This window comes from Sinocyclocheilus grahami, unplaced genomic scaffold, assembly GCF_001515645.1.
Source record: "Sinocyclocheilus grahami isolate Dianchi unplaced genomic scaffold, SAMN03320097.WGS_v1.1 scaffold16.1, whole genome shotgun sequence".
Lineage (NCBI taxonomy): Eukaryota > Metazoa > Chordata > Actinopteri > Cypriniformes > Cyprinidae > Sinocyclocheilus > Sinocyclocheilus grahami.
In genome coordinates, this window is record NW_015505195.1 from 4086108 (window position 1) to 4205934 (window position 119827).

General features: G+C 36.8%; 6 protein-coding genes, 1 long non-coding RNA gene and 2 pseudogenes across 9 annotated transcripts; 6 read left to right on the plus strand and 3 right to left on the minus strand.

Annotated features, from left to right (window-relative positions):
• The first annotated feature begins 9005 nt into the window (after positions 1-9005).
• LOC107550048 (uncharacterized) lies at positions 9006-14747 on the plus strand. Its single transcript, XM_016231273.1, has 12 exons — positions 9006-9028; positions 9501-9529; positions 9695-9783; positions 10141-10281; positions 10513-10824; positions 11254-11489; positions 12299-12400; positions 12472-12843; positions 12957-13093; positions 13219-13305; positions 13451-13611; positions 13702-14747. The coding sequence occupies exons 1-12, from the start codon at positions 9006-9008 to the stop codon at positions 13708-13710; spliced, it is 1698 nt and encodes a 565-aa protein (XP_016086759.1). The 3' UTR covers positions 13711-14747.
• Positions 14748-24091: 9344 nt separating this feature from the next.
• Positions 24092-27732, minus strand: LOC107549203 (prosaposin receptor GPR37L1-like). Its single transcript, XM_016230205.1, has 2 exons — positions 26973-27732; positions 24092-26107 (listed from the first exon to the last, which is right to left on the minus strand). Exons 1-2 carry the CDS (start codon positions 27579-27581, stop codon positions 25265-25267), a joined length of 1452 nt encoding a protein of 483 aa, XP_016085691.1. The 5' UTR covers positions 27582-27732; the 3' UTR covers positions 24092-25264.
• Positions 27733-34823: 7091 nt separating this feature from the next.
• On the plus strand, positions 34824-63022 carry itpr3 (inositol 1,4,5-trisphosphate receptor, type 3). Of its 3 annotated transcripts, none has more exons than XM_016230216.1 (59): positions 34824-35195; positions 36284-36354; positions 37368-37489; positions 37684-37770; positions 39190-39348; positions 41040-41138; positions 41414-41497; positions 41639-41785; positions 42190-42285; positions 42371-42409; positions 42573-42712; positions 42843-42942; positions 45134-45294; positions 45449-45590; positions 45700-45861; positions 46029-46201; positions 46634-46753; positions 46834-47016; positions 47268-47519; positions 47955-48099; positions 48228-48372; positions 48769-48962; positions 49043-49163; positions 49370-49381; positions 49688-49742; positions 49858-50023; positions 50332-50499; positions 50586-50663; positions 51219-51338; positions 51436-51558; positions 51651-51851; positions 52189-52440; positions 52684-52809; positions 52884-53009; positions 53701-53821; positions 53998-54179; positions 54462-54610; positions 54760-54868; positions 55479-55566; positions 55700-55875; positions 55960-56122; positions 56303-56451; positions 56854-57054; positions 57424-57534; positions 57619-57714; positions 57803-57904; positions 58188-58274; positions 58380-58457; positions 58634-58826; positions 58914-59036; positions 59201-59373; positions 59456-59620; positions 60386-60575; positions 60730-60813; positions 60899-61020; positions 61107-61272; positions 61486-61646; positions 61876-62037; positions 62163-63022. In XM_016230216.1, exons 1-59 carry the CDS (start codon positions 35104-35106, stop codon positions 62283-62285), a joined length of 7935 nt encoding a protein of 2644 aa, XP_016085702.1. In that variant the 5' UTR covers positions 34824-35103; the 3' UTR covers positions 62286-63022. The 3 variants fall into 3 exon arrangements, with proteins under 3 accessions (XP_016085702.1, XP_016085708.1, XP_016085716.1); XM_016230222.1 differs by having other exon boundaries at positions 60733-60813; XM_016230230.1 differs by lacking the exon at positions 49370-49381.
• Positions 63023-63276: 254 nt separating this feature from the next.
• On the plus strand, positions 63277-71153 carry LOC107549233 (5-aminolevulinate synthase, erythroid-specific, mitochondrial-like). The gene is made up of 11 exons (XM_016230241.1): positions 63277-63362; positions 65050-65208; positions 65373-65543; positions 66151-66228; positions 66550-66772; positions 66992-67176; positions 67765-67944; positions 68362-68526; positions 68634-68902; positions 69606-69768; positions 70515-71153. The coding sequence occupies exons 2-11, from the start codon at positions 65061-65063 to the stop codon at positions 70679-70681; spliced, it is 1749 nt and encodes a 582-aa protein (XP_016085727.1). The 5' UTR covers positions 63277-63362; positions 65050-65060; the 3' UTR covers positions 70682-71153.
• A 399-nt stretch (positions 71154-71552) lies between these two features.
• Positions 71553-74166, minus strand: ela2l (elastase 2 like). Its single transcript, XM_016230254.1, has 8 exons — positions 74067-74166; positions 73817-73905; positions 73337-73434; positions 73038-73160; positions 72806-72942; positions 72562-72707; positions 71759-71911; positions 71553-71632 (listed from the first exon to the last, which is right to left on the minus strand). Exons 1-8 carry the CDS (start codon positions 74104-74106, stop codon positions 71615-71617), a joined length of 804 nt encoding a protein of 267 aa, XP_016085740.1. The 5' UTR covers positions 74107-74166; the 3' UTR covers positions 71553-71614.
• Positions 74167-76421: 2255 nt separating this feature from the next.
• LOC107549248 (chymotrypsin-like elastase family member 2A) lies at positions 76422-78394 on the plus strand (annotated as a pseudogene).
• Positions 78395-78880: 486 nt separating this feature from the next.
• Positions 78881-91976, plus strand: LOC107550056 (forkhead-associated domain-containing protein 1-like). The gene is made up of 26 exons (XM_016231287.1): positions 78881-79023; positions 79213-79317; positions 79495-79701; positions 79952-80111; positions 80626-80720; positions 80844-81074; positions 81674-81797; positions 82499-82629; positions 82758-82826; positions 83015-83122; positions 83210-83275; positions 83784-83936; positions 84052-84247; positions 84417-84487; positions 84571-84669; positions 84968-85057; positions 85926-86280; positions 86644-86737; positions 87604-87710; positions 87799-87958; positions 88046-88139; positions 88761-88911; positions 89031-89128; positions 90372-90467; positions 90596-90822; positions 91967-91976. The coding sequence occupies exons 1-26, from the start codon at positions 79018-79020 to the stop codon at positions 91974-91976; spliced, it is 3303 nt and encodes a 1100-aa protein (XP_016086773.1). The 5' UTR covers positions 78881-79017.
• Positions 91977-97717: 5741 nt separating this feature from the next.
• Positions 97718-102339, plus strand: LOC107550461 (transmembrane protein 26-like; annotated as a pseudogene).
• LOC107550471 (uncharacterized) lies at positions 99734-112986 on the minus strand. Its single transcript, XR_001604671.1, has 3 exons — positions 112871-112986; positions 99897-99947; positions 99734-99811 (listed from the first exon to the last, which is right to left on the minus strand). It is a non-coding gene; the product is annotated as an uncharacterized lncRNA (long non-coding RNA).
• Positions 112987-119827: the final 6841 nt, after the last annotated feature.

Consider the following 119827-nt stretch of genomic DNA (forward strand, 5'->3'; position numbering starts at 1 on the left):
GATCATCAGAAGGCGAATTCATAGATACTAAACATGGTAGGATTACATATGGCAAGATGACAGGAATGGGTTCCATCATAAACATGCATATAATAGTCTAAAAATATCAAAGACAACATACACCATGACCTGAAGGATATGTGTGTTCATTCAAAGAAAGGTGTTCCTATGAATTAATTAGTAGAAAAGTCAATTTCTACTGTGCATTGTGGATTTCCTATGGAAAATGTAGTGCGAGGGGAAATTCTCAACATGCCATTAGGTCGTAAATGGATCTGGTCTAGCAGAGGTGTCGTGGTTGCCATGGGGACCAGGGGGGGCCTTTGCAGACATCCTGGCATCCAGTTTATTGGGTGAGGGGTCTGTGATGACTTGTTAATCTAATGAATAACTGATTTGTTAAATCAAATGAAAAATTGTGTGTTTGATTGGTCCAGACGCTACAAACGTGAAGCCTATTGGATTTATACTTTGAACACATTATCACTTAATGGTCTTAACGAAGAGTTTGATATTCATCCTTTTCTGCATTAATGATACTGATTGTATTTGTATGTTCATGTTTGATTTTTTTCTAATCAGGTGTTTATGTTAGATTGTTGTTATTTGTTATTGGTAATTTGTTGGCCCAGTGTTGAGTTTTATTTTATTTTGTGTGTGTGTCATATGGGCTATCATGTAATGTAATTTCTGTTAGTGGGCTCATTAGTGTAATTGTTCATTGTCTGATGAAGAGCCATACGGCTTGAAACATCACCTGTGGTGAGAACATGAAATAAACATTTTTGAATTTTGGTGAAGCCAACTCATGTCATTCAGCCTACGTGATTCACACAGAATTATTATTTGTACGTGGGGTTGTGTTTTTCCCATGAAGCATAAAAACTGTTATCAAAAAGTACATTCTGCTGTTTTCCATACATGAAAATGCAGGGCATACACCGCAGTCGAGTTCAGTTGTAATTTTGCTTGGTTCATTATAAAAACGTATATTACATGCAAACTATAAAATTACCACACTAAACTATCATGACAGTCTTATGAAAATGTAAATTTTTTTTCAAAAAATTAGGTGCATGACACCCCTGACTATGACTTTTAAGAAAAGATGAAGATGATGATAATAGTGTGACACCCCTAACACATGGGTGACATGACATGACACCTGTGTAACACTGACCTATATGAGATGCCACAAGCCATTACACCAGACAACCATATAAAAGTGCATCTGGATTTTGCAGAAAAAGATTTTGCAGTTGGATGAGACCAAGAGTTTTCAAGTGGCGAAAACTCAATAGTGGCCTAAAAGTCTACATACCATGGATGAAATATGCAACTGAGAGTGACAACACCCTGTGGCCTTGTTTTCATCATTAGGGGTATTTTGCACTAACAGAGATGTCAAGAAGACATGGAAATACTCCAAAATTACCTGTTTCAGCCTGTTAATATATTTGTAGAAATGTATATGAAAAGGCAACACTTGTGACCATCATTTGTATGATGATGTATTTGTTCTCATACTATTAAACTATTAAAGCCAATCAATATAACATAACAGTAAGTAAAAATAAAACAATCGACAACAAGCAACGTTTAGGATGGTAATTTGTGAAACAGACAAACAAACAAGAGTCAATGGAAATAAATGAGATACATAGAAATACTTGTATTTTCAAACATATCAGATCAGCAAAATCTTTTTTCGCACAAATTCTTATTTTCGATGTTTCAAGCTGCTTATCTGTTAAATAAACGCAGCTCAATTCATCCTCACCATCAGCTCAGCTACGTCTCTCTTAATCCATGCTTCCCAAATTTGAGCGTCTACGTACCCCGTGACCTCGTCTCGACCAATCAGAAGCGACATTGCGTTTATTAGGAAATCCACATTGAGAGCGTCGAGCTGAGCTGAACACGAGAGCAGAGAGCCAAATTGAGCAGTCGCGGCGCACGAGCGTCTCACGAAGTCAATTTGTCCGTCTGTGCGCCAGACCGTATTGGGGAACAGTATAGACCCTCAGCTGTGAGAATCTCGCTATACCGTGGGAAGAGATGATCCTGTCTTCGGGACTGACATAACGGTTAAAGGTAATGTGGTCAAACTGCGTATTTCGTTCCTGTAGGTTTTATTAATTCCTTGTAAAAAATGCGTTACATAACGTGCGCCGGTGACCCCATTTCCCACGTTTGTTTTGCTATTTAAGTTTTTCCAAATGTGTTCCTTACATTTTTCTCTATGTTGTTCTTTTGAATATGTCATTTTAGTTTTAGAGAACGTAGCGGGGAACCCAAAATGTATACATTAACACTAACTACAATGTCTCGCCATTTTCACCTAATCGGAATTGACCTAATTTCTACTCCAGGATGCTTAGTGTGTCTGTGGAGCAGCGTCGCGCGCCACTGTAAAAGGTGTTTTAGTGCAAAATAAAAACTATTTTTATATTTTTGTCTATTCTGTATTTGTTTTGTTTACTAATGTTATATGTACAAGTCTTTGTGGTTTCTTTGTCATGAATTGTAATTTGAGTACAATTATGAAAATCTGACCTACCATTCCTACCCACAGCATCCTTTTGGGGTTTGTTTGTGGGTGTAATTGGTAGTGCATCCATATTTTTTCTGCCTTTTTCCCCCCCCGAGATTTCCTACCTATGTTGTAATTGAAAGTTACCAGTATACTACTGGTAGACCATCTTAAACGGGTAGGTCAGATCTGCAGTACACCTTCAGGTAAATGTGTCTTTTTAAATAGATTCTTTAGACAAGATATCACAGATGAATAGGGTACTCTTTTAAAAACTAAAAAGTACTTATTTTAAGACGAGTACATATGTCACAGTACAAGTGTTTTGTATTACAAGTTTTAAATATGCAAATGCTGCATTATCTAATTTACTAGGCACTAATTCGCGTACATTTCCAGAACAGTCTTGTACCAAATCTCTGCCTGAAAAATGCAATTGAAAAAATGCAAACCAACAGTTAGGAAAAGAAAATCTACCTATTTGTTAGGAATAAAATATTCTATTAATCAGCAGAAGTATGAAAGAACAAACCCTACTCTAAAAAACTTGAGAATATAGAAGTCTGGTGTATGTAAGTGCTGCTGAAGTAGAGATTTATTCCTCAGTGTGAGGAAAAAATTATTTTGAGAACTCAGTCTTTTTAAATATATTTACTGTATTTGAAATCTACAGACGCAAGTAAATAAAATGGTAAAAAACACAATTTTTTTTTTTCTATCCACTAATGTTATAGAAGCAAAATTGCCTAAAAATCTCAAAATTGACAAATGTGTGAAAAAACAATGGATTTGCCTGTAGTGTCTTGCCTGTAGTATCACAAAGCCTGCTGTGACCGTGTAAAAGTGGCTGGTGTATAGGATGCACTATTTAGGTAATGTGTGATAAACTCAGATTGCATGGAAATGAATCTATAGTGGTACAGTAGTCCTGTAATATATAAATGAGAACCATGTACTGTATAAATAGCTTTAAATGCTGCATTATCTAATTTACTAGGCACTAATTCGCGTACATTTCCAGAACAGTCTTGTACCAAATCTCTGCCTGAAAAATGCAATTGAAAAAATGCAAACCAACAGTTAGGAAAAGAAAATCTACCTATTTGTTAGGAATAAAATATTCTATTAATCAGCAGAAGTATGAAAGAACAAACCCTACTCTAAAAAACTTGAGAATATAGAAGTCTGGTGTATGTAAGTGCTGCTGAAGTAGAGATTTATTGCTCAGTGTGAGGAAAAAATTATTTTGAGAACTCAGTCTTTTTAAATATATTTACTGTATTTGAAATCTACAGACGCAAGTAAATAAAATGGTAAAAAACACAATTTTTTTTTCTATCCACTAATGTTATAGAAGCAAAATTGCCTAAAAATCTCAAAATTGACAAATGTGTGAAAAAACAATGGATTTGCCTGTAGTGTCTTGCCTGTAGTATCACAAAGCCTGCTGTGACCGTGTAAAAGTGGCTGGTGTATAGGATGCACTATTTAGGTAATGTGTGATAAACTCAGATTGCATGGAAATGAATCTATAGTGGTACAGTAGTCCTGTAATATATAAATGAGAACCATGTACTGTATAAATAGCTTTTACTTTACATATTTGCTTAACGTTTGCTTAACATTAGTGCTCTGTATGTCAGTATGCATAAGTTTGAGTGTTATATATATTATATAAATTATATATAACACTCAAATATTATATAAATATATATAACACCATATATTACTAATGTGGGTTTGCTGGCTAAAATATTTTGGGAAAAAAGTAGTGACGAGTACCTTTGACAATGTTGTGCACATGCAGGACAGTTGTAGCAGATGGTCTGCCAGTACAAGTTTCTAGATCAATCCCAGGTAGAGGTGGCCTACTGTAACTACTTCCCAGAGCACAGACAACCGATAAGTTGCCTCAGAGACGGCGGCGTAACCTTGCACATAGATAAATCAAGATAAATCCTCAGCCTCCTTGAGGCCACTTTCTTTGCATGTGTATGATGGTTGTTTTCGAGCATGGTCTGTAGACATGTCCTTGATTGACAGGTCGATTTCTATGAATGTCACATTATTCATGAGAGACCGTATGGTATTGCTTTAAATGACGGAATTCAGAACAGTGTAGACGTCACACATCCGGAGTCAGTCTGAGGAAAAGCCAAGAATTTAATGTCACAGAATGACTCCTCAGATTGACAGGTTTTAAGTCTAGATTTGAAGGATTTCTCTGTCATGAAGGGGAAACAGGACAAAAAAAAGACTCAAATCTTAACCAAATGGTCTCTGAGCAAAAGTTAAAAACGACAACCCATTTTTACTGCCTAAATGTAGGATATTATGATGCCAATGTCTGTAAAATATGAATGGAAAAGTCTCACAGACAATGCCATCAGTTTGTAATTTAATTGCATTTCTGTTGTTGGGTGACCATTTTATGCCTATGTAAATTTGGGGTCCTGAAGCAAAACCAGTTGAGAACCACTGATTTACACAATGGTTAAATTTAAGAAATGCTCTATTTGAGCTTCACTAAAAGGATCTCTTTTTTTGTCTTCAGATATGTCTTTGTGTTTCTATTTTAAACCAGTGAATACCCACAGATAAAGTAATTTGACCACATGGCCATGTATGCAGATTGATCCAGTGCCTTAACAGTCAGTCAAGAGGAAAGTAGGCCAAGTCGTCGACCAGCAGATGCTTTGCTCTCAGAAGACAATCAGACAATCTGGTCACAGAGCTTGTCATTCAGCTCTCCTCAACTACTGGATGCATTATGATCTGACTGAATGTTAAAGAGAGTTAATTCGCCAGATTAAAAGATGAAGCAACTGTAACTGGATTTGTCATTGTCAGCTTCAGTGTTCAGATGGCCTCTGCAGTCTTATTTAAAACCCCTGTTGAGCACCAAGTTTAGGTACCTTAATGCAGGGAGATTGCAGGTCACATTGTGTTGTCTGCTCTAAATCGCCTTTAAAAATAGTGGTGTAATTGAGTAAGCTGCTGTTAGGATTCTTTGTCTTCACTGCTATCATGCATGCTACACTGCATCATTACATCCTCAAGAGAGACATGTTACTTCATGTCAGTGCATCATGTCAAAAACATGCTTGATGTCATGCAGTAGACAATTACCAGTCACTCAATGAACTGATATCCATTGACACAGATAGAACTGATGTAACCGATTGAGTTAATGATAACTAGTTGTTATTGGTTCATGTTACCATGTTCTGGGAATGACATTCACATAACACTAATATAATTAGTGTTGACTTGAGATGCAAAACTGGAATGGCCAGGTTATGCATCTTCTGTCTGCCGCAAGTGAAAGACACAATGTTCATTTTTTGCAACCATTATAGTATTTATGCTGCACTTGCAGCAGAAGCATTCCTGAAGCAGCATTGTCTATTTTTGCCATTCCAGCGTCCAATTTATATTACCCCTCCCTATATAGATCAAGATTGTAGTAGTTCTCTAGCAGTTTATGACCTGTTATTCAATATCAGTGTTCATGACATGCAGTATTAGTTTATGTCCTATTAAAGCATATATTCAATTTGATAACCTATCATATTATGTTAAGTGTAAAGCGCAGCTCTGTTACTTTTACACTACTGTTCAAAGATTTTTTGTTGGTAAGAATTACTAGTGTTACTTACAATTAGCAAGGACATATTAAATTGTCCAAAAGTGACCGTAAAGACATTTATAATGATTTCTATTAAAAAATAAATGCTGTTAATTTTAACGTTCTATTTAATAAATAATCCTGAAAAAAAAGTTATGGTTTGCAAAAAAATATTCAGCAGCACAACGTTTTTTCATTTGATGATAAGAAATATTACTTGAGCACCAAATGAACATATTAGGATGATTTCTGAAGGATCATGAGACAATAAAGACTGGATTATTGGCTGCTGAAAATTCAGCTTTGCCATCACAGGACTACATTGCATTTTAAATATAATAAAATAGAAAACCATAATTTTAAATTGTAATTATATTTCACAATACTACTGTTTTTACTGTATTTTTGATCAAATAAATCCAGCCTTGACTTTTCTGTTGTATTCAAAGTATACATTTAATCAGTTCTCTTGTGTACACTCTGCAGAATGTGTGAAACAGACCTAATTTGTTTGGTTTTGCTGAACTTCAGCACTTTATCTACCTTAACGGATGAGGCACGTGTACCTAGTTAGTTACCCATTTTGTGTAGTAACTGATAATATGAACTGTAGCCCATAACTTGTTATCTTGGATTCATAGAAACTGGACGGATAGTTTTTCACTAGTTCATGGCCAGTAATTCTAGACTTTATTTTAAAAGACTGAACCTTATTGTCTTATGTCTGTTTTCACATGATCTGGGGGAAAGGGAATACAAGTGTGGTCTTTTCTCAGACTAGGTGCTAAGAGTGTTGTTGTGGTTGAAAAGAGGTCACTGGGCTAATTTTATGCCCTCCAGTGGTGGAGACCATGCATGCTGCAAATCTAGGCCAGGCCAGTTACATAAGGTATAATGGATGACAGGGCAGAGTTAGGAAAATTAGGTTTGAGTTTTCCATTCTTGTGCTCCCAGTAGCTATTAGTTTTTGTGTTCTTTTGGATTTCATGAATGGAGGTGTTAGTGTGTCTGTTTATGTGTGTGTTGGTGGTGCAGTTGCGTGTGCTTGTGTGTTGAACGGTCGGCCAGTATCTGGAGCACAGGGAGCTTTGTCCCTGTCTGTTCTCTAATCAGGGCTTTGGTTGCAGACAGTCTGACTTAGTGGACTCAGTCAGGACTCTAGGACCAAATAACAGACACCGGTAGAAGGTCGGACGGGTCTTTCAGATAAATACTATAACCTCATTAATGAAAGAACTAAATATTCTGTAGAGGAAGCCTACCGTGACAGTGGGTCTTTTGGAAACTTCTGTCCTGTCTGCTCTTTACTCATATTTTACATACAAAATTGTCTACTGTATTTGGGTGAACATGATTGCTGACTCAAAGTTACTGGTCTGGATCAGAGGGTTTTGCTTTTACAGAGAAAGTTTCTAAATGTCAAGTAAAAGTACTCTGAAAGAACTTTGAGCAGTTAAAATGAAAACATCCCTTTTGTTTGTTGCAACAAGAACTGTCACAGTACCAAAATGTGTTCCTTTATGTAAAAAGATAAATTATATATTTTGTTAAATATTGAAGAATACAAAAAAAAATCAGTTTTTAATAATTTTAAATGGAAAAAAAAATTCTTATGTAATTTAATTTTAACTAAATAACGTACTAGTGCTTTTGACATTTTAGAATATTTTTTTTAAGTGAAAACAAAAATGATCTGACCTTTATCCAAGTGCACCAAGTGTCATCTGCTGATTTATTCATAGAGCAGCGTTTCTCAGTAAAGGCTGTAGTACTTAATGTCCCTTCAGCTGGTAAGGCAGATGTGTAGAGAGGAAATAGCAGTTAAGCTTCTAAAGTTTTAAACGGGTCGTGAATGAACATATTTGTGAATGGAAACTCAGAGCATCTGTAGGTTTAAGGGACAGCTTGTTGATCAGGTAAAGCCTCAGGGCTTTGCTTTAGATCAGTAGTTCTCAAACTTTTCAGGCCAAGTAACTGGTCAAGTCAAATCAGGACATCCCAGTACCATCTACTCTCTACATTGTTCACTGTATTTTGGAATTTGAGCCAATGTAGACAATTTTAAAATGTAAAATAAAATACTTTATAAACAAATGTGCTTATTGGTATTTTTGACTCTTATTGGAATCAGTCCATGGAATGTGGATCTGCCTTTATGGTGGAAAGACAATACAAGACTTTGTAGATGGCAATGGTAGATGGCAATAGTTCCTATGGAAGGATTGGTCAGTTACGCTTTTTAGGTTAAGCTCAAATTGAGTAAGCTCATCTGCTCAAAATTATTTTTTTTTTACATTCAAGTTTTTAACTGTTTAGCTAGACTTTACCTTACTTTTTTTTTTTACTACAGAATTATATTTAAGCACAGCATAGCATGATTCCAATCTCTACATAATTCTCTGTACAGTTAAAATCACCACCTAAAAACCAATGCTCATCTGAATTATAGCTCTGCAAAATTCCATTAAAATCATTAAAAAAAAAATCTCTCATCGCCATTAGTGGGAGCATATACATTGATAAACACAATATTGAATTTTTCAAATTGTGTTTGTATAACAATAAGTCTACCAGGAATTTGTTGTTTCACCTCAAAAGAGGCAGGAGTAAAATGCTTGGCAAATAATACATCCACCCCTTCTCTAGCTGAAGTGGAGCACAGCACCACTCCTTCCCATTCTTTTCTCCAGTCAGTTTCATTTAGACCATCACTATGCGTCTCCTGAATGAACACAACATAAAACATTTTTTGCTTTATTAATTCAAATAACAGTGCCCGTTTATATGCATCTCATGCCCCATTCAAATTAAGAGTGCCTATCCTCACTACACTCATTAGAAAGTATGAAGGAAGGATTGAGCTCAAAGTAAGTTTCAAGATGTGGGAGCAAAATAGACTGTCGTTTCAAACCCATCCTCTGCTTGAAGTTCGTATCTCAGTTTTGCAGCAATTTTCTTAAATCTATATATTTCCTGAACCGTAAACTGTTCTTCACCCTTATCACAGCGTTAAAAAAAAAAAATCTGACATCATTTGAAACTGTAAAGGGTTTACTTTTTTTTTTAATGTATATTCACAATAAGAACAAAACTGTGCCTTTTCTAAAATAAAGAAAACAAACAGGATGCGCTTTCAGCCATCTGTTTCCTTAAACTTGTGGTGCGGCCATAAAAATGAAACTAAGCAGATTTCCTTTTTTTTGTTACTTGTTACTGTTAATTATTTAACTGAAACATATTTTGTGTATTTTTTTCCGTAATTTGGAAGTCAATGGCTACCAGCAGCTATTTGGTTACCAACATTCTTTAAAAATCTTTTCTTTTGTGTTCAACAGAAGAAACCCATACAGGTTTCAAACAACTTGAGGGTGAGTAAACGACACTGTTAAAATGAAGTAGTAGACCTAAATGATAACATCACTGTATCCATTTCCTGTGACCTAACACAAATGCATAAGTTTCATAAACTGCAATACAAGAAGAACCCACCAAGATTAGTATAGTTTTTTTTAACCTACATAATCTTGACTCAGGATTTGACATTGAGGGACTACCATCTGCTGTCTGGCCAGGAGGTGAAACAGAGGCGTTAACAAGGATTGAAAGGCATCTGGAGCGAAAGGTGTGATCATATATATATATATATATATATAAGTACATCAGTGGTCTCAATCTCGGATTACCTGTGGCCATATGCCTGGTGGTGTTTAACAGCTAAAACAAATACAACAGAAAGTGTTGTTACGACCATGAGTTTCACTATGTAATGTGCAGTTATTGGCCAAGTTTTGCAGTTACTGATGCATTGATGGACCTTTTTTGAAATACAATATTCTAATGTGTAACAATCTTTAAAAGAACTATAAGAAATAAAAGGACAGACTGAAAGTGAAAATTAATAGCAAACAATTGTTAGTCCAACATGTACTCCTTAATTGTAGATTAGACTTTACCTTTTCCCTCCTAAATGTTTTTACAGGCTTGGGTTGCAAATTTTGAAAGACCCAGAATGAATGCCAATTCTTTGCTAGCCAGTCCGACTGGCCTGAGTCCCTACCTCCGTTTTGGCTGCCTCTCCTGCCGCCTCTTCTATTTCAAACTCACAGACCTCTACAGGAAGGTACAGACATGACTGCACTATCCATCTATGTATATAATGGTGTGTGTGTGTGTGTGTGTATATATATATATATATATATATATATATATAGTATCTTATATAATTATATAGTTCAGTTTTTGCTGGGAATTCAGCTAAAATTGTCTGTATATTAATCATGTGGTAGTATCCTGTTTTTTAATAAATAAAAATGTATATAATATCTAGATTCGTGTGAAATTCTCCTTGCAGGTAAAGAAAACCAGCACTCCTCCACTCTCCCTCTATGGTCAGCTGCTGTGGAGGGAATTTTTCTACACTGCCGCCACCAACAACCCAAGATTTGATAAGATGGAAGGCAACCCGATCTGTGTGCGCATCCCCTGGGACAAGAACCCAGATGCTTTAGCCAAATGGGCTGAAGCTAAGACAGGTTTTCCATGGATTGATGCCATTATGACCCAGCTGAGGCAGGAGGGCTGGATCCACCACCTGGCCCGTCATGCTGTCGCTTGTTTTCTCACTCGTGGAGACCTGTGGATCAGTTGGGAAGAGGGCATGAAGGTGCATATCTTACACATGGGAGATAAAATATAATTTTTTATTTCATAGAGCAGAGATTTTAAAACTGTGAAAAATTAAAAAAATGGCACTTCATGTCAGAAGGGTTGCCAGCCCCTGTTAAGGAGGAATATAAAAATATGCTGGATGGATACATTTGAGTTTATAGACCTTGAGTGTTTAAGTCACACTAATAATGATAATAGTGACCTATATTTTATCAGCTGTGGTTGTTGAGGTATTTTATTTCCATGTAAATTCTTTTTATTCTTTGATGTTTTTTTTCTTCATTTTAAGAGTTTAGTATAAAAAATTACAGACTGACCCCAAACTTTCGAACTGTAGTGTAAAAGTCTATTTTTAATATGCCTAAATGACCTAATAACCACCATCTTTGATTGGCTGGAGAATAATGGTAGTTATGATTGACAGGTGTTCGAGGAGCTCCTGTTGGATGCTGACTGGAGTGTAAATGCAGGCAGCTGGATGTGGCTCTCCTGTAGCTCTTTCTTTCAACAGTTCTTTCATTGCTACTGTCCAGTGGGTTTCGGCAGGCGCACTGACCCTAACGGCGATTTCATTAGGTTGGTAATGCTTCTAAAAATACACACTAATTCCAGGCTGAATATCATGCTTTCCCTACAAGGCCCTTGTTTAAATGCTAGAATGCATTAAAGATTAGCCACACAGAAGGACAGTTTAATAGAATGAGGAAATATTTTTTAAAGTAACTCGATCAGAGGAATGTAAAGAATTTCTGGGTCATTTGGAAGGGTAATTTTATAAGGGACAAGGGATTTTATACAGTTGGGGGTCATATACATAACATTTGTTTTTTATATATGACTGAGATGCAGAATAGTATCAGTTGAGGTCTAGACATGAACCTGTCCCATGTAGCCTCTTTGTGTTCTAACTTTTCCACCTAAGGCCTTCCAGTTCCAGAATTTGGTGTTCCAGGATTTTGGTACTTTCCCAACACATTGTCCTCATTATAGGCCCCTTCAAGGAGCATATGTCTGCTTGTAAACATTGCTGTCATTGTATTTATCATAGCTCATACGCATGTTAGCGTATATGTTTTTGTGTTTCTGTGTGGTCGTCTCACGGATTGGGTGAAAAGTTCAGCTTTCCCTTTCCTCTTTGTGAATTGTGGTTGATTGCTTTTAAGACGAAAGCCATTCTTAGCCAAAGCATTTGGAAACCTGTTAGCTGTGAATGTGGTTGAAGCTTGATGCTTTATCAGCGGGAAATGCAGTAGCCTGTACTTTAGCTCGGTAGCATCTCGTTTCATCAAAAGGGATTTCATCTGCTTGGTAGGGAAATATATATGAAGCCTGGCCTGTTTTCAATGCATAGAGAGCCACATTGCATTTCCCAGAGAGCATGATGGGAGGTGGGGCCCAAAGCCAATGCCAATGACTTCAGTCTAGGTTTGGACAACTCCTGCTTATCAGACTCTTTTTGAAATGTTTAGCGGTCCTCTAGGCATTGAATGCAGCACTGCCTATGCAAGAGATGAGAGTCCTGGCATTGAGAGAGAGTCGTACCTTTGTCCCAATGAAGTCAATCACGGTCCGTAGGTCATACAGCAATTTTTCAGATCTGCTTCTGTACATGTAATGTGGTTCTGGCTTTTTTCTTGTTCAGGCAGGATGTGACTGTTCCTGGCAAAAGGGTTCTAGTCTCTTTTGGCAAAATGAGGGGGCCACCCAGCAGCAGAGGACAGTATACTGCGTTTCTCCTTTGGCGGCTAGCAGGTTTCTCTGCCTTGGCATGGGATCACTGTCGTCTCAAAAGCGATCAGTGGCAGTGCGAGGGGCAGGGAGAGAACCTGAACCTCTCACTCAGCCCTGAGTTTCGATTTGTTGAAGCCGGTGGGATGGGGTTGTGGGAGGGTGCTCTGTCATTGGATCTGGAGGGATTGGGAGGGCCTGGTCACTGCCTCTGCTTTCTAATACGTGTTGTAGTAGGAATCTCCGTAGTGTCTCAGCACAGGCGGGACCTGTTGTCCAGTTTAAAGTGCGTCCGCCTGTCTGCAAGCTGTGCCTCCTGCATTCCTCCGTCCCTAAAATATATATATTTTTTGTTTTGTTTTTTTTGTGTGTGTGTCATGTGCATACTGATGTGACATAAACTGACATCCTGAAAGCACCAGCTGTATCAGGCGGTTCCAGTGGTAAAAGGAGTGGAAGTATTCTGCTGAAATTTGACAGTGAAAAGCAGCAGGGACCAAGTGGAATTCAGCAACAACAGCAGCAGCAGCAATCAGGTGTCACTTTTCACATTAATTTAATACACTAATAGATTTATAGGTGTAAATAATTGTTATTAGCAAATAAGATCTGCGTAAGATCTGTTTTCTCATGCAGTTCTTTTCTCTTGCTTGTTTTCCAGGATACCATCACATGACCGACACAGGGCACAGCAGTCGAATTTACAAATGTAATGTCTCACACGACATGACAGGTCCACAACATTCAGGTAACAGACATGGAAATGTGTACTGCGTGTTACATGAATATCATAGTTTTTTACAACATATCCAAAGTTTAAAAAGTTGCTTTATTAAGGAAGTGTGTTAATATATTCCTATTTTTGTGTTTACAATATTCTGTGTGGTGTTTAGCAGGACACATGCTGCACTCAGGAGGAAGTGTGACTGGTAAGAGGGCGCGAGAGTCGGAACGAGACCTTGACGGTGAAGATGACACCCTCTCCACCTCTCACAAGTTACAACGGCAAATTGCAGAGGTCACTTCAGTTCACAGCGGGAAGCAGTCGAGTATGGTAAATGTAACTCACTTAAATCCTTGATGTATAAATGTTAAGAAATCATACATTGTATTTAAAATTGATATTTTTATGTTCTTTTTCCAGAAGAGTTAGATGGACATATCATCGTACTGAGCAGAACAGATTCAAAACAAGGTGCAGTCTGAAGAGGACTGACTTTAAATCTGGTTTCCTTTAAACAACTCATGTTTGGGATTTTTTTTCTTCAGTTTTTCCCTTCTTTTACCTTTTTTCTTATGTTCAGTTGATATGAATGGTAACAGAGAATTCATTTTTATCATTTAATGAAGTTCAGTTGCTTTAAAAAGAAGTTACTGATTTTACATCCATTGACAGACAAAAATGGCCATAAAAAGATTTTGTCCTTGTTTCCTTGGCAAACCCCTTTCTCTTTTGCCCAACTTTGCACAGGTTAGGGTTTTATTTACTGTCGAGTGAACCGTACTGTACCAAGTGGTATATATTTATCAGCTTTTAACAAGCATGATAAAGCTGAGCTTCATTGTACACTCATTGCAGCTAGGATTTTGAGTATTTTTACAGTTTGGTTGGCACCAGTACCAGACAATTTCAATTTCACTTATTCTCAGTAGAGTGGTGTACGTGCGACTTTTTGTAAACAGAAAAATTTATACAGGTATATTTTATATATTGGTGTTTCGTTCTTTGCTAGTTCAGTGTATTAGTGTTTACTTAAAAATTCCATATATAAATAAATATTAAATACCAGCAGAGCTGACATTTTAAAATAGGGTTTAAAGATTTCTAGATTTTAAAATCATTTACTTAAAATTATTTTGCTTAACTGATTTTAAATTCATGTTATTAACCTTGAGCCCATTTGTCAATTTTTATTAGGGACAGAGAGCTGCGGTGGAATGCAGTTCTTGAATGTTTTTAAATGGTCTACAATGGCCCATTAAATGCATCTGTAGATTAGCTACAGTATCTTCTTCATTGTCATGCTTGGCCGACACACACAGACAGCTGATCTTCATGGTCAGGCCTTAAACACTGATTAAAAACGCCAGCTAAACTCTGCCAAAGCCAGGAAATGACACTGGAAAAGAAAATTTTCCTAGCTCAACACTGATCTCTATGGTACATCTATGAAATAAAGCTTTACGTATCTTTAGGAAATTTAAAATAGGGTTTAAAGATTTCTAGATTTTAAAATCATTTACTTAAAATTATTTTGCTTAACTGATTTTAAATTCATGTTATTAACCTTGAGCCCATTTGTCAATTTTTATTAGGGACAGAGAGCTGCGGTGGAATGCAGTTCTTGAATGTTTTTAAATGGTCTACAATGGCCCATTAAATGCATCTGTAGATTAGCTACAGTATCTTCTTCATTGTCATGCTTGGCCGACACACACAGACAGCTGATCTTCATGGTCAGGCCTTAAACAGATTAAAAATGCCAGCTAAACTCTGCCAAAGCCAGGAAATGACACTGAAAAAGAAAATTTTCCTAGCTCAACACTGATCTCTATGGTACATCTATGAAATAAAGCTTTACGTATCTTTAGGAAGGAAATGTATGGAAAATGAAGACACCCTGTTGTATCGCTGACCCTTAAGACTTCTTAGCAGATTATACATGCATTTTTTTTTTCATAAATCTTAAATTTTTTAAATAAATTAATCTGTTTGTGCATGTTCAGGTAAAGCAAAAGCATCATCTGACAGTACTAATGATAACATGATATTTTTACATTGACATTCCAAAAATGCGCAAAACATTGACTATTAATCACTTCTTTTTATCATTGATCCTGCTGCAGTCCTTTTTTACAGTATATAATGTATATCTCTAATGGTTAGAGAGTCGGACTTGTAACCCAAAGGTTGTGGGTTTGAATCTCTGGTCCGGCAGGAATTGTCGGTGGGGGGAGTGAATAGCCAGCACTCTCTTCCACGACTGAGGTGAGACCCTTGAGCAAGGCACCGAGACCCCAACTGCTCCCCGGGCACCGCAGCACATGCCTGCCCACTGCTCTGGGTGTGTGTTCACGGTGTGTGTGCACTTGGATGGGTTAAATGCAGAGCACAAATTCCGAGTATGGGTCACCATACTTGGCCACACCTCACTTCACTTATGAACCAATAATTAGGATTCTGATATTTAAATACAGAGGATATTTAGCCTCTGTATTTGGCCACAAATGCTTTATACCAAATGCCCCCCACAGACCAAACATCATTTAATTTAGCTGTTGGTTTTCTACCATATTGCCAAGCAATTAAAAAAAAAAAATTCAGAAGTACAAATATAGGCCTACTTTGTTAAATTAAATTAAATTATCAAATTGGGAATCTTACGTGCTATCTGAAGAAAAAGCTCATTCTTAAATGTTTTATTTAATTTATTAAAGTCACAACAACTGAGACTTCTGTTAAATCCACAACAACATTTACAGTGTCACTAACACAGATGCTCCTAATGACAACTATATATACTATTGTATATAAATAAATGGGCCCCTGAGTTCATGTGCGGTTGTTTATCATGGTGATCTGGCAACCTATTACTGAACTGGACTGAAGCTAATCGGTCTGAATTTGTGTTTGTATAGCTGAATTTGCTTTGACACAGTGACTGACATCTGTATTGTTTTTGCCGACCAGGAGAGGTTTTCCGTTCTAATGTGAATGTTTTGATATGACAATTGTAGAAACCTCAGTGCTTTTTGACTGTAATATCTGTGTGTTATAATAGTTTGTCACAGCAGAAGTGAACCATTTCTGTTTTCTCCTCATTTGAGCTGTTTCTTTTGTTTAAATTTTTTTTATTTCCTTTCTGTGAAATGTGACGTCAAGTCTAAATATTGTCCTTGACGTCTGTTGTAACAGTTGTAAAATTAAATCTGATTGAAACTGGATTTAGTTTTCTGAGTCTTTTTTTGTGTCTGACCAGATTATAATTATGGAGGAAAAAACTTGCGAAAATTAAAAATAAATAAAAAAAATTTTATAATGAAGAACGAAGTTACAAATAAAGAATATAATAAAGGGAAAATAATACAAAAATGAATGACTACAATTAACTGGAAATTTGTTTTTATCATTTATTCATTATAAAAATAAAAAATCCTTTATTTTTGTTAGTGTTGCATTATTTATTTATTTTGTAATTTTTGTAGGTTTGGTACTCCCCATACAGTAACAACATCTTAATGCAAAATAAGCTATACTTTTGTGTATAATGAGCATCTGCGACCACTGGAGGGCGTTGTTGATGCTTATATAATTTCTGATTTTAGGCGTTGTGTGGGCTTGTCCCGTGCACAGCTTTGTTTGTACAGGATTCTTCCACATAGTTTTTGAGAATTTGTTTAAGTTTTTCTAATAACAAAGAAAGTCATGAAAACAAAATGTCAGCATTTTTCCTGTTTTTCTCAAGCAGCTATTGCTGTTCTGTATTCTGTGAATGTAATGCAGTTTGCAAAGCTTTAGTAGGTAATTTGACCAAAAAGTAAGAGAACCTGATAAAATTAAAGAAAACTGAGCAATAAAATATCTTATGATTGTACAAACTAAAATATATAACTAATACAAATCAAACTACATTAGTTTATCAGTAATCCTAAAAAAAATTTAAATTCAGTATTGTATCTTTTTTGTGTTCTGTTTCTCACAATCAAAGGTAACTGTCAGAATCTGTGGGGACTACGAGTTTCATTCACACAGACCAATTTTGTTCTCTATCACACAACATGAAGGGGAAAAAAGGAGTGAGATGTCCTGGGCCCTCGAGAAGCAGGGAAATTTGGCCTCTCCGTGAGCCACTGCAACACCTACTCTTGTTTTTAGATTGCCATGTGCCTTGAATACACAAGAATGACAAAACATGCAATGGAAAACTTTTCTTTTCCATCCTTAAACTGGCATTGTGATTTAGTGAATCAGAATAAAACTCACTAGCGTTTCCTTTCCTCTATTCGTGGTGGTCCATAGCTCCGGTTGCGTTGTTTTTTTGTGCCCAGGACCTCAGTCCAGACCCTGATTTGTATGTTAGTGTACTCAAGGGGCCAAAACTAGTTGCCACAGCAACTGTGTTGAATCTCTCATGGACCCCCCCGTCCCCTTCCACCCTCTCTCAGCCTCCCCTCTCAGAACTCGATGAAACAAAACATTGTCCCTTAACAAGGCGCAGAGAGACAGCATTCTGTTCAGAAGTGCAGGACATTCAGGTCATATTAGTCCTTCCTCATTGAGTTTAGTCTGAGAATAAGAGAGTCCCCCCACAGGACACTCATCACTTTCTCATGTCTGCTGAGGGTGACTTGAAACGGGAAGCCCTGGATTCACCTCACCAGACTGACATGCCCATGCCAAGATAACTCTTAAAGGTGTACACAAATGAATGGAAGAAGTGTCAGTAGGTGAGGTTAGAGTTCTGAGGCATAGGGTCTGTCTTGTCTGGGGCCTAGATCTCTCTTTCATCTGTTAAAACTCTCATTTCAATGCAGAATGGAAAGTGGACTGGCTCTCAAGGGAGCACAGATTAACATCACTTGTCAAACAATGCAATTATATAAACTTCTTATTTATCTGTTTATTATTTTCTTTTCTTAAATAATTAAAAAAAAAATTATGCTAGCGTTTGCATGTGTATTTATCTTTGGAGTTGTTTCTGTAGTTTATTTGAAGCAAAATTCATGTCACAATATTTTACAGACTTGCTGTTAAATGATTGTATTTCTGGAAAGCACATTGTACATTGACCATGTAGATATATAATAACCATGTAAATATTGAATAAACATGTCAAAAAAAAACTTCTTGAGTTTTTATTGTTCCCTTTCGAGCAGTTTCTCTCGTTGCATTGACAAGTGTATGGGGGAAACTCCTGTTTACTCTGATACTGAAGCCTGATTTCTTCAACCCACCAAAAGGGGAGGAGCCAACCTCTATATAAGTCGGCCCTGAGTGCCATTTCATCAGAATTGTTTTCCTTCAGTGACGAAGATCATCTCCTTTCTGACTCTGAAAGCAAGAAGCCGAAGAAGGAAGAAGGCCAGAAGCCTTCCCCTGCGGCCATCTAAGAGCAAATTTCCAGAGACATCGCCTGTCTAGGTAGTGCCCATGCAGAGGCTGCACTCACTGAGACGACATGCTCTCACTGCGAGAGCATGAGTCTCGCCCTTCTCCACTCGCAATTCGGCTTCTTTAATGAAGGTGGTCCTACCCAATCTGCTCTCCCGTTTCCTCTTCTTTCTCTAGGAGAAAGAAACAGCGGAGCAGTGGGGCTTTAACACTATGCTTGAGTGAAATCAAGCTGGCGCAGCTCCCGCATCCTTCACTCTCCCCCCAAAGCCTTGATTCTCCTGTATGCTTCACTTGTGAGGATCAGCACCCCTTGGCGGCTGTGAGCAGCTTGATTTCCTTTGGTGCATCTGAGGAGGAAGCCGTCATGTCATGTCATGAGTTGAAAGCCCATGCAGTGCAACCATCTAAACCATGCAGGACTACCTCATCCCTAGCAAACAGGGCTTACTCAGCGGCTGGCCAGGCTGGCTCAGCGCTCCACAGGAAGGCGGTGCTTCAAGTGTTCCAGGCCAAACTTATCCGCACCATGGACGAGTCTGGCCAGAGTTCTGATGCCTTTAGAGAGCTGTGCACAGCAACTGACCTGGCTTTGGAACTGGAGCACCACCTTTGGCTGAATTTGACAGAGATCAGGGATGCCGACAAGGTCATCTTCCTAGACTCACCAGTCTCTCCTAAGGGACGGTTTGGCCCTGCAGTGGATGGTTTTGCAGAGAGGTTTACAGCAGCACAGAAGTCATCGTAGGCAATACATCACTTCCTGCCGAAGCGCTCCAGTGCGGTGGCTTATTCAAGTCACCAGAAGGCTCCATCCGCTCAGCAGCCTGCCAAGCCAGCGTCGCCTCAGCCCCAGCCTAATCTGAGCCTGGGTTTCAGCAGAGCCCCTGGACAGCGAAACATTACCCATTTCTGAAGCACCAAGGTCCCCACCCCAGAGGGACGTTGGACCCTGAGCCTCAGAAGCAATCCCTCGCTGTCCATCCCTCCAATTAAAACCAATCGATGGAAGCTCCATTCAAGCTGGGCCCATCCTTCTCATTCAGTGCACTCCCTGACTGCTCAGCAACTAGTGGTGTCATTCAAATTAGGGACTTCACGTCCGCACAGGGCTTTCCAGAGAATGCTCGGCCTCATGTCAACCGCTTCCTCTGTGATTCCTCTGAGCCCGCTCAGTGGCTCTGGCTCAAAGCCCATGTCCTGTCCCACGCTTGGCGCCTAGGATGTTTTCATCTCAGGGTAACCCACCGCTGCTTCAGAGCCGTAGCCCCTTGGAAAACCTCTCGCCTGTTTCAATCAGGCATCCCATTGGGACTGACCTCCAGAAGGAAGGTGGTCACAACAGTTGCCTCCAACTCAGTTGGGGAGCTCTGCACGAGGGCAGACCGATGTTCGGCTCCTAGTTAAACCTGGAACAGCTCTTACAAATCAACTGCCTCTAGCTGACGGCGGTTTTTCAGGCCCTAAAAACCTTCCTGCCGGCCTTAAGGGAGCACCACGGCCTGGTCCATTTGGACAACATGACGGTGGTAACCTTTCACCCTCAATACCACGACTGAAGTGAGACCCTTGAGCAAGGCCAAACCCCCAACTGCTTCCCGGGTGCCGCAGCAATATGGCTGCCCACTGCTTCGGGTGTGTGTTCACTACTGTGTGTGCACTTGGATATTCCAAGTATGGGCCATCATACTTGGCCACATGTCACTTCATTTTCCCTTTTACTTTCACTCAGGTCACGCTCCCTTCACAGGTTGGCTTGACGCCTCCTTTTATGAGGACAGGGCAAACTCCTCTCACTGAGAGCAGTTCATGAGCCGGCCAGACTGAACCAGGGGGCAGACATGCTGTCCAGGGACAATGTAGATCCAGGAGAATGGAGACTACATCCCCAAATGGTTCAAATGTTTTGGTCTGTCTTCGGGAGGGCAGAGGTGGACCTCTTAGCCTCAGAAGACAACTTTCACTGCCCAATCTACTTTTTGAGAGTAATTGGCCCAGCGCTCGCCTGTATGTCTTCCCCCCTGGTTTCTCTGCTTCCTCAGGTCATCAGACAGGTCAGGGAAGCCACATGCTCAGTCATCCTGGTGGCCCCCCACTGGAGGAATCAGATGTGGTTCCCCGAGTTGATTCAGCTGCTATCGGCAGCCCCTTGGCTGATAAAACTGAGGGAGGACCTTCTCTTGCAAGCGAAGGGCATGATTTGGCATCCCCGGCCAAATCATGTTTGGCCTCTTGATGGGATCATTTTGGAGGCTAGAGCTCCGTCTACATGACGTAATAGTCATTCTTCTCTTCCAGCATGGAACGAGGACCCGTCCTCTTGTGAAGTGTCCCACGTGCTAACCTTTCTAGAAGAACTGCTGGATAAGGGGCACACCTCTTCCACGCTCAAAGTATATGTGGCAGCCATCGCGGCGAATCATTCACTCGTGGCTGACCAGTCAGTCGGCAGAAACGACTTACTCGTTACATTTCTGAGGGGAGCTCAGAGATTTAATCCACCTCGCCCTCATAGTGTGCTAACTTGGGACTTGGGTCAAGCGAGTCAGTGACCACCAGAAAAATGGCCAGCTCCTGGGCTTGGTCCAGCGGGATTTCTATTGGTGATATTTGTGCGGTCACTGGCTGGTAGTTGCCGTCTATCTTCACTAGGTTTTATAAATTGGACATCCCTGCAGGCCCGGATTTTGTCTGCTTAATACTACCTAATCCCTTTTGTAAGTGGAGAGGGTTATGTTATGTAGTCCTCAGCCTAAATGGCTTTGGCTCATGCTTACAGGAGCCCTCAGTATGAGTGTCTGTGCTGGGCTCGCAGAGCGGCATCGTTCTGCACTTGCTTATAGCACAGCACTATTGGATGTGTTCCCCATAAGTGTGTCAATGCAACGGGAGAGTCCGTTCAAAAAGAAACACTCCAGCTACTAATGTAACCTCAGTTCCCTGAGATAAGGGAACGGGGCGTTGTGTAGGCTGCAGTGCTATATGGCTTCACACAAATCGATGACTGTCGCTTCAGTCGAAAGATTCTGACGAAATGGTGCTCAGAGCCGACTTATATAAAGGTCGGACCTCCCCATTGGTTTGTGCAGCTACAAGAATGTGAACAAATCAGGCTTCGGTATCAGAGTAAACAGGAGTTTCCGCCATAAGCGTGTCAACGCAATGCTCGTTCCCTTATCTCAGGGAATCTCAGGAGGTTGTAGTAACCGGTTGTTAGTAACCAGAGCGTTTCTCAACATTCATTTTGGGATTTCTTGTTTTAGGTGCAGTGTTGAGTGATGTATTATGCATATATTCAGATAAACTCACATTTTGAGGGTTTGTTTTGACATTGATATGCAACATACATTTTTACATTTTCTGAAGAACGTGTGAGGTGTTTGCCCCTGCAAAAAGGCATATCAATCTATCCATCCTATTAATAATAAATATTATTATTATTTTAGATATTTATTATTATTATATTATTATTTAATTATTATATTACATATATGAAGGCTTTAGATGCGAAAAAATTCCATCTGAGATTTTTTTTTCGTTTAAATGAGCATTTTTACCAGGCTCCTATGTTTAGGTTAGATTTAGTCTGTATATATATATATAAACTGATGAATTGAAATGAACTGAACCGTATTACTGTGTTACTGTTACTATTGCCATTTAACAACTCTGTGGTTTCTTTGTTTGAGTTGTGACTTATATACAGTGACAAATGATTTTAAACCGTGAATTTTTCTGAGATTTTTTTTTCGTTTAAATGAGCATTTTTACCAGGCTCCTATGTTTAGGTTAGATTTAGTCTGTATATATATATATATATATATATATATATATATATGCAAAAGAGTTCATACACAACACTTGACAGATTTAGTCTTTGGAAAACTTTGTAGAATGTAAGTAATGTCTTAAGGGCCCAATTATATATAAACTGATGAATTGAAACGAACTGAACCGTATTACTGTGTTACTGTTACTATTGCCATTTAACAACTCTGTGGTTTCTTTGTTTGAGTTGTGACTTATATACAGTGACAAATGATTTTAAACCGTGAATTTTGTACACAGACATGCTAAGTTGCAACTTCTTCGTTTGGAAATACATTTTTTTAAATTAGAGCTTGTTTCTTTAGCCCTTCAGAAAAATGCCACGCCTGCAGATGCACAATCTTGCACAATGCTTTTTCTTCTTCTTCCAAGTCTGGCGTTTAAATAGATTTATAATAAATGCATCACATTAAATTCTAAAACCATTAGGTGCTTTTATGTTGACTAATCAGTCAGTCTCCTTTTTTTATCTTGGAGTTTTGGAACATGACGTCAAATATATGTTTGTCTAGTGGGAGATGTACCTCTTGTTCAAAATGACATTGTCCTGGAGGTGACCTCAATAAGAACTCATGACACTGAACATCTAATGTGAGCTGTCATGCTTAATTGGACAATGAAATAGAGTAAATTTGAATGCAACTGAATTAACATGAAGTAAATCACAATTGTACTTTCCAAATCCAAAAGTGAATATACTGAAATATACCTATATACCAATATACCTGAAACTACCTCTTTTAATGTTTTGTTTTTATTATATCCATGATTTACTGTAGTATAATGCTTCCTGTCATAATGAGTGTTGTGAAGAGATTTGTTGATTTGTGGCACAAACTTCATTACGGAGAACAGAGCCTTGTCTGTTCTCCTGCAGTCATAATGGCCAGTGGATCTCCTCTCTTAAAGCCCTCCTCACTTCTCTAATGAGGCCATTCTCTACCTCTCTCACTTGTCTTCTGAATCTCTGAAAGGCTCTGAGCGCAAGCCAAAACCACAAGACAGAAGAGGTCCAGCCCCCTCCCAACAACCCCTGCAACAACACACGTCAGTCTAACCCAAACATTTGTATCTTTGATTTAGTTTAATATCTTTCACGGTCCACTGAATGTTAGATAATCAATTTGAAGATGAGTTTTTCGAGAGCCCATCTGAAAAAACACGTATTTTATATGACTAATGACTCCTTTCAGTGTCTAAGCTTGCTTCCATACGTACTGGTCAGCACACCGACGAACATGACAAGCGTACAAACGTTGTACTACTGATGAATTCTTTGATTCCTACATTGACAAGAAAAGGTGGCAAATCCAAGTGGGTTTTTTGTTCACACTTGGCCATTCTGGAAAAAACACGTGAATTTTTAGACGGTATCTTGGCAACTCAGCCGTAGTCTGGCTATTGATATTCACAGTAGAAGCTTCCATCTCCTTTTCAGAACAATAGAAACCTTAAGGGAATGAAGAAACCAAGTCTTTAAGGACAAATCTTCTCCCTCAGGCCCTGATGGACATTTGAGAGATTAGTACAACTCTTGACACTATTTCTTGCAATTTCAAAGATGAATAAGACAACATAAATTATTTAAAGACATTTACTGAATAGAGTTTTATAAACTGTTTATGGACTTTTAAAAGAATTTGCTTATGAAAGCAGCTATATGCAAAGTTACAATAATCCCTTGAGGAGGTACACCATTCAAATTCTGTCTTTTTGTCTCACCATACTACATGAAGGGGCTCGAAAAGCTAGTTTGCTCAGGGAGTTTGCATTCAAAAATGATCTATTTACATTCTAATACAGCTGAGTGCTTATATACAGAAGTTCACAATCAACAGTGTAGACCAATGTTCAATGTTCAGTGGTTATGAAAAAAGAGGCATTAATTAAAATTAGTGATAAATAGCATTTGCCTGAGTAACAGACAAAAACTCCTTACATTTTTGTTTCACAAGTTTTCCTATTATATGAACAAGATGATGTGTTATTTGTGATCTGGTAGTATTCACTGCATTTCTGATATAATGAATATTTATACACTCAGAGCTATGTGTAAAATTCATTGTCTGTACAGAAAAGTAGATCTATGAATGTGGGACATTTGAAGTAAAAATTACAGTGACTTAATGGAGACCCTGGTGATATATTAAAGGGATAGTTCACCCAACAATCAAAATTGTGGCATCTTTTACACCCCCTCATGTTGTTCCAACCCGGTATGACTTCCTTTCTTCTGCAGAACACAAAAGTGGATACAATGAAACATTGTTTTGTCCATTCAATGAAAGTCACTGGGGTCCAAAACAACACTGGAGCCCTCTGGCTTCCATTGTGTGGACATAAACATGGAGACGTCTTACAAAATATCTTTTTTTGTGTTCTACAGATGAGAAAAAGTCAATGGTTTGAAATGACGCGAGGGTGAGTAAATTATTGGGTGAATTATCATTTTAAGAATTTATAGGTACATTGAGCCATCCTGAGATATTATGGAATTAATCTTCAGATTTGTGAACATAATTTAGAGCGAATTAGCCTTCAGATGCCAAACTTAGAACTTAGATCTTAACTAAAAAATGATTTTTACCCACTAAGTTTGTACCAAAACCAAAATTGCAAATTGGACAAATTGCAAAGCTAACTTGCTCCAACATAACAGTAAGAACTGCTAATGTAAAGATGACCACTTGTGGATAATGGGAAGAAGGTAGGTTGTAGGTTCCATGTCATCTCATGATGTCATCACTTAGGGACGGGATCCACCTACTCAGCTGCCAATGGACAAGATGGTTGAACTGTCCTTGGCTTTGTCAAAAAAAATGGAGGACACGTCATTTGTGGTCTTGAGCTTGCCTTCAGCGACATTTTGGGTAGATGAAGAGTTGCTCGGTTGGCATTCTTCACAGCAGCAGCAGCAACAGTCCATGAAGGCCTGGCCCAGAGACTTGCACAGGCAAAGCAGCAGCACTGGTGTCACAGATGACTTGAAGAACAGAAAGAACTGGTTTATGAGGGCCAGAAGAGAAGTCACCACCTCAGACACCTGGATGGGAGCATACGCCAAAGTCAGGTTGCAAACATTCTCTGGCAGTGTACAGACACCATATACGACTGCTAGAGCCATGACCGTGCAGTTGAGCTGCCGTTCGACTTGCTGAGCGTGCTGAAGCTTTTGTTTTTTGGATGGAGATCGTTCCTCGGGCCGCTTAGAAGAACTTCCGCTCCCGCCGGATACATGACATGTGGCCAGCTGACAGAGCAGGGTGAAGACAACAGGCAGACAGAAGTAACAGCCGAAGTACCACCACATGCGTGCATCGTGGTAGTTGATAATGAGAGAATAGATGGATTCGGGGAGATCTGGATATGGACTCATGATGCAGGTGTCCACTTGGTGACCCAGACTAGGTGGTGTCACCTGATGCAGCTGCCACAGGAGCAGCTCAGGAGCCGCTAGCACCATGGAGCCAATCCAAACCACCGCCAGCTTAGCCAGGACCTTCTGACAGCGCTCAACTCGTCGGGCCTTTGGCATAGAGCTTGTGGCAGCGTGGAAGCGGTCAATGCCCAAAGCACACAGACTGAAGGTTGTCACACCAAGAGAGGTTACCTGGAGGGTGTGCAAAAAAATCATTATTGTTATAATCATATAATATATGTTTGTGTTTTCATTATGTTTTTTCATGAGATACAGTAAAAATAAATTATTAGATTATTAAAACTGTGGTAATTATTTTCATGTTATGTGAAATTTCATGTTATCGTGAAATGCTATTATTATTAAATATAATATAAATATTTAAATATATAATGACATAGATAGTGGTACCTTAAGAGATTTAGTTAGGCTACAAAAAATAAATAAATGCTACAAGTGAATTTAGGAATCAGAACAGTATAATATAAAGTATGAAAAACTGATATTCATCTGAATTTGACTAATTACTAATTAAATTATTTTACATTTGACAGTGTTACTAAATAACACTAGCTTACTTAAAGTTACAATTACTAGATAAACTTTAAATGAGCATTAGATGATGACAAAGGTAATTGATATGTTAAAATAAGAGGAAGTGCACAATTAAATATCCTATATTGATCAACAATGATAAATCAAAAATCTGCAACATTGTCAAATAATATATAACCGATATGGTGTGCGTCACTCTTGATTGTCATAAATAGTAATCATAAAGATTTACATGTAGATTTGTAAGGACTTTTAGGTGACTACTTACATGGGTGTTTAAAATAGTTAATTCTGTGTGTTTTATGAAAACTAAAGTTAAAGTTACAGGGTTATTTTACTGCAGTGTTAGAAATCCAGAATTAATACTGTATCGGAATTTAAAAGTTCCTGTTAAAAAATATTGGCACTAGCTACATTTAAGATATATTTTTCAGGTACATTAGACCATGAGAAATTGATCAAGACTAAATGTAAACTTGACAATGCCTTAGAAGGGCCTTACCTCTATGTAAGGCACAACTCTGCAGGAGAAATCTCCCAGAAGCCTCTTATTGGTGAGTTCGTTAAAGACCACCACAGGCAGACAGAAGCACAACACCAGAAAATCCCAAAAAGCCAGACTTGCAAGAAAGTAGTTCCATGCGCTCCTCATGAAGTAATTTTGCCACACAATGCACATTACCGCCAGATTACCCACGATGCCAAAGGCAAACACCACAAAAGCCAAAAAGAGAATCCCATAAGCACTGTAAGAGCTGTCAGTAATGGGAAACAAAGGATTTTGGATTTTTGTGATGCTCCTTTTTGTTGGATCACCATTAGGAACCTGTTCACTAGTTATTTCAGTGCTGTTTCTATTTTCAGCCAGTGACGAATTGGCCATCTCTGTGAAGGCCAAATGACTTGTAGTTTGTGTGACCATGGTTCCTTTATCGTCATCTTCCACACGGAACACTTCTTGCGGTGTGCTTTCTTGTGAATCATCTTGATTAAAACTATCCTTGCCAACAGTTGTCTTGTCTTGACTTCCTCTTTTCGCTTCTGAAGCACAAGCACTCAGAAGCAAAGCCAGTGTCATAAGATAAATCAATTTATAATCTCGTATCCCCATCTTCAAGGCAAAGTCCAGTAATATACAAGTCAGAGGAAATTGCTTCAAAATCAGAAACTAAAAACAGATGGCAGAGGCTGAAGCTGAAGCAAAGACACTGATGAAGGCACTGCTGCAGTTTGGGATCCCTTGTGCCAAAAGGCTCTGTGTTCTGCAGTGACCAGAGAGCAGCTCTCTTATCAAAGCTATGGATGGCTGCTCCCTCTCAATAGGGGTCCATGGAGTCACACCCCCTTTTGCTGTTCTCCCACACTGACTGATGGGTGTGATTGCCCTCTGCTGGCATTAAAATGCTGTTTTAAAGCGCTATAATTTCACTACAATTTACTAAATTGAAAGTTTTTAACATTACTATTAAAGCGCAAGTAATGAAACTAGTTTTCAAGCTGTGGTGAATTAAATACAGATGAAACAAAATGCATAAATGCACATATACCAGTCAGAAGTCTGGAATAATTAATATTTTTTATGTTTTTGAAAAAAAACTCTTATGCTCACCAAGGCTTTAATATCTTTTAAAATGCTGTTTATTCCTATGAATTCAGCAGCCATTACTCCAGTCTTCAGTGTCACATGATCGTTTAGAAATCATTCTAATATGCCGATTTGGTGCTCAGTTAGTAATAATAATTTCTCATTATTATCAATGTTGAAAACTGTTTTTGCTGCTTAATTTGTTTGTGGAAACAGCTGTACAGTATTTTTGTTTACAGTCAGTGATGCAACCTGCACAGACATAGATTAAAGAGCACTGAAGAAACAAAATAGTGAAATAATATTAATTAAAAAGATTGTCTTGTAAAGAGCTGATTAATCCTTGTCTGACTGAAAAGACAGAATTCCTTAGCAAACAGAATGATTAGCTGAAAAAACAATACTGTAGCTGTGAACATCTTCAATACGTCAATACACTTTATCCTGGTTAGACAAACCTTTAAACATGACATGACTCAAGTTATCATGTCTGAACTTCTAGAAATCTAGATTAGAATGGTTTAGAAGATTAGATTGCTTCCAGAAAGGATTAGATTGCGTTAAATTAGAATGGAAAAAACATGCATGTGTAAATAAAATACTATCTCTATCTCTGTGTTTAATCTCAATCAGCATGATATCTGTTAAGCAGAGTGTGGTAACTTGGCATGAAAAATCACACTAAAGGCAGGACTGGAGTATGGTCGTTTAATATAAATGCATGCAAGGTACACAACACAGTCTGGCTACTCCGCAGCACACAGCGTTACTCTGCAATCTCTGGTGATTTCCCCCCAATATATGAACCTCCCCTACGGTAACAACGGGAACTGCTAGAATTGTACACAGTCTACTACAGTACACAGAGTTTGCGATACAAACTCTGTCTCGTATATGAATACATTACCTTTGACTGAAGATGCGTTTTTTTTCTGCAGTTCCTGCCTGAGAAGGCCGCAGTTTTCAAACAGACAGCAATGGCAGTTTACACATCAACCCTTCACAGACCACGAGTATTAAAATGAGTAAATGCATGTTAAATAAACACAGTCAAATGCACTGCGTGTGCCAAAATCTGTCAGCTACACACTTTCAAAATTCTTCTGTTGTAGTAAACAGTTTGCATGTGTATAATGCTTAGTACAGCAGCTCTAACAACGTAAGGGTGACATGGTGCTAGTGATTCAGAAATGTCTTCTTTCTCTTCACTTTTGGGGTTGTGCATAATATATTTGCATGACATCATTCATTAATTTTTAAATATGCCTAATACTGAAATCCATTAGGTTACCAAAGATATTCACATGCAGAAAGCTAACTTTGTTAGCTCAAGATGATTTGCTCTAGATACAGTATATGACTTAAGATAAGCTGATATCACTAATATTATTCTCTGTGATTTTTGTTCTTGATGGCTACGCAGCATTGGCTCTCATGGAAATTGCTAATGTAACAGTTTTGTGTGTGACTGTAAATAATTGACTGTAGTATATTCATTAAAATGTAAAATACTCTGCATAAGTGTCATCACACAGTTCTTTGCACACTGGAGTCACAGCATGTATGGCTGCTAAACTCTGAAACTTGATGCTTAATGGGCAGTAATGTTACTGAAACAGGAAGGAGTGGCACATTTACATATTTTGTGGGTATGGGTGGAGGATAGATTATCCATATGGATGATATTATCTCTCGGCTCTACATTCACACACGTGCATAAAAAAGCAAAGAGCAGATTACATTTACAACAAAACATTTCCTAAATATTAGCATCCCACCCACATCAGTCAGAAAGAGTTATGTGTGCATAAAAACCATCCTATAAATTAAGATAAAAAATGCATATATTTACATTGTCATAATATTTCGATACTATTAATTTGAAGTAATAAATAAATAGTTGAAAATGAAATGTTGTTTAAAATTTACTCACCCTCAGGTCATCCTAGATAAATTTGTTTCTTCATCTGAACAGATTTGGAGAAATTTACCATTACATCACTTGCTCGCCAAAGGATCCTCTGCAGTGAATGGGTGCCGTCAGAATGAGAGTCCAAACATCTGATAGAAACATCTCAATAATCCACAAGTAATCCACACCACTCCAGTCCATCAGTTAACGTCTTGTGAGGTGAGAAGCTGCATGTTTGTAAGAAACAATCCTCATCTACATCTTGGATGGTCTGAGGGTGAGTATGTTTTCAACAAAGTTTAATTTTTGGGTGAACTGTTACTTTAAATATGAATCTTATCATCATAATGATATGCAATTACATCACAAAACATTATAAAGTTTGGGTGCAGGGACTGCAAAACCATAACATATAAAATCCAAGTGCTTTAAGATATCCAATACCAACAGGAAATGTAATCTAATACTAATGAGGGCATCATTAGTGGTTACTCTGAGGGAGTTCTGGAGAATTTTTCTGGGTTTTACTCTGCTCCATTTACAGGAAATGCATGATGTTTCATATCTGGGAAAAATGCTGACAGCGTTTCTATTTTTCCATTATAATGACATTGTTTTTGAACTTAACAAAATAACTTAAAACTGACAGAGGACATTTTTTGTGGTAATGAAGTTTTCCTCCTGTTTGATAAGTGGGCTGAGGCATTGTAAACGTCTCCCTGTGTCAATAAGGATATGAGGAACAAACTGTAGGTAAAGCTGGAGGATCCTTTGGTCATGCGCCTTAAGTGAGCATAGCATGCACACACACACACACACACACACACACTTCCTATGTAACAACTTTTTTTTGTCTTTGCTACTCTCAGTTGTTATTTGGCTCATTCTTGAAGTAATAACTTTGAGTATTTGTTTAATGTAGTCATTTACAGCTCATGTAAGTTTTCCTCAGTTTCACCTGACTGTCTGTTAAGAGTCATTAATATGCAGTCAGCCAAAATCTGTTCATGACCTTGCCCTTATAGGGAGATCTGAGCTAAAAGTGAGATTTAACGAGCCAACGGAGGGTAGCAAATAACCTGTAAAATACTGGTTTTGGAGATAATGTGAATATAAAAAATATTTCCAAATGAGGCCATAGCTAAGGCTAGGGAAAAAAAATCCTTCTATGGTGTCAGAAATTTTGTTATGGTTGCACGTGATTTATTCACCGACTGAAGAACTAATTAGAAAAGAGACAGCTCTTTGAAAAGTCAGCACTTTAGTTTACTCTCAATTATTGTATTTTAAATAATAACAGTAAAGTTAAAAGCTTTGCTAATGTGCAAAGTAGTTTTAATGTAATACCATGACAGCAGATCTGAGAAGGTGTTGCTCAGTTCTGTGACTTCAGCAACATGTCTCACTTGTGTAAATACTGTTGTGCACCAACATTCCCAAAATATGACCGTAATTACTCAACTAGAGTTTTCACATTGTAATCAGAAACACAGGGTTGCACAAGGAGAGAGAATGGGAAAATCATAATAAACTTCTAATTGACTTTCAGTGCCAGCCAGCAGTGCAAATCCAGCCACAATTGAATGATTTGAATGCAAATTTGCCTGGACATTCATTTTGAATATGTGGAAACTCAACTCGACGTTCAGAGCAAGTACTTGTGCACAGATGTGATTTTGCATGTCACAGATCTGTGCGTAGGTAGCTTTTCTTGCTGATGGTGTCATTTCCATGGCTCTTGTGAATAATCATTTTATATACCAACTAGACATAGTGTGACCTTTTCATACATGAATGGAAAGATGGATAGCACCTTTCTCATCTGTGAATCTAAAGCCTCTCAACATAAACCACAACACATCAAAGTGTGAAACTCTCTTGCTGTAGTAACTACCAGTACTACATTGAAGAATATAGAGCTGCTGGAGCATTAAATATTTATAATATTATATTCTTGAAGTCTTTATTATTACCATTATGCACAAAAACATCACTTGGTGGATCAGATTGATATACTGCTGAAGCTAAACTGGCCTATCAAAATGATGAAAAAATTTGATTGTGCATCTATATTTAAACCAAGAGCCCCTTATTGTGTTGCTGAATATCATGTTTTGTCTTAAGAACTGAAGCAGGAAATTTAGTCCAAGTTTATGAAATGAGAGGTTGGGTGGGTCTGTTTTTATAGAAGCCTGTGCCTCTATACAGCTTTCTCATAGAGGAACTTTCTCATACATTACCTAATCTAACCCTTAAAATAAAATGTTGGTTGTTGTAACATAATGCTAGTCAGATATTAGTCAAAATAACATTTTACGCGAATAAGGTATAGACTATATTAAAGGCATTTAAAGTGCCCCTATTATGGATTTTTGAAAATTACCTTTCATGCAGTGTGTAACACAGCTCAAAGTGAATGAAAACATCCTGCAAAGTTTTAAAGGGGTCATATGATGTTGCTAAAAAGAATATTATTTTGTGTATTTGGTGTAATGAAATGTGTTTAATGCGGTTTAAGGCTAAAAAACACATACTTTTCCACATACTGTACATTATTGTTTCTCATCTATGCCCCGCCTTTCTGAAATGTGTTGATTTTTACAAAGCTCATCGGTCTGAAAAGCAAGGTGTGCTGTGATTGGCCAGCTATCCAGTGCGTTATGATTGGCCGAATACCTCAAGCGTGTGACGGAAATGTTACGTCCCTTACCATACTGTGATGCCCTGTCAGGCCAGAGCGACGAGGCAAAAACATGAAAACCCATAATAAACAAGGCATTCGTTGCATCCAGTGGGGACATAATTATGGATTATAATGACTTATACTGTCTTTTTACGCGTTGCGTTGCATCGTGCCGCACCGAACCGCGTAAACATAAAACCATGTCTGCATTTGTGATCGGAGAAATGACGAACAACAAGCCCTACTCTACACTGCCCAAAAAAACTCACTTTAAATATAAAAAATATAAAAACTCTTTAAATATAAAAAACTTACTTACAGTCCATGAGTCAGAACAGCCGGCATTGTAGTCTACTCTACCAGGATCAGTAAACAGCCCTCCATAAAATGTGAAGTGTTCTCGAACGGTGTTGTAAATACAACTTAACCACTGATTTCTAGTCATGTCCATTTTTGGAAGGCCAAACAAAGTAGTTTCGCTTTCACAACGAAACACAGCATCACACACGGGGGCCTAGAGTGAGCGGCGGCGGCCTAGAGTGAGCAGAGGCTGGGGGGCTTGAGAACGGCGTGGCCGGCGATTTCGACGAAGGAGCGTCCGGAAAGGCTTGCAGCAACCACATGTGATGACCCCGGGCTGGACTCTGCTTCGTCCACAGTGAAAGCCGATCCGGCGATCGACAGCGCGATTTCCTCAGCAACCAGCACGGATCAGCTCCAGGCATGACGAGGCAGATATCGTCCTCTTTTGGAAGGCCAAACAAAGAAGGTTCGCTTTCTCAAAGAAACACACAGTGCCTTCACAACAAGGCGGCAGCAACAACAATGCTACAGCGAGAATAAAAGTTATGCCTTCTTTCTTTGCGTGAACATTTGGGCGACGTTATGCAAATCTTCCCACATAGTGACGTAGGTATGTGGGGGCGTGTTAGAACGAGCCGTTTTAGGTAGGCATGGCTGACTCTTAACTTTTATAAAGAATATCTCTTTGGATTTGAGACTTGCAACTTTACAGATCTTCTTTATGCACCAAGAGCTTGTAACACTCCAAAGAGAAAGGAAAAATTGAAATCGCATCATGTGACCCCTTTAAATCTGAAAGTGCAGGGTGTGTAAAGTTATTGTCTATCAAAAGAAAGAGTCCACTCTGAATCATTGAAAGGAGTCGTTTTTAAAACGAATCCCAAGCCGTTTCATGTTGACCTCAACATGAAACATTAGCATATTGCATGTTGGTCTTTTCTCGTTGGACTGCATGAAAATGCAAATTCATTCTTTGCCACTAGGTGTAGCTTCTGGAGCGGTAAAAATAGCGGTTTCCCTGGTAAGCAGCGCTGCTTTATCAGGCATTACAGGCATAATGAAATGAAAATGAGACCAATCGGACCAATCACTGCAGATTAGCATCAAGCAAAGGATCGTGTGGAGTCCTTGAGCTAAAAATAAATGCATATTATAAGACAATGAAAGTGTTTTTTTACCTTGCATGCATGTCAAGCTGTTGTTGGGGACTCCCAAAACCAAAATATGAACCTTTCATTACCCATAATAGGGGCACTTTGCGCTCACAAACGCTGCTTTATCAGGCATTACAGGCATGATGAAATGAAAATGAGACCAATCGGACCAATCACTGCAGATTAGCATCAAGCAAAGGATCGTGTGGAGTCCTTGAGCTAAAAATAAATGCATATTATAAGACAATGAAAGTGTTTTTTTTTTTACCTTGCATGCATGTCAAGCTGTTGTTGGGGACTCCCAAAACCAAAATATGAACCTTTCATTACCCATAATAGGGGCACTTTAATAAAACAGTACAGGTAGTTTAAAAAAAATCTTTAACTTTTTAATATTTTGTTATATTGCGCTGAGAAAACAGCTACAGGTACACACATATCTATTTATTTAAACTTAAAAATGATAGGTCATAAACAATGTATTTTTATTTATTTATCCACAGAGTAAGCGAGGGTCGCGACGCGTCAAATAGCTCATAATCTAATAAACAAAGCTGTCCGTTTTGTTTTAGCTTTCTCTTTCTGTCAGGGCTCTCGGTTACAGTGTGGAGAGGGTGTTAGCGAGTCTCCTCTGTATTCTTCCACGCGGTGCCTCCCCTACAGGCGTGTTTTGACTTGACAAAGTTACGCGTGCTTCCTGGTTCGAAGCACTATGACCTCAGGTACGCCGCAAAACTCCAACAACGAGTCACTTCTGCTTCTCAAACCACTGCGCTTTACATTCCCAGCTGCACATCCAAGCAGGGATTCACTTTTGCAGGTTTTCTTTCCTTTGCATTTTTTCCAGCTCTACCGGGATGCATTTATACTTCAACTGTGGGTGAAGCGCGTGCCTACACCCACTTTATTTATCAGGAAGAGTTTGTAAGAAAAGTGTCCGGGCTTTTCAAGATCAGACTGAAACACCCAGACTGCTGCGTGCTGTAAATAGCAAAGATGTCTGATTCAGCGTCCAGTTTTCTGCATGTAGGGGATATTGTCTCCCTGTATGCAGAAGGAACTGTCAATGGCTTTATAAGCACACTGGGGTAAGAGTCTTTAATTGGCTTCTCTGTCTTCCTGCCTTTCTTCACCTCAACACAAGACCCTGCACAAAATACAGCTTTTATGTTTATTTAAAAAGCAGTAAATCATAGCCATCAATGTGAAATTTCATGTCTCATCAGTTCAGTTTATTATTAAATAAAACGATTGGCATTGTAGTCTTGAGAGCTCCAGCTGTTCTTGTTCTTTGCTAGTTGGTTGTACTGTGGCTTACTTTTACTCTGAGCTTTGATGTGTTTGAGTTTTTGGTTTACAAAAAGATTGAGAGTTACATTAAGTTACAGTCCCGTTAACAACCTAGAATCACTCAGGACATCTCATAAACACTTTGGGTATTTTTTACACAGGTGGTTGACTAGAACTTGCTAAAATATCCATTCAAATGGCTTCATTTGATGTCCGTTTTCCTAAATAAAGGCACAATCTTGAATTTACATTTACAATGAAGCCTTTTGGTTATTGAAAGGGAGAGATCTTTTTTAGTATTATTCTCACTGTATGAACTTTTCAGCCCAAAGTTTACTGTTGTTTTAACGTCAGGATGAAATAGCACCTCTGTTTTGGATTAAGGCCAGATGCAAGAACAAAAAGATGGAGACGGTCATCTTAAAAAGCAAATGTTATACAGGAATGGCTTTCTGAAACAGCATTCAGAAGTGTCCAGGGTTTTCCCTTGGGCTATTTCAGCCATTCAGGCTCACAAGTGTCTTATTGAACTGGCGTGGCAACCTATAAACATGTTTTAACCTGTTTCCCAGAAACCCACAAAGGCTGCTGTAGTTAGTTGCAGGCTAGCCTAGGGGTATTATCGAATAGGACTGCATATATAACATAACATAATTAGACCTTAAAGGCACTTTGGCAAAGCATTTGGAGCTTATTTTTTAAATGATTTAGCAGGATGTCCACCAGAAGTCTGTAGAAATGAAGAAATTCATGTTCCAGGCCAGGACTGAAGCTCTTTTAGAGTTCATGACCCATAATTCTTTATGACCACGGATACTGATGTGCCTCTCGAAGGCGTTTGTAGAATTGTTTTCATTGAGATGACTCTGTGTGTTTACCTTTCCAGGCTGGTGGATGACCGTTGTGTCGTGGAGCCAGCAGGTGGAGATCTAGACAACCCTCCCAAAAAATTCCGAGGTATTTTATAGTTTTTAAAATAATCTTTCACACAGCTAAAAGTTCTTCTAGAATGATTATTACATATTGTCTTGATTCTGATTGGTAAGATACAACCTTTCATTGATAGCTAGAAGTTTGTGGTCCCCAGAGAGAAATTAAAAATAAGAAGACATGTTACATTTTAGCTAAATATGCTACTTAGCTAGTCTGTAATAATAAATTGAATTGCAGATTAATCATAACATATTAAGAAATACTGTATTGTTCCAGTGTTTGTCTTGTTGCAAGGCCAGTTGTTTTCTAAATGTAATGAACTAATGAAATAAATGTAAAACTCAAATCAATTTCATGTCCATATCAACTTATTTGATAAGAAGCCATATAATAATATTCAGTATTTGTATTTGTCAGTATTTTTTTACTTAAGTTTCATTGTTCATGTTTTAACCTAATATTTATATTTTTATTTTATTTCAGCGTTAATTTAATTAAAACGATTTTATTCGTTTCAGCTAACCATAACAACAGTGGTTCAGTCAGTCATTTCACAAATGTGAAACATGTGAAAAGTAGCATGTAAAATATGAATGGCTGGTTTTGAGTTACCTGGTATTGCTAGGTTTTACTTACTTTAGTCCTGTTGAGCAAGCTGCTATTTACGTTACTGTTGGTTTGTTGGTAACTAACTGGGTCAACAATGCAGTGAAGTAAACCTCAAACCATAAACCCTCCAACCCATTAAGTTCAGATCTGATCTGCAGATGATACAAAAGTTTAGTTGAGATCAAATGTGAACGAATACAAAATTATTTTGTCCCGTTTCCTGTGAAAGTCCAAAGCAAATTTTAAATATTCCTTTTATTCTTTCCCAAAATTCAGTATTTAGAGATTTTTTTGGTCTCACAAGAACAGTGTCTACAAATAAAAAAATAAAATTAGTTTATTTTTAAATTGAATCACATTTTCCAAAAACAGGCACACAAACAGCTGATACAAATGTTATTTATTTATCTATTTATTTTTGGATCTAGACTGCCTCTTTAAGGTTTATCCCATGAACCGATATTCTGCCCAGAAGCAGTTTTGGAAGGCTAAACAGGCAAAGCATGAGAAGGATAAGATTGGAGACATGGTGCTTCTTCAGAAATTGCAAGTAAGTCACAAACAGTTCTATTGAATTTAGATCATCAACAGAATCCACCTTTGGTTTTTAATTACAGCTGTGAGAAAAGAGGAATCTGATGGATTCAATATGTTTGCTTGGACAAATTTCATATGATGATTGACATTTTAGCTGCTTGCAGTTCTTTGTTACTCATTCGTTTTGTTTTTTGGCTCGAACCAAAGCATGCAGCTAATTTGGAACAAAAGCAGAATGAAACGGAGAACAAAAAGGTCCATGGGGATGTGGTAAAATATGGCAGTGTCATTCAGGTGAGAATCTGCATTTAGTAAAGTTATATCTGTTAATTAGTTGCTAATGCAGTCAGTGTGATCTGATGTTTTTGGTTGTTTGTCTATAAATACATCTTGGCTGATTTTTTTTTTTAAATAATTCACATTAGAAAGGTATATTTTCCCCCCCAAACATTTCTTCAGGACATTATGTTACTCCACTTAATAATTATGTTAAAACTGACAAAATCAGGAGAGGTTTTGTAAGGTTATGTAAAGAAACAGCTGTCTTGTCCCGACAGATAGACCTAAGTGCAAAACCATTTAATCCCTTTTATAGAGGAGTAGAAATGTGCAGTTCTGTAATGTAAACCTTGTTTCTAGAAACAAAAGATTAAGAGTTATCCTAGTCACTCAACGTAATCATGCATTTCATTCAAGGTGCACCGCCAACTATGGACTCTAAAAAGAGTTATTATATGACTTTTTCGCTGTAAAAAAAAAAAAGTCAACATGCTTCTGTAATATGGGGACATTGGGAACTGACTGGATCTTGAAAAGTGGGTGGTTTCTTTTTTGTAAATGGCTAGACATGGTGTATATACGACATTTGGAGCTGGGTTAGTAATATTAGCTGGAAGTATTTTTGATTAAAGATAACACATACAAACATTTTGTTTCTTTGGAATAACATGCATCAATGAATCTTGCACAGTATGTGTATTAATAAACTTAAGAAAGTTACTTTTGATTTTATGTTGAATTTTGTAGATATGCTGAGTTTGTTAATGGGTCACAGCTATACCCGCACATCTTTATCTAAGCAAAAAAGAAATGTGTTTCCTCCCTGGAAGTGACGTCAGTTACAGATAATTGTCTACAGCAATGCCACACTATAGGAAATAAAGCCTTTTCCTGTTAATATAGAGTATCCTAAAATAAATAGGAGCTTCCCATTTTCAGTGATTCCTGTGGGTTAAAGCCAACATGCATTTTATTTTTATATTGAAATAATGTTGTTGTCTTCAGAAATGGTTGAGTAGTTTAAAGTCATCCGCTCTGTTTACTTCCATTCAGCAGGCACACAGTGGCAGTAGAGGTGCTAGCATATTATAACATACCCATTCAAGATATTTGCAAGGTCTTTTTTTAGTCAAAAAGGAAGTACTTTCATACTAAGAAGCTCTGTAGTAGGTGCAGCGCTGTGGAAATAAGCAAACAACCACAAAGGCTGTGTGGTAAAGTGAGAGGGTGTTGTTGGCACGATGGTCTCAAGCGACTTGCATTTATAATAATTCGGCAACAATATGATTTAAGATGCAAATGTTCAGTTAATAATTCAGTTTATTAATCAAAATCATAACAGTTCTTTCGCCAATCGCCATCGTATTTTAGAGCCTGGACTGTTCTTTTTATATTTAAGAAAGTGTTTATTCTAATAAATGTTCATGTTTTCAGCTCCTGCACATGAAGAGCAACAAGTATTTGACAGTGAATAAGCGTCTCCCAGCATTGCTGGAGAAGAACGCAATGCGTGTCACTCTTGATGGGACAGGGAATGAGGGATCCTGGCTTTTCATCCAACCTTTCTGGAAGCTCAGAGCCAATGGAGACAATGTAATTCACACATGCATATGCAAGCACACAAGAAACACAAAAGACACATTAAATAAACTAGGCCTGTCACGATAACAATTTTTTGTTGTGCGACATATTGCCCCAGAAATAATTGCGATAAACAATATTATTATCATTTTAAGACCATTTTATGCCACTGAATATATATTCATAATATAAAAGCATAATAATGCAAGAAGGCCAACACATTTGCAAATGACAACAAACTTTCAATTCTTAAGAATATTTAGATCATGGAAATTAAGTATCAAAATATTAGATACCTTAAAAAACTTGAATAAACAGTAAATAAACATTTTCTAACAAAAAGTGCAAAGTAACAAGTAGAAAAAAGACAAATTCACAAATAACTTGTATGGAGATTTTTCTCGAGCCTTCTTTTCTCTGTAAATTAAGGGTGCAATGTATTGCTGGAAAACACAATCCCAACTTAGCAGTCAGATGTCCATATGCACAAAGGCACAGATTCCTATACAAGGCCATATCTGCAGATGAAACTTTTTTCTAGAAGCATTTTTTAAATTTGAACTAGCACCAACTACACCACGTTATGTTCGAGAAGCTGCAAAAGACACAGGTGCAAGTGGAATGCAAAAAACATGGTGACATTAATTGTTATGTAAATATAATGGGCAATATATTGCGTCACCAAAAATTATTGAGGTCATGTACATATATTGTGCGATGAGTCGATATATTGATTATTGCGACACTAAACTAAAATTAAAACCATTAAAAAAAACATTTTCATTACTTGACGTAAAATAAATTTTAATTGAAATAAAATATAAAAACCTTTTTATTTCAGCTAGTTTCCTTATTTTAATTTATTTTAACTTTATGTAATAAAATAACTAAAACTGAAATATATACATGACGTGAAAAAACCCAAAACCCAGTCAAAATGACTGAAACTTAAAATTGAAATTTAAAAAACAAAACAAAAATAAAAACAAATTATTAATAAATATATAATAGTATTGCTATGATACTAAAATAACACTGCTTCCCTCCACAGCTTTTGTGACTAATGTAAAAATAAATAATGTACTACTGTAAAAATATAAAAATGACTTAAATATTTACATTATGCAGTATTTGTTTAATTTGTGCTGAATTTAATACATTTATTACTGTAATACATAAAAATACTGTATTAATGATAGAAAATTATAAAAATGAAAAATAACATAGAAAATAACATCCAGATGCTTTTTATGTCACAATGTAGTAAATCTTTGTAAACAAGCGCCGTTTTCTGTGTGTAAAAGGCTTTTTAGATGTTTTTTTTTTTTTTTTTTTGGTTTTGGGCTGCAGTATAACCTTGTATGCTTTTGTGAGATTCACCTTTTATACCTATATATATATATATATATATACACCTACATTTTTTTGACGGCATACATTTACCTGCACACCTAATTACATATCATAGTTTATATACAAATATAGACACATACTTAGTGTACACACAGCCCACATGCACACTCACCAAGTTAGGTAAATGTATGCAAATGACCCTATACACATATAAACAGGTTTACCGAGCTGTTTGTAGATTGCTTCTCCCTTGTGTAAACTGATAGAGATGTACATATTTGCTTTTCAGATGCCTGTGGCTGTGACAGTCATATTGAACCCCTCACTGAATCATTTATACTCTATTTCAGGTGGTAGTTGGAGATAAGGTGATCCTGAATCCTGTGAATGCAGGACAGCCTCTCCATGCCAGTAGTTATGAGCTTCCCGATCACCCAGGGTGCAAAGAGGTGGGCCTGTTTGAGAAGACATGATCAGTTTACCTTGAAGTTCTTTGTCAACATGACTGTGAAGTAGACAGAGGGATTGTGGGTGATTGTAAGCAGCCCACTAGTTACGTTTACCGCAAACTAGTTGTTGTCAGTTTTCCAAAATGTACATGTTTTCTGAGATTAGTAATGGTTCTGTGAAGGAAAGTCAGCAAAATAAACTGAAAGTGCTGTGTGCCATTTGATAAGTGCTGTGTGCCATTTGTCTTTTTATAATGTAAGACTGCCCCCTACAGATCAATTCAGTCAACAGCAACACCAGCTGGAAGATCAGTCTGTTTATGATGTTCAGTGACCACAAAGATGAAGTCCTTAAGGGAGTAAGTGCAACGGTCACATGCAAAATTCATTATTACAAACCTGTACTGTAGTTCATGCATATCAAGTTTTATGATATACATCCAAAGCCAAGGCAGTTATGTTGACATCTCATAAAAAAAGTGCATGCTGTTCATGCATAGGGAGACGTGGTGAGGCTCTTCCACGCAGAACAGGAGAAGTTTCTGACCTGTGATGAGTACAAGTCTAAGCTGCATGTGTTCCTGCGCACAACTCTGCGTCAGTCTGCTACTTCAGCCACCAGCTCCAATGCATTATGGGAGGTTGAGGTAAGAGCCTCCTCATAGATCGATTTAGCAGATTTCCTGCAGTTAATGGTAGGATTTAGATTCGGATGTGTGTAGGACTATATCCTCAAAAGAGCCAAATATATTATACATAAAAATGAATGTGTATTATAATTAGAAATGTATTCAAAATAGATATGTTAATATTTTAACTGTTTTTAATTTCTTTGATACTTTCATTTATGTAGTATGCCATGTAGCATTTTTAGAAACCTGTTGTCTTGATCTTTTTATATGATGTGAATTTGGAATCATGAGAGATCAATTTTAATCAATTTGAACTTTTAATGATCAATTCATCACAATTGTCTTTTTTTTTTTTATTCAGAGGTGGAAAGGTGCCTCCATAGTGACATAATGTTTGGTTGTTTGCTTGTTGGTTGTAGGTGGTTCACCATGATCCGTGTCGTGGAGGAGCAGGACATTGGAACAGCCTGTACCGATTCAAACACTTGGCCACAGGAAACTATCTTGCTGCTGAGGTAAATCTCTCCACATTTATTGTAATCTGATATATGGTTTAATAATATTAGAATTACTTATTTACATAAATAATTTGTGTTGCAGGAGAATCCAGGTTATAAAGAAAACAGCAATGATATAGAGGTAGGTTTGACATGTTGCCATATGGCATGGTAACACATGGAAAAACTTTCTGGTAGACATTTCACTGTAAGACTTGGATCAGGAGTTCACGAGATGTTAAAAATTCTTGTGTGTTCTGAAACCTTTTCTCCCAGAAATTCTCTGACTGGTACTATGTCCGTAGGTGGATAGTAGCCGTATAAAGAGAGGCCTAGGAGAGAGGATAAAATACAAGCTAGTTGCAGTGCCTCATGGGAATGACATCGCCTCTCTGTTTGAGCTGGACCCCACCACACTGCAGAAGACTGATTCGTTTGTGCCACGGTATTCGATTCTACTCTTCTCTCTCTCTCTCTATTTGTCTTGCTGCATCCTGTGGGATAAAGGAATTTGTTTGATTAAAAACTTGATTAATGGATTCCTCCTGCATATTCATCTTCTTGATTTCCATCAGAAATTCTTATGTTCGATTCCGCCACCTGTGCACAAACACTTGGATCCAAAGCACCAACATTCCCATCGACATCGATGAGGAGAGACCCATTCGATTAATGGTGAAAATCTTTCTCTCTACATACAGTCTGTCTAACCGTAACTTCTTAATGTCGAGAAAACTGTATATATTTATGTCTGAAGCATTTATTTAATTTTAAAAATGGTAGAATTAAAGGGGTCATATGATGTTGCTAAAAATAATATTATTTTTGTGTATTTGGTGTAATGAAATGTTTATGCAGTTTAAGGTTCAAAAAACACATTATTTTCCACATACTGTACATTATTGTTTCTCTTCTATGCCCGCCTTTCTGAAACGCATTGATTTTTACAAAGCTCATCGGTCTGAAAAGCGATTGGCCAGCTATCTAGTGCGTTATGATTGGCCGAATACCTCAAGCGTGTGACGGAAATGTTACGCCCCTACCATACTGTGATGATGCCCTGTCAGACCGGACCGATGATTCAAAAACATGAAAACCCATTATAAACAAGGCATTCGTTGCATCCAGTGGGGACATAATTATGGATTATAATGACTTGTACTGTTTTTTTACGCGTTGCATTGCATCGCGCCGCGTAAACATAAAACCATGTCTGCATTTGTGATCTGAGAAATGACAAACAACAAGCCCTACTCCACACTGCCCAAAACTTGCGTTTGAATCGTCAGTGGCAAATTCTTTAAATATAAAAAACTTACTTAGTCTGTGAGTCAGAACAGCCGGCATTGTAGTCTACTCTACCAGGATCAGGAAACAGTCCTCCATAAAATGTGCTGCACACATCTGAATATTTGGGTTGAAGTGTTCTGGAACAGTGTTGTAAATACAACTTAACCACTGATTTCTAGTCGTGTCCCTTTTTGGAAAACCAAACAAAGTAGTTTCGCTTTCACAACGAAAAACACAGCGGCCTAGCGTGAGGGGAAGCCCCGGCTTAGTGTGCGCTGAGGCCGGGATAGAGTGAGCTGAGGACGGGCTAGAGTGAGCTGAGGCTGGGCTAGCGTGAGCCGAAGCCCCGGCTTAGCTTGCGCTGAGGCCGGGATAGAGTGAGCTGAGTCGGTGGGGTCGAGAACGGCATGCCCGGCGGATGCGACGAATGAGTGGCAACCACATGTGACGACCCCGGGCTGGACTCCGCTTCGTCCACGGTGAAAGCCGATCCGGCCATCCACAGCACGAAGTTGTTGTATTTCCTCAGCGTCCAGCACGGATCAGCTCCAGGCATGATGAAGCGATATCGTCCTCTTTTGGAAGGCCAAACAAAGTAGTTTCGCTTTCACAACGAAGCACACAGCGCCTTCACGACATGGCGGCGGCGGCAACAATACTACAGTGAGAATAAAAGTTACGCCTTCTTTCTTTGCGTGAACATTTGGGCGGCGTTATGCAAATCTTTCCACATCGTGACGTAGATATGTGGGGTCGTGTTAGAACGAGCCGTTTTAGGTAGGCATGGCTGACTCTTAACTTTTTATAATTTAATTTAATAAAATTTTTTATATATTTATAAAGAATATCTCTTTGGATTTGAGACTTTAGTCTTTGCAACTTTACAGATCTTCTTTATGCACCAAGAGCTTGTAACACTCCAAAGAGAAAGGAAAAATTGAAATCGCATCATATAACCCCTTTAAAACACAAGTTGTATGTTTTACCACAACTTTTATTTATTTATTTATTTTTCTCTGCATTTTCTAAGTGTTGTATATCACAGTTTAATAGTTTATTCATTTTATTGCATTACCGTTTAAAAGTTTGGGGTTCGGTCATATTTTAAAAAATTTTTTTGAAAGCAATCTCTTAAGCCCAAGCTACATTTATTTGATCAAAAATACAGTTAAAATAATAATTTTGTGAAATATTATTACAATTTAAATTCATTTTGTATTTTGATATATTTATCTTACTCTATTTTATTTGATGTCATTTTATGTTACATTTATTTTAATACATTTAAAAATGTAATTTATACTTCTGACGGCAAAGCTGAATGTTTAATTTTTTTAGTTTTAATATGCCGATTTGGTCCTCAAGTAACATTTCTTATTTTTATCAATGTTGAAACGGTTGTGCTGATAATATTTTTGTGAAAAATACATTTATTTCAGGATTCTTTGATAAATAGAACACTCAAAAGAACCACATTTATTTATTTATATATTTATTTATTTATTTATTTATTTATTTATTTTAGTATTCACGTTTTCCTTCTCTTTCTCCTTTCTTCCTCCTCTTCTTCTGCTAGCTGGGCACCTGCCCCACCAAAGAGGATAAGGAAGCCTTTGCCATTGTCTCTGTGCCGGTCATGGAGATTAGAGATCTAGATTTTGCGAATGATGCCAGCCTCATGTTGAGCACCGTAGTCGATAAGTTCAACTCCGGTTTCCTCAGTCCTAATGACAGAAGGTAGATTTGACATGACACACAAGCACCAAACCAGAGTCTCAGCCTGAGATTTTATGCCCTTAATAGCTGTGGTTTTTACTTTTTAAATATTTGTAAAGTAAACCTGTTGTAGAATATATTATGTCAGAGCTTCATGCACCCTCTCTATGCACAGGTATGCCGTTAAACTGCTGGAGGATGTGGTTTTCTTTGTCGTCGATCAGTTTAACAATGGCCAGCCAGCCCTGGAGGTGATGATGAACAAGCCCAACCGAGAAAGACAGAAACTTATGAGAGAGCAGAACCTTCTCAAACAGGTCTGATTTTAACGATTGGAAAACTATAATGCGTCTACAGTTGAAACGTCTTTGTTGGTGAATGATCTAATCTCTTAAAGACTATCTTGCTGTCTCTTTTTCTGCTTAGATATTTGGGATCATTAAAGCCCCATTTAAACAGAGGGGCACTGAGCCGCCTCTGCTAACGTTAGATGAGCTGTCTGACCAGAAATACGCCCCCTATCAATACATGCTCAGACTGTGCTACAGGGTGCTGCGTCATTCACAAGAAGACTACCGAAAGAATCAGGTACTCCAGTCCATACTAACACAGGTGCTCAAGAATGGTTTAGAACACAGGGACATTACAAAATGCCGTGATGTTGAATGTTGAAATTGTAGGAATGGCAACCAGACATCCTGTCACTCTAGAAAGAGCCACAAGACAGCATTCAGAGATGGGGATTTGTCTTACAGGAGCACATAGCCAAGCAGTTTGGAATGATGCAGTCTCAGATCGGCTATGATATTTTGGCTGAGGACACCATCACAGCCCTGCTACACAACAACCGGAAACTGCTGGAGAAACATATCACTAAAACCGAGGTGGAGACTTTCGTCAGTCTGGTTCGTAAGAACAGGGAGCCCAGGTTAGTGTTTCCATCAGATGAACCTTAAAGTTATGAATTTTGTGGGTTACAGGTCTGGAAAAGTAATGGAAATTAATACAATGTTTAAAGTTATAGACATTTGTTTTGCTAGGGTTAAAAAATGCTAATTTGAAGTGTAGTGTTAAAAGAATTAAAATTGGCTGGAAAAGTCATGAAAAGTAATTGGCCAAATTATTTGGTAATTAATTTAGCTCTATGGTTCAACATTTGAATGCAAAAAGTTTAAGACAGCCATAAAAATTTGTGTTGTAATTTTACTATTGCTCTGTAAATTAGTATTATCATTATGATTGAATAATAATAATAGTCATATTGGGGGTGGGAAAAACAGTTTTTTTCTTCTTTTTTTTTGTCCATAGCTTTTAACATGCCTGTGTCGGTAAATGTCTATGTTTATGTTTTGATTTCCAGGTTTCTTGACTATCTATCAGACTTGTGTGTGTCCAATAATGTTGCGATCCCAGTAACTCAAGAGCTGATATGTAAATGTGTGCTGGATGCCAAAAACCAGGATATTCTCATGAAAACGGAGTAAGTCTACGAAAAATTGTATAATGTGTCTGTCTCGGGTTATGTGCTCATGTGAATTCTTTTTGTGTGTGTTTGCGAAGGCGGCGAGCCGCTAAGGACACACAGCACACCTCTGAGTATATGGAAGAGTTTGGAGAGGAGGATGAAGTTTGGCTGATTTGGTCTGAGAAGGAGAACGAGACCCATGAGAAGAGCATTCGACAGCTTGCCCAAGAGGCCCGGCAAGGGAATGTGCATGACGAAAATGTGCTGACATATTACAGGTAATAAAAACGAGAAATAACCAGGCCTGTCAGTTGTTTAAACCTATTTTAAATATAAATGGAATGCTGCTATAATTAAATAATCTCTTTGTGCTGTCAGTTTAACTGTCAGTTGTATAGATTTGTATTGGATTGTACTAAATGAACATGTTAAATTGACAGCACATAAAGAGATTATTTCATTATTTTATTGTTGCTGGACATGAATTCTTTAAAAGTCATCTGCACTAATATATTGTTGTTTTTTTCAGGTACCAGCTCAAACTGTTTGCACGAATGTGTTTTGATCGCCAGTATCTGGCCATAGATGAGATCTCAAAGCAGCTGGATGTGGAGCTGATTTCCCTCTGCATGATGGATGAGGCTCTTCCCTTTGACCTGCGGGCGTCTTTCTGTAGACTCATGCTACATGCTCACGTTGACCGAGACCCTCAGGAGCTTGTGACACCCATCAAGTTTGCTCGCTTGTGGGCTGAGATGCCCACTTCTATCAGCATCAAAGAGTGTGTTCACATACCCACACAATCACCTTTTTAAATCATGCTCAGCTACACAACCATTCATCATCTATAATTTTGTAGCCTCTTAAGCTCACCCAGACTGTATTTATTTGATCAAAATTACAGTAAAAGAGTAATATTGTGAAACATTAAAACGATTTAAAATAACCGTTTTGTATTTTTAATATATTTTAAAATGTGATTTATTCTGTGATGGCGAAGCTGAATTTTCAGCAGCCATTACACCAGTCTTAAGTCACATGATCCTTCAGAAGTCATCTAATATGCTGAATAGTATTAATATCTTTTGGAAAAAAATGACCCCAAACTTTTGAAAGGTAGTTTATGTAAAGACATTAAACTTTTTATATTACAGTTTATAATCACTATTTAAGCATTAAAAGGTGTGATTATGGGGTTTGCTGTTTTTTGTTATAGTTATGACTCTCACTTGGACTATTCACGAGACAATAAAAAGAACAAGTTTGCCAATACAATGGCTTTTATGGAGGAGTACCTCAACAATGTTCTCATTGATGACCTACCTTTTGCCAATGAGGAGAAAAACAAGCTAACGTATGAGGTACAGTTATATATTATATATTAAAATGAAATATCAAGACAACATGCTTTAACATGTAAATGTCAGCGTTAACACTAATATTAATATAAATCACATTTGCATATTTGTTTCATTTACATTGTTTGTAGGTGGTGAGCTTGGCAAGACATCTCATCTACTTTGGGTTCTACAGTTTTTTTGAGCTTCTGAGGCTGACTCGTACTCTCCTGGGAATCGTAGACTGCACTCCAAGTAATGCTACAATCAACCCGATGTTTAGCGATGATGGCAGTGGTAAGTATTTAAAAACAAGAAAAAAAAATTTGTTTTAGATATAAGGTTCCAGACTGTGAATAAAATGATAAACTTTTTGCCTAAAAAAATCTAATGTTCACAACAGAGTTTGTCATCATAAACAAATAATATAATTCTAAAAATGTTCAAATATTTTTTTTGAAAAAAAAAAAATATATATATTATGAATTAAAGTGCATCTTTTTTGAGCAATTATGCAGTGTGTCTGCTAAAGTCATTTGTCTCCTAACGTTTAATTTAGGAACCGATATCTCCATGTTCATTTTTTTAAGTCTAGAGTGTATATATTGATTATTTGTGTTACACAATGAGACAACTAAACTTCCTAGAATTCCATTGTCCAAAATGGCCAATAAAACAGTTTCATCTTCCTAGGTAAGAACGTCAGGCGCTCTATTCATGGAATGGGGCAGATGATGTCCACCATGGTGCTAAACAGGAAGCCATCCATTTTCTCGGGCTCTGGTCGCCCTGGTGCTCTAGACAGCCAGGCCGGCAGTAAAGATAGCATTGACACAAAGGACATCACCGTCATGGACACCAAACTGAAGATCCTGGAGATATTACAGGTAGATGCTGTCGAAGATGGCAACAGTTTTATGCTGTCAGTGCTGGCAATATCTAAATCTCTTACTACTGGTTTGTGCAGTTCATCCTCAGTGTACGTCTGGACTATCGGCTTTCCTTCCTGCTCTCTGTCTTCAAGAAGGAGTTTGTGGATGTCTATCCTATGGGTGATGCAGATGCAACGCATCATACGGAGCAGGAGGGTAATGATGTTTAGACAAATATTGAAAATGCAACTCTTGTTATTGTCAGAACCTAACTACTAATCAAATAACATTTATAATAATAATATAATCAATTAACAATATCTAAAATTACATTATAATCAAATAACAACATAATTCTTCCATTCTTCCATGTACTAATCCCTCTACTCTATTTTTCATCTTTGTTTTTGTGTTTGTCTCAGAGCCCCGTTCTGGTGAGAGTGGCAATGTTACATTTCTTGATTTTTTTAAATTAATGCATTAACGGTGTAGTCTGTAATTTTTGATGTTAAAATATTTTCTCCTATCACTTAATATGCAAGACAACTATTAGTAAGTCATTTTTACATTGAAAAACAGTTTGATTTCTGTAGCTCTATTTGATGCTGCTAGTGGCTCAGAAATTACACACTTCATCTTTAATGGATGACCATTTTAAATCGAATTAAATTTAGGTTAGAGTAGCCATTTGTTTTCTGATTGTACATTTGTGTTATTTATTTATTTAATATTTTAAACAGCGTCCATCAACCTCCAGCACATTGGGGAACAGGCTGAGGCCATGTTTGGAATTGGGTATGTTAATGAACAATTTATTCTATTTCCACATGACTGTTCATCAAAGATATATATGAAGATATTTAGTGCTTGTGAGAGATGACCTCTCTTTGACTTTACTCTGATCGTATAGTAAAGGAAACAGCATTCTGGAAGTGGACGATGAAGGGGGACGAATGTTTCTGCGTGTTCTGGTCCACCTCATCATGCACGATTACCCCCCTTTGGTTTCGGGGGCCTTGCAGTTGCTCTTCAAGCACTTCAGTCAAAGACAGGAAGTCCTCCACACCTTTAAACAGGTTGAATGTACAGCCCACTCAAACATATACAAACAACTTTATTTTTTATTGGTAAAAAGTTGTGCCGAGACACCTCCAGGTAAAACATCTGCAGGTAATGCACATCCCCAAATGTGCAAAATGTAAATTAACACCTGTGCAGACCATAAAATGTAAATTTTATTGCTCATGTGCATGTGGCAAATCAGAATTCCAGTGGCACAAAATGAAAAAGTACTTTTGCAATGCAAGATGCAAATGCAATCACTTTTGTAAAGATAAAAATGGTTGATGTCAGTTTTTCATCTCGCTATGTTTGTTCTCCTCAGGTCCAGCTTCTCATTTCAGTTCAGGATGTTGAGAACTACAAGCACATAAAACGAGATCTGGATCTTCTGCGCACCATGGTGGAGAAGTCTGAGCTTTGGGTCATTAAAAAAAGTAGCTCTGGGGGAGATGGGAAGAAAGACAAGAAAGACAAAAAAGAGGCTGCTCCGGTGAGTCATGTACTGGGACAGGTGGGATTATGAATAACAAGATAATTAGGTGAAAGAAGCTCATTTTTGTTTTCTTTTTCATGCAGACATCTCCAGAGGAGGAGTCAGATACAAAGAAGCAGAAGGTTGAAAAGAGCAATGAAAGCTACCAGAATGTCAAAGAGGTGATGTTTTTGCATATGTTCTTAGTGTATTTGTCTGTTGTTCAGTAATATATTAAAAGTTAAAGATAGTAAATTGCACTACTGTTCGAAAGTTTGTGGATAGTAAGATTTTTTTTTTTAAAGAAATTAATATTTTTATTCAGCAAGAATGTATTAAATTGATCAAAAGTGACAGTAGACATTTATAATGTTGCAAAGGATTTATATTGCAAATAAATGCTTTTGAACTTATTATTCATCAAAGAATCCTGTAAAAAATGGATCATGGTTTCTGCAAAAATATTAAGCATGTTTTCAACAGCAGTATACGAATAAGCAAATTAGAATGATTTTGATACATCTTTCAAAAACATTTAAAAAATCTAACTGACCTCAAACTTTTGAATGGTATATTATGATAATTAAAGTTATACATTTTTTGTATACACGTATAAGCATTTTATATATTTTGTTTTCAATGTACAGTATATATAAATGTATATAGATGGATGGAAACTTGGTAAATGAACAAACCAATATTTTTTGCGACAATTAAATCTTTTCTCTGATCTCCAGATTCTAGAGCGTTTGAATAAAATGTGCAGCTCAGGTGTATTTAAGAAACAACAAAGGCTATTGAAGAACATGGGTGCCCACAAAGTAATGCTTGACCTGTTGCAGATCTCCTATGATCGGGTTTGTGGTTTTTTTAAAAGCAGATAAAATCTGTGGTAGATGTGAAGCATGGTCTTTGGCTTGTCCCTCACTAAACGCATGATTTTTTTTTTAACAGAATGACACCAAAATGCATGAGATCATCAAGTACACGCACCTGTTCCTACAGAAGTTCTGCACTGGGAACCTGGAGAATCAAAACCTCCTCCATAAACACCTCAACCTCTTTCTCACCCCTGGGGTGAGTGCAAAGCATGATGCTTAAAATAGCCTAAGATGCTTATCATGTTTGCATTGGGTTCTCTTTTCTGGTTTTTGTTTTGTCTCTCTCAGCTCCTAGAGGCAGAAACAATGCAGCACATTTTCAGTAATAATTACCAGCTTTGTTCTGAGATCAGCGAGTCTGTGCTGCATCATTTTATCCATTGTCTGGCCACACATGGCCGCCACATTCAGTACCTCAACTTTCTGCACACCATCATTAAGGCCGAGGGGAAATATGTCAAGAAATGTCAAGACATGATCATGACAGAGGTTTGTTATTGTGATCGAAATAAAGTAACCTTGTTTTATTGAACAGCATAATTCATTTTAACCATTTGTAATAATTTTAAGAAATAGTGTATAACTACTTTAAGATCTTAAATATCAAAGTGCTAATTTGAGATATATTATGGGATATATTTGTAGGTTTTTCTATTTAGTATATGGTTGGTGTAATGTTTTATAAGATTTCTTTTTAGCATTTTATGATATTTATTGGTAATTATATAATGAATTCAAGGAAAGGTCCATTCAACTGATGGTATATACAGTGTAAAAGACTGATTAGCATGACCTGTGTCAGATGACATCTTTTTTTCTCCATTAGCTTACAAGTGCGGGTGATGATGTGGTCGTCTTCTACAATGATGACACCTCATTTGACACCATGGTGGAACTGATGACACAGTCTAGGGAAGGGGTGAAGGACGACAGCCCTCTCCGGTACCATATTTCTCTGGTAGAGCTGCTGGCTGCATGTGCGGAGGGCAAAAACGTCTACACTGAGATCAAGTGCACATCTCTGCTGCCCCTGGAGGACATGGTGAAAGTAATCACACATGAAGACTGCATTACAGAGGTAATCAGATGATGGATGGTAAACATGAAATGAAAGCGCTTATTCTTAAACAATGTGCCATGTATCTTTTTTCCACTTATCCTGAAAGATTATGTTCAGCCTCCCTATATTTGTTTGTTACAAGAGCAAGTTAATTGATTAAATTACATGAGCATTTATAGCATGAACGTGCTTGGGGATAAAAAAAAAGCATATTGCATAAAGTGTATCAGAAAATTTAGGAGTCTCCTCTGTGTCATGCAGGTGAAAATTGCATATGTAAACTTTGTGAACCACTGCTATGTAGACACAGAAGTGGAGATGAAAGAGATCTACACCAGTAACCACATCTGGAAGCTGTTTGACAACTTCACTGTAGATATGGCTAGGGTGAGTCCGCTGTACCACTGACGCCGTGTGGAAGAATAAAGAGTTTCATTAACTTGGTTTATTTGGAATTCCAGGTGTGCTCCAACCGTGAGAAGCGCATGTCAGACCCTGTGCTGGAGAAGTATGTGATTCAAGTGGTTTTAGACACTATAAATGCCTTCTTCAGCTCTCCCTTCTCAGAGAACAGCACAAGCACAGAGGTGAGGCATCAATATTCTTTCAAAGTCTTATTTCTGGTCTCTGCCACATCAGCCTTTATTCATTGTGAATAGCACAGATCTTTGGATTGAACCTTTTCTCGTGTGTTAATTTAAAAAAAACTGCATTTTAGAAATTTAGTGAAACAAAACTACAAAAACTTAACATTTTAGTCAAAGGAATTGACAAAAAACATTTAGAATATGTTCCAAGTAAATACACTTCTGTTCAAAAGTTTGGGGAAGATTGTCTCACATGATCCTTCAGAAATAATTCTAATATGCTGATTTGGTGCTCAAGAAGCATTTCTTATTATCAGTGCTTAATACAGTTGTGATACATTTTTGATTAACAGAAAGTTTAAAATAAAAGTATTTCTTTGAAAAAAAAAAAGTTTTGTAATAATGTAAAAGCCTTTACTTTAGAGCAATGTAATGCCTTTGCTGAATAATAATTAAAAAAAAAAACCTTAATGACCTCAAACTTTTGAACGGAAGTCTGAAATCTGAATATATGAGTTATTTTTTAGAGAAGAAGATAACTTTACAGGAGGAATAATACGATGAATATTATAGCTGTTATATAACGTCTATCATATCACATAACAAATGCTTTTCCGATTTCATAAGTTCACATTTAATTCTCCAGGTTTCTCTTCTCCCTCTCATTTTCTCTTTCTTTTGTCTCATTCAGGCTCATCACACCATTGTAAAGCAGCTGCTACAGTCTACTATGCGTCTGTTAGATTGTCCCTGGCTACAGCCACAACAAAAAGTCCAAGTAGAGTCCTGCATCAGAACTCTGGCAGTGACAAGTAAGTCAACTTGCTTTCTAAGAAAATAGATGCATTCTAATGGATAAAAAAAAGTTTAAGTTAAAAACAATTATTTTACAGGCCTAAAATGTGGCAAGAGTTTCAGTTCTCATATGCAATAAAGGTTTTTGAAGTACGACCAGACAACTTATTTGTTTACCTGACTGTCCCCACAGCAAAGAGTCGCTCCATCCCTCTGCCGTTAGAGTTGGAGAATCACGTTAATATAATGTTAAGTAACATTAACGCCCTCACACTGTCCCGCTCCAGTCACAGCAACAAAAGCCTGTCACGCCTCACACGGGCTGCTGCTCCCAGCAACCCCTGGGACTACAAAAACATCATAGAGAAACTGCAGGTGAGTGTGTGTGTGTGTGTGTGTATCTGAAAAAGAATGCATATTTAAAATCCTTTCAGATTTTGGAGTTAAGTGACTTCCAAAAGAAATTATTATTAAAAAAGGTGTTTGTCAAAAATACTTCTGTTTAAGTCTTACACAACTTGTGCATGACACTCCAGGACTGTAACATATGTCCCAATACAGACTTAAATAGTTTGTTTGTTTGAGTGTTATTTCTATCAATAATAATGTATACAGTACATGTAGTGTATTAATGTTTGTGTAACACTGTTCTGTTAGGATATCATTAACACACTGGAGGATCGTGTGATGCCGTTGGTTAATGCAGAGCTGTCAGTGCTCGTGGATGTGCTACACCAGCCTGAGCTGTTGTTCTTGGAAGGCACAGATGCTCGATCACGCTGTGAATCAGGAGGCTTCATATCTAAGTGAGTCACTTCTGTCTAAACTGGGACTTTTACCATAAAACTTTCAGCATGCATGTTATGGCTCAAGTCAGATAAACACAGAATTGATGTTGCATAATGCTATATTACTATTTGTGAGGGTGCGTCATCATCACCTTTTCTTTGTGCAGATTGATCCAGCACACAAAAGCCCTCATGAATTCAGATGAGAAGCTCTGTATCAAAGTCCTCAGAACTCTACAGGAAATGCTCATTCGTGAGCTGGACTTTGATGAGAAGGTGAGATTAGATAATATTTTTAATATCACCATGTAATCAAACAATTTCTCATTCAAATATAAATGATCAAATTAACATATTAATATTAACTGTATGAAGTAAAAAAATAAAATACATTTATACATTCTAAATATGTAGCGTTCTAAAAATTGTAACATGCCATTTTAAAAATTCTAAAATATATTCTTAGTTTAACTTAATATTCTAAAAGTATATTCTAAATAATACATACTAAATATGAATATAATAATCAGAATACAAGTCACATTCTGTTCTAAGGTGTATTCCTAAATCATCAGAAATATTTTAGAAACATAAAATTGTTGTTTTTTTACATGGAGAAAAACTTCATTCGTGGGATTGCGTAACCTGAAGTTTATCCATTATTTTTACAAAATGAGGAATGAGTTGAAATTAATTTACAGTGTGTCACAGATGCTGTGGACAGTTGTATTTAACCTAGAATATTGCTTGGTGTTATTTCCAGAGTAAAAAGAAACTTCTGGAAATGTCTTTTAATGCCAAAAGTTTTATTTTTGGGTGGGTTAGTTTGGGTTCTTTGGTCATTGTAATTGATTTAATGTAACAATGATATTGCTGTCCTTTGCAGGGCTTTGCCTTAAGAAAGGTGTTGCTCCAGAACTACCTCTACAACAACAAAAAGAACATAAAAGCAGAGCTTGTTGATCATGGAGGAGGTAATTTTTAAATGACTGATGAAAAATCATAGAATAATTAAGGAATATCACGCAAACTGGTTTGACTGATTTTGTAATTGCTAACCGGATCAGCACAAAACATTCTTTGTGGTGTGTGTGTGTGTATATTCAGGTGGAGAGGGAGAAAGAGACTGGCTGGCAGTTGCAGCATTACAGTGTCGCCTGGACAAAGAAGGTGGCACCAAACTCTTCATAGATCTCATAACCAGCTCTAAGAATGAGAAGATCTTTCAGGAGAGCATTCAGTTCGCCATCTGTCTGCTGGAAGGAGGCAACACAGAGATCCAGGTGGGGTAACAGCTTCCGTAACTATATAGCTTTATAATCAAGGAAAAGTACACATATATATAAATCGGTTCTTGTTTATAATAGAACTCCTTCTACAAACTCATGATGGGAGACAACAAGTCGGAGAAGTTTTTTAAAGTACTAAATGACCGCATGAAGAACGCTCAGCTGGACATCAAATCCACAATCTCTGTCAATGTGGGGGAAATGAGCAATAAAGCCAAAGACGACAAAGATCTTGACACAGGTAATTTGTAAAAAGTGTATGAAGTGCACTCTTGCTTCATCTTAAAACAGACATATGGGACAAAATGATTTTGTTATTAAATTTAAGTTATGCTACATCTTATATATTTAGTATACATTTCTAATAAATTAAACAGTTCAATCTACATTCATTGCTGACTCTAACAATGGTTTCCTATAGGTGCAGGGCCTTCCTTTGGCCAACCTGAGCAGCCACCTCAACCTGAGCAGCAGGAAGTAGATACAGAAATGGGCCCCTCTGTCACCATCATGAAGCCCATTCTGCGCTTTTTACAGCTGCTCTGTGAGAACCACAATCACGATCTTCAGGTCTGAACAACCCTAGATTAACAATCAGCTTAGGATCAGCTATGATGATCATGTCATCTAGCATGATTTGAGAATGATCAGGGCTTCAGTGGACCTTAAAAAGGCCTTAAAAAGTCTTAATTCATCCTTTCACAAATCAAGACCTTAAAAAGGTCTTAAATCAGAGCAGAAAGTCTTACATTTAAGTCATGGTATTAAATGTTGCATGCACTGCAAAAAAATTCTTCCTCAGTATTTTTGTCTTGTTTTTCAATGCAAATATCAAAAAATTCTTAAATCAAGATACATTTATTGGAGATGCAAGGTGAAGATATGAAGTTTTCTTTTTCTGAGAAATTTAACAATTATAATTTATTATATTATTGTCTGTTCATTGAATAAATTTCATGTTCTTTGCCCTAGAATTTTCTTCGCTGTCAGAGCAATAAAGCAAATTATAACTTGGTTTGTGAGACACTCCAGTTTCTGGACATCATGTGTGGCAGCACGACAGGAGGGCTGGGTCTGCTGGGCCTTTACATCAATGAGAACAATGTGGAGCTGATCACACAGACCCTGGAGACCCTCACAGAGTACTGCCAAGGACCATGCCACGAGAACCAGGTGAGATTATCAATTACTAATACTGGCATTATTTTAACGAAATCATTTTTGGCCATAGATGCTTTTAATCCATGGCTGAGAATTTACTTTAAGTACTAAAGTACTTAATTATAAAATGAATCCTTAGGAGATTCAGAAATAGAGAACCAGGAAACACCAGATTCAGATAGATCTTCACTTGCCAACTATTATAAAGCACACAAGCTGATATCTATTATAAAAACAAAGTACTGTTACAAAGTTGTTTTCTTTTAAAATGATTTTTGCTGACAGAGACTAATTAACTGGCAACTCTTGTTTTAGTTTTTTTTTTTAATTCAGGAAAAAATGTAATTAATGAAATTCTAATTGATTTTTGTCTGTCTGAAGACATGCATTGTCTCTCATGAGTGCAACGGTATTGACATAATCACAGCCTTGATTCTGAATGACATCAGTCCTCTCTGTCGTTACCGTATGGAGCTGGTGCTGCAGCTCAAGGTGAGGATACAGTCCTGACACAGAGGCTCTACTTTAATCATAAATAAATCATGTTCTTCGTTACTTATATGTGATTATTGTCAGGACAATGCCTCTAAGCTCTTGCTCGCTTTGATGGAGAGTCGTCATGACAGTGAGAATGCAGAGAGGATCCTGTTTAACCTTCGACCCCGGGAACTGGTCAGTTTTGCTGTGTCTTGTGTATTATGTGTATGAAGTGTAACAGTAGTATTTTGACATTACTGAGTACTGTATTGTATGTCTTCAGGTGGAGGTGATAAAAAAGGCTTATCAGCAAGAGGCTGAAAATGAGGAGGGAGAAGTTTCACCACTTGAAGTTGGACACAACATCTACATCCTGGGATTACAGGTAGACCACTGCATCATAAATATATACTTTTGTATTTGGAGAATTGGTTTTCACAACTGCTACTGATTATTTTTATTTTGTTTGATTTTGTGTCCAATACCTGATATTACGATTTTTAATAGTTTTAATTGTATTTTAACACAACAATCAATAAACAACCAATAGACTACAACAAGAAAAACATAATATGCATATTGTTGTTGTTATTGTTGTTGTTGTTATTTTTATTATTATTGGCAGTTTGGTTGCAAAGACCTTTTTTCTTTTTTTTTCTTTTTTGCAGCTTGCCCGGCACAACAAAATGCTCCTCACACTGCTTAAACCACAGAAGAAGACAAAAGAGGAAGGAGAGGAAAGCATCTCTTCTATGGTAACTTGTGAATTTTTCTTTTAGGACTAGGAGCACATTTTCAATATTTCCTAGAACATGCATACAGTATGTAAGACATAAAATTTTTGCTTGTGTTTATTGCAGCTCAACTTGAACAAGCAGCAGGAGGAGCAACAGGAGGATCCATTAGAGTACTATGACCGTCAAACGGCTCAGATTGAGGTAATAAAAAAATAATAATTTCTCTTTGTTTGTTGTAATCTATGCTGCTATAGTAATTTCTGCTCTGCTAATGTCTCCATGCAGAATATAAAATAAATGTTGTGGCTAATGTGATTAAAATTAATCTGAAATTTTGAGAAGTTGTGAAATAATTTCCATTGGCATGTCACATGCAGATTGTGCGGGAGGACCGTAGTATGGAGCAGATTGTGTTTCCTGTTCACCCCATCTGTGAGTTCCTTACGGAGGAGTCAAAGGTCCGTGTGTTTGCCACCACAGAGCAGGACGAGCAGGGCAGCAAGGTCACACACTTCTTCGAGCAGACCTCTTTCCTGCACAATGAAATGGAATGGCAGAAAAAACTTCGCAGTAAGTATTGTGCCTAGGGTGTTGTGGCTTAGTGAGTTCAAACTGCTATAAATATGTCCTTAAAACAGGCTTATTGTGATGTTTTAGGCATGCCTGTGCTGTACTGGTTCTCTCGTCGAATGTCTCTCTGGGGCACCATATCATTCAATCTGGCTGTGTTCGTCAATCTTATCATCGCTTTGTTCTACCCACATGACTCTGGTCATTCTGGTATGTTTATATGTGCATTATCTGTTGGTAACTTTAGTGAATTCATTGTATTATATTAATAAATGCTACATTTACCATCAGTTTCAAAGCACACAATTATGGACCAACAGTTGGCTTTCTAAATTGCTTTTCCATGTAGTTTTAACAGTTTCTTTTGCTTCCAGGTAGCATCGATGCTTCGTTGTTGCTTATGCTGTTCTGGTGTTTCGCTGGACTGGCTGTTTTGGGCCTGTTATCAAAGCGCTATGGGTTCCAGTCCCTCACTGTCGCCATCACCCTGCGCTGCATCTATCACTTCGGCATTGGGCCATCTCTCATCCTGCTAGGAGCTCTCAATGTAAGTCTTGCATACCATAATACTGTATGTTTGCTTAAATAAAAACGAATGGATTTAATTCAGAATTTCTCTTTTTAACCAGCTGATCAATAAGATAGTGTTTGTGGTGAGCTTTGTGGGGAACAACGGCACCTTCATCATGGGCTACAAAGCCATGGTGATGGATGTGGAGTTCCTGTATCACTTGGCCTATGTGCTAACCAGCACGCTGGGGCTTTTTGTCCACGAGCTCTTCTACAGCATATTGGTGGGTGTTAAAAATTTTATTTAATCACTCTTACACTACCTACCGATTAAACTTATTGTTTTGCTTTCATTTTAAAAAAGAAATTAATACTTTAATTCAGCAGGGTTGCATTAAAAGTGTTACATTGTTGCAAAACATTTCAAATAAATGCTGTTCTTTTGAAATTTCAATACATAAAATGTCCTGGGAAAAAATGCAGTTTACACTAAAATATTAAGCAAGTACAACTGTCATGATTTTACACCACATTCAACATTTTAATAATAAATAATTGAGTACAAAATCAACATATTAGTATAATTTCTGAAGGATCATGTGACACTGAAGACTGGTGTAATGACTTTAAATTCAGCTTTGGCATCACAGGAATAAATTAGAATTTAAAATATATTAAAATAGAAAAAAATGTAATAATATTTCACAATATTGTTATTTTTTACTGTGTTTTGATTAAATAAATCCAGCATTGGTGAGATTTCTTCCAATAACCTTTAAAAATTGACAGATCGACCCCAAGTTTTGTTTACTTTTTGCATTTCTGCAATGTTTTAATCCTTGGTATTGTAAATTTGCCACAAAACTTTTGCCAAGCACCAAATGCCATTAAAAGGATTTTTTGGTGAATAAATAAAACTGAGATACTGTACTCGCCAGTGAAAATATAATAGTTTTTAAACAAATTGAGAAACGGTGACGTGATTTTGTAGGACTGAAAGACATGCATATTCTGCTAATCATTTCTCACTTCTCTTTTACCCCCTTTAGCTGTTTGATCTGATCTACCGTGAGGAGACGCTCTTTAATGTCATCAAGAGTGTGACACGTAACGGCCGCTCTATTCTCCTCACCGCTGTCTTGGCCATCATCCTGGTCTACCTGTTCTCCATTGTGGGCTTTCTTTTCCTCAGGAATGACTTCATCATGGAAGTCGACCGGCTTGCTAGCGTAGATACAGGTAAATTGCATACACCTCTGTTTATCTTTCTTTCTTAGTTTTTTGGCAGAAAGCCATCAAATCCAGCGTTTATGATAAATTTGAATTACAGTATACCATTTATTATTCACTGATGCCAATTTGACCGGCTTAATGGCGTTTCTTGTCCTATAAGCAGGTACAGATAATTCTATGAGCAGCTGCAGTGCAGATGGAGTGGAGTGCACAGAGGAAACTGGGTTGGTTGCACCATCAGAGGGTGAGTTTAGCATTAAAAACAATGTTTAATATTATTGTATTGGAATCAGAACTCAGCTGTGAATGTTTTTTTTATGTCTTTGCAGAAGAAGAGGACAACACAGAGAGAGCATGTGACACTCTTCTAATGTGCATCGTTACGGTGCTGAATCATGGGCTGAGGAACGGAGGAGGTGTGGGAGATGTCCTGCGCAGACCCTCTAAAAATGTATGGAGACCTACAGCCTGATAGAAATGTGCACATATATGAATACAAAACCTAACCAAACTATTACAATGTTGTTCAACTTACAGGAGCCTTTGTTCCCTGGTCGTGTGGTGTACGACCTTCTCTTCTACTTCATAGTCATCATCATTGTTCTCAACTTGATTTTTGGTGTGATTATTGACACCTTTGCTGACCTGCGTAGTGAAAAACAAAAGAAAGAGGAGATACTGAAGACCACCTGTTTCATTTGTGGTACAAAATCAGATTTGAATATCTTTTAAAATGTCAGTTTATTCCTGTGATGGCAAAGCTTAATATTCAGCGGCCATTACGCCAGTTTTATTATTATTATTATTATTATTATTATTATTATTATAAATGATTATTATTGTAAATGTTGAAAAAAGTTGTGCAGTTTATTTTTGTAGAAACTTTTTGTATTGATCTGTATTTGTATTTCAACAGGTCTTGAGAGGGACAAGTTTGATAATAAGACGGTGTCCTTTGAGGAACACATTAAATTTGAGCATAACATCTGGCACTACCTCTATTTCATTGTGCTGGTACGGGAGAAAAACAGGACCGATTACACTGGCCCAGAGAGCTACGTGGCCCTTATGATAAAGGTAAATAAAAAAAAAAAGGAAAATTCCAGTTGATTGGATACTGGTCACATTTTATGTATTGACAGCAATTACCAGCGTTATTTCAGTATTATTTATATACTGTTGTAGTATTTATTAATACTTTGAATTTAACCTTTTAGTTTAGTTCTAGTATCTTTAATTTATTTAATTAATTCTTGTTTCACCTTCCAATGGGTTTTTATTCTGTCTTGTTGTCACCTCTTGTTAGAATAAGAACCTGGATTGGTTCCCACGCATGCAGGCCATGTCTCTGGTTGTAACTGAGGGAGATGGAGAACAGAATGAGATGAGGAACCTGCAGGATCGTCTCACCTCTACCATGAAAGTGGTCACGCAACTCACAAGCCAGTTATCAGAGCTGAAAGAACAGGTACATTTATCAATGTAAACACTGTTTGTCCAGCATTAATAATGCTGGTATATTAAAATGAATTAATTTCTCAGATTTTATATTCTCAAGTATATAAAATCATGGTTGTGTATTTGTTCATTTAGATGACCGAGCAGAGGAAAAGAAGGCAGAGGATGGGTTTTGTGGATGTTCAGTCTGGCTCAAACCCTGGGATGCCTCCACCTCCTAGTGCTGCTGGAGGAAATCTTCAGGTCTTCAAGCCCTAATTTCTCCAAATAACCTTGCATTGACTTTGTAGAAGCAATAATGTAATCCTGTGATGCTGGTGTACTTTCCCGCTGTGGAAAAGTTGTGTTCAACGGATAGACGGATTGGATCTACACTCACAAAAGCACTACTGACTACATAGTCATTCTTTGAGTGGCCTTTGATTTCCTGCATGGTTTTAGTATTCACAAATTGTATATATTTATAGTATCATACATTTTTATTTCATTATACATTTTTTTAAAAGGCAGCTTTTGGTTAAGGTATTTGAAAGCTTGATGCCGTGGCTTGATATGATTTAGGAAACATGATGGGGAATATCATGACCAATCTTATGATGAACTAGGAAATGCTAATGTCACTATAGTTGAATCTGGGAAGTGTAAATGGCATAATGTATAGAAGTGTGTTTAAAGTTCATATAGCTTTAATTTAAAAGTCAAAGTGCCTAAAAATGACTCGTAACTTTAGAACATAACTTTTGCTCAGGAAAATAAAACGTTCCTTCTTTATCTTATCTATCATAAAAGAATGCAGTTTAAGGTGAGGACATGCTGATCTTGGTTTTAATAGACATAATGCATGCCTATCTATGTATGTGTCTATTGAATTATTTATTGTGCGACCAGGGCTAATACTGTTGATATCAAAGAAATAATCATCAATTTATTGCTATTTATTGCTGATATGTTGAAATGAAGAGCCTCACCAGCTTTGCACAAAATAAAACATTTGATTATTTGTCTTGTGTCAATATTATTTAACGCATTACTATGATTTTACTATAATGTTACACAAATCAATGGAAATTGTATTCAATTGAAATATAATCGCAATGACTTTTTATTTTAAAGTAAAATAAAATAAATGATATCTTCCAAATTAAAGAATAAACAGTCGCGTGAATAATAGTGCAGTTTTGTCAATTGATTTATCTTGTGTGAGATTACGTCCCGCAGTCACGCACACTTCACAGTTTTAGGGTGTGAGTGGAGTGACTGACGGGCTCAATTCCTCCGCTGTTCGTTTGAGTGTCGGGTGCCGTTCAGAAGTTCGTCCTCAGTGCAGGTCAACAGGTAGGTTAATGTTCTCATCATATTAACGGGATATTTAAATTTGAACAATGTGTATCACATACATTTACAACGAATAGGCTCTAGGCTAATCCAGGTAATACATCACTCTGGAAATGGGAATTGCAGTCATGTAAATTAGTACATTATTCCAACAGACAGAAGATCAGTCTCGGGAATAAGGATTAAGTCGTTTAAACGTCTTTCTTTTGTTTGATGAAAATATAAAAAGTGTTTCTTTTCTGATCCTTTGTTGATATGCTGATGATAAGTGATGTTGAATGTAATCAGACCACAGAAATAGTCAGAAAAACCACATCTTGCTGCCACAACTAGACCTCTGAAAGATATATGGGAGCAGTGTTAGGGAAAGTTACTTTTAAAAGTAATGCATTACAATATTGCGTTACTCCATAAAAAAGTAACTACGTTACTTAGTTACTTTTTATGGAAAGTAATGCGTTACGTTACTTTTGCGCTACTTTTAAAATCTGGACAGGGCTTGCTTGTTTGTTTTTAAAATAAAAAAGTTCTATTTTTTGGCAAATATAAAAGCCTTTTCACACCAAAAGTGAAATGAAATTTACGTCTGTACAGTAGATTGCAGAAGAAGACATTTCAACACACTTCAGCAATAAAAAAAGACTCACGGATGTTTGTCTAGATTAATTTGTGCTTATTATTATTATGGTTGAACTGAAGGTCAGAAGCAAAGACATTGCTTAATAGAATGGGATTAAATACATAAAGGATATTTGTGTTGTTTAACATTTAATTATTGCATATTCTGAGTTGCATTATTTTTATTCATTTTGAGGAATACTGAATCTGTGTGTGTGTGAGTGAGATGAATTAATGCATATTCATATTTATTTTAGAACTACAGTAACATCTGATTTCTCTCAACATGGGGACAGGAGAGCTGTCAGTCAATAAATTGGAAAAAAAAGTAACTTGCGTTACTTATTTGAAAAAGTAACTCAGATATTCTCTTGTAAATTAAAAAGTAATGCGTTACTTTACTAGTTACTTGAAAAAAAGTAATCTGATTACGTAACTCACGTTACTTGTAATGAGTTACCCCCAACACTGTATGGGAGTGTGTGTGTGATTATTATAACCTATATTATAATATAATAAATTATTATATAACATAATATTATAATATATTTTATAATAAATGATAGTTTGTTGTTATAGACAATTAACAACTGTCATCTTTACTGTAGCCTAATATAAGTGGAATTATCTACTTTCAGTTTACACATTCGAAAATTCACAACGCAATGTTTTTGTTGGCCATTGTAATAATACTTCGTCTTATAGGGTTGATACTTTTCGGTAAGTATAATCTAGCCTTTATCAATTTATATGACGTCAGCTATTTAACTTTGAGAACGGAGTGCTGAGGAAAGCACGGGCCTGTGGGTTCCAGATAAAGCGCTTTATCGGCCGCGCCTAGGAGCCCGGCGCGCCCTGAACCCCACTGCTCGTAATTTAGATCAGGGTCGCTTTAGAGGCTCTTTAAGGACTTAATTATTAGTATTACGTAACCTAATTATTATTTTAGCTGGGCATCTTTCTCATAAATATGCTTGACAATGTTGTTACATTATGAAATTTTTTTTTTTTCAGAGCTATAGCCTAAATTTGAAATGACCCCACTGACCATCTTTTCCATTGTTTACAGCTGTTAAAATCATGTCTGCTTTTCTGCATCACTGCCCATTCTTGAAGTCCACTCCAGGCCCTTCTCTAAGGAATATGGCAGCATACTTTGGCTTGGCTGACCAATGTCCGATCATTGTCCACCAGATCTCTGTAAAAGCCCAATCCTCTGAGGAAAAAGGTAATCCTGTTATTTTTTGCATTTTCTGTACTATGCAACTGTAAGGTACCAGCAGGTACAATATGACTAAAAAAATCCATATTTGTGTAATTAAAATGAGTCAGTAGTCAGTATCTCAGATTCTCTTCATATATTGATTATATTCATGTTCTTATTGTGTTCAGGCCTTCTCCTTCATAAGGAGCCAAAGCGACAGTTGGCGACCACAGCCACTCAGGTGGCAATCTCCATGTCCCAGAGCTGTCCCTTCGTTTCCTCTAAGATCGGACTAGTTAAAGCCAGTCCACAAGTGCAGGAGGATGTCCAGCCCAATCTTGAGAATCAAGACACCTCTGGTAAAACAATCCCTCTCAGTGTGATAGATTCATGGACTATATAAACAGTGCTAACTGTAATGTTTATATGTTGCTTAAGAAGCAGATATCATCTAGCTGTCTCTTTTTTACCACCACAGTATAATTAGTTCACTGCTGAAGAGGCTCTTTTGTCTGCGAATGGGTTGGATGCATTTGACATAATAACGCACAGCTCGGAGAACATTCTCCTCTCTACAATTTGCACCATTTAACTCCAATTTGAGAGACTCCTCAGCTGTGAATAGTAAGCAGATGATGACTCAGATTGCTGATGTAACAAAAGCTAGTCTTCAGACAATCACATTACAGATGAAACTTCACACAGCCTCATGTGTACTAGAAAACAACATCTAACTGGAAAATTGTAGTTTTTGGTTTTTGTAGCTATCATGGTTTGGCAGTTAATGTGCGTAGCCTGTAATTTAAAGAAAATATAAGACTTCAACGATGGCATTAAATACAAAACACTTTGATTTTCACTCTGTTTTAACATTGAAAGTGAATTTAGTGCGAAAACAGAGCAATAAATACTGAATTTTGTGTTTGTTTGATGAATTTCTGACACATCGATGCCCTTTTTCTTCAGGCTTGATGAGCTCGCTGTTCAGTGGATTGCAAAGTCATCAGTCTACTGGTCCTACACACCTTCTTCAGGACAACTTTAGTGAGTTTGACTGCATTTTTCTTAATGATTTACGGTAAAATACTACCATACACTCTCAGAAAATACCAAATATCAATCTATTTTTTTTTACTTATTTGATTGGACTGCCAAAAGGTACAACTTTTTCTTTTTCTTTTAAATATCTGTGTGAACTAATGGAATAATGGAATAGTAATATGACATAATGAGGAATAATGCATGTTAAGTAAATTATCGAATCTATCCATGTTTTGGAAATGTAGTATACTCTGCAACACTTATTAAGTCTTTTTTCCTCACTTACTGCCTGGTGATTGCCCGTCTGCTTTTTAAATAATTCAGCCAGACCCAGTTTCAACTACGATGACTTCTTCACTCAGAAGATTGTGGAAAAGAAGAATGACCACACCTACCGTATCTTTAAGACGGTGAACCGTTTTGCAGAGGTTTTCCCTTTTGCTGAGGACTATTCCATCCCTGGACGCTTGGGCTCCCAGGTGTCTGTATGGTGCAGTAATGATTACTTGGGCATGAGTCGACATCCCCGCGTTGTCAAGGCCATAGGGTCAGTAGTACATAAAACAGACAATGAAATAAATGTTTGCCATCATATGTTATTATACATAGAGAAGAACAAATGAAGGTGCAGCAAAATGCACTAACTTATAAGTATTGTTAAATACTGTATGTGTATTTCACAATATGATAAAACTGTATACTTTGAAGTTTCTTATTGTTTGCTTTTGGATATACATAGTAATCACAACCTTTTGACATTTCTTAGAGAGTCTTTGCAGAAGCATGGTGCAGGAGCAGGTGGCACCCGAAATATCTCTGGGACGAGTAACTATCACGTGGCCCTGGAGAGTGAACTGGCCCGTCTACACCAGAAAGATGGAGCACTAGTCTTTTCTTCCTGCTTTGTAGCCAATGATTCCACCCTCTTTACTTTGGCTAAAATGCTCCCAGGTATCCAACAAAACAAAATGAACTGCCTGTGCTTAATGAATGTGTGAATTAATGAATTAATTTATGTTTTATATTGACTATACTGCCATTAAATAAAAAGAAAAGTTGAAAAAAAAAATGTTTCTATATACGCAACCGTTCAAAAGTCTGGGGTCAGTATGATTTTTTTCTTTAAAAAATCATTTGATCAAAAATACAGTATTAATACAGTGAAATAGAGTTTTATAATTTAATATATTTTAATATGTCATTTATTTCTGTGATGGCAAAGCTGAATTTTTTAGCAGCCATTACTCCAGTCTTAGGTGCCACATGATCCTTCAAAAATCATTCTAATATGCTGATTTGCTGCTCAAAAACATTTATTATCATTATCTGTAATGAACAGTTGTACTGCTTAATATTTTTGTTGAAACCGCCTTACATTTTTTTCAGGATTCTTTGAAAACTTTGTTTATTTGAGATTTGTCTCAAAATGTCTGTCACTTTTGACCAATTTAATGCATCCTTGCTTAAAAAAAAAAAAAAATCTCACTGACCCCAAATGTCTTTTCTGAAATTCCTCTAAAACATCTTCTCTCTGCAAAGGTTGTGAGATCTACTCAGACATGGGTAATCATGCCTCCATGATCCAGGGCATCAGGAACAGTGGGGCCAAACGCTTCATTTTCCGACACAATGATGCCAGTCATCTGGAAGAGCTGCTCAGCCGCTCAGATCCACTCTCACCTAAAATTGTGGCTGTTGAGACTGTTCATTCAATGGATGGTAAGTAGAAGAAGCTATCACGTAACTGACTCAAAAGAGTTTGTTTCTTAGTATTGTAAAATAGAGCTTGGCACTAGCAACACCATGGTCATGGGTTTGATTCCTAGGGAATACATGAACTGATAATGTATAATACTTAAATACAGTCACTTTAAATGAAACCATGTGTCAAATGCATACATGCAAAATGAAGCACCTACTAAATAAATAGTACTAAATAAAAAGTCACATCAATAGCCAAATATATGCTTTTGTATTTTACGTGGAGTGGGTTGCCTCAATAGGATTCATTAATCCTACTTGTTTTATCTTGGCAACCACTCTTTTATCAGACACTTTGGCTTGTGGAATAAATTAATCATTGTCAACTGATAATAGTGCATTTCTACACTTGAAAAATAACTCAATTTGTTTCAGGTGCAATTTGCCCTCTAGAAGATCTATGTGACGTAGCACATAAATATGGAGCTCTGACTTTTGTGGATGAGGTCCATGCTGTCGGACTGTATGGGGCTCATGGAGCAGGTGTAGGAGAGAGAGACAACGTCATGCACAAGATCGATATTGTCTCTGGAACTCTGGGTAAGACAGATACAGTCAAGTGCGTGATTCTGTTCAGTACTAGTTAGTGTAAGTTCACCTGTGTTCTTGCCTCTCAATTTTGCTGATATTGTTTGAAATATCTGTAGGTAAGGCATTTGGCTGTGTGGGTGGTTACATAGCCAGCACTGCTGCCCTGGTGGACACTGTGCGCTCCTACGCCGCCGGTTTTATCTTCACTACCTCCTTGCCTCCCATGATGCTGGCGGGGGCTCTGGAATCGGTGCGTGTGCTGAAGAGCCCAGAAGGCCAAGCTTTGCGCAGAGCCCATCAGAGAAACGTCAAACACATGAGACAGCTGCTGCTGGATGCTGGACTGCCTGTGGTCAACTGCCCCAGCCACATCATTCCCATACGGGTCAGTGTTTGCAAAAACCATTATGTCCTTAATGGGATAGTTCACCCAAAAAGAAATGAATTCTGTCATCATTTACTCGCCTTCATGTCATTCCAAACCCATGAGAGTTTGGTTAATCTTCAAAATACAAATTAAGGTATTTTTAATCAAACTTTTTTTGTCCTTCTATTGATCCAAAAAGGTCATAAAGACATTGCAAGAATTGAGTGGTTTAATCCAAGTCTTGTGAAGAGATAAGATTGCTTTATATAATGAACAGATTTAATTTAAGCTTTTATTTATCTAAACAATGATTGACCCACATACATAGAGCAATGAGGTTCATTCTAGCGTGCGCTGTTGTGTTTACCATATGTGTTGCGCACTATGGATATGTAGCAAGCAATCGTATCTCTTCACAAGAATTGGGTTGAACTGCTTGATTCATATGGATTCGTTTTATAATGCATTTATGACCTTTTTGGATCTTCTAAGTTTTGGTTACCTGGACTTTCAGTGTAACCTTAATCAGATTAACCTTAATCTGTGTTTCGAAGATTAACCAAAGTCTTATGGATTTCTAGCGACTTGAGGGTGAATAAATGGTGATGATTTTCATTTTTGGGCGAACTATTCACTCTAGTTATTAAATATTAAAACACATTGGATGAAATCCTTTGTCTGCACAGGTATAAATATTTGCACCGTAAATCTGATATTTCAGGTTGGAAATGCAGCAAAAAACTCTCTGGTGTGTGATATTCTGTTGGAGAAACACAACATCTATGTGCAGGCCATAAATTACCCTACAGTGCCTCGCGGAGAAGAGCTGTTGCGGTTGGCTCCTTCTCCTTTCCACAATCCAATTATGATGAACTACTTTGTAGGTGAGTGGTCATGCAAAGTAGGTAAACTCTATTTCTTTGCAGTTTAAAGGGGACCTATTATGCAAAATTCACTTTTGCATGGTGTTTGGACATAAATGCGTGTTGGCAGTATATGTACACAACCACCCTATAATGATAAAAATCCACCCACTCCTTTTTTTAAATCCCCATAAATCATAAGCAGTGTCTCCCAACTACCTGTTTTCCGACTTGGTGCTAATGTGAGGTCACATTAGCCACAGGCCCCGCCCACGAATGTTGACAGACACTGCCGTTTTAACATAGAACCCCCTTAAACAAGTTCACAGCGAGTTGAACAGTGTGTTTATTTGCAAATTCTAGCACCGGTATTGCTGGAGCTTGAGCTCTTGAAGCTCCGCCCTCTTCTCCGGGAGCACCAGCTCATTTGCATTTAAAGGGAAAGACAAAAACGGCACGTTTTGGCTCATACCCTAAAAGTGGCAGTTTTAACAAGCTATAAAAAAATGATCTGAGCTAAAACTTCACACACACTCTGGGGACATCAGAGACATATTTTACATCTTGTAAAAAGGGGCATAATAGGTCACCTTTAAAGGTTTCATTTCTGTACTGCTAGCGCCACTAAGCAGAATTGAAATGTCATTTTCTGCAATACTCTGACATCTGGCATTGCTGTATCCAGCTTTAAGAAAATGAGATCTGGTTACATTTTAAACTTGTAATGATTTGTATCTGAATTTTTAATCATATTTTATGTTGGACAGAGAAACTGTTGGATGTCTGGCAGGAGGTTGGACTGCCGCTGAATGGACCAGCTATGGCCTCCTGCACTTTCTGTGATCGGCCTCTTCATTTTGACCTCATGAGCGAATGGGAGAAGTCCTACTTTGGGAACATGGAACCGAGATACATCACTGTGGCAGCACAGTGAGTCAGTATCAGCAGACCAAGATGAAGATCTGTTTTATCAGATTAGATTGACTCTTCAAAAAATCCACTTCCAATCCAGAATTTTTTTTATGGTAAGATAAATGTAGAGAGTGCTCAAAATGTCCTTAATTTAAAACACTATTTGTGGCAATTTATGATAAAATAGTGTTTCTGTATTGTTTGCTGTGTTAATGATCCAAAGAGAATTTGTTTACACATATTCGTATAAATGTACCACTAAAATTAGTTATTGAGACTTTGGCTAAATCCTACATTAATTGTGTGTCCCCTCTGCATGACGACAAACCTGCACATGGGCACTTTTTGGTAGTTTTCTATTATTGGTATTGTATGTAGATGTATGCATGCTAGAGCATATTTAATAACACTATACCACATGCCCTCTTTCTGTTTTGGACCATTTGCACTCAAATTGATGAATTTAAAAATTCAATAAATATGGTAAGTTCCAACAAAATGCTTCTGATAACTCATTATAACCACTTGGTTATAAATACCAACAAATGAAAAAGTTATATTTGTACTCTTCTCTGATTTTTTTTAATTTAGGGGAAATTTTAATGCAAAGCACTATCAAACGATAGTCAAATGTGTCTTGGCACACGTATGTAAAATTGTCTTGGATGGAACCCTTTTTAATAAAAAAACCCACACTGCTACCTGGCGGACGGTAATGGAACTGTCACTTACTGAGCTTTGAGATCTCATAATTTTGAATACCACTATACAACCAAATACTAACAACAACTTTGTACTAAGTTACTTAATCATATAGGTCATAAGTGCTTTTAAACATGGTGTTAATAATATTAAATGATTGTAGTAATGTATAGATACACAACAACTTTATGTGCCTTTTAACATTTTTATTGTTCAAGGCGTCGGTGATACAAAACCCATTTCTGTTTGCTCTTTAGTAGCTGGCCATGTTCTGTAAGAGATTAGGGGGGGGGGGGGGTCACAAGTTACTAGTTTCCATAGCGACAACACTGTCCAAAATACCATGAAGCTTAATTTGCATGTTATTACACCGTGTTTGCTAATATAAAACACTTACCTTGCTGATCCAGTCAGTGTAGGCGCTCACACGAGTAAAAACGGTGGGCTTCTTGTTATAATTGCAGCTCAGGCCTGAACCAAAGCTCACAATACCGTGGACCTCCCAAGCGCCGTCGCTACCAGCACAGTTCAGGGGGCCACCAGAGTCGCCCTGTGTTGAGTGACGGGGCAATGTTAATCTGTTGCTGTTGTTTCAGTTATGGTTTTTGACTTAAATATCCTTTAAATTTAGTAAATAATTCATTATATAGCCTAATATTCACTTTTAATTAATTAATTTATGTTTTTATATGACATCTAAGTTTAGTCAACTAAAGGCTGGAATACACTGCACAAACTTTCGCCAAGAATTAGGCCTACAGCCTGGACCATTCGATGCTAGCTGCGAAAGGCAGAGCCAGTCTGCAGATCTGAGTTTACAGTGTACACAAACTAATTTTCAAACTATGATTCCATACAGTTGGATGATATAATTTTCTTTAATGAAAAATGATTTAAAATGATATCAAAACTACTTTATTCTGATGTTGTTGTGTGAGTTTGTTGCGTTTGGATGATTTCCGTTTTTTCTCTGTAACCATAGTCGGCAAATGATTTCTCGTCATTCACACAGAACGCAATTTTTTTTGTGTTTACATAGAAAAACAAAAGAAAAAGTAGCGCAGTGGAATTAAAAAAAACATGTTCTGTGTGAATGGCCCCTTATTGTAGGCTACACCATTTAAAGTTAATTGTAATCAAAGCTTACAAGTAATGAGTGATGAAAAATGAAAAGTCTATAAGTCATCAATATCTGCTTACATTACATCCAGCAACAACACCATCTCCACCAGCGCAGACCATGTTTTGTGTGACCTGAGAGCCCCACCAGTCAGACTTAGAGCAGGTGGCATAATCCACCACAGGCAGAAGAGCCTGCTGCAGGATATCAGCAAGGGGTCCATTGGCTATTGACAATAAAAAAAGGTATAGGTGAGAAGAAAAGAGGGAAAAAAGAGTTTAGCAGCACAATTTCATCCATAACCATCAACATTAGCCTACTTACTGTAGAGACGTCCCCAACCAGTGACATAGCAGGGAGCATTGTGGGGCAGAACATGGCCATCAGCAGGCAGACATGTAGGAGTGATAGTGTCATTTGGAGTGACAGGACTCTCCAGTTTGATCAGGGCGATATCATTACTGTGGACCAGACACAACATGAAAATTTGATTCATTACACAAGTGTTCAAGATATGCATCTCTGTTGCTTGTGAGGAGTCGTTTGGACTCCGTACCGAATAGTGAAGGAATTCCAGTCCTCGTGGACAATGATCTTTCCAGCGGCAATGGCCGCAGATACGTTCTCCTCCTCCTTCAGGTTATGTTTTCCCAGATACACCCTGTAAGTTCTGCTACTGCTGCAGGGCCACGAGAGGAAGACAAAGCATTTCAGAAAGACTCACAAATGCTGTCAAATGGTAAATAATAACGAAGTACTTTGATGTAGACCATGGTACTATGGTATACTAAAATGATACTTTTTTTTTCTAACTAGGCCTGTGATTAAGATCCTCAGCCTATTCCTCAGACTAACCTGATGCAGTGAGCAGCAGTCAAAACCCACTGATCGGAAATAAGGCTTCCACCGCAAGTGTGGTACCAGCTGCTGCCACTACTGTACTGGAGGGAGATCTAGGTGAAGAACAGAACAGGGGTCAGTTGTCTTCCTTATGTCCTTTTTGTTTATAAGTCAGCAAATATCAATTAATTTTTGTAGCAAATAAAAGGCCCAAAATAATAGACAATGTACAACTGATATTTATATGTATTTTATGTAAGTAGTCTGTTATTACTGTTATAATTATATAATTATATCGAATTATTATAATACTGTCATAAAGATCTCATTGATTTCTCAAGATTTTTTATGTTCATGTCTCAGGCTTCACAGGGTTAACATAGCTTATTCTACACAAAAGTAAAATGTTTTTGAACAAGGACAGAAATGAAGATTAACAGGACAGTATGTTTTCATAAAAAAAAAAGTCATTTAAATAATGGAATGTGCATGTACCTGCCAGGGCCAGCTGTGTGGACGGACATCCACACCCCCCACAACCCTCGTTATAATAGGAGGGTAGGTGGGCAGCCCACATCCATAAGCTGAGGTGAAACATAACACATTATAGTTGTTTTAATAGGAATAAATATTACTAGGCATTTTAAAAGTAATTTAATTGTTTAAAAATGCTAAATAAGATTGATGCTACTTCTCCTGCATGTCATTTTCAGACTTTAAAAAATAGTCTTTAAAGGCTTCTTACCTCCAACAAACAGAACAGCCAGGACCACAAACTTCATCATGCTTGTATCTTCAATGTTTGCCCTCTCTGCTGGGGTTTATATACTGGAGAATTCACTTTCAGTGTAATGTGTGACCACAGTAAGCAATCGTTTGGAATGAATGTCCTTGACTGCTTTAGGAAAAACAAATAAAATTACCCCCCCCTGCTTCTTTGGGTACACTTTGACTTTAATAATTCACTGGATATAATCTAATCATTTTATAGTAATTTTTTCCTGTTCTTTAAGATGTAGAACATTTGTTGTGTTCTCACATTTAATTTAATAATAAAAAAACACCTTTTATATAGTTTCTCCATTTTATTTGCACCAAATGTATACTTTGGATAAATGTATTCAAATGAAGACCATATTGAAAAGGCATGATATTATTTATATATAAAGAAGAAAACTTTTGTTTATAAAGTATATAAACAATGTTATATACACACAGTGTATATATATAGTCAAATTCATAATAGCTAATTTCCCCTTGCAAAACTCAGAACAGATGAAATGAAATTTATGGTTTTTAGCATAGCTTTGTGCAAGGTGTTATTGTGCAAGCATGTCATCTGTGCATTTCACAGGCTGCATTTAACACTCTGGTCAGTAATGTAACTCTGGTTATATATCTATTTGTTTATTTAGTACATTTATTTATTATTATTATTATTATTATTATTATTTAGTATTTATTTACTTTATTTAGTATTTATTAATTCAGTACAAAGGTTCTGAGAATACTGTTGGTGGATTGCTACAAGAATTGTTGCCGGTTTGTAGTGCTGTCCAGGTTAGTTTTATAAATGGTGGGTCACTGAAATTCGGCATCATGAAACTTGTATTTTTGGCATTGCTTATTGCTGCAGTGTACCAGAAATGGGACCACTGGCTAGTCAATGATATTGGAAAAAGAAAAAATTCTAAGAAGAGTCTAAAAAAATAGTTGCCCTCTAAAAAACTTTATTCATAACCATCAGCATTACTTACTGTTCTGACGTCCCCAACCAGTGGCATAGCAGGGAGCATTGTGGGGCAGAGCATACCCATCCGGAGGAAGACACGCAGGACTGATAGTGTCACTTAGGGTAACTGGAGCCTGCAGTTTGATCAGGGCAATGTCATTAAAAAATTAGGACATTCACTGCACAAATGTTCAAGACATGGGTTTTCATCCCACAAGACTATTCATCCCATGCACTTTTCATAATTCAAATATATATTTACGTTGTGTATTTAATTGGACTACTGTGTATGTGTAAGTTCAGATGTTCAATAAAGTGGTCAAAGATTGGGAGATTGAAGATGTACACAAAATTGTTGTACACATAGAAGATGTACACACAATTGTTTCCAGCAATAAAAAACATGAACGTGGACTGTCATTGTCATGTTGTGCCTTCTCCATTACACATACACATTAATTTGCGGCATGGCACGGCAACCTCATCATGGTTTCAAGAAAAAAAAAGAAAAAAAATACAAAGAGTACATTTCTAAGAACTTGACACATTCTACACTAGATTTAGTTACATTTAAAATCTATTTTGAAGAGATTTTTCCTTTTCTTAAACACTCTTATACTGACCTATATGCATTTTTATGATAGTTATGTGACTCTCCTTGTGGTTACCTTTAATAAAAAATATTAATCAGATTATATTGTCAGTCTTGAAGACTTCTTACCTCCAACAACCAGAACAGCCAAGAGCACAGACTTCATGTTTATATACAAGCAAGTTCACTCTCAATTTGTCTTTTGGAACGAATGATTGCTTTAGAGAAAAACTAGTCAGAAAAATTAGCTCTCTGGTGCACCTTGACCTTTATATTTCACAGGGTAGAATCTAATCAAAATATTTTTGCTGTTGATTAACAGGTTGAAGGTTTGTTCTTACATTTAGTTTGACTGTTGAATCATCTTTTTATATCGTTTTTCCCCTTTAATTTTCATGTATACTTGTGGTAAATAAGACATGACACTTTATATTTTTAGTTTTTGTCACAAATTCATATTAATACTTAAATCCTAAAACCTCACAACACCAAAAAACAAACAAAAAAAACATCAAATATGCACAGTTTGTGAAGCTCAAAAGCTATCTGGCTTTGCCAAAAGATTACTCTTCATATCAGCATGGCATCTGTGCATTTCACAGGCTGCACATATAAAAACTCTAAGATAACTGTTATTTTGGGATGTTTATCTTCAAGGCTAAATTATACTGCAAATGCTATCGGTGCTTTGCTACAGGAAATGTAACTGGTCTGTGTTGCTGTCCAGGTCCAGGTTAGTTATATAAATGTCGGATGTTTGCCTGTAACCACTGCAATCAGGCATCATGAAATTAGTGATCTTGGCTCTGTTCATTGCTGGCAATAAGATGAAAATTTGTCTACTTCAAACTCAAAAAAGAGTTCAACAATTCTCTTGTACTTTAGCTCCTAAGCAGTGGAACGAGCAGGGATATCTTTCACATTTCACATAGATATGCATTGCAGCAAATGAACCTGAGCAGACATGTAATTTATCATTGTGTGTGCATGTGTGCTGTCTTGAAACAGCCTACGGTTGTGGGCAGCCCACCTATAAACCTGTCGCCTCAAGGGTGGTGGGTGGAACTGATGTTAAACCAAACAGCTGGCCATGGCAGGTATTATGCATATTACACTGTAAAAAAAGATGATTATTATTTTTTTTAAGTTTATTGTAGCCTAGTATATTTTACAAGAAAATACTTCGTCATTCTACTAACAAATTGTTTAATTCAATGTGTTACTTGCAATTTTTGTAACTAATTGTGAAATTTACTAGCAATTTCTGAGTGAAAACTCTTTCTACACCATTTTTTCCTGTATACAGTTCATTAAAATTATCCTAAAATGCTCTGCCATAAATAATAATTGCACACACAGAAATAGGTAATGATAATTCTGAAATTATTTTGACTGTATTACTAAATGCACTGAAAGGAGCTTCAGTTCAACACTCTTTACCTTCTCAATTTTAGGTGTCTCTCCAGTACCAGAGTGGCTCCAGCTTTTACCACACTTGTGGTGGCACCCTGATCGACAAGCAGTGGGTTTTGACTGCTGCTCACTGCATTGGGTATGGTCAAAAGAATCAAAAGAATGCAATGAATGTTTCCATGAGTTGATCTGCATTATGAGATGGACTAAAACTGTGTCTTAAACTTCTGCCAAGCAGCAGCCGCACTTATAGAGTCTACCTGGGCAAGCACAACCTGGCACTCAGCAGTGAGTCCGGCTCTCTCGCCATCTCTCCTTCCAGGATCATAGTGCATGAGAACTGGGATTCCTACAATATCCGGTTGGTCCTCATAGAATTTTAATGTATGGGAACAAAAGTCTAATCTAAGAGTATGTTTTTGATGCATATGTGTGTTTTTCAGCAATGACATTGATGAATGATCAGCCCTGATCAAGTTGTCGACTCCAGTGACTTTCTCTGACAAGATTTCACCTGCTTGCCTGCCTAATTCCTAAAACTTCTCCTGTTACGTCACTGGCTGGGGACGCCACTGGAGTAGGTGCCTTTCCACTGCTATTTACTTATTTTCAAGCAAAAAAATAAATAAAAATCTCAAAGTAGTAACTTTTGTCTTTCTCTCTCCTCAGCCAATGGCCCCATTGCTGATATCTTGCAGCAGGCTTTGCTCCCTGTTGTGGACTACGCTACCTGCACTAGGTCTGACTGGTGGGGCAACCTTGTGACCAACCTCATGGTGTGCGCTGGTGGAGATGGAGTGGTGTACAGCTGCAATGTGGGTTTGATGCACACTTTTTATTATAAGTGTTTATATTTTGATATTACATTATCAATAACCAGTATTTGTGAAAATGCACACTATTAATGATATCTCACTCGTACAGGGTGATTCTGGTGGCCCTCTGAACTGCCAGAGAAGTGACGGCACCTGGGATGTTCACGGTATTGTGAGTTTTGGCTCCAGTTTGGGCTGCAATTACCCCAAGAAGCCCTCCGTCTTCACCCGTGTGTCTGGCTACATTTCCTGTTTCAACAATGTGAGTATAAGTTATAAACCGGTTGGCCTTTTTCTGAACACATGCCATCTTTTCACATTTCCTTTTGACATAAATTTAAGAACTTTAAACTGGCCTCTTCTTTTTCAGGTGATGACCTCTTATTAAAGTGTGGAAGTTGTGGTTATTTCAAAATCAACAACAACAAAATAAACGCGTAATCAAAAATCAACAGCTATTTTTGTCTGCACTTGGCCTAAAAGTAGTCGAAGAAGAAGAAGAAAAACATTAAAAAGCGTTATTTTCCCCTTCTTTTTGTTATGGTTGTGTTTGTATTACCATAGGCATAATCTAGATATTTCTACATTTATAGGCCTATCTATTTTAGATTATTAGTTGGATTGTAGTGTAGTGGATTGCAATGTCACATCTAGACGTGACAAACTTTAATATTTGCTAGGGAAAGCCTAGTATGAATGTCTAAAATAGTGTAATAAGATTTAAGTGTGCAGTAGCTAAGTGTCATTATACACTTACACATCACACATATTGTGTTTAAAACTGTTACCTCACACCACCAAAATACACTGGCTTTCGGACGACAGAAAATTACAGAAATTCCTCTCGAAAAAAGTCAATAATAAGCGCAGAAAAAAATAATAAGTGCAGAAAATGCATATTTTAAATTTGAAAAAAATTATTTCATTTATTTTGACATCCACGGCGGAAGATTGGCGTCTGTTCACCCCACTAATAGAGAACATTCAGATCAGTGGTTCACCCCAGACAGAACGGACTGCACGCTGGGTTGAAGGCGGTGCTCCACGGCACTTAATGTTACCATGACTCTCGTACACAACTTATTTAGACCGTAACATGCCTTTGAGCAGCCGGGCTGTACACAGTTTGGACAGATGAAAACTCATGCTGGTGAGTTGTCAAGATAATCAACGCAATCTATAAAAATGCTGGTGCCTATTATATTTCTTACAAATAACTTAAAGTTTGAAAAAAGACGCGAATATGGAGACATGAATACCAATTTAACAGACAGCGTCAGTGTACATACATTCAACGCTATATGTATTATTTACCAGATTACAATTTCTATTTCTTCAGCAGGTTGAAATGAGGGGTTACCTCAAAACTTTAAACTGGGTATTTAAACTGCAGCCTAAAAGCACTACTATAGGAAGACACAAAGACTCTGACCTCTGTCTACAGGTATTAGGCCTAATCCTCATTTCTTTCCAATGTGTCCACTCATTATGTCAGTTCACATGGTTATTCATTCAACTTTTAATTATTCATCATGATGAGATGATACTCTTATATTGAGTATGACATACGGACTTGTCACTGAGGACATTCACACAAGTGTTTCTCATCTCATCTGCTCAGAATAGTGGGGTGGATGAATGTCATGCCACTATTGACTGGTGTGAAGCAGACTGCTGCTATGTTATCCGTGACTTAAACTCTGCCCACGGAACCTACGTCAATGACTGCCGGATACACAATGCCACTGTGTGTCTCTCACCGGGAGACCAGCTTCACTTTGGATATGGAGGATCAACCTATGAGCTCTGCATTGACAATGAGAAATCAGTAAAATTTATGTGTTTGAAAAGATAAATGATATTGTGTCCCTTTGTTTATATTTTTTTTCAGTAGCATTTTTTTTATTGATTTAAGTTCAAGTTCAAAGACAGAAAATATTACAATGTAGAATTACAATGTACAGATTCAAGTTTTTATGAAATTATTCAATATTATCTTCTATAATACATCAAATTATATAATATCAATATAATCTTTATATAAAATATACACAAAGTTTTGTCTCACTCCCAAACAGTTTCCTCTTCTGGCTGCCCATTCTCCCATTCCCCAGGCCTGGGTACGAGCTCGGACCACTTCAGTTTCACCCCATCCTCCCACCAGACCTCGCCCCATGAGTGCCAGGTCTAAACGGGGTCCAAATGCACCTGATCGAAAAACCCAATCTAGCAGACCAGGTAAAGTCTTTTTCAGCACACAATTTTTTGTCAGTCAAAATGGAATTTTACCTCATTATTACCTTTTTATTATCCCAAGTAGAAAGAAAATGGCCAAAATAAGGCATGGGGGGGAAAATGGGGGTTTAGAAAAGTTTGTTGATTTCGTTAATGAAAATAAAGCTGAAATAAAGCAAAATATAAATATTAGGAATTAGTGATGTTGCCTTGTAACTGAAATACTTTTAGGATGAAGCACTAAGATGGCTAACTGACAATAAATAAAAACTGAAATAAGACTAAAACTGAAACGAAAATAATATAAACCTAAATATTAATATAAAAAATTATACAAATGACACAACTAAATTAATTGAAATTAAATGAAAATTTAAATAAATAAAAGCTCATTCAAAATATTAATAAAAGCTATAATAGTACAATATATAGCTAATACTAAAATAACACTGTGCCAAATTGATGGGAAAGTGAATAATAATTTTTATTTTGGACTGCTTTTTTTTTTTTTTTGCAGGAAGCCGGAGTTGTAACACAGGGAGAGCATGTTATCTTAGAAGTAAGACTCAACCTAACAATTCTCAAAGCATTCACGTCTTCCCAATGGAGGAGGTGAGTCCATCATCCTGTTAAAAAACACCCGAGTCTCCCTTTGCTGGACCATTCATGCTTGTTATGCCATCTTGCAGAGCTAAAAGGCTTAAACAATACACTGACAATTGTGTTCTTGCTGAGGAGGAGAGGTTGCATCGGCTAGGAGATGGACACGTTCATGTGTCTGTGTGCTTTGAGGATGAGTCCCAGAGGAAGGATGATGCGATTGTGGCCCTGAAGGAGGAAGTGTCAGCTCTCAAGCTCCAGCTGTCTCAGAAGAAGCAGGGTGATCCAGATGTCACATACAGACTTTGCTGCCTGGAGAGAGACATCAAAGAGAAGAAAGATCAGATACAACAGCTAAAGCAGCAGGTGTGGTATTACACAGTCTTTACATTTTACATTATTTACAGTTTTGTGACTGTGATGGATAAGGCAGCAGCCTCAGGAGCTAGAGATTGTGGTGGCTTCAAGTCCTACCTGGGTCATCCCCATCTTGAAGGGGTGTATGAAAAAACCTTCTGCAACAAACAGAAAATTTCTTTTACATACTGCAATGCCTCAGGTAGGACTTGGAGTCACAATCTTGAGTGCTACAGGCTGAAGTCTTAGGGGCTGTTCACCCAGAACGTGTTTTTGCTTTGAAAAATGCTAGATGTGGGCAGTGAAATGAGAAAAAAAAACAAGGTATAGAGACATGTTTTTTTAAAAGTTGATCTTTATCTATTTTAACTTGAATGCTGTTTTTTTAGAATGCTGTGTCGTGTGCGTCAAGCGCATGTTCACATAGAAAAACAATGGAAAAGTAGTATAGTGATTAAAGTTTCATTATTTATTTTAAGTTTTAATTCAAGAGAAACACAATTACACTATTTGATGAAGCTGTATCTTCTCTCCTGAAAATCCATCGGAAATCTTTCACACGCTAATTAATTATTACCGTAAATGCTTTATCTCTATAATGGATGTAGATGCTGGAACTTCAGAGATGTTCTGGAGAGATGCTGGGACAGACTGGGACAGAAAGAGATCAGAAGATCAGCAGTCTTTTAGAACAGATGGATAAACTGAAGAATGAAAATAATTCATCTGCAGGTATGAAGATGATAATATAGGGGTGATTTACTGTATAGGTTATTCACATTGCTGTAATGTAGAAAAAATTATGAAACAGTATATTGATAATTTACTATGAGAAGTAATATGATATTATTATATTTACATTTGTATGTATAAAAGTGCAATTTTAAGTATATACAGTATACTATTTATTTTGTTGTACTTCCTTTAATATACAGTTCAAAAGTTTGGGGTGTGTAAGATTTTCTTAAAAAAAATGCCTTTATGCAGCAAAGATGCATTATATTGGTCAAAATGGAAAGCAAAGACATTTGCAATATAATAACATAAAAACATAACATACATAACATAAAACATAACAAAATAACCTATACTATTTACATAAAGATTTACTTTCAAATAAATGCTGTTCTTTTTAACTTTATATTCATCAAATAATCCTGAAAAAACATCAATATCAACAACACATCAACAATATTATTGTTTTACTGTATTTATGATCAAATAAATTCAGTCTTGGTGAGCACAAGAGACTTCCTTCAAAAATATTGAAAAAGTCTTACCTCCTCCCAACTTTTGATCATTTGTGTAATATAGAGATGCATTGTTATATTATTGTTGTGGAATTATCAACAACATATTTGTTACATACAGGCACCATCTTGTTAGATCTGAGCAGTTAGTTACCTTGTGTTTTATTTCAATTTTTGATTCAGCATTGGTTAGCAGTTTGAAGAAAGATGTGTCTGCTCGAGAGAAACAGGCTCTTAAACTAGCAAGTGAGGTGGACAAGCTCAGACAAGACGTGAGACACAAAGATACCAAGCTCACAAATGTGATGGACAAGGTTCCAGCATCCCTCTCTTTCTACAGCCCATTGAGCTCTGTAGATGTTTTAATGATGCTGTTTTTATTATTTAAAAGGTTTTATCAATAAAAGATAACTATTCCTTTTGTTTGGTGTTGTTTTAAAAGCTGAAAGACACCCAGAAGCATCAGAATGAGCTACTTGCCAGACAGAGTGAGGTAGAATTGCTCAAGAAAGTAAGTATGTTTGGCTTCACTCACACCCAGTCCTGATTTCCACACAATTTCATAAACAGACAGCTTTTTAGACACTTGAACCAACAATCCCCAGCTCCGGAGGCTGATTCCTTATCCATTAGGCCACTGGGCCAGGTAATCCCTGCATGTGTCATGAGTCTGTTCTTCATGTGTGATGTGTGCTGCAGGAACAGGCTTCTCTGCTGACAGCGATAGACAGACTGAAGCAGCTTCATCAGCAGACACAGCAGAGAGTACAGAAAGTTCAAGCAGAACTCAAACACACACAGTCAAGGGTGAGTAAGCTCAAGCCAGCAACAACAGTCTGGTAAGGTGACTACTCTGGTATCTACTACGCTAACATTTCTGAAATTTCTTCAAAGTTTGACAGTTTTCGCGACCAGATCGTCAAGACTGTGCATGTTTCAGACAAAGAATCAGACCAAAAGGTAAGAAAATATTTCAAGCCAATCAGAAGCCAGGTTTACATCCAGGGATCATTGAACTGACTTGAGCTGAATAATGACACTGTAATCTTCTGTAGAGCTGCTCTACAGCTTGATATAAATAATTTATTGATTTAAATTCATTCATTTCAATTGATGAATTTTACAACATTAACTGTTATTTTCCTGTTTGTTTAATGTTGCTGCTTTGAAATAATTCGTTTTTTTAATGTGAAGCTGCTTTGAACAATCTGTGTTGTATAAAGTGTTACATAAATAAATGTGACTTAACTTGAACTCGAGAATCAGATATAGTCAGGGGGACCACATTTATGACATTTTTGTGGTGCTTTTTTTTTGTCATGTTGTAGCTTGCCAGCTTCAGTCCATATTCTGTCATTATATTGAAAAGGGTGGCCAGGATATTAAAAAATTTGCTGGTTTGGACAGATATGCGGGTGAAAAAACGTCATTGTTGGATAAACTTTTTATGTTTGTTTTTATTTTGCAGGTGTTGGACTGTTTAACTGAGCTAATGGAACAGATGGAGATGTACAAAACTAAAGTGCATGACTTTGAAATGAAACTCAAAGAGGAAGCTCACACACAGAGGAAAATGTTGGATGAGACCCAGAAATTTAGAGCCAGACTGCAAGAATGTCAGGTATTAGTAGGTGGAAACATTAATTATGCAGTGTAATGTTGTATGTTTGTGTTACAGCATTGCACAGCATTTTTTACAGCTACAGTATATTATATCTCTTTGTATTTGTATATAGAGACGAGTGCAAGACGTGTGCATTGCGGACACAGTGCTGATGGAAATATCTGGAGTGCAGGACATGAATTTGAGTCCTTCACTCAGCTGGGTTCAGGAGCATTCACTTTCTGTACTGAACCTCCTGCACAGAGTACTGCGCAATGCTGCTCAGAGCTTACAGACAGCAGGGATTGATGTGTCATTTAAGACTGGCGGTAAGAAACTGAAAGTTTGAAGAAATTCAGGAGAACTGGGTTTAAGAATAAAAGCGACTACTTTCACTATCTACAAACTGTATTACAAATTAAGTTGAAGCATTATTGAATTTTCAATGCATTTTACAGAAAACTAGTCTGAATTATTGGTATTATTTGTTTTGTCTAGGAGTATCAGGTGCCTTACAGATTTTGTGCCAGGACCACATGGACGTCCAATCAGAGCTAAGGAAACTAAAGGTATTGCAGCAAAGTATTTCAAAATCAGTTAAAGAATCAGAAAGGGATTCTTAAGAAATATATCTTTCTTTCCTGTACTGAAGTCAGAGATGCAAAAGCTTCAGGAGACAGAGATGCAGAGCAGAGATCTTCACAGTAGGCTGGAGTTCATGCAAAAGCAGATTGAGATGGAGAAACTTCAGGTGCTGTTGTCTCGCTAAAAAACACCAAAAGTCAAATTAAATTAATTTAATTTAGTCTCTGAGGCATAGACCTCTTGAGGGATGGTCTCAATTAGATTGTCATTTAGCTTTTTCAGTTTTTATAATTATAGGTAAAACTCATCCCAGTTCCAATGGAAATGTTTTATATTAATGAAAGTGTTTCAGAGAATTGACTAGATTCTCCGCTGATGGACTAGATTATTTTCATGAATTGAACTCACTATCAAATTCTGTTTCACTGAAGTTTCTTCTAACCTTTGACCTATCAATCATTCAGGCAGCCGAGGGACAGAGAGAGATGAAAAACACACTAATGCGACAGCTGGAAGAGGTCATGGCTGATCTACAGTCAGTGAGACAAACTGAAGTGAGTTAAAGCTAAGAATTGAATTCATCCCCAAAAATGAAATGCAACTGACCTCAACTCTTAAAACATGCTCTATATCTATATTTGATCTGGTGTCTGAGAACCTAGTTGCTAAGTCTGAAACACCCATATGTGTTAGTTCCCAGCACATAACCATATTGTTTATTTGCTTCTACCCTTTTAACACATTAGAAAGTCCATTTCTGCCACATACAGTATGAATGGTTTGGTTAATCATAATGATGACAAAATAAGTTGAAATTAAGTCATAATCATAATTATGACATAAAATCACATTTTACATAATAATAACTATTACTTTTTAAGACATAATTATATCATAATTTTACTTGTATGTAATAATTATGACTTTTATGTACATTTCGATTTTTATCTCATGATTATGACTTTTTATGTCATAATTTTAATGTTCCATCTCATAATTGTGTCTTTATATCTCATAATTTGACTTTTTCCCAGTTTCCAGCACTTGGCCATATTGGTTATATCTCAGATATTATGAGATGAAAAGTCAAAATTATGGCATAAAAAGTCTTAATTATGAGATAAGTAATAACTGAGATAAAAGTCATAAAGACATAAAAAGTTAAATTGAGATAGTCATAAAATTTTTCTTTTTATGTTATAATTATGATTATAATAAATCAGACTTTTCATCTCAGAATTAAGACTTAGTATCTAATAATTTCCACTTTTTATGTCACAATTATGACATTTTATCTCATAATTTCGACTTAGCAAAGCATGATGTTTTTTTCTTATGTGGCGGAAATGGCCTTCCATAGGACACAGAACCACACAATGTTAGTTGTTCAACTCCATGACTGCCACTTTATTGCCTTCCTAGAGTGCCTTGCGCAGGGAGATTGAGACACGCAAGGCTGAGTGGCAAACCAAGATGGAAGAAGCCAAGATACGAGAGTCAGAGCTGAAAGAAACGCTGCGCGAATTACATCTCAAAGAGGAGGAGAGGAGCGAGAAAATGAAGCAGTGTGAGGAAAGAGAGGCGAATGCCCTGCAGAGAGGAGCTGAAGAGGAGAGACAGAAATACAGGGTTGAGGTAGAGGAGTACAGAGAGCAGGTTCGACAACATGCATACACCATTGTTGCCATGGAGACGCGAATTAACAAAGCTCAGCAGAGTGAGGAAATATGGAAAGAGATGGAGGAGGAGAGAGACTCACTGAAGGAGCAACTCAAAGGTGAGCACAGCCTCTCATAAACGTACAAAATAATTGAACTGAAACTAAATTGAAATAAATAAATTGAAAACAAAGAAACAATATGATTTAAAATGAATAAGAAGTATTTAAGATTCTGTAATATATTTTTAGATGATTATTTAAAATAACCAAATCTGTGATTGTACTGTATGGTTGAGCTCATACAGAAACCGGTTTTACATTGTTTTGATATACTGTAGTTTCATATGTTACCCATAGAGGACAGCTTATCAACAGCCTTAGGTTCCGAATTAAAACTAGTCTGTGCAACAGATTTAATGTGTCCTACATATGTGTTCTGTGTTCATTATCAAGATTACCGTTGTTGTACTTGTCCCACAGAGGCGCTCGGCAGGCTGGAGGGCTTCGAAAGCAACAGCACATCTTACACATCAGAAAAACAGCAGGAACCGGATCAGAAAATAACATCCCTCCGGTATAATAAAGCTCTCATAAATACCATCACTGCATTACCCATCATCCAAAATCTATGGTGTATATTATTATGGTAAATATTTAACCCATTTAGCCAGTAGGCCTGCTTCAGAAACCAGTTGCAAAAGCTCTGCGTAAGATTGTAACTTAGCAAATTCTATATTGTATAAGTTACTGTGTAAAGCGATTTCCTTACTCTGACGTCGCATTCACTGTGAGAAGTATAATATCCATACACTGTGCCCTTGTTAATGAATAATGCATTATTTATGAAACTCAAAAAGCTGCAAATATGTCTCTTTTTCTACTTTCATTTATTTTTTACTACACAATTGCTTATTTATTATTTATTAATTGCACAAAAAACTTATTTATTTATTTTTAATTACAATGATAACCACAGACAGTGTATACATAATGTATACATGCTTTTTGAAAATTATTATTTATTTAGTGATTTTTTTTTCATCCCAAAATTATCAGTAGTGTTTATTCTATTCATGGATGTCTTATTTTCACTAAACAATCTATACTGTACTCATATTGAATCTACTGTATTCAGGATTTATTATTGTACGACAATTGCTTATTTATTATTTATTAATTGCACAAAAAACTTATTTATTTATTTTTAATTACAATGATAACCACAGACAGTGTATACATAATGTATACATGCTTTTTGAAAATTATTATTTATTTAGTGATTTTTTTTTTCATCCCAAAATTATCAGTAGTGTTTATTCTATTCATGGATGTCTTATTTTCACTAAACAATCTATACTGTACTCATATTGAATCTACTGTATTCAGGATTTATTATTGTACATCAGAAATCTAACATGAAGTTTCTAATTGGTCCTGCAGGGCATCTCTAATCTCATCCCAACAGGAAGTGGTCAGTCAGAGTGAGATCATCAATGCCCTAGGTCGTGACCTGGCCCAGGCTCATGCTCGACTCTCTGATATGACAGGTGCCGGACAGTCATCACAATTCAAGAGTCCTGCTACATTCTATATGTCGTAGTGTTTGTGTTTCTGAGTGTGTGTCTCTCTGTGTAGGAGAACTAAGTGAACAGCAGAAGTTAGAGTTGGAAAGACATAAAGCTTTGGTGGTAGACCAGAAGATTCAATTGAGCATGCTCACACAGAAGCTAACCATGATGTCACAACTAGTGCAACAGAAAGATGACGAGACAAAGAAACTGGGAGAAAAACTGAGGTATGACCAAAAATGAGACAGTACAATGGCTTCACAAAAATTCAGACATGAACTTTGAATTATATAACAAGAAAATCCTTTTGTTAGACAAACTGAAGAGGACCTGAAAAGTAAAGCAGCAGCAAACAGAGAGATGGAGAACACAAGCCTTGTTCCACATCAAACCTCAAGAAACACTAAAGTGAGATTGGCACCAAACTGGACAAACATTTACCTTAACAAAACTGAATTTATGTATCACTTTTGACATGTAGAGGATAAATAAGCGTTCTTTTTTTCCTGAATATAAAAATGATTGAATGACAATAGGATATTGAAACATATTAGCTGAACGAGTCCCATTGAGGCACAAAATGTGCCTGATAGTAGTTAAATTTTTTTATTTATTTTTTAAATCTATTCATCAAAGAATCCTTGAAAATTATATTTAGCAGAAGAAACATTTTTGAGCACCAAAATCAGCCTATTTTAATGATTTCTGAAGGATCATGTGACTGAAGACTGGAGTAATGCCTGAGCTTTGCCATCACATGAATAAATTACATTTTAAAATATATTAAAATAGAAAACAGTTATTCTAAATTGTAATCAAGTTAATCAAGTTTTGATTAAAAACATGCAGCCTTGGTAAGAGGCTTCTTTCAAAAACATTACAAAGTTTTACCGACCCCAAACTTTTGAACAGTAGTGTACATTCACAAGAAAAAATGGGCAACAAAGAGACCAAGGGGTCACACAAACACACACTCATAGATCACAAACAGACACTTTGCTAACTTTTATATGGATGCTGTTTTTTCAGGATGTGGCACTCATGACAGCTCCAAATGATGTCATCAATCAGGGGTCAAAACACAAAGGTCATCGCCGCGAGGAAGCGATTTTTCAACAGCAGGAAGGTTTGCGTGACATGAGAGAGCGAATCAGAGCTCTAGAACAGAAGTGGCCTAGCAGTGAGTCTTATAATCACTAATAACTAATGATCAAACCTTTGAATGTGGCGATCCTTATCTGATCTAATTTCAGGCCAGCATTAACCTACATTATCACTTTTCTTCTGTACTGTTTACAGAGCATCTGTCCCAGCAGGGGGAGCCAGAGAAACAGGGTCAGATGAAGACTCGGAGACTTCAGAGATCTGCAGCTCGGAGAGGATCCATCAGTTCTGTGGTATTTGCTTTACACGTTCTGAATTACCTATTGAATAAGAATATTTTATTGTAAAATTAGAATAAACATATCAGTCAACACCGGATGACAGTTATACTGTACACTTATTGTTATACAGTTTTAATAATTTTAATTATTATTTTTTTGTTTAGTTTCCTAAATGTCATAATTAAATAATTCAAGTCAATTCAAGAAGTCATGAAGTAAATGATCAAATTTGGGCATACTTGAAGAGAATTTAAATTTATGAATGTAATATTTTGCTAAAAAAAACAAACAATTACATTTCTTATAAATTTTAAATTCACAATTTCACTAGTATCACTGAGCTCTCAAGATCTGTTTTCAAAGTGAAGAATCTGGTCAATTCAGACCAAAATTGTATGACACAGGGACATTTAAAAAAAGGCGGTCAACTGACTCAAAATTCTCATTACAAAAATTTGAGTTCAAGTTATCATTACCAAACTGGAAGGTGATATCATTATACTGAATAAGAATATATTAAAGATTCTGCACCATTTTAGGTCACTTATCAAATAAGCAAATTTTTTACACCATTGAACCATTATAAACTAAAAGTCAGATGTTCCTGATTCCATTAAAGTTCAAGATGCTCTTTGGATCACTCTCAAATGCTAAAGAACATAATCATCAGTTTCACCAAACTTAAATATATAAATATATATTTAAGACGTTTGTATGTGTATGTTACTGTGTAGTGTGTTATAGTTGGGCATACTTGAAGAGAATTTAAATTTATGAATGTAATATTTTGCTAAAAAAAACAAACAATTACATTTCTTATAAATTTTAAATTCACAATTTCACTAGTATCACTGAGCTCTCAAGATCTGTTTTCAAAGTGAAGAATCTGGTCAATTCAGACCAAAATTGTATGACACAGGGACATTTAAAAAAAGGCGGTCAACTGACTCAAAATTTTCATTACAAAAATTTGAGTTCAAGTTATCATTACCAAACTGGAAGGTGATATCATTATACTGAATAAGAATATATTAAAGATTCTGCACCATTTTAGGTCACTTATCAAATAAGCAAATTTTTTTACACCATTGAACCATTTTAAACTAAAAGTCAGATGTTCCTGATTCCATTAAAGTTCAAGATGCTCTTTGGATCACTCTCAAATGCTAAAGAACATAATCATATATATTTAAGACGTTTGTATGTGTATGTTACTGTGTAGTGTGTTATACATGTGCTTATTTGATTCCTGCAGAGTGGTTTTGCGTTCCCTGAAGCTCTGACCGAGGCAGCACGAGAGCGTACAGCCAGACTGGACATGTCTGATGCTCTGGAGCTCAGTGAGAGAACAGTGAGTGACGTGCGGCACATACGCATTCAAACTAAATTGTGTGAAACATGTGCATCTGAGATTGTGCTCTATTTTGAGTTTGTTTTAGTGAATCATTAATGAATCATTATTTTTCGTCTTTGGTTTAGTACCTGGAGCTAGTGCGCGTTCTGCATGAGGCCCTGGAGCTCAGCGACATTGAGCTGTCAGGATGTGCTAGTTTAAAGCACCTACCTCCTGATGAGAGACAGCACATAGTCTCTATGAGACAAACAGACCTGGAGTTTGTGAGAACCCGCCTTGATCTACAGAACAGACAAAGCCAACAGCAAGAGCTACTGCAGCAGGAGAACCAGAGAGAGATACACACACTCAGGTGCAAACAAAAGAAAAACACGCGTTCATGACAAACAATTCCCTCTCTGTTTCTCAGTGTTTCAGATTTTATATTACGATATTATTAAAAGAAACTAGAAACTCCCTCTCTTCCTCAGTATTCCGTAGATTTTCAATATATTTTTAGTGTTATGTTTGCAAAAAAAATAGGGCAGAAACAGCAGATATGTTCAATGGTCTCTGATTTGTCCAATCCTCTGCAAGCTCCCGAGAGCTCCCAACTACCCCTGCTCACTGAGGCCCACTGACATGAACACAACTTAAGAGCGTGTAGTATTATGCAACTGTGCTTTTTAATATTAAACAATGTTATAATATTTTCTAATTCTTGTTTCTCTCTCTATATGTGTGTGTGTGTGTGTGTTTATACAACATAGTGTTGATATACAGTGGGTCTCCGCACTAGTAATGGGGGGATTTCAGTGAATCTTTCTGGAGGTTATATCATTTTGCCAGAAGGTGGCAACATGTGATTGTTTTTATGAGTGAGTCATTTGAATCATTCATTCAACCGATTCATTCATGAATGAAACAAGTAACTGCTATGAGTGAGCCACTGAATCATTTACTCAACTGATTTGTTCAAAAACTTAGATTTAAGGTGCTTTCATGCCATTCATGTCCTCATAGAACTCTAATTACAACTTGTGAACTGGGGGCTTTCTGAGAGTTACAACTTGTACCACCTGACCACCTCAGATTCATGTTTAGGCATTGATAGTGCCATAGTTCCGAGCCCGAGGGTGTGGAGAACAGCTCCAAGTAGAACGACACGTGTGTAATCACATGGCATGAATGCAGCATAATCCCTGACTGAAACATTGAAGATACATTTTTAATTAATATTTTTATATTTACATCACTCAACACTGGCAACGTTGTGGTGGTTTGGAATTATATCAGTAACATCACCAGTAAATCTATCTAATTTTAAAGACATATAGTATCTGAGGCATTAAAAGACATTCCTGTTCCCATTTAAATGAAAGAGTGCAAAAATCTGGTAATTAACAACAAACATGCCTTTGGATTTAACATTAATCCACTGTGTGGGATCATTTCCCAACTGTTCCCAAGAATTACCTTAGTTCTTTTTGTTCCTCACATCTGTTCCTCATTTACAGAGCCATCTGACAACAGGGTAGAGATTCAGAAAAAAAAACGGTGATGTATTACGTTAATTAAATACACTCAGTGCTGTGTAGACAGGCATAATTTTGTCTGAATTACTGTCACACAACTCTGTTTGCTTGTTGCGGGTAGAGGAGAATAGAAGAACATAATGGACAGTTTTCAATAAAGGAAGGCTCCTGGAAGTGATCATTAAATTTCATTATACAAGCAGATAGGATCACATGAATCCATCTGAAGTACCCAATTTACTTTTTATTTGTTGACCTTTTTTCTTTGAATGTAGAATCAGATTATCAGCAAAATACCAGTGGCACCACTTAATATTTAAAATGATCCTCGTCTTCCTCATTAGTGCTGATCACTATATCAAGTGTGTGGATGAATTCCAGCTGGCATCTGCTCCATTCAGACTGCTGGCATCAATCCAGCCCATTAGAGGATCAAAAAAGGAAAATCAGTTAATTTATTGAAGAAAGTCCAATCCTTTGTTAGTGGTAATTCAAATAGTCCAAGCAATGCTGTGTTCCCCAAACTGTCTCCTTCGATTAGACACTGCTTCCCTGTGGCAAAATGTTGGTATTGCATTATCAGCTGGTATTATAGAGTTTGATGCCTGTAACGGTATCGAATCCTTTGAAATACAGTGGCCCAAAAAGCTCAATATAGTGTCAAATATAGTGAGACTTCACCATATAGTAGGACTAAATGGTTAATCTTTTTTTTTTTTTCAATTGTAGAGCAGTTTATGTATTTTAAGTCTCACTTTAATGTCCAAGTAGTTTTTTGGGTTCACTGTATATATAAATGTGTTTTAATTGTACTACCGTTCAAATGTTTTTAAATCGGTAAGATTTTAAAATGTTTTTAAAATAAGTCTGATTCAAAATACATCAAAAAACAACAATACTGTATTTTTTTATTTAAAATAACTTTTCTATTTTAATATATTTCAAAATGCAGTTTATCCCTGTGGTGGCAAAGCTGAATTTTCAGCATCATTACTTAAATCTTCAGTGTCACACCGATTCATTCATGAATGAAACAAGTAACTGCTATGAGTGAGCCACTGAATCATTTACTCAACTGATTTGTTCAAAAACTTAGATTTAAGGTGCTTTCATGCCATTCATGTCCTCATAGAACTCTAATTACAACTTGTGAACTGGGGGCTTTCTGAGAGTTACAACTTGTACCACCTGACCACCTCAGATTCATGTTTAGGCATTGATAGTGCCATAGTTCCGAGCCCGAGGGTGTGGAGAACAGCTCCAAGTAGAACGACACGTGTGTAATCACATGGCATGAATGCAGCATAATCCCTGACTGAAACATTGAAGATACATTTTTAATTAATATTTTTATATTTACATCACTCAACACTGGCAACGTTGTGGTGGTTTGGAATTATATCAGTAACATCACCAGTAAATCTATCTCATTTTAAAGACATATAGTATCTGAGGCATTAAAAGACATTCCTGTTCCCATTTAAATGAAAGAGTGCAAAAATCTGGTAATTAACAACAAACATGCCTTTGGATTTAACATTAATCCACTGTGTGGGATCATTTCCCAACTGTTCCCAAGAATTACCTTAGTTCTTTTTGTTCCTCACATCTGTTCCTCATTTACAGAGCCATCTGACAACAGGGTAGAGATTCAGAAAAAAAAACGGTGATGTATTACGTTAATTAAATACACTCAGTGCTGTGTAGACAGGCATAATTTTGTCTGAATTACTGTCACACAACTCTGTTTGCTTGTTGCGGGTAGAGGAGAATAGAAGAACATAATGGACAGTTTTCAATAAAGGAAGGCTCCTGGAAGTGATCATTAAATTTCATTATACAAGCAGATAGGATCACATGAATCCATCTGAAGTACCCAATTTACTTTTTATTTGTTGACCTTTTTTCTTTGAATGTAGAATCAGATTATCAGCAAAATACCAGTGGCACCACTTAATATTTAAAATGATCCTCGTCTTCCTCATTAGTGCTGATCACTATATCAAGTGTGTGGATGAATTCCAGCTGGCATCTGCTCCATTCAGACTGCTGGCATCAATCCAGCCCATTAGAGGATCAAGAAAGGAAAATCAGTTCATTTATTGAAGAAAGTCCAATCCTTTGTTAGTGGTAATTCAAATAGTCCAAGCAATGCTGTGTTCCCCAAACTGTCTCCTTCGATTAGACACTGCTTCCCTGTGGCAAAATGTTGGTATTGCATTATCAGCTGGTATTATAGAGTTTGATGCCTGTAACTGTATCGAATCCTTTGAAATACAGTGGCCCAAAAAGCTCAATATAGTGTCAAATATAGTGAGACTTCACCATATAGTAGGACTAAATGGTTAATCTTTTTTTTTTTTTAATTGTAGAGCAGTTTTATTTTTTTTAGTCCTACTTTAATGTCCAAGTAGTTACAGTGGCCCAAAAAGCTCAATATAGTGTCAAATATAGTGAGACTTCACCATATAGTAGGACTAAATGGTTAATCTTTTTTTTTTTTCAATTGTAGAGCAGTTTATGTATTTTAAGTCTCACTTTAATGTCCAAGTAGTTTTTTGGGTTCACTGTATATATAAATGTGTTTTAATTGTACTACCGTTCAAATGTTTTTAAATCGGTAAGATTTTAAAATGTTTTTAAAATAAGTCTGATTCAAAATACATCAAAAAACAACAATACTGTATTTTTTATTTAAAATAACTTTTCTATTTTAATATATTTCAAAATGCAGTTTATCCCTGTGGTGGCAAAGCTGAATTTTCAGCATCATTACTTAAATCTTCAGTGTCACATGATCCTTCAGAAATCATTCTAATATGCTGATTTGCATCTCAAGAAGCATTTTTTTATTATTATTATCAATGTCAAAAACAGTTGTGTACGTTTTTTCCCCCAGTATTCTTTGAGGAATAGGAAAGTTCAAAAGAACAGCATTTAGCTAAAATAGAAAGCTTTTGTAACATTATAAATGTCTTTACTGTTACTTTTTGATCAAATCAGGGTGGGTTAAGCACTGGAAAAATGATATTGTAAGGCATAATCTGTTTCTGTCATTGTTAACCATTGTTGGCTGTGTTTCTTTGGGTGTTCTGTGTATTACATTCATATACTTCCAAAAGTCTGATGTTTTTATCTCGTAGCCTATATAAAGACACTGACAGCATCCTACATCACAGACAGCCTCTGCTGAGGAGACTATAAAGGCAACTGAGTATTGATGGACCATTTCATCAAAAGCTATTCTATCATTCACAGATATCAGGCTCTGCCCTGAGAGAGATCTGAAAGTGTAGGCATTTTCTCATCCTCTCCCCTCATGAAAATGCTGATGATTTCAAGAAGGAGAATGACAGACGCACTCTGAGAGGGTCCATGAATAGCAGTGGGTAGTGATGTTGATGGGCCTAGGAGTAGGGATGGATTTCATAATGACCAAAATAAATGGCCACTCAATCCATCCACAAACACAGTTTGTCTTCACCTGAATTCTCCCCTGACAGGCTGTCCTCCCTAAACAAATGTTCACTGCTGATGTATTGTGCCATGCTCGAGATTTATTGTGTGGTGTGAAGGAGTTAGTCTGTCCTGTCTAGACATTTCATTCCTGCAGGTGGCACCACATACAGTCACACATAGATGTCACTGACACTATTATAATGTGAAGAACTCTGAAAAGTGAATGTAATTTATTCTACTTCATATGAATTCAGCTGAATACATTTGATTTTGGATTCTAGGCGTGTTATATATTTCATTCATTCACTCCGCCAGTGCCAATTCTGCTTTGTGTCACGAGCCTCAAGCACAACTTGCTAAACATACAGCACAGTTTTTGGTTCATTTTGAGTTGGACATGATGCAAAAGTAGGCTAATAACCTTGAGTCAAATTAATCCAGAGACAGCTCCGATTCACTAGAAAGACCCAGCTCATAAGAATCATTCACCCAATCGGGCTATGCTGCATTTTTTGATTCACTACAGAGAATTGGCTTACCAGTTATGCTCACTGAACTATTCGAATGTTTTCTAGTGTAGATCAGTGGTTCTGCTGCATTCTTGTGAGTCATTAAAAAGAATATATGGGAATTGGAATACACTGGTATGTTTCGTGGTATTCAGCGGTACAGTGTCACAATTTACATTACACGATCATCCAACATTTATTCCCACTTTGGTAGGCTACAGGGATCAGGAAGTTTTAGATGAGATTTCATATGGTTTGTAACGTTTCATAATTATGTAATTTCATTATGATAATATGTGTTTATTCATCAGAGTGCTGATATAGAATCAGTCTGTGTAATAATGGTGGGGATTTTTCGGTGAATCTTTCTGCATGTCATTTCGCCAGAATGTGAAGTTTATGAGTGAGTCATTTGAACCATTCATTCAACTGATTTGTAAACAAATGGTTAAACTCTGATTCATTCATTGACAAAACAAGTAACTGTCCTAATGAGAGAGACACTGAATCATTTACTCAACCGAATCATTCAAAACGTTGATAAATCCATGAATGAATCGAGTCTGTTGCTATGTCCTAAATCGCATAGGATACAGTAGGTACTACATTTGGTTTGAAACTTACTTTGTGACCATTAAAAAAGTACATAGTATGAGTTAAACAGTAGCCTACAAAACATTACAAAACAGATTTGTGACAGCGTCGATTAATTTGTCTGAGAACCTGTTACAAAAATCACAAGAAACGATTCTGAATCCTATTATTAATATAGCATATGATCCCATGTCCACTGTAAAGGTTGCATTCCCTATGTTTTTCTGTGGAGGTGTCTTATCACGGCCCAAGTTGGGTGGTACTACTGTGGCATGGTGGAATCAGGATGTGTATGTGTAAAATGTGTCTTAAAATGCCGTCTGAAAGACTGGCTCCTCATTGTAGATAACTTTGTTCTTGGGGCCCTTAAGGATGACATCATAATGGATGATCATGCAGCAGCAGGAAGTGTTATCTGTGACATGTTCAGTCACAATAACCTCAAATGCCCACAAACCCACATTTTCAGGCACACACACACTCCATCCTACTCTTTCCCAAAAGACTGCTTTTTATCTATACAAGACACACACACACACACACACACACACACACACACACACACACACACACACACACACACACACACACACACCCATATCCAGAAGCAGTCTCTGAAACCTCAGGGGGGATAAGTTGTGTTTGCAGTTAAAAAGGACTGTCTCCAACTCAGGGGTAGACAGAGGTTTGTGGATATGGTAGAAGCTTTTGTTTTGGTAATCTGTGAAAACAAGTGGAATATATTTTATAACAGTCACTTAAGCATTTGAATCTGGATCCTTTGGCTGAACCCACTGAAAGTAAGTCTGGTATAATTTTATACTGTTGCATTGATATTTAAGGAAATCTTAAGTAAGTTGTCTTAGTGGTAGAGTACTTGTATAATATTAAGCACTTGTTTATCAAATTTTAATATTTCATAGGAGACTATCAGATATGTATTTTATTTATTGATTTATTAAATAAGACAGCACCATTTTATGAACTTTATCCAATGATTAACCAATCAATGAATAAATAATCCAAACTGTTCTTTTAAGGTATGTTTTTAGGTGCATGTTTAGTATTTTAAGTATTCCATTTATATATGAGAACAAATGTATCATATTAAAAAGGCTTTTTCTTTGCCCTTCAGTTCTGTCTGTCTGATTCGGACTGCGCTGATTGAACAATGTGCCGGGTTCTGAACATCTCATTGGCTCTTCTGAGTCGCTTCCTGTTTGCGGTGCATGGCGTCCTGACAGTGTGGCGTGTAGTGGAGGTGACTGGTGAGCCCTCCTATTGGCTGCTGCTGATGGGTGTGATGCTGCTGGGGGTGGAGATGGCCATCACCATCAAATACACACGCAATGCTGAATGGAAATGGTGAGGTTATGCTATAGTCCTATCAATGACATAAATATAATGACAGTGATGTCACTGAAATTATTGCAGAATTTTATATACATTTTGGAGCTTAGTGCTATAAATGAATTTGTTGCAACATTTTGTTTGACTCAATATGAAAATAATAAAGTAGAATTTGAAATAGAATTATATATATATATATATATATATCTACATACACATATTATCATAGCAGATACACAGTACACTACAGTTCAAACGGTTGTGGTCGGTAAGATTTTTTAATGGTTTTGGAAGATGCGTTTTATGCACCAAGGCTGCAATAATTTGATCAAAAATAAAATAAAAACAGTACTATTGTGAAATATTATTACAATTAAAACAAAATAGCTGTTTTCTATTTTAATATGTTTTAAAATTTAATTTATTACTGTGATGGCAAAGCTGAATTTTCAGAAATCATTCTAATATGCTTATTTGATGCTCAAGAAACAATCATCATCAATGTTGAAAACAGTTTTGCTGCTTACTTCTGTGGAAATCATTATATTTCAGGATTCTTTGGTGAATAGTAAGTTTAAATGAACAGCATTTTTTAAGTAAACATCTTTTGTAAAATTATAAATTTCTTTACTGTCACTTTTAACAAATTCACTGAATCTTTGCTGAGTAAAAGTATGAATTTCTTTCAAATAACAAACAAAATGTTTACTGACTCCACACTTTTGAACAGTAGAGTAACATGTAGATTAACAGCAAGGCAATCAAATGTATAATGACATAATGACATTACACATTTTTTAGGTCTCTGACCCAACCAGCCACATTATCTGCCTTGTAGATAAAAAAAAAAGATATAATTTATCCAACAATGAATAGTTTATCATAGAAATATTATGTTTTGTGAAAGAAAAAATAATGTTAATTTGGAACTACATGTGGGTGAGTAAACAATGACAGAGTTTTCCTTTTTTGGTGAACTAAGGACTCTTTTCACTAGGACGTGATTGGCAAAAATTGTTTTACCAACTGTCTTGACAGTCTCAGAAAAAAGAGAATCTGTTATTCCTTTTTTAAAATAACTTTACTGAGTTATTCCAAACGTTCTAGTACAAAAAGACACAGGGTTCAGAAGCAGGGTGCTTTAATAATGATTAACACTAACGAGAATGTGGGAAGGTACACTCGTTTCTTCAAGCTCGGCACTTCAGTCTGTCTTGCGGGGACTGGTGATAATAATAACCCCTTCCCTCAACTCAGAAAAACAACCTTTGCATTCACACAGAGCAGCACATCATTACATTCATTCAGACTTGATTCATGCACATTGAGATTGCTGTGCTAGGAAATTTATTAATGAGACTCTACCCTCCCACTGACATGGACGGACGACCTGCTGAGAACGTCCTCCTTACCTCTGTCTTTCTCATCAACCTCTTCGCTTTACCATGATCTCCATCTGAACCTTTCTATCTCTCCTTCTCTGCCGTACTACTTTTCGATGCATACTATCTCTCTCCTGCACACTACACTTTGAAGTCTCTGTGCTCTTTAGAGAGGCTTGCCTGTGTCAGTGGGGATTTGCATAGCTAATGGTAGTAATTTGCAGTCTGCTTTGGGCTGGTGTGCCTGCAGCACTGGACTCTGTGGTGTGACCCAGCTTTACCACCCAATCAGAAGAATCTGACACATACAACTGTTTGGTGACTTTACTAAGTCGAAAGTAAAGAATAGGCCTGCTCATCCATCCATCCATTAATGTGGTGTTCCACTCTTCTGCAGGTTCTCACCTATGGTGTTTCTATATCCGAGCACTGTGATTCCCTCGGTCTGGTTCCTGGAACTGAACCTCCTACAGTCCAATCTGCTCATCAACTCGAGCACAAACTCTGACCCGCAATTCTTCTCCCAGATCCCTCTAACAATGGTGGGTGGAAAACAATCGTTAACAATAAAACTCTGACTTGACCAGAAAAAATAAGTTCAGCTTTGAACAAACTCACTCAGGATCTCTGTCTCTCCTTGCGGTGTTTGGTGTTTTAGTACTCATATTTCTGGGAAAATAATAAACATAAAATGCTCAGATGGAACTTGATTAATTTGTAGAAAGCAGACCCTTTTCTGTAAAGTGTCTGCAATTCTGGGAAAAAAATCGAATGCAGAAGATTAATAGATTAGGAGTGGTAAAGAGTTCAGTTTCACCTTTGACCTGTGGGCCTTGTACAAAGGCACACTTATAATCAGTTTTTTTTTTCATTTGTAAATTTCATGTGTCTGCTGAAAACAGCTCGTTTTGCTACTTGATATTGCAAATTGGTGTGTCTTACGATATTATTTTAATGTATTATTTTAACTAGTATGAACACACTGGTTTGTAGTGCAAATAGTTTTAACGTTTACTGCACTTTGTTATTCTTGTTACACCCTATACACTCTTAAAAATAAAGGTGCTTCAAAAGGTTCTTCACAGTGATGCCATAGAAGAACCATTTTTAGTTCCACAAAGAACCATTCAGTCAAAGGTTCTTTAGAGAACCATCTCTTTCTTATCTTTTTATAATCTGAAGAACCTTCTTTCGCCACAAAGAACCTGTTGTGAAACAGAAAGGTTCTTTAGATGTTAAAGGTTCTTTATGGAACCATTTAGACAAAAAGATTCTTCTATGGCATCGTGAAGCACCTTTATTTTTAAGAGTGTAGCTGCTAACGAACTGGAAGTCTCACACATTCACATAAAACGGCTTACTTTTGCATTGAAAAATAAGGTGGATAACACCTTATTGTCTACCGCAGTTATCAGGACCTGTAGGTCAGGAAAGATTCAAGTCTGTATTACAAAATATGACTCTAAAAATATTGAAGCATGTCCAATAACTTTCTAAAAACAAAATCGAACCAGATTATAATCTTTTTAAGAATAAAAAAAAAAGATATTTCTTAGATTTAAAATTTTCATTAAGAATGAAGTTCTCAAATATTTTCTTAAGTTCATCTTAAATTTTGTCTTTAGAATAAAATGACAGGCTTTAATATTTGATTGTATAATAGCCAAGTAATGAAGTTGTCTAATACAACAAATTCTACTTAAACACTGGTAAATCTTAACAATAAATTTATTGAAAAATGTATCCATCATTAACATCTATGCTGCAATGCTTAATGTTCAAAAGAACCCAATAAATGGATTAAAAAAAAAATTCCACAAATTTTAGTTCTTAAAGTTATTTTTTTCTATTGAACTTTAAGAAAAACGCTAGAAACGTTTGTAAAAAGTATTTTTGGAGATACAAAGTATTTGTAACTTAAGTTTATATCCAAGATCCAGTGTTTTTATATAATTACATAAAATGCTGCTGATCCTTTCTGAGGTTTTTAAAGGTTTAAACTTTACCTCCATATCCTTCTTACAGCTTTGTATCTGACTAATCAGAATATTTTTTTATATTAATGACTGTGATGATTGTTTTTTGTCGTGACTTTGTGTAGGTGGAAAGCTGGGTGTTTTGTAAGAATATGCTGCAAAAGCTAATCAGTGACTTTTCTGAAAAGCTTTTTTGAAACCATATCATCTCAGTTGTCCTCTTTCATTAAGTTAATCCTCCAGTGGATCTTTTGTTGAGGCACTCCAATGAGTCAAAGAAATCATTTTTTCTTTTAAACTGTTTGAACCTTTTTAATCTGGTATTACAATAACATCTTAACAACAATTTTGATTCATCCATTCAAATTATCACAGTCTTGCTGTGTGCTCTCACTGTCTGGGCAGTTACCATGGTGATTAGCCTATTTGTGTGTGTGTGTGAGAGACAGGGGTTGGTGGAACTTGATCCTGAGAACTGGGTGGAGGCTCTGGAGCAGACCATGTTGATCGTTTTGGTTCTGGGCCGCTGGCTGATGCCGAAGGGTGACATGTCGCATGACCAGCTATCTCAGCTCCTCATGGTTTATGTGGGCCTTGGAGCTGATATCCTGGACATCTTTGACACGTTTAAGGAGCCACAAGTGAAAACCAAGCAGGCTGTGATCATTGTTGGGCTAAGTTTGTTCTCCTGGGCCTTGATGCAGTTTTCTCTTGTTCTTACCCAAACCAGCCATCCCAAATTCCAAGAGGAAGGTCAGTCAGAGGCTGCAAAGCCTGGGTGAGCTAGCTGGACCGTTTCCTGCTGCTCTAGTGAAGTCTGGAGCCTTCTGCTAATGGTGGGTCTGCAGGATGGACCATTCCTGATTTACCGTCTGTACCTCATGATACGTGAGAATGTTCTGAACCAGCTAATGATCTTCTTCACATGCAAGAACATCCTCATTGTTTTGCTGGAGGTCTACAGGATCTGTGTTGTCCACTTTGAGCAGAGCAATCCAGGGGGCAGAACTGAGTCATGTGACCTGTCTCATGGACACTCGGAATGGACTGATGGAGAGGCTATTGAATCCAGCAGTCAAGAATAGATTAGATTCACACTTACTGCAAAGACTATCTATCTATCTATCTATCTTTAAATCTGTCTGTATAGACAGAATTAAAAATGGTGCCTTGTATGCTTAAAAGTTTTGGAAGGTTAAACTTACTCAAAATCCTATCATAAACATCTCAATTAGACTCAAAGCTTTAGAATCTGAGATTGTATTATTAAAAAAATCTCACCGCCAGCATGGACAGCACAAAGAGCACAATTGGTAGCAGTTGCTGTACCACTTGAGGCCAGCAGATGGTAGTGTGAACAAACTCAATGTAAGGGCAGAGCTATGATGAAATTCAGAAATCACTATGGAGATCATGACGCCTCTTCAACTGTACCCTGACGCACACCCTCTGCACACAGCAACCTGTGACATTTTAGCATCTAACATCAGATCAATGGGTAACAAATCAGTTCCTGAGTGCTTTCTGATATTTGTGAAGGATCTGTCCACTGCTGTCTCATTACTCAAAGTTCAAGCCTTCCTTCTTGCTCAGAACTCTCCTATCTTTTTGACGGTGACATGTTTGATTGAAGTACTGTCATAAAGACCAAAATAGCATGCTAAAAAATCTGTGAGACTGGAATACAGAGCTGCTGTCAATCATGGGATTAAAAGCAGAAAGCAGTGGTTTCTTAGAATGGCAGCTAATTAGGATATCAGTAAGAATAAAAACACACATATCATGTACTTTTGTGATTATTGTTTGTTTTGACAAGCTGTCAGATTGCTGGCCAAGCTAAAAGAGAGAAAGAAACCTGATAGACATGAATAGAGAACGACAGAGAGGGAAACACCTCAAAGTGAGCCCTGTCATTAGTACTGTTCTGTCACAAAATCTTTCATTCCTGTGATGGCTGACAATGCCTGTGACAAAAGAACCAGACAAAAACAGGGCAACAGACTTTCTGTTTTTTTTTTCTCTCCGTGTCTGTTTCTCACTCTCTTTCTCTGTATTCGGCTCCCCGTTAAAATAAATCAGCAACAATTAAAATCCCCCGAGAACAACCTAACACAACGCAACTGCCCTGCATCTTTTCCTGTGACCCCTTGGCTCCCCAGAGTGCACATTCTCATTTTCAAAGCCCTCTCCCCAAAATTGAGTGCTCTGTGGATACTGCAATGTGCTGGATTCAGCAAGGATGGAGAACGAGAGAGAGTGAGGGAAGGAGAACGAAAAAGGTAAAGAAAAGGAGAGTAAAGAGCAGATTGTTGGAGGAGAGAGATGCACTGCATGCTTTAATGAGATTGGAACTCGTGGGAGGAGACATGCAGTCAGCTGATCAAATGGTTAAACAACGACCTGCCCTAGATAGACAGAAGAGAGGAGAAGAGAAAAGGAAAGGAAGGGAAAGTGTGCAGCTCTGAACGGTTTGGAAAGGTTCAGTTCCAAAACTTAATAAAGTTCCTTTTTGTTTAAAAGGTTTGGAAAGGTTCAGAACGGAAAGTGTGCAGGGATTTCCAGTTTGGAAAGGTTCAAGAAGATTTAAGAAACTTAAAATGAATCGTTTACACATTCCTCAACTTTCCTCATAACCTTCAGGACAGAAAAGAAGATATTTTGATGGATGTTTAAACATTTTTGTGCACATTGTATAGGATTCAAAACAACATTCAAAATCCACTGTATGGACAAAAATAACCTTTTTCAAAATGTCATCTTTTGTGTTTTAAAGAAGAAAGTCATAAAGGTTTGGAAACACATGAGAGAGAGTAGACTAAATGATGACAGCATTTTCATTTATGGGTGAACTAATAGAGAAAACACACCAACCCACACATAAATTATTATTAATTAGTATTAATAATAATAGTGTTCCTGTGGCTCAGTGGTAGAGCATTGCGTTAGCAGCGCAAAAGGTTGAGGGTTCAATTCCTAGGGAACACACATACTGGTAAATAAAATGTATAGTCTGAATGCACTGTAAGTCGCTTTGTATAAAAGTGTCTGCTAAATGCATAAATTAATTATTATTAAATACTTATTTCTTCATATTTTTTAATTCTAAACACATTCTCACAAGTAGCTTTAAATGAACATGTGCATACCTGTAGAACAACACTTGACAAGAATCACGACTAAATTTTCCTCTGATTCACAACACACACACAAGCAGCACACACTGTATGTGAAAAAGTGGCTTGAAATTGCAACAGCAGGCCTTAAACATCCACTCACTGCCTCAAAAAACTCCATCTGTACTAAGAGATTTGATCAGCTCTTGTTACTGTCAGTCCTTTTTACCAAGATATGGAGTAATAGCACTTAACTTGAACTATTTTATAGCATATTTATAAAGGATTGAAGCTATGTTAGTGACAGGGAGCACAAAGCACCAGAGTGGTGCAATGTGACAGCTATACATTACAATCTATAAGTAATCTGACAGTAAATGCCACTGTTTTGTAGTACACTTATAAAATACATTTATTTCTCTCATATAAAATCAAATTCAGCTTTCTGGCTATTTCCCCCCTAGAGCTGATCTAAATCGTCTGCAGTCATCACACGTGTATTTTGCATAATTTAAGGCTCATACATCATGAGCTGTCCATCACTCTCCCTGGGGCTTTTTATCAGCTGATTCAACACATGACGACATTAACTCTCTTTTCCCGCCCCATTTTTAAAAAGATAACTTTTACTCTGGCTATGCGCACACAGTCTGTGTGTGGGACTGACAACCGTATTTACGTAATAGCCTATAAACAGGCCGTTCATACAGAGCGCGTTTTCCCACTGCACTACTTTTTCTATGTAAACGCGCTTGGCAGGCGCGTTGGCATCGCGTCTTGAGATTTCTGCAGCGGCTCCTGCATGCCGTCATGGCGTTCAAAAAGCGCGGCTGTCAAGTTAAAACAACATAAAACGATGGGTTACTTAAAGAGGAGGTTATATGGTATTTTAGAGTGTCCTAATATTGTGTTGGAGTCCTCTACAACAGGTTTAAATGCATCCAAGGCCAGAAAACATTGTAATTTTCTCAGAATATACATTTAAAGGGGTCATATGATGTTGCTAAAAATAACATTATTTTGTGTATTTGGTGTAATGAAATGTGTTTATGCGGTTTAAAGTAAAAAAAACATTATTTTCCACATACTGTACATTATTGTTTCTCCTCTATGCCCCGCCTTTCTGAAACGCGTCGATTTTTACAAAGCTCATCGGTCTGAAAAGCGAGGTGTGCTGTGATTGGCCAGCTATCCAGTGCGTTATGATTGGCTGAATACCTCAAGCGTGTGACGGAAATGTTATGATATGGTTTCAAAAAAGCTTTTCAGAAAAGTCACTGATTAGCTTTTGCAGCATATTCTTACAAAACACCCAGCTTTCCACCTACACAAAGTCACGACAAAAAACAATTATCATAGTCATCAATATAAAAAAATATTCTGATTAGTCAGATACAAAGCTGTAAGAAGGATATGGAGGTAAAGTCTAAACCTTTAAAATCAGGATCAGCAGCATTTTATGTAACTATACAAAAACACTGGATTTTGGATATAAACTTAAGAAGTTACAAATACTTTGTATCTCCAAAAATACTTTTTACAAATGTTTCTAGCGTTTTTCTTTAAAGGGGTCATATGATGCTGATAATAAGAACAGTATTTGGTGTATTTGGTGTAATGAAATGTGTTTATGCGGTTTAAGGTTCAAAAAACTTACACCATCAATAAGGTGTTTACTGAATTTCACCTTTTAATATCTGCGTTTTACTACATTACTACTTAAAGGGGTCATATGATGTTTTTTAAAGATCATTATTGTGTATTTGGTGTAACAGAATATGCTGACATGCTTTAATGTAAAAAAAAACACATTATTTTCCACATACTGTACATTATTGTTTCTCCTCTATGCCCCGCCTTTCTGAAACTCGTCGATTTTTACAAAGCTCATCGTCTGAAAAAACTAGGTGTGCTGTGATTGGCCAGCTATCCAGTGCGTTGTGATTGGCCGAATACCTCAAGCGTGAGACGGAAATGTTACGCCCCTTGCCATATTGTGATGATGCCCTGTCAGGCCGGAGCGATGATTCAAAAACATGAAAACCCATTATAAAAGAGGCATTCGTTGCATCCAGTGGGGACATAATTATGGATTATAATGACTTATACTGTATTTTTACGCGTTGCGTTGAATCGCGCCGCGTAAACATAAAACCATGTCTGCATTTGTGATCGGAGAAATGACAAACAACAAGCCCTACTCTACACTGCCCAAAACTCGCAAATTGAATCGCCACTGACTTGAATCGTCAGTGGCAAATTCTTTAAATATACAGTCTGTGAGTCAGAACAGCCGGCATTGTAGTCTACTCTACCAGGATCAGGAAACAGTCCTCCATAAAATGTGCTGCACACATCTGAATATTTGGGTTGAAGTGTTCTGGAACAGTGTTGTAAATACAACTTAACCACTGATTTCTAGTCGTGTCCATTTTTGGAAGGCCAAACAAAGTAGTTTCGCTTTCACAACGAAACACAGCGTCACACACGGCGGCCTAGAGTGAGCAGAGGCCGGGGGCTAGCGTGAGGAACGGTCGGAGGGCTGGAGTGAGCGGATGCCGGTGGGCTTGAGAACGGCATGGCCGGCGGATTCGCTCCAGTTTGCAACACTCCAAAGAGAAAGGAAAAATTGAAATTGCATCATATGACCCCTTTAATATTAGTGTCATTTGCCAATGATTTCGAAATTATTCCTTCCAAGCTAGTTCGGAGCAAGCCCCTCCCTTCCATAAGCCTACTCTGATCGGTCAGTTGGCCAAGCCTGTTGTGATTGGCACAGAGAGGAGTCCTTGAGCAAGTTAGCGAGCACTACCACTGACAAAGCACCAGTGCAAAGCACCTTTACATAAAGCAATAATATAGTGCTCCAATCCATTCTTAAAATAATGACATAAAATACAAAACACTTATGCAAGCGAATCGTGCCCACAGCTAAAGTTTAGCTGCTAAACTGTAATGTTAAACACTTAAAACAATAATGGTGCATACGTTAGCCGAGTGCTATATGGCTACTGTAATGTTTGAAGAACGCCAGACAAAAGATGCTCTGTGTCTTAACTTTTAATCAGAACACAGAACAGCTGTATCACAGGCACACCAGCCTAACTAACTCGCTTGTCTCTCCCGCATTAACCCTATAACTGCATGTGCAGCAAAATAAACAGCAATTTCACAATGATTATAATGTCTGTGCGCTACACTACATTCTTTATTATTAAACGAAGTAATTATTAGAACAACGTCAGCCTACATTAATCGACACATTCCTAGGAAATAGTGGGTTCACAGCGAATGATCAGAACTATTTCAGTAAGACAGTAATATCGTGCTTTACCTGGAAACCTAAAGCTGCACTAGGTATACATCACATATTAGCAAAAAAAACCTTGATATTTTGAGCACACAATTGAAATGTGCATATAATGTATCAATCGTACTTACAGGTTGTGGTTCGGAGAGCTTGTTAGTCCAAATAAAAAGATAGAGGACTTAGAGAAGTCCTCCATAAAATGATGAGCACACAACAAAAGGTTCAAATTGTATTTCTGTGGTATTCCTGAATACAAAGCTCTTCTAGACATGATGTAAACACACTAACTAGCGGAAGTGTTTGTGGGCAGGTCAGACTCTAGGGCAGGTGGGATTATGCAAATGTGTTACCCAGTGACGTATACTGGTAGCAGGCAAAAGATTAAAAAATATGACGACTCGTTAAGGCGATTCAGAATCGACTCTCTTTTGAGAGACAATCTCTTTATTTATCATGCACTTTTTTGATTAACAACTTTGCAGAATGTTTTCATTTAAGGATAGCCACGTTATAAACTGCAAAAGAGATATTTTTCAAAAACCCATATAACCTGCTCTTTAACGTAAACCCGGGTTCTTTGATGAACAGAGTGAGGTAAACGAATGCGTAAATAGCCCCTCAAACTTCCCGTTTGCACACAAACAGTGGTTATTCGAGTCGCGGCAAACGATGCAAGTCCCCATTGTTTGTTTTCGAACTCTCAAAACTGACGGGAGCAGCTCTACTGGAAGACTAGATTTAAAATCGTCAAATGATATCCCCGTTGCTGTGAGTTTTATTGAAATGACACATTAAAACACATGAAACGCAAAAACGTTGTAGTTAGGATGACAAAGAGTTTTAAAAGTAGCCAACATTTTTTAGAGTGGTCTGCTTCAGGGATCTTGCTGTGCTTATAAGGTTTCCTGCATTTTAGGCAAAATCGTTTACGGTTTACTTATTTATTTTTCTTTATTCCCTTAAATCCCTTATTTAATTATTTAAGTCCTTTAAATAAAAAGCTCATTGGTTTGGTCCCTTCCAAGACATGGTTACGGCCTTGAGTGCCAGACAGCTGGTTGTCCAGTATAATATAGCTTATGTTGAAAATGTGGAGTCCTGAAAATGTACAGATGTGAGTTCTGTTATAGAATGCGCTGGTTGTCATTCTGGTAATTAACAGAAATGTGTGGACTGACAAATATATTCTGCTGCTGTCTCGATGTGGCCTCTCAGAAAGATGAAGAGGGTGAAATCCAGAGCATTAGAAGCCAAACCAATGACTTAAACTGCTTTAACTTTCCAAAATCCATTATCCAAAAATTCCCAAAACGGTTTAATTTTTAACTATGCACTTTATAAAATATCCAGATAGCCTATGCGAAGGAGCAAGTGATGCAGTAAGGTTGTAAACAGCACATACTCAACAAGAACATCTTAACTGTTAAAGAGCATTTTTGTTATGATCTAAGATTATAATGATTAGCCTATAATGTAAAAAAAAAAATCTCATTCTATTTTGACAACAAATCAACTTCTTGTCACCAAAAAAAAAAAATCAACATTCTGGTGAGAAGAGTTTGTGCTGTAGATAAATTCCAACTTTGCATGAATCAGATGCCCTTGCCTTCAGTTTTGACATGGTTTTCTACACATCATTTAATATATGTGTGTATTTGGGCGAATATATAGAATGCGCTGGTTGTCATTCTGGTAATTAACAGAAATGTGTGGACTGACAAATATATTCTGCTGCTGTCTCGATGTGGCCTCTCAGAAAGATGAAGAGGGTGAAATCCAGAGCATTAGAAGCCAAACCAATGACTTAAACTGCTTTAACTTTCCAAAATCCATTATCCAAAAATTCCCAAAACGGTTTATTTTTAACTATGCACTTTATAAAATATCCAGATAGCCTATGCGAAGGAGCAAGTGATGCAGTAAGGTTGTAAACAGCACATACTCAACAAGAACATCTTAACTGTTAAAGAGCATTTTTGTTATGATCTAAGATTATAATGATTAGCCTATAATGTTAAAAAAAAATCTCATTCTATTTTGACAACAAATCAACTTCTTGTCACCAAAAAAAAAAAATCAACATTCTGGTGAGAAGAGTTTGTGCTGTAGATAAATTCCAACTTTGCATGAATCAGATGCCCTTGCCTTCAGTTTTGACATGGTTTTCTACACATCATTTAATATATGTGTGTATTTGGGCGAATAATACATAAACAAGGAACTTGTTCACAGTTACTATTAATTTAGTTCATTTTGCCTTCATTCGAATAAGAGTCTCCTCTAGAGTTTTAGAGTCTGCAATCATCAGTCAGAGATTTCAGTATGAACTCTCATCAAAAGCACCAGTGGAGGTTGCACCCAACACCTTTCATTTTTTGATTGATATGTAAATTGAGAGGTCATTTAAGTCTCCTGAGATATGAAAGGACATCCTCTGAGCAATTTTGCTCTGGGCTTGCACTTTCACATTCAGCAAAAAGCACTTCCCCAAAACTCCTGCAGTCTTTCCACACATTTTCATGGCTCAAGCTCATGTGCCTAAGGTCTATAATTTCCAGGCAGAGGGCAGACTCATGGGTGGACATCTTCATGAATCTTTTCACATGAATTACTCAGAAAACACTGAGCATATTGAAGCCATCAACCTGATGACACTTCAATGAGATTATCCAAGAATAATGATGAGATGACTTTGTGATATAATCACTGAGAAATTTGTCAGCATAATTGACCAAATATATTTAGCAAGCATCACATGCAATCAAAAGAATGAGATGCCATTCAGTCATGAAATGATAGAAGACACAGTTCATAATGATAAACCTCATATTTTGTTGCTGCTGTAGTCTACTGTGAACAACCTCTCTCTGTGTGTGTATTAAGAGCCCGGATACTAATTCTAGAAATAAGTTTGACACATTTACTTGTTAGATCCATTATACTTGGCTTATTTACATCAGTTCTGGAGGCGAAAGAGGGCAGAGAGGGTTTTAATTTGAGCCAATGTGGCACAGTGGAGCATAATATCCTGTGATTCATTTGTGTAATTGCTCATCCACTCACATCACAGAGAGAATTTGGAGTTGTTGACATGCTGAATGTGTGCTTTTGTGAAATTAAACACACTACACTTTATGTTGGATTTAGAAGCTGAATGATCTGATTTTATTTCCTTTAAGCAGTAGCCCGTCTAACAAAAATATGTTCTAAGAACGTTTTGCTAACGTTACCATTAAGTTATGAAAATGTTATTTTTGAATGTTTTCTGAACGTTCAAAATGTCCAGTTTAAAAAAAAATGTTTTAATAACGGGTTTTCTTGGTTATATGAATGTTAAGGGAACGTTCTAATTTATCATTTTGCAAATGTTATGAGAATGTTATTTTTGAATGATCACTGAATGTATACATTTTATGTATATATTTTGATACATTTCTCATATACACTAACTTTCAAAAGTTTGTGTTCAGTAAGTTTTTTAATAAAATAAATTCATGCTTTTATTCAGCAAGGATACATTAAATTAATTAAAAGTGACAGTAAAGACATTTATAATGTTACAAAAGATTTATATTTCAAATAAACTTTCTTTTGAACTTTCATCAAAGAATGCTAAATAAATAAATATTTATCTTGGTTTCCACAAAAATATTAAACATATTTCAACTGTCATAGTAAGAAATAAGCAATGTTTCTTGAGCATTAAATCAGCCTATTAGAATGATTTCTGAAGAATCATGTGACACTGAAGACCGGAGAGCTGCTGAAAATTCAGCTTTGACATCGCAGGAATAAATTACACTAACAAATATTAAAACAGAAAAGTTATTTTAATGGTAATAGTATTTCACAATATTATTGTTTTTACTGTATTTTTTATCAAATAAATGCAGCCTTGCTGCATCAAAAAATTATTATTTTTTAAATCATACTGGTCCCAAACGTTTGAACAGTGTGTATATATAAAATCTATCATATAAATATGATTCATTAGCTGAATTAATTAGTCAGATTTTCTCAACTCAACTCCTGATTGTGGTTGAGTCTGTCACACTGAGAATCCAGTTGGAAAACAGCTTAATTTCCTCTTCTCAAGAGTTACAGAGTATGTGCAGCTCCTAAACTGAGAGAGGAAGTGTTATCTGCACCCTGCCTCCAGACAGAGTCAGTCAGTCAGTTTCAGACGGAGTGCAGAAGGGCTTACCGAAGCCTTTTCAGGGGTGTCGAGTCGGGGATGAAGCTATCTGTGAGCAGCGCTCTGGAGTTTTCTTAAGGAAGGAGTGCAGCTTGAGAGATATATATGTGCACGCTCTTCTCTCTCACACACACACACAAACTCGCACACAGAGTTCAAACATCTTCACTGGCAAACAGGAAGATGCGTGTGATAATTTGACTTTAAAAAGCATTCCGCTTCCAGAAATGAGTGGAAATATCCGTGGTAGGCCTGAATCTGAGCTCTCAGAAGTACATGCGGTGCATTAATAAGCACCGCTCACCTGTGCAAATTTATACAGACCTACACAAACTGTACAAATAGAGAATCAATAATAGCATTACACACAAATACACACGTATGAGATGCATCCCAGGGCACCAGAAGTATATAGACTGAGAGATCACAGAAAGAATATTCTAGTGATATCATAGCTGCTTGGTAGAAGATTATGGGCAGTTTTTGAGATTAAAGATCTGTAAGGTGCTTAAAATATTTAAAACAAACTTTGAAAAAGTTTGTGGTTGCACTTTTGCAAGATTACAGAAAAATATATTGAGGCCACATCGCATAGCAAACGTCACACTGCATCCTATCTATATTTGTACCCTGAAAAACATTCATCCCTGATAGTAAAGCATGACATTGTATAGGTTAGGTTATTTATCTTAAAGCTCAGGCTTCACATTGTATGCAAGCAGCTTTTCTGAGATAGCCTGACCCTGTCAAGACTGACAAGAAAGTCAAAGAAACAAATATTTTTATACTGGAAATACTGGAGACTCCCTGCTCAACAAACTCCTATTTCCAATCCTGTCAGTTCACTGTATCAGTATGTAAAGCTGGGCAGTATTTCTAGTGCAAGAAAAGAGACCTTTTCCTCCATCTATCTGACCATTACTGACGCTGAGAGAGAGCCTCTAAATTGCATTTTCATTTTAAAGGTGTAATATGTATTATACAGAACGGTGACTTACCAAAGCTTACCAAAGAGCATAATCAGAATAGCCTCATCCCCCAAACTACCACTTCAAAGTCACTGCTCATTTGCTTTTATCTTTGCTGGTACTGCTTTCTCATGACCTATGGTGACTTTCTGATGTGGTTTTTGGGGAAAAAAGATCACCCCATCCTAAAAATGACTTGTAAACTCAGTCAGGTGTAGCTAATCACCTTCTCGATAGCACACAAAGCCATTTGACTTTTAACTGTGATCAGCTGTGGTCATTTTGTTTAGCTCAGCATGAAAAGAGCTCTCCTGGAGCATTTCTGTCCTTGGTAGTGCAACTGAAGCAATCAACTATGGGTGGCAAGGCACTGTCAAAAGATTTCTGGGATAAAGTTGTGGACAGGCACAAGTCAGGAAATGGATACAAACAATTGCAAAGGCTTTATCAATGCCTAGAAGCACAGTGAAGTCTGTTATTAAGAAGTGGAAGGTATTTGGTTCAACACAGACCTTCCCTGGATCAGGATGTCACTCCAAACTGGATGAAAGAGCCAGGAGGAAACTGATCAGAGAGGCTACCAAGAGGCCAACAGCAATTCTGAAGCAGTTGCAGGAATTTATGATATATAGAGTGGTCATTGTGTGCATTTGACAACAATATCTCAAATTCTCCACAAATGTGGCTTGTATGGGAGGGTTGCAAGAAAAAAGCCCCTCCTCAAGAAAGATCCAATACAGCTCCCCATCCAAATAACACCATTCCTACAGTAAAGCATGGAGGTGCTGATATCCTGTTATGGGAGTGTTTCTCTGCAGCAGTGAATGGAGCACTTGTCAGGATAGAAGGAATAATGGATGGGGCAAAATACCATCAAATTCTTGAGGAAAATCTACTGGCCTCTGCCTGAAAATTGTCAGAGGGAAGAAGGTTTACCTTCCAACATAACAACGAGCCAAAACACAGCAAAACTGAGCACACAGTGGTTGAAGGAGAAAAAGGTTTATGTCCTTGGATGCAGAAGAGTGGGCAAATATAGCAAAGTTGTGCAAAGTTAGTAGAGACATATCCCCACAGACTAAAGGCTGTAATTAAAGCAAAAGGTGGTTCAACAAAATACTGACACAAAGGGGTGATTCTTTTTCCAACTCAGTGATTGTTTATTTTATTATGTTGCTGTTGCATCTTTCACCTGGATGTTATAAGTTGTTATATAACTTATTTATTTTTATATATATATCAGCATCAAAACTTTTAACATCAGAAATTCACCATATAAAAAAAAAAAAGTCAAAATAATCTCAGATAGTGTATGAGACTTGTGTGTTAACTTCTGTCAGCAAAGTTGAATGCTAAATGTTTGTTTTTGTTAATTTTTGTTTTTCTCTTTCTCAGAAACATCAACAAAATTGACTTTCTTGGATACAATCACATTTTCCTACTGGCCTCTGCCTGAAAATTGTCAGAGGGAAGAAGGTTTACCTTCCAACATAACAACGAGCCAAAACACAGCAAAACTGAGCACACAGTGGTTGAAGGAGAAAAAGGTTTATGTCCTTGGATGCAGAAGAGTGGGCAAATATAGCAAAGTTGTGCAAAGTTAGTAGAGACATATCCCCACAGACTAAAGGCTGTAATTAAAGCAAAAGGTGGTTCAACAAAATACTGACACAAAGGGGTGATTCTTTTTCCAACTCAGTGATTGTTTATTTTATTATGTTGCTGTTGCATCTTTCACCTGGATGTTATAAGTTGTTATATAACTTATTTATTTTTATTTATATATATATATCAGCATCAAAACTTTTAACATCAGAAATTCACCATATAAAAAAAAAAAGTCAAAATAATCTCAGATAGTGTATGAGACTTGTGTGTTAACTTCTGTCAGCAAAGTTGAATGCTAAATGTTTGTTTTTGTTAATTTTTGTTTTTCTCTTTCTCCGAAACATCAACAAAATCAACAAAAAATGCATTTTTCACGTGGCTGGAAACGTGACCGGATTGCCGTCACAGTAACTGGTGTGTGTCCGTGTTTGGCGCTTGATGTCCCTGCGTGTATCCTAAAAGGTAAATGTATTATTGTTGTTAATATTAATATGCAACATAGCTGGAGTCTTCATCTCATGTGAATGTACATAATTTTATTCATATTTTCCAAAATTGCTGTTCATTTCTTCATGTGCAAAACATTAATTAGCAAAAAATTAAAAGCACACCCTTAATTTACTTAGAAAAAAGTGCATATTTATTGGGAAAATAATGGGAAAAATTATGGAATGGAATGAGTGATAAGAGGCTGAACAACAAATAAAAAAACAGCAAAGTTTTCTTATTTCAGATCAACATTTACAGCATGACTATTTCTTCAGTGTATGCTCATTTCGGTATTTAAAGCAAAGAGCATTAAGACAAGATGTCTTGCATGCCGTTTACTGTAAAGTCCTCCATTAACCTACTTGCTACATTTGGGATCATCTCCACCTGCAGGATAAACCAGAACATGTGCCAACCTGAAACAGACCTTAAATAATATGTCTCCTACCTCATGATTATTCATCAAATGATAGTGTCCATTCATGTGAGCTGCATAATATATTTTTATTATGCATTTTCAAGTCACACCCAAGACAATCTGATAAAGACATTCAGATGCTCCCGGTGTCCCTCCACCATTACCGATTCATCATGCGGTTCACACGCACGCTAACAGTCACACTTGTTTTTCCATAAATTCGAACATAACTCTGGGCTCGTCAGTGGGATGAGATCTCCCGAGCCGACAATCAGAGGAGCAAATTCAATTATGAGCAGCATGTTGAAAAATCCCATTCTCGCTCTGACCCAGACAAGCTGTTGTGTTGCCAGGATGAACTTTGTAGGATAACTTCAGCTGGTTTGATCATTGGATTTGCAGCCATGAAAAATAAGGATGACATTTGTATCGGGGGCAGGAGATTGCGATTAAATGTGTTAGTATTTGCTTCACTAGTAGATCCCGCTGGGAAAAGATCTTTTAAATATTGCACATGGAATAAAAAAATAACTTTGGGGTAATAAATGAGAAAAAAAATAATCAAGTCCCCCAGCTGTTATGAATCATGGTGAAAGCATTTCTGTCATTTTTAGATATAAATAAATACAGATTCCCATTTCCTTAGTGTGGTTAGAAAAGTGGTGTAAGATTTCCTTTGAAACAATTTTCACTCAGAAATTGCTAGTAAATTAAAATACATAATTATAAAGAAAAGACTAATTAACAATGAAATTGATGTAGAATGATTTAAATGGTATTTTCTTGCTAAAAATCCTAATTCCAATATATATTTTTTTTTTTACAGTGTGTATATGCCGAGATTCTGAAGTAATCTGTGGAAACTTTGCTATCCCATAAGGCCACAGGACCTGAGGAGACAACATATTTTATGTGTCAAAAACATAGACATTGGCAAAAAACAAAGGACATTGGCAATATGGCAGATGTATATCTGGTAATGTATTTATGCTACACACCTGCATATGAAACATACTTCATCAGCGGTCGAGGACCACCGAATTCAGAACAGGAATTTGGACACAGCTTATGACACAAATAATGCTGTTTATTCATAAAAATTAATCTACTTCCTTTTACCATTAACCCACTTCCTGAAATAGATCCTCCCCATTCACACATGCAAGTGTTCCAGGGAGAGATATTGCTTCTGGCGGCCAGTGTCCTACATTATGCCATTATGTAAACTCAAAAGATGAGGAAGCGAGGAAACAGATCCCCAAATGAAAGAAAAAAAAATACATACAGGCTTATACAAAACTGATAACTGACAGCAAAGCCATGCACCTGATAAAGGCCCACACAGAAAGGATGTGATGTCACAGATGGGTTTAGGTTTCATGATTGCCCATGAACATTTGCAATCTGCCTTTGGAAAAACCAGACCTCAAAAGAAATTTCAATAATGGAATACTCATTTTAAATGTTCAAAAAACTTTAAAACCCCATCCCTTATGGCCACAATCAGATTTTGCATGGCAACTAAATATTAACCATAATTTTTCACAATCTACCCTCCATATAAAATGACTTTTGTGGTATAATGCATTGAACAGTTAAGACAGAAATGTATCAAATGTGTGCATTTGCGATAAATTAGCCTACTGCTAATTTTTTTTGCTAAATGGATCAAATATAAATATTCACGAAGCCAACATTCATCAACATAAAATAATGCTGAAAACGAGCCATGAGAATGAGAGGCTGACTGAGGCTAAGTACCTCATTCACTCACTCAGACAGTTCTGCATTGGTCTGAAGTCACACGGCTCATTTCTTCAAACCCCTCGCTGCCTCCCCTTCATGGGCTGGTAATTGAAAGTGAGAAAATTGGTTTTTAAAACATTTCTTTTGCTGTTGAGGGACAGATGATCATTATATCTTCCTTATAAATCAGTCCCATCTCATCAAAACATATGATCTGGCACTTCCCCGTAACAGAGGTGATTGGACACAGTGAGTCTTGTCAATATATTATATCAAACATGCTGATCTGGAAGTGTTTGGATGATGAGGAAGCACTGGAATGGAGGTTTTGGGGTACGGGCCAAACAGGATGAGGTAGAAATAATGTAGCCCAATAACGTTTAGAATCACCAAATAATGTACAGTCAGCTGCAGGGCTGTTATAGTTTAGTTTAGTTATTAGTCTGTTTAATAATTAAACTAAAACCATAAAACAATTTGTTTTACTTGAAATAAAATAACTAAAAATGAAATAAAAATCAATGAAAACTATATAGGCACTTAGAAGAAGAAAAAAGAATATAAATGACAAAAACACTTCACTAAAATTAATATAAAATATATAAAAAGGCAGCTTGCATAAGTGATTAATGCATCTACACATCTCAAACCTAATATTGCTATTATAGTTTTCACTAATTTTTAATTAGTTTTTACATTTTCCAGTTTTCACTTTTAATTTTAATTAAATTTTTTGTAATTTTGTTGTGTTTTTGTCTTTTTTTTTATTAGTAGTTGTTTTTTAATAACATTTTTTAAATTTGTTTGAACTATTTTCTATTTTTATTTTTTCATTTATTTTAGTATATCAAGTTAAACTAAATAAAAATGTAAAACATTGCCTTTGCAACTAGCTGAAATAAGTTAATTTTTTTTGTTTTATTTCAGATAATGTTTTTTTTTACTCATTTATTATTTATTTTATAAGTAATGTTTTTTATATGGTTTTAGTTTTAGAAAACTATTATAACCCTGTCTCAGACGAATATTATATTTTGATGGCTTTTTCTCCTAATAATTCCATGTAAAAACAACTGTGAAACACTAAAAGTAGAGCTGAGAAAATAATCAGATGCCCTCATTACTGAACATTTTTATATTCTCAAAAAGCTTACTCTATGGAAACAGTTACAAACCATGAAAAGTAGGGATGCTCACACTGTTAAACATTTACTACTACTACTGTTCATTTCTGCTTCATGAATGTCAGTGATCTGTTTCATACATTGTTGTGACAGATTGTGATCACATGCGTATTCAGAATTAACAAGAAATCAACAAAGTATGAAATGTTCATACCGACCCACTGATTCACATTTTTTGGACACAAATTTCTGGTCACGTAGCATGGTCTTGGTCTGCTTTTCTGAAATTTAATGAGTCTGTTACAGTCTCTTTCCAATATACAGTCAGTTTTAATGACACCGCAATTTGTGAAAAGACTCTATAGTGGGAAGGAAGATTACGAGCAAAGACTGTGGCAGATCATTTAAACGAAAACTTCACTCAAAAAGGAAACTTCTGGCATTATTTACTCAACTTCATGTTGTTCAAAACCTATGATTTATTTCTTCTATGCAACATAAAAGGTGAATTTTTGCACAAATCACTGTGGACTACTTTGATGCATTTTATGATACTTTTGCATACTTTGATAAGCTCCAGCCTCCATTAATTGTGACTGCATAATTAAAAAACAAAACGGCAAAATATTTTTAAAAATCTATTGACAAAAGATGGAAAAAGGACAAGTTTCATAATGGTGAGAAATCATGACTAAATGCAATGTAATTATAATTTTTATAATTACAAAAAAACATAACAGTTCTGTTCCTTCGATATTATGTCCATCCTTGTTAATACTTTTCTGTCACAGAGATTCATCTGCAGCATTTTTATTAGCAGACAGTGACTATTGAATACCACTGGACAGCCTGATTAAAGCTCAATGCTGTGCATAAGCAGTTCCCATCGATTCATTTAGCCAATACTTAGAGTAACCAGGAGCCAGGAGCTTCGATTGATTCAGATGATTATATACCTGTATATACATCTTATCTCAAACTGAAAACAATTACCTGTAATCTTTTCCCTTACCTGACCCCTCTTGATTTTTATCTCGAACACAGACAAGCATTCTCTGACACATTTAAAAACAAGTAAGGTTTTAACAAGAACATTAAAGGCACCCTCCAGAACATTGAGAACTGCAACAACAACATCAGTAACTGTCAACATCAAGCTAGGAGCTGTGATTCAGAGCACAGATTCTAAATGCATGGTATCATTTCAGAAAGTCTGACACGTAACATTAAATATAGAATTGTTGTTAAGGAGGGGGCATGCTATTATAGTTTTTATTAATTTTAATTCTAACTATTATTTTAGTTTTTTTTTTTTTTTTGCAGGTAGTTTTGTAGTATACAACCAAGGGGTCAAGGTTTTATTGATAGTTTTCACGTGATGTCACACACTCATAGGAACGCCCACCTGGGGGGCAAAACGAAGCTTTGCTCCACTGACCGCCATTTATTTTTACGCAGTTTGCATTAAAGGGGTCATATGATGCGATTTAAAGTTTTCCTTTCTCTTTGGAGTGTTACAAGCTGATTGTGCATAGATAAGATCCCTGAAGTTGCAAAGACTAAAGTCTCAAAACCAAAGAGATATTCTTTATCAAAGTTAAG

What these genes read in the sequence shown, in the direction of transcription:
- LOC107550048 (XM_016231273.1), top strand. Translation starts at nt 9,006, where the DNA reads ATGAAGGAAGGATTGAGCTCAAA. An exon ending in AAGGAAGGATTGAGCTCAAA is followed by an intron (nt 9,029 to 9,500) that starts GTAAGTTTCAAG and finishes TTCAACAGAAGA; the next exon opens with AACCCATACAGGTTTCAAAC. An exon ending in AATGAAGTCAATCACGGTCC is followed by an intron (nt 12,401 to 12,471) that starts GTAGGTCATACA and finishes TTTCTTGTTCAG; the next exon opens with GCAGGATGTGACTGTTCCTG.
- LOC107549203 (XM_016230205.1), bottom strand. Translation starts at nt 27,581, where the DNA reads ATGGGGATACGAGATTATAAATTGATTTATCTTATGACACTGGCTTTG. An exon ending in GAGTTGTGCCTTACATAGAG is followed by an intron (nt 26,108 to 26,972) that starts GTAAGGCCCTTC and finishes CACACCCTCCAG; the next exon opens with GTAACCTCTCTTGGTGTGAC.
- itpr3 (XM_016230216.1), top strand. Translation starts at nt 35,104, where the DNA reads ATGTCTGATTCAGCGTCCAGTTTTCTGCATGTAGGGGATATTGTCTCC. An exon ending in AGAGACCCATTCGATTAATG is followed by an intron (nt 42,943 to 45,133) that starts GTGAAAATCTTT and finishes TTCTTCTGCTAG; the next exon opens with CTGGGCACCTGCCCCACCAA. An exon ending in AGCTCTTCTACAGCATATTG is followed by an intron (nt 59,621 to 60,385) that starts GTGGGTGTTAAA and finishes TACCCCCTTTAG; the next exon opens with CTGTTTGATCTGATCTACCG.
- LOC107549233 (XM_016230241.1), top strand. Translation starts at nt 65,061, where the DNA reads ATGTCTGCTTTTCTGCATCACTGCCCATTCTTGAAGTCCACTCCAGGC. An exon ending in CGCGTTGTCAAGGCCATAGG is followed by an intron (nt 66,773 to 66,991) that starts GTCAGTAGTACA and finishes GACATTTCTTAG; the next exon opens with AGAGTCTTTGCAGAAGCATG. An exon ending in TATTGTCTCTGGAACTCTGG is followed by an intron (nt 68,527 to 68,633) that starts GTAAGACAGATA and finishes AAATATCTGTAG; the next exon opens with GTAAGGCATTTGGCTGTGTG.
- ela2l (XM_016230254.1), bottom strand. Translation starts at nt 74,106, where the DNA reads ATGATGAAGTTTGTGGTCCTGGCTGTTCTGTTTGTTGGAG. An exon ending in GGCTGTTCTGTTTGTTGGAG is followed by an intron (nt 73,906 to 74,066) that starts GTAAGAAGCCTT and finishes GTTTCACCTCAG; the next exon opens with CTTATGGATGTGGGCTGCCC. An exon ending in CACACAGCTGGCCCTGGCAG is followed by an intron (nt 73,435 to 73,816) that starts GTACATGCACAT and finishes TTCTTCACCTAG; the next exon opens with ATCTCCCTCCAGTACAGTAG.
- LOC107550056 (XM_016231287.1), top strand. An exon ending in TGTGTCATTTAAGACTGGCG is followed by an intron (nt 84,248 to 84,416) that starts GTAAGAAACTGA and finishes TGTTTTGTCTAG; the next exon opens with GAGTATCAGGTGCCTTACAG. An exon ending in AGAACAGAAGTGGCCTAGCA is followed by an intron (nt 88,912 to 89,030) that starts GTGAGTCTTATA and finishes TACTGTTTACAG; the next exon opens with AGCATCTGTCCCAGCAGGGG.